This window comes from Pezoporus flaviventris, unplaced genomic scaffold, assembly GCF_033815535.1.
Source record: "Pezoporus flaviventris isolate CSIRO_AGI_PZ_B2104156 unplaced genomic scaffold, CSIRO_AGI_Pfla_v1 ptg000006l, whole genome shotgun sequence".
In the NCBI taxonomy this organism is placed as follows: Eukaryota; Metazoa; Chordata; class Aves; order Psittaciformes; family Psittacidae; genus Pezoporus; species Pezoporus flaviventris.
This window is the reverse complement of record NW_026892554.1, coordinates 6,469,199-6,603,138: the sequence shown is the minus strand read 5'-3', so window position 1 is coordinate 6,603,138 and position 133,940 is coordinate 6,469,199. Positions and strand designations below refer to the sequence as shown.

At 47.1% G+C, this 133,940-nt stretch overlaps 3 protein-coding genes across 17 annotated transcripts; 2 read left to right on the top strand and 1 right to left on the bottom strand.

Moving 5' to 3' along the window:
- The first annotated feature begins 29,885 nt into the window (after positions 1-29,885).
- CHD2 (chromodomain helicase DNA binding protein 2) lies at positions 29,886-95,052 on the top strand. 12 transcript variants are annotated; one of them, XM_061446722.1, is made up of 42 exons: positions 29,886-30,101; positions 31,720-31,788; positions 32,477-32,563; positions 36,765-36,821; positions 42,227-45,870; positions 58,180-58,387; positions 60,904-60,990; positions 67,529-67,590; positions 68,938-69,060; positions 69,391-69,540; positions 70,432-70,565; positions 71,200-71,425; positions 72,141-72,241; positions 72,868-72,912; positions 73,069-73,244; positions 73,906-74,030; positions 74,644-74,860; positions 74,994-75,083; positions 75,600-75,790; positions 76,634-76,822; positions 77,336-77,498; positions 77,862-78,014; positions 78,467-78,538; positions 79,641-79,790; positions 80,378-80,526; positions 81,040-81,139; positions 82,475-82,567; positions 82,813-82,986; positions 83,869-84,044; positions 85,410-85,451; positions 86,485-86,624; positions 87,351-87,489; positions 87,629-87,779; positions 88,597-88,719; positions 89,025-89,153; positions 89,802-89,942; positions 91,076-91,210; positions 91,609-91,787; positions 92,175-92,274; positions 92,793-93,009; positions 93,171-93,420; positions 93,534-95,052. In XM_061446722.1, the coding sequence occupies exons 5-42, from the start codon at positions 45,809-45,811 to the stop codon at positions 93,847-93,849; spliced, it is 5,478 nt and encodes a 1,825-aa protein (XP_061302706.1). In that variant the 5' UTR covers positions 29,886-30,101; positions 31,720-31,788; positions 32,477-32,563; positions 36,765-36,821; positions 42,227-45,808; the 3' UTR covers positions 93,850-95,052. The 12 variants fall into 12 exon arrangements, with proteins under 12 accessions (XP_061302706.1, XP_061302705.1, XP_061302707.1 ...); XM_061446721.1 differs by lacking the exons at positions 29,886-30,101; positions 31,720-31,788 and having other exon boundaries at positions 31,813-32,563; positions 42,227-45,402; positions 45,737-45,870; XM_061446723.1 differs by lacking the exons at positions 29,886-30,101; positions 31,720-31,788 and having other exon boundaries at positions 31,813-32,563; positions 42,227-45,406; positions 45,737-45,870.
- A 2,507-nt stretch (positions 95,053-97,559) lies between these two features.
- Positions 97,560-102,053, top strand: LOC133265673 (repulsive guidance molecule A-like). Of its 3 annotated transcripts, none has more exons than XM_061446396.1 (3): positions 97,560-97,840; positions 99,555-99,670; positions 101,807-102,053. In XM_061446396.1, exons 1-3 carry the CDS (start codon positions 97,650-97,652, stop codon positions 102,046-102,048), a joined length of 549 nt encoding a protein of 182 aa, XP_061302380.1. In that variant the 5' UTR covers positions 97,560-97,649; the 3' UTR covers positions 102,049-102,053. The 3 variants fall into 3 exon arrangements, with proteins under 3 accessions (XP_061302380.1, XP_061302381.1, XP_061302383.1); XM_061446397.1 differs by lacking the exon at positions 97,560-97,840 and adding an exon at positions 99,340-99,438; XM_061446399.1 differs by lacking the exon at positions 97,560-97,840 and adding an exon at positions 99,351-99,442.
- A 2,880-nt stretch (positions 102,054-104,933) lies between these two features.
- Positions 104,934-130,561, bottom strand: RGMA (repulsive guidance molecule BMP co-receptor a). Of its 2 annotated transcripts, none has more exons than XM_061446718.1 (4): positions 130,357-130,561; positions 123,124-123,239; positions 110,261-110,772; positions 104,934-108,100 (listed from the first exon to the last, which is right to left on the bottom strand). In XM_061446718.1, exons 1-4 carry the CDS (start codon positions 130,368-130,370, stop codon positions 107,399-107,401), a joined length of 1,344 nt encoding a protein of 447 aa, XP_061302702.1. In that variant the 5' UTR covers positions 130,371-130,561; the 3' UTR covers positions 104,934-107,398. The 2 variants fall into 2 exon arrangements, with proteins under 2 accessions (XP_061302702.1, XP_061302703.1); XM_061446719.1 differs by lacking the exon at positions 130,357-130,561 and adding an exon at positions 123,504-123,591.
- Between the last annotated feature and the right edge of the window lie 3,379 nt (positions 130,562-133,940).

Here is a 133,940-nt window from a genome sequence, read left to right as displayed (position 1 = left end):
AAGGGAACTGTGTGAAAGACTGAGTTGATGTTTTCCAGGCTGGGAATCGAAGCCATAAACCAGATACATCCCAACAGGTTGGGAGTGTGAACAGCAGTGCAGACGAGGGTGAGGTAAACCCTCGCAACCAGGGGCAAATTGTTCCAGGTCAAGCAGTTTCCCAGGTGAGGAGCCTTCCCTTCGATGGTTGTACTCCTGCTTGTAGGATTTTCACTGGGATGGCTTTAAGGGACCAGGAACTCAGTGCCTGCTCTGCACAGTCCATCTCCTGCGCTCACTGAGCTCTGCTTCCCTGGGGCTTTGTTGTTGGCTTTGCAGAGCTTTGAGGTGAAGACTTTCCTCCTTCCATAGAAGTTGCTCAATGGTTGTGTTTTGGTGGTGCTGCGTACATGCTAGGTCCCACTCAGCAAAGCCCAGGGAGATCCCAGGGCAGGGAGAGGGCAGAGGGAGGAAGGACTCGAAGGAGGCAAGGTGAAAAATAAGGAATTACAGGAGGATCTGCTCCTTGTCCCACTTCTCCACAGCACACTGGGATTCAGGCAGAGATCGGTGGCAGCAAGGTTAAATTAGGAGGGCAGCCACAGTCATTTCTCATATCTTCTGGCTGGCTGCCGTCTCCTCTCAACGTCCTGCATCCATCCTTTGAGCTGGCAGCTCACCCCCTTTTACCTCCAAATACAGCTCAGCTTCTTCAGCGTACCATAGAGGCAACTGCCTGCATGTATCACTGTAGTGTATGCATGAGAGAGAATATTCCTATTTACTTTTTACTTCAGAGCATTGTTGCAGGCCCTAAGTAATTAATACCTGAGCTCAGCTCCTCGTGTGGCAATCACCACACAAGAGAAAAGTGTTCTTATGAAAAATACAACAAAGCCCTCAAACCTAAAACACAGCCGCTTGCTTGTAAGAGACACTCTGTGGCAGGATTCTGCAACACAGCGATCAGTCTCGCTTTAATATACAGGCCGGGGTAATGTAAGAAATACTTGGAGAGCAGCCACAGCCTTCACAGCAGCTGCTGCTACAGTTTTTTGTCAGGATTAAGTTCATTTCAATTATAGAAAGGCTTGTGATCACCTGCTAGGAGCCTTTCAGCAGTTCAGGAGGCTGAGGATGTGTATACAGCTATATTTAAATACCAAATGCATCGCATACTCCACCACCATCCCGTTTGCACAGCGCTCTGCAGACATCCCCTAATTAAGTGCTTAAGTATAGATTTCTTCTTCCTTTATGGCGTGATATCAGCGGATTTTCTTAAGGAGATAATTTAAAGAAAGTGTGGAGGCTGAGTACAACGGGCATCGTGCCTTGCGAGCCTTTGTTACCGCTTGCATTGCTCAGGCAATGCCAGAAGAGGGCCGAGCACCGTACCTATATTGGTGCTGCTCCAACCCTGCAATTCATGCAATGGAGCCATGAAATGTTCTGTCCCAGTGTTAAGTGCTCAGAGAAAAAGGAGACTTTCATTTTGCACAGGGGGTAATGGTTGCATTTGATGATCTTAAAGGTCTTTTCCAACCTCGTTGATTCTATGACTCTGTGTTTCTATGACAATGCAGGGAGCAAAAAGCCTGAGAAACCTGTGAGAAAGCCTGGAGTGAGAGTAAAAGCACAGGGAGCTGGGAAACATGGAAGCACTGGTCTATGGTAGGAGGATGCACAGCTCCACATCGCCCTTCTGCCAACCACTGACCCCAAAGGTCTTCTCCATGATGCAACTGGACCTGAGCAGGCAGAGCCTTCAGTGTGAAAGGGAAGAAGCTGACAGGGATTGTTCAGGGGTTTAAGTGTCGCAGCCTGTGCCATTTCCCACCCTGCTCCAACCCAGGTACAACTGCAAACTCAGACCTCTGGGGCTCCTGAATTTAATCATATTAAGACTTTGCTCTTCTCTGCCCATATCTGTAGGAGGTTTGCAGAATTAGCAGCAGATGGTCCCTCAAGAAATAGCAGTATCCCTGTCTGACTGCAGGAGGAGGAAGACATGAAAAGGAGCAGCGATTCAACCCCTGCTTCGCCTCCCCATGATGTGGCTGTAAGGGATGTCACCTTGCAAGGCTGGCCAGCAAGGTCACTACTGATGCTCCTCCTTCCTACCATGCCTGTCACAATCACTGTGAAGGTGGCAAAAAAGGGACAGAAAACAAAGAGGCCAGAGGCAGCTCAGGCAGAAGGGAAACCTTTCGGGGTGACAACAGCAAGGAAGTGACTTCTGGTGGAAGATCTGGCACCTCCTCATCTTATAGTGATGCTGGCAGGCAAGTCACAGATACCTGGGGAATGCTGTGATTGGATTGTCCTTTTCAATATAAATTAGGAAATGGCTAATGCCAATTCTTAAGACATGTTGAAACAACAGAAGCACTTTCCAAAGGTTGTTCTCAAAGGAATTAATTTTGCCTAATTAAATATCTCCATGGATCTCTCCAAAACATCAACATGCAGCACTCCACAGACTAATGGGAATCACACTGGAGCTTGGCATCATGTGCTGAAGTGTTAACAGATGGAGGGGATGGTCACGATGGAGGAGTAGGAAGACAAACCTCCCTTTCTACCTCTGCCCCAAACGATGCCTCATCGCCCATCTCAGCTTACCCATCTGTTAAATGCATGGAAAATACTTACTATAGATATAGATTCACCCAGAAGGCAACTAGCTGTGGTCACGGAATGGTGCAGCAGAGATTTTGAGGGATCTGAGAGCTTTGGGGGTTTTGCACTAGGTTCAGATGAGCGGGGGTAGAAGCCCTGCTGGATTACATCTCACTCTCAAGTCTCCCTGTTTCGTTGTAGGCTGAGCTGCATCCTGGAGGCAGAGGACTGCTGCCACAACCTGCCCTGATCATCCTCATCTTGCTTGCTAATTTACACAAAAAAAATCAAGCATTTCTGCTTTCAGCCTTATTCAATTACTGTCACTGGCTCCTTCTGGAAGGGGAAAGCTTGTGTTTCAGCCAGCTCTGCTGCTGCCCCCAAGTTGTTGTTCTCAACTCCTCCTTTTTATTGAAGAACAGTACATTTACATCCATGGCCATGTTCTGGCAAGCTGGAGAGATTGTAGGCACTTGGAAAACAGAGCTTTTTAAAATGTTCCTTACCTCAATACCTTTCATTTTATAAATCTGGGACTATTCATTCCAAATTAGGTTAAATGCACAAAAAAAAACCAACCCCGTAAGTGGGAAATAGCAATGTCCTCATAGAAGTATAAATAGCCAGTTAAAACTGCTGATGCAGACTGGTACATGGTATAATGCAGCCATTCAGGGCAGGCTCAATTATTTCTCAGACTGGTGTGAAAAGCTCACTGGCTTCGGTACCTCCTGTGAGCATTTACTCTATTTACAGGAGACATTTCCACACAGAGCAAACTTGGGATGAGGTTCCACGGGGTGGCCTCCTTATGCTCCTGGGATGTCCTCCCTGAGCCAGCTGCTCACAGTGCCAACGTGGTGCCTTGGCACAGCATGGGATCATCTGCTGCCAGCCAGGAGCATCTTGGCTCTTAAAACTGTCAGATTACCCATCCCTTGCAGCAAACAGTAACATTATGCCAGGGTAGAGGGATTTTGGCTTTTTTAGTGAAGAGACAGACACTCATGAATCATTTGCGTCATTCTGTGATTTGCATGACTCTTGAGTTCCATTGACAAGGACAAGCACAGAATCCTAGAATCAACCAGGTTGGAAAAGACCTTTAAGATCACCAAGTCCAACTGCCACTCCAGTACTGCCAAGGCCACCACTAAACCATGTCACTAAGGGCCCCATCTACACAGTTTCTGAATGCTGCCAGGGACAGTGACTCCACCACTGCCCTAGGCAGCCTGTTCTAATACCTGACCCCCCTCTCTGTTTTCCTAATATCTGCTCTAAACCTCCTCTGGCACAGTCTGAGGACATTTCCTCTTGTCCTATCACTTGTTAGGACAATCTTGCTGCAGGGGGGGAAGTTTAAAATGACCTTTTGCTTTGTAAAGCCACAGCAAATAATAGAGATTAACGCAAATTATCAGTGCTGTGTATCTAAATACACTGAAAGCTTCCTATTTCTAGCATCTCACATTTCCTGATCCCCATAAATCTGGGTAATAGCAACAGGTCTCCCGAGGGTGGGTAGGGTCTAAAGATGGTTTTTGACAGGAGAGGGAGCTCTGTCTGCAGCCATTACCTGCTGGGCAGCCACTGCTTGTTTCAGGCAGAAGGAATGTCAGGGGAAAAGCTGTGCTCCCCATTGTGTTCCTTATGTGCATTCTCACCTGTCTGCAGGAATTTCACAGGTATTTAATTGCAGTGATTTGGGTTTACAGATCTATAGTAACGCTCTATAAATCTAACAGTAAAACAAGCTTCCATGCAAAGGGTGCTTTTATTTGGTTCAAGAAGAGATGACATACCCTCTTCAACGCAAGGGTTTAGGCTTTTGGAGAAGCTGGGCACAGGAAAGGCAGAACACGTTTGTCACAGTCCTCCGAGGTCTGCAGGTGGGAACATTTCCCTTATCATCTCAGCAGGTTTACAGAACGCTGAAAGCTGTGCAAGGCAGGGCCATGCTTGTATCTGGATTTCCTACTTAAAAATGAGAAAGGTCAGATCAGATCAAAGGATTGTTGCCCTTTTGACCTAAATAAGTTAAAACAAAACAAGGACTTAGAATGTATTTGGAGAGAACAGGAGAGAGAAAGAGGGAACATGAGGATTCAAGGGACTGGGGGCAGTTCCATTGTTCAGAACTGCTGGCTCGGGTTTTTCAGCACTTGTTCAAACTGTTCAGGAACCCCCTTATTTCTCACTTTCAGGGATATTGCTGCTTCTCAGTGTGTTTCACTTTCCTGTAAGCCTGAGGCAAAATGCCCACCATCCCCACATCCAAGAGCCTAGTATCATGGAAACCGAACTCCAGAGCTGTAGCTGCCCCATCCCTGTCAGTGCTCAAGGTCAGGTCGGATGGGGCTTGGAGCACCCTGCTCTAGTTGACGATGATTGAACAGGGCCCCCGGGGTGCCTCACCCGGCTCAGCCCCTCCTGCTCCCGGGAGCCCAAGCGCTGGATGTTTCCCTGCGGGGTCCTTCAGCCCCGCTCCCGCCCGACACCAGGTGGCAGCAGAGGCGGCTTCATCCCCCGGGATGAGCCGGAGGAACGCGCGGTGCGGGCTGGAACGGGGCTCTGCGCGGGGCAGCCCCTTTGTCCGACACGGGCTGCGCGGGGTGGTGGAGGGTGGTTGCGGGGCGGGAGGCGGCTCGCGGTTGGGTCCGGGGGCTCCCCTGCTGCCGCCGGGCGGCACAATGGGCCCCGGTGCCGCAGTCCGTCGGGACCCGGAACGGATCGCTTGGGAGCTCGGTTGTGTTTTCTGTCGTGTTTCGTGCTTCGTTCCATCGCGCACGTCTGACTATCAGATGTAATACGATGTACAGTTTCATCCTCCTGGCTTGTCAACACGCTGAGCAAGCAGGGCAGACCAGCAGCCCTTTCAGTTCACCCCCTATAACCTTTTATTTTTCCTTTTGTTTTACTTTTCATTTTCCTTTTTATTCTTACGTTTATTTTTTTCCATTTCCTCTTTCTTTCTCCTTATTATCCTTCTCCTCTTTCTTCTCCTTTTGCCTTTTTCTTTCTTAATTTTCATTCTTTTCTTTGCAATAGGAATGTCTTCACTCATAAGTGAGCTTTAGTTTCCAATTTACTGCTATAGACAAAGCAGTACCGGGCACAGATGTGTTCCCTTTCTGCACAGTATGTTGGTTCTGGCTGGATTTCAGGTCTGAACTCTCCATATATATATCCATCTAATGCGTACATACATACATACACATACTAGATGTTCTTCACCGTTGTGGTTGCTGTGAGACAGAAAGCTTCAGCTTCACCGGACATTCTTTCTTGTGTTTTGCAAGGGCTTTACCTTCAGCTCAGAACATGGGGGTTTCATGCCTGCTGGTATCAATTTAATCAAGAACGCAGAACATTTTCCATTATTCCTTTCTGTGTTTCTTCTCTGTCGGGATAGTCTTAAGCTCCAGGAAATTGTGCAATCAGAATGACTGCTTAACTCAGAATTGCAACAGCCTTTGGAGTCAGCTTATGCCTGACTGCTGAAATAGTTTGATTCGCGGATAGAGTATTTCTGTGTTTAAAGAAGAAAGCCTGTGATGCACACCCTTAAAGCTGTGACTTACGCTTCAATCTTATATGCAGATGTGGAAAACAATAGGGTTTGCTTTGTTTCTCAGCCTAGGAGAGCCATATCCACCTCTCAGCTTTGGTCACAAAATTCCTGGCAGAGTAACAACTCGTTCAGGACTGATTTAGTCTCTCTGTATTTCATAGTTATTCCCATGAGGCACTCAAGGGACCTCAGCATTTCACAGTGACAACAGGACTGAGATATGGACCTGCCAGTGCAAATCTCCCTTAGCCAGCAGCAGATAAAGGTCTTGGGGCTAGAGCAGTCACAGACCCACCTAGAAGGAGATGGGGCCAGTGTACCACATATTAACCATTTCCTGGCAAACCCCTCTCAAGAAAGGTCAGTAGAACCCCTTCAGTCCCAGTTTCCGAAGATGCATGTGCATTTACACGCCTAGATGAGATGGTCAGGAGACACCACACGTCTCATCATAGGCCAGCACTGTTGGAGTGACTGCCTTTCTCTTTAATGGTAGCTTAACAGAAGCTGGAACAGCAGGGATGAAAACTGACGCAACTCTCCCAGCAGGTCAATGGTCTCATTAGGTACATATTTAATAGGGAGAAATTCCAGCCCTGAGCCAAACCACAGCATTAGAGGTGAAGTCAGAGTCCCTGCAACACCCAGTGTCCTCTGAGCACTGCTTTAATCTCTTGCCTACCTTTGGTATTTACATTCATCTCTCCATTAAAGGTTTTCTGTTTACCCAGGGCAATGTGTCATTCTTCCCGCTGCACCTCAAATTTTAGTCACATGCAAGCCATGGCAAAGCTTTGCCAAGTGACCCGCTGCACTGTGCTTGATGGCACAGTTCCTGTGTGGGAGAGGAGATGCCCTAGTGTTGGTATTCACCAATAGCAGGATGCAGGGATAAGGCTGGAATGCTGATGTTTGACCCAGCCTGCTGAGGGACCTCCCCATCTTCTAATGCCTTTGTGATGGAGGGCATCAGCCCAAATACCAGGTTTTGGGAGTGCTAGACAGGCATTATGTGTGTCCTGCAAAGGAATACACATCCTCTAGCATATTCCTCCAGCTTTATGCCTTAAAACAGACAACCGGAAGGTGAATCTCCACGAGCAGGAAGTAAAGCCTCCTGCAAATCTGTGTCCTGTCTTACTAGGCTCTACTTCAAAAAAAAGTCCCCTTCCATGTGTCCCATCACACCCACAGCAAGCAGAGAGTGTGAGGTGATGAGATGCACACTAATTAGCAGCCTAATGGCCAGGCAGCTGCCACTGAACAGGATGGCAGATGGCCATGCTCACAGCATCCCTACCCCGAGCCACAGTATTCAGAGGGTTGAGTGGGGGAAGTTTCTCTCTAGTTCTTCTCCCTGTCTTTCAAGTGTGGTTGGATTCAGTAAGTGGTGTAGGAGGCACTGACAGATTATGCAGCACAGTGTTCCCATAGGAGAGCAGGACTGGGCTGGGCTCAGTGAGCTGCTGTCTTGCCTGATGCCACAAAATCTCTGCCTTCTGCATCTTCTGAGCATCCTCAGCAAGTCTGGAGTTGCAGATGTTGTCACACCAGAACAAGCTCCTGTTGGCTGTGGCCTTCCAGACTCTGCCTTTTCTGGGTTAACACAGAAATTCATGCTGGAGTTAGAAAATGTATAAATATTGAAACCAGAAGTGGGTAAGTTCAGTGTAAGAGTGAAAGAGTTGGGTAGGCTCCCTCCTACAGTTCCTCTTCCTATAGTTCCTCTGCACCTACCTGCCCCTTCGATGGCCATTTACTCCAGCATTAAGGCAGTGCAGAGTAAGGTACAGGCTCTTTCTCTTCCACTGCAGATTTCTCAGTTCACTCTCTGTGTGCTAGCTTAGGAGAGAGGAACTGGCCAAGCTGAGAACTGTAGCACTACAGGGCTGTTTTGGGGTCAGTGTGCACCAACCCAGGTCCTTGGTGTTGCTGGCAGGAGGCATCTTACACTCCTCTGTCCCAGTCCCTTATTCCCACTCTCTGTCTGCTCTTGTGCTTAGGAAACTGATCCAGCTGAAAAGCAGAGGAAAAAGGAAAATGATGGAGCTTGAATCTGCAATAACTCATCAGTCTGGCTGATGGCATGATCACTCAATAGCAAGCACCAGGGAAGGGGCCACTTTCTCTTTGAGCAGCAGCTGATACAGAAGCCAGTCATTACAAGCCATCTCCCATAGGCACAGCCACTGGTGCTAAGAGCAGCCCTGCTTTTCCTCAACCCCAGGAATCACCATTGCCCAACACCACAGTGCCTCTGCCTTGTGCTGACGGGTGGTTTCAGCCAGGCTGGAAGCTCTTTGCTAGCTGTCAGCTAAATGAGTTCCCTGGCCCAGCACCATGGGTGGCTGTGTGTGGCCGAGGGTGGTGAGAAGGACATCCATCTCCCATTCAACACAAGCATGGATGTGTGCCCGATTAAAATGACTATTAACTGTGTCCTTCCTTAGCAGGATTGACAATGGCAACTTTCAATGAAGCATTTGGCTTGTTCAAGAGGCGGAGGAGGGGAAGGATCACTTCTCCATTTACCATGGATATGTTAAAAAAATAACCCCAAACAAAGTGAAAAGAATTTCCCACAAGTAACTTGAGTGGAATACAGCTGGATTTTGAAACTCAGGGTGTAGGCGTGGGAGGGATAAAGTGTATTTTAAATCCCCACTTTCTCTCCCCAGCCAGATGAATGTTAGTGGATTAAGGTGGTGACTGTTTTCCATGTTGGTTCTTGAATGTTTCTGCCAGAACTAGATTTTTATGTCCCATTTATAATGGCGTTGGAGCAAGGGAAAGGTGCTGTAATGGAAGTGCTGACGCCACTTCATCACACATATTCCTGCAAACGATGCCGATGCCTACGCAGCTGGAGGAGCCGACTTGGCAGCTTATAGTGGGCCAGGTCTGAGAGAAAGGCTCTTTGAAAGTAACTTACTGCTCCAAAAATAACCCCCCCCCCAACCTTCCTTGCACTGAATGGATGATAAGATTGCTGTTGGCTGTATTGGAGACCCAGGACATTGTCCAGGGCTTTCCCAGCCAGCACTGCCACAAGATGGGGTTAATTGCTTGAGGTGTGGTGGGAATTGCTGGGTGTGATTTATTAAGGCTCTTTATCTGATATAGGAGATACCAGAAGGAAAGAGGAAAAACTAGTTAAACCAGAATAACCCTAGTCTTGCCGAGGGTGAAGTAGGGTGTAAGGCTAAAGGTGTTATCTGTGTCACATCCTTCTGCCTCTGTGAGCCACCAAGTATCCTCTCAGCCCTCCAGGACTGTGCCAAGCTGTTGCGGTCCTGCTCTGGGCCTCCTCACACGTTTTTCATGACTGTGATGCCTTTTGCTTGCTCCCTCCTTGCTCCCTCTGTTCTCAGGGAGGAGGAACAAAGGCTGGGTGTCTTAAGTCACCACGCTGTGGTCTTCAGGGAGTTTCTGGCTATGTTCTCGGAGGAGCTGCCTTTCTCTTTAATCCCATTGAAATGCACGTTGTGCCACAAACCACAGGGCAAACAGTCGGCACAGCAAGCAGACTGCAGGTGTAGGCAGCAACTGCTCTGCTCAGCACAGGGCACAAGCCCAGGAGAGGTGGTTACTGCAGAAAAGGAGTTGCTGTTTAACACCATGTGTACAGAATTTATCTTGATTTTAACAGAATTTATCTTGATTTTTCAAGACACCAGGTCCAAAAGTGAGTTCTGAGCAAAGCTGAACTTGGTTGCGGTGGGGCGAACTGCAAAACTCAGGAAGTTCTGAGGCTTGCTGAAGCAGAAATGCTTGTTCAAACCACAACATCTAAAGGGAAATCTAAGGTGGCCTGGGGCTTTTAACAAGAAATTGTTCTTTTTACATAATGAAAGTTTCTCACAGCAATACACTGGTTTTCCAGTATGGAGGTGTCACCTCCCCAGCAGAGCCCAGAGCACTGGAAATGCAAGGGATGCTCAGGAGGTGGGACAGCAGTGGGGACATCACAAAAGCTGGGAAAATGAATTCAAAATGCGTATTTCAAGTGGACTTCTATAAGCGGGACAGGTGTAGGGGGTCACTTAAGAAGCAGGCTATGCACAGAGGTTCTAAACTCGAAACATCTTAAGGTGAATGCAGCCATTGCTCAGTGAGGCCCCTGGCACAGTGCAGTGTATCCCTTACTGCAGTGCTCTGCCTTGCACTGGAAAATGTATTTATTTAGTGGCTGCCAGTGGTTGCGTTCAGCCATTCCCTTGTGACAGTGGCATCCGCTGTGTGGAAACCCAGCTTGTATTGCTAAAGCTGGGGCACCTTTGGATTGACTGCCTTGCGTGTGTTTACTGAGCTCAAACCTTCTTGGTTTCTTTGTCTCAGACTGCAGCCTTGGAAATGCAGTATAAAATTCCAGCAATTCCCTCCAGTGGAGCAGAGGCGGCCATGTGGGCAGGTCCATGCATGACCAGCAGTGCTCTCCACCATCAGATGTCTTCATGTAACTCCAGACTCAGACCGAGATTAGCTTTCACCTGGAATGCATGCTTGCGGCTTTTCCAGGGAGTCTCTGTAGGAAGCCTTGTGTGCTGTTGAAGGGTTTCATTTCATTTCCCTGTACAGCTTGTAAAAGGCTTCTTGGAAACCAGATCTTTGCATTTGACTTGAGTTCACTTATCTGCCAAAAGCTGTTTCAAGTTACTCTTTCCAAGCCATATTAAATGAATCCGTAGGTAAGGAGGCAGTAACAACAAGAACTGTGTATCTTTGTTGAGAAGTCACTGCTTCTAATTACGTTCTCTCCTTATAAGCTTTAATATTTGAGGACTGCAAAATGAGGTCAACCTCTATTAAATGCAGTGCCTCTCCCTGTGGAGCTGGCAATGAAAGCAGCTTCACAACAAAGGTTTCTATTTAAGGGGAGGGGGGGAGTTTCTATTACAAAAGAAGCCCCCTGACTCAGGGTAGGAGCTTCATTTTCATTTGCTGGCTACAACAAAATAAAAAGATTTAGGCTGAGACTTTAACCAGTGCTTATCTGAGAAAAACAGATAGGAGAGGAACTAAAATATGACGATGGGGAAGAGCAAAAGCTATGTTGCTGCAAGAGCTGACCTAGAACCAGTCTGACATGCAACACCTTAAACTGCAAGCAGCTCCAGAGAAGGTAGAAAGCAGAGCTGCACCCGTGAACCAAATCAGGCCCATCATGAGCCACAGCTGCATGCAGTTAGCAAGAGGGTTATAGCAGCAGGAGTAGGTTTGCCTTTCTCCTTTTGCTGGAGGGTATATACAGTTGGCTCCCCATAGCTGCCCCAGGGAGTAGGCAGAATGTTCTGCTTCTTAAGGAAGTGAAATTAAATCTGTAATGGATACAGCAGCTAATTCTGAACCATGCAAAGAGTGCTGTTTGTGCTGGGACCTTCTTGCTGGGCAGCTCTTGTGACCATCTGCCTGTCAGGCAATGTCCTGTCTGGCTGGTAAGTGCAAACCTGATTTTCACGTGGCAGTAGGTTGAATGGGCTGATTGGTGCTACTGTAGCTGTTTGTGTAGCTCTTTAGCTTGCTGTTTTAAGCTAGGTAGGCATGATGCTGCATTAAAAACATATGTTCTTTTACACTAGAAACTGGAGGTAAACATGGCTGTAACTTTTAAAAACTGCTCTTGCTGTGATAATAGCCTAGCAACTGGCAGAGAAAGTTTGCCCTTTCTTTGAAGGCATTTTTTCTCCCTGCAGCCTTGCAGGCAGATATTTGCCAGGCAGTTGCTAAAGCACTGTGCCTGCCAGACGCAAGGGGATTATTTTGGCACCAGCTCTTGCCTAATATTACTGTGCTGTGTTAAGGTCGCCATGCTTGAGGCTGTGTCGAAAGCAGCTTTAAAAAGGCAGCTTGCTACCTCCTCTTCCATCTCCTGCCTCTGCCTGCAGCCCCGTGTCGTGTCGTCCCCCGCCGCAGCTGAGCTCTCTGCTTTACACTTTTAATCACTGGCAATATCATGCAAATGATATCTGCCTTTATTAACGCCCCGGCATGCCAGTGACGCACTGCAGCCTTTCTCGCAGGGAACAAAACTCTACCCTGGGGTGTGCTGGGAAGCGGGCTTCGGATCAACCTTCCCTGCCGACGGAGATTCTCGCCCTTTAAGAGAAAGCCTGCAGTAATTTTCCATTAGCCTGCACGGTCTTGTCTACGTGGCAGGAATTGTTTGTGGAGGCTGGAGCATCACGGGTGAGGCGCAAGCCCCAATCCGGCTGCCGTTGCTTGGCTACGCGCTCGGCATGCCGGCAGCACGCCAGGCTCCTGGGAAGCACCTTTGTTCCCAAGGAGGGATTTGAGTCGTGTTTTCATGCCGAAGGCAAGGGACAAATGCTGCCGTTCTCCAGCAGCTCGGTAGAGCTGGGCTTTCCAAATAGCATGAGCCAGCCAAATACAAAGTAGTAATAATATGCTCGGCGTTCATCTCCTGTGACGGTTTCTGTGCCTTTGCACAAGGAAATGCCTTTCAAGCAGCACGTGTTGTTTGTCTGCTTGTAGCACTGATCATGATAATCGCTTACTCAAGGCAGCCTATTGAATCAGGGGGAAGTAATGTCAGCAAATCCTCCCCCTGCTTTTGTCGTTCTAGCCAGTAAACTGGATGGCTTGTTGTTCTGCAGCTTGATAAACAGATCTGTGTTTTTAAATAAGCCTTTATATAAGTCTTTACGGTGTATAGAAGTCCTGATGGGTGAGTCTCTGCTCTAGTCTGCTGAGGTTTGTCTGAAATGCCTGAAATACTTCAAATGCCACCAGTAAAATCTGCAGGACCATTGAGGATCGGTTTTTGTGTGCTGTCCGAGCTCACTGCGGTTGGGCTGCAAGTACGGCAACAGCGCTACTACAACAGTCATTTTCATGATGTCTTGACACAGCTTCAGCTCCAGGATAGCTTATTTTAGTTGTGTGAGGCTTGATGCTTCCGTTAATAACACAGCTTTGTGTTCCTCTGCTAACAGCCTGTGTTTTCAAGGACTTTTCATTACACCAGCGGCCAAAGCTATGCTGTTAAACAAATCTTCCCTGTTTGGGGAGGTAATGCTTTTTTAAAATGATCTTTGCTTCCTGCAGCACCTCCAGGCACCCTCAGGAGCTGGCCCCCAGGAGGAGTGAAGGAATGAATGAACATGTTTTGGGGTGTTTGGCTACCACTGGAAACCCGAGAATTAACTTGGTATAGGGAGGAACACATTGAGCTCAGCTTTAATTTTGCTTCACGGAGTATGAAGCCAGAGGGGAATTTTTATGCTCATAATCTGGCATCCTTCATCAGATGAATGAGCCTCACCCACCAGAGCCTTGGCGCAGCTACAGAGGGACCACCTACTCAGCCCTGATCCTTGGAGGGGGTTCCAGATGAAGTGGCTTTTAGGTGCTGCCGTAGCTGTCCCTGGCACCCCAAAATGCTTGTCTCCTAACTACAACCCCTCTGAGGTTTATAGTTGAAAGATCTTGGCTTCCTGGAACCTCTCAAAAATTAGCCATGGTCTCTGCTTTCTGTGTTCCTTTTTGGTCCCATTTCCTTACTCCAGCCTTTCTACCACCTGTTCTTTGCCATCGATGGCTCTGTTGCTGCCACCAGGCAGTTCAGCTGATGCCCCTGCCACTGGGGGGCCTGCACAGCGCTCCCCAGGTCCCAAAGAGTCATGCACAAAGGGCATGCTTAGCAGCTTGGCTGCAGGCTGTCTGGCACCTGGAAGATGCTTGTCCTTCATCCATGAATTCTGCCTTGTATGTTGAGAAGGACTGAGCAGGTGTTTAGGATGGTGGGTTTCCATATCCCTTGGTCAGATTTTCCCACATGGATACCTTCATTAGAAGCAGCACTTACATTGCTCTGTTCAGTTAATTTTTTGACTCGTGTGTCCTTGGATTTTCATTGTTTTAAAGAAGTAAACTCCTGCAATTTAGCAATTTTAGAAAATCTTGGTATCTGAGTTTGGCTCCTGAAAAGCCATTGTGAGTAGCAGCCCTTTTCTTAGTGTTTTCAGATGTGAAAAGCAGATCTTTTGAACTCTTGATCTTTTCAAGAAGGCAAATTGATAGAGAGGATGCAAAGGAAGGTACCTTTCCGATATACATTTGTCCCTGTGTCTGCTGCAGTGTGCCACCACCACAGCTTGCCTTTGGTTGGGATTTGCTTTGCCAGTAAAATGTGGAGGATCCAGTCTGCCAGGAGAAGGGTTTGCCTGCCTTGTTTGAGCAGTTAGGAATGTGGGTGAGTCACTGCCTTGTTTGAGGAATGAAATCTTCCATCCCAGTTTCTTATGCCTTTGTTTGCTTTTAGAACTGCGGTGGTGTTGAAGGTAACTCGCACTCCAGTGTATTCTCTGTGGCTCGGTCTTAGCGTCTGGCTTCACGTTTTATATTTCCTTCTTAAAAGCACATAGAGGTGACTACATCCTTCTGCGTGTGCTCAGAAAGCCATAGGATCCAACAGACCTTATGAGATCAGAGCAAAAGCACTCCTGTCCCCGGCAAGCAAGGCTCATTTTCAGCACAACCGGTGCAGCGGGGTGTAGTTCTTCTACAGCAATGTCACTAACTAAAACAGTGGCAACTTCCAAGTGCAAAATTAGAACAGTCTTTGAGGACAGTTTGTTTCAGGAAGGCGAGAAAAGCAGAGAAGGAAAGAATGTGTAGGAAAGACACAAAGCACAGCACGATTTTCTAACTTCTCTAGCTTTCAGCTATTTGATGAAGCTTAGGGACCGGTGGCCATTTTGTGACTGAATTAACTGATTTCAGAGGTTGCAAACACCTCAGATGGTATCACTACCTTTGAAAATAGGGTCCTTAATTTACATGGATGCTTAAGTGTAAGTTCATGTTTCACAGATTGAGAAAAAGTGATACTTAAAATAGTCCTTATATATATATATATATTGTGCCATTTTCCTTTACTGCAATTTGACATTGAAACCTGATTTATTTCCTTTATATAATAGATAGCTTTCATTCTTGTGAGGTTTTTTTACACTTCAGTTCCGCCAGTTATTCCCAAAAGCTCAGTATTTATATTTATTCCACAGCAAGCATGTGACTCGTGTGACTGCATAATTATATCAAAATGAATTTGGTTCCTTTTGTGGCAAAATGTCCTAAGTCTATGGATAGATCTGAATGCATAATAAACTCTGAGTATTGAGATTACAAGAAAAACTATCGACACAATCCTACAGATTAAAGTCATTCATGAGATATTTCAGTCTCCCTCCTGCGAGGTTCGATTGCAAGATGTAGTCTGCTCCCCCTGACTTCTTAAAATGAGAAAGGTTGAAAAATTGACCAGATTCTGTCAAACTTGCTGGCAGAGGAGCTGGAGGTGTTGAAAAAATAGGGAACTGTGAGGAAAGGAAGAAGCAGGGACCAGGAGGGTCAGAATCCCTGCTGGCTCACAGCTTGTAAGCGAGGAAAGACACCAGAACTTGATTCACTACAGAATTAACTATGTAAGAAGGGGCAGCTGTCCTTCCTCTTTGTTTCTGTGATTGCAGCAGTGTTGCAAGGCTGCAGTTAAGACCAAGACTCCATTGTACCAGGTCAGAGAATGTGTCCTTGCAAATAAAAGATGCAAGGTGAGGATAGGAGAAATATGCAGAGTGGAATGCAGGTCATGGGGAAGCATGTTGGCCCCATGGAAGTTCAGTTATAGGAGGGGTTTTCCCTCCCTGGAGGCAGATACATGATCAGACAACATGACACACTGATGGAAGGTAGAATTGCAATTGCTTTCTGTGGGCCAGCCTTTCACTGAAGACCACTGCTCTAAATCTGCCAGGAGCTGAATGTTTTTTTTTGTAGGGGTGGCCATTCTTCTGCTTTAATTTGCTCTGAAATCTCCAGTTCTTTTTTCCACAAGCTATTGAAAACCATCTGATGGGAATACTTCCAGTGACTGGTTCTGGCATACAAATGGGGTGTATCCTGATGGAGAACAAACTATCCTGTTTTTAGTAGTTAACTATTGATCAGCTTCATGCACTCCCTCTCAAAATAACCTGCCGATGGAACAATTTCACCCTGTTGCAGACATGACTAGTCACTCCTGTCCTTCATGATCCTGTAACTAGGGCATTGCTGCTGCTTGACTGCATGTCCCAGGGGAGCCTGGTGGTGGTTGTGCAAACCTGATTGGGCTGAGAAAGGGGTGGAGAAATTCAGTTCTCTGCCCAGGATATATTTAGTGAATGCAGCTGTGGGAGGCAACAGGAACAAGAGAGCTCTTGTGTTGCCAGAGCTCTGACAGCTCACATGCCTCAATAATCTGCTAGTTTCTGAGCAGTACATTTTCCCACCCCTCTACAGCATTTTTAATTTGAATGTAAAGTTATACTTTAATGTAGTCAGGATTCTTCCTGGAGCTTAAAAATGAGATGTGTTAATGGTGGCAGCCTTGCTATAGCTTTTCAAGGGGAACAGCATGCTCATGTTCACCTGCATTGGACCTTCTCCATGGCGAGCAGGGATATTTGACTTCATTTTTGTTCATTAGGGAGGACAGTGGTGTAGGAATATGCCTTCCATGTACGCTGTAGTTCTTGCTTGGACTGGAAGCAGCACTAGTATGGCCACTTCCAAGCAAATAAAATCTGCTTCTTGCTAGGGCTGATGAGCTGGGGTGGAGAGCATGCCTTTGGTATGCTGGGCACTTCATTGTTCTCTCATCCCTGGGCATCCTCTACTGGCATCCCTGGGAGTCTGATCCAATATCTGCTGGTATGTCATGGAATAAAAGAAGAGCACAAAAACAGCTTTACCAACCAGCTGGGTCAAGTGGGAGCATGTTACTGTTGTTCTGCATTAGGACTCAGTCGTCTGTGCTCTCTGACTGTGTTCAGACTTGCGCCTGGAGAAAAAGATCGAGGCTGGGAATTCCCTGTGCATCTTCTTCCCTGGCTTGTTCAAGCAGCACACAAGCCACAAGTTAGTCTGCTGCAGGCATTAAAAGTTTATGACAAACTAAAGGGCAAGAATATAAAAAGAACATTTTATATTTTTTTTTGTCTTGCTCTAATGCAGTTAAGTAGTTAGAAAAAAAAGTCTGGTGCAGGGAGGTCCAAAGCATATCTCTGTGCCTGGGCACAGCCCAGGGATGATAGAGGCATAGACTTAAAGGGAGGCAGACTATGCCATCACTTGCTTAGAGCTTGCCTCACTTTATGGTGTTTTTCCATCCTCAGCAGCATTCCTGGGAGATGCTGGAGTGACACAGATAGTTTTCCTCTGCCAGGGCAGCCCCTGACCTTTCCCACCCCATGGCAGGCAGCCTGGGGTTGCTGGTCCTGTAGCAGTGACTTGTAACTGACTGAGATCCATATTGGAAATGCAGTGCCTGTGGGTGGCTTTTGTGGATCCACCACAGGCTGGCACAGCTCCTGGAACACCATCCAGGTTTTACTGAGGTCTGGATAGAGCTGTTGCACCTTTGCATGCTGTGACCTGAGGGAGTTTCAGTGGTCAGCTTGTGTATCAAAAGCATTTAGTAATGAACATACCTGCACTGAGTCTGATGCCCTGAGTACCCATGCAGTCCTTTCTGTCCCTAATCTTGCGGAGTCTGTGCCTGAGACTGGGTTTGTTTTCAGCAGTTAAATGGTTAACTTCAGGACTAATTGGCTCTGAGAGCTCCAGTCCTTTGCAACAGATTATTGGCATGCTGGTAACTGCAGCTCCCTTCCTTCCCTTCCCCCATCATTATAAAAACATGTACTGTAGCGAGAAACCAAATACCACATGGCGCCCTACACGGAGCCCATCAGTGCTCCAGCTCGGTGTTTAGCACAATAAGTCCCTTTATATTTGGGAAGCGGAGGGAGAAAATTCTGGAAACACAAGATCGTGGTGATACTGGCTGAATCAGCACATTTATTTGCACTGGTTAGGAGTCCAGAGCCCACCCTGCACAAACCCACTCGGTGTGGGGAAGAGTCCCGGGTGCTTTCCAAAAGCAGAAGGCAGATGGAAAAGGCTGGTCTGTGCACAAGGAGGGCTCTACGCTCCCCATTGCTTCTCTGCCCTCTTCTATGGAGGGCTCTTGTAAGTCCCCAAGGGGCTGAATGTAAAGAGAAAAATGAAAGCTTAAAAAAAAAGAGGAGAAAAAGTTGCAGTTCTGATTCCCTGCGGGGATGCGTGTGTTTTTAGGCAGCTGTCTGCAGGGGCAGTCGCCATTTCGTGAAGCAGCATTAATGCAGCAGGAGGAGACATGTTGTGTTGACAGGAGTTTGTATTGTAAGGTTTTTCTCCATGGCTTTTAATCAAGAGGGTTATTCATTCCACCTTCACCCTCTTCCAGTCCAAAAGCTTTCATTTTTTAAACTTAAGGTGCAAAGGTAGTAACAAGAAGTAAGAAAAACAAGGGAAAAGGGAGAAGTTTCCCTGAGGAGATCACAGCGTGCAAGCAAAATCAGGGCTCTCTCCAGGAGACTTAACAAATTTCAGAGGTGCAGTGTGGTTCCAAAAATGCCCCCAAGCCTCTAGCAAGGATAACCAGGATGATGGCACAGCTGCACACCCAGCATCACAGGGGCAGAGCTGTGAGGGAAAACGTAGTACATCAGGTATCTTTTAAATACAGGATTTGTTTCTGGCATGGGAAGATGTCCGACTGCTCTATGCACACATGATACTGGCCTTTTTTAACTTGCACAGGCTGACTTGACTTCTAGGTATCGAGATACTAATTTTGATCTAAAATCTCAGACTGTCACTAGTGCTGCAGAACTGCCTATTTGATCAAAAGAGAGGAGACTGGTGATGGCAGGAGAGAAGTCGGACCGAATCCCCTTCAGCGCCACATTTAGGGCGAGCAACAGCATTTTTGTTAAGGGTCTCTGATGTTGGAATTTACTTTTTCCACTCCAGGACCTTTCCCTTCAAAATCCATTATAAGGCTCATTTATTTAATAAGTCTCTGGGAGCTGGGAGAGGGAGCGTTAATGCTGGTTTCGGGAATACAGGTGATATTGTTGCATTTGATTTCGGTTTCATGTCATTATTTTCTGGTTTCAGAGTCAGGAAAAGCTGCTCATTTATTTTTCATGTAGCTGTATTTTTATCCTGGCTTCTTAAGGAGGCAGGGCTTACAAAGTCATGCTGTTAGAGGCCTTGAGCTTTTGATCTGATGTTCAGTTTCAGCGAATTTGAGTTCTAGAGTTTCTGCACTTTGGGGGAGGCTGCAGGTTGTGAAGACAAATAGTGCTTCCACTAAACAAAGAACTCCAAAATGAGTACAGTGGCTCTCTTTTTGCTTTCCTTGCTGATGAAGCCATCAGCATCTACCTGGCAGTTGATGGGTCAGTAATGCATAGCTCAGAAATAATGCAGCCTCTGCTTGAATAGGGTGTGGGAACAGGGATGCTGCAGCAATGCAGTGCTAGTTGGGTACGTGACTGCTGAGTATCAGCAAAGTTATTTCAGCTGACTTGATGACTTCTAACCATGACATTAAAATCCAAACTAGGACTGCAAGGAGTATTAGTCATGTTTAAAGCCAAGAGTAAGTCACATTCCTCCGTGTTGGCTGCATTTGAATGTTGCAAGGCCTTCGATTTCCTCGCTCTGGGTGTCTCCTTTTCAAGCCTGTTGCCTGCAAAGATTTCTCTGAGGCAGTGATTCCTTTCTTACAGACAATGTAAAGAAACATTTTTTGCTACCTCAAGTTCCTTATTTTCTTGACTGCATTAAATCTACAGGTCAAATGTAACCCGATGGCAGTGTGCACTCATGACCAGCAAGACATATAGTACAGAGCTCTCATATGGAGTGCATGTACATCTTTGATTAGATCATGTAAGACTGTACATTATAATAATATAAACCATAAAGTAGCTTTCATATATAAAAATTACTTTTCCATCATATACTAATGTGCCTTTCTGAACCTCTTAATTAGGTTATATTTTCTCTTTAATTCAATTTTATTAACATCACTTGAATAGACTTCAGCTTTGGTTCCAGTTTTCATTATCTTTAGAGAGTGTGTGTATATGTATAGATAGAAAGATAATCCTTTATTAATCTTTTGACTAGAACAGGTTTCATTCATACAGCAAAAGCAGCGTCCCTGACTTCATTATCTGCACCTCATATGCCAGCCAGGAGCACAATATCTTAATAATTGGAGTTTAAGTGAAAAAAAGAGGCCAGTTATTAAAGCCCTAGTTTTTCATTTTTGTTCATGGTGGAATTCTAAATTATTCAAGCATTTGACTTTATATGCTACCCTTACAAACCTGTGTTCCCCATAGCTTTTCACCAAATGTTGTATGGTCTCCTTTACCTTACACACTACTGCAGAGTGTTCGGTTGTAGTGTTTAATACCACTAATGTGTGTGGCTTGTTACAAGAAAATTTTAGATAGTTTCCCAATTAAATGTATTTTATTTTGGCCTATTTTCTTCTACTCAATCTAACATTTGGTCTCTTGAGAGTCAATATTCTGTTTTATTGAAACGTTTTAAACGTACGCTGAAGGAGATGAGTAAGAGGTGAAGTACCTAGCACTGTTTGATTTACATTATTCCTTTTGCAATTACACCTTCATGTGCAAAACTACATGCTTGCTCTTCCTCTTGAAATTGAGACCTCTGTTTTATGTCCTCCTTCCCTTCTATGGACTGGGTTAGTTCATTTCAGTTGCGTTTTCCAAGTACTGACATACACGTGAATTCCTAAATTCACTTCATATGCTTCCAGATCCTTAGGATAACATGCAGTTTAGACACACCAAGAAAAACCTGGAGTGATTCCACTGACCTGAATGTAATTACTCAGCGCTGAATTAAAGGCACAGGCACGTAATTTAAGACCATGTGCTTGGAGTAATACGAAGAGATCAAGCTTTTGCCATTAAATGTTTCTAGACCTCAAAACAATTTGTAGAGAGAGGTAGCAGCTTCTTGTTAAATCCACTATTAAATCTTGAAGACTCTAAGTCACATTTTGGGCATGCAGAACCTTGTTTGGATCTTCCACTGGGTGAAACTGCAGTAAAGTTTTAGTGTGATGTTTTTCAGACAGTGATCAAGTGCTGTGGATGCCTTGCCCAAGATGTCCTGCTGCTTTAATTGTGCCATTGACCTCATTTTGTGACAGGACTATACCAACAGTGTTTTTCCTTGGGCTGCTGCTGTTTTCTCACCAGCTCACCTTCTAATACTAATCTTTGACTACTAGAAAAACAAACAAACCCCAAACACTGTGAATGATTTCAAGCTGAGACAAGATTATCACCTTTAATGGCTTGGTCAGGGAGAAACAGTAATGGTTTCAACATGCAGATCAGTTGCCTGCAATAGTTAAAGCTGCCAATTCTAGAGTTTAGACGGATGACATGCCTGACATGCACAAAACTGCTCTATTCCCTGGGCTGATGAGCTCTCCTAGCTGGGTAAAGCTCTGGCAGGAGCCAGTTTATAGTGAATTGACTCTAGGAAGAAAATATAAAAGCTCATGGGAAACATCAGTCTGACACAAGCTATTTCTGTTCGGGTGACATTCTAATCCAAGTGTGTCCCTGATACAGTATCACTACATCACACTGATTGGATCTCACATCTAACAAGTATTGACAAATATGAAGAAGTTTGTTTCTAGCTACAAACAGAAGGGGTCTTCTCTTTTTTTATATAGAGAACTTTACAACAGGGTGGTTCAGTGCTTTGTCAGGTTGTCTATAAAATAAAATATATACTTGTAAGGTTTCAGAAAAAAAAAATCACATTTTCTTTTCACTGCATGGGGCAATTTGCTGAATAATGCATCATTTTGTCAACTATTATATAGCAATCAATAAAATGCCCTACGGTGCTACCTGCACACAAGAGACAAGAATGAAAATCGTTATGGAAACAGGCTTGAAACTTGCTTGAAATTAAAATCCCCATTCCATACTTGCGGCTTTGGAGGCCCGGGTTGTTTTTCTTTTCGTTCTAGAGTAGCTGTAATTTATCTTGTTCAATTTGAGCAAAATTCATCATGTTTGCAAGGCTTGTATGAAGCTCTTTGCCTCCAAACCTCTGAGGGGATTTACTGAGGTGTACTACTTGTTATGCTCCTCATCTAAACTTTCCAAAGTCTTCACCAGAACTAAAATGGAGAGTTAGTAGAAAATGAAAACTCGGAGCTTATAGTGTTTTGGGGGTGTTTTGGGTTTTGTTTGTCCTTGATTTTGGCCTTGGGTGATATGATTTAGCATAAGGTGTCCCTGCTCACGGCAGGGGTTTGTAACTAGATGATCTTAAGGTCCTTTCCAACCCTAACTATTCTATGATTCTATGATTTTGAGGTGTAAACACATTTGTGCTAAATCTTTTTCCCTTTTTCTGACTGTATTAATTGAGCAATCAAGCTTTACTGGCTCATGTCTGTAGTGAATAAATTTCAAGGATGGACAGAGGAATGCCTTTGGAAAGTGAACTTTGAATCTGCACAAGGAAATAATCATGCCAGAATTCCAAAATATCCATGTTAATACAAAAACCCACAATGAAATTGTTATGAATTTTGTAGTCTAAAATGTAGTGTGGGTTTTAGTTGTTTTTTTCCACAGCTCTAAAATCCAGATATTCTGAAGATTTTGCTTAAAAGTTATAATGTTTACTTCTGACTCTTTACGTGATAATTCTGTGATATATTAGGGAACGGGAGAACAGTATCTTTGTTTTGAAATATAAAATTGGGTATGGCTCTTTATCTTGCCAATGCTTTTTCTTTTACAGACTCTTTATAGAACTACAACCATCTCCCAGCTCAGCAGGACACTGCCATGACCGTATTTACAGACAGAATGGTAAGATAAAGCGCATTGTTTGCAGCTTCTACCTTTTAAATATATTTAAACCCCAGCCCATATGTCTAATCCTTTATGTTTCCAGTCCTGCAAGTTTCCAAGCAACAAACTTCATCAGTACAGAGAAGTTAAAGCATGTAAGTCAGGTCACAGAACCTGCTTTTGCATGCTGTGGCTGCAAGTATTAAAAGTTCCGGGGAAGGTGCACATTAGTTTCTTAGTTGCTTTCAAAGGTGATTTCAGTAATAAGTGAAGTTGCATCATTCTTTTCCATGTGAGGAGATGTGTGATACCTTGTGAGCACTTGTATAAATCCCAGTGTCTAAGCAGGTACAGGCAAAATGGTCAAGTTGGTTTTGGTTTTGTTTTTTTTTTTTTTTTACAATGTCCCAGTTTTCTGATAAAAGTTTACCAAGCCTTGCCATTCTCTAAGTTTGAAGCAGTCTAGAGGTTTTATTTAAGTGTATAAATTTACTTAAATTTATTTAAGTATATAAATAAGGGCTACTGTATCTTTCCCACTTTTCCTGTACTTCCAAGACTGCCATTTAAGGCAATCACTGTATGTTAGATATTGACCAAATACAGTGTGACTGAGATGGTTACTATTTCTTACGTTTAAGATGGCAGCAAGGAATCATTTGAAGATGTTCTGTAATAATAACAAAGAATGTCAAGTTTTAAACCTCTCTAAGAAAAGTGGACTTGATTTCTCAGGAAAAATATATGTCTATAGTCAAGTTAATAAGAACAATAATCCTCTCACTAGTCTATCTCAATAGTTAGTCGTCTTTTATTTCCCCTTTATAAACAGGAACTCATGCAAAACTGAAGTAGCGAGATGGGTAAGTTGTTCAGGAGATCTAAAATGTGAGATCAGGCCACAAGATCATGTGTACAGAAACAGAACTGATTCTTTGATGCGTTGTGGCCAGCAGGTTAAAAATTCGTTGAGGAAAGACTGTTACACCCCACAAGAGACAGTGGTTCCATTTCTCACTTCCATTACATCTCTCTACTGTTTTATTATAACTTATTTTTCTTTGAGAACAGAAATAAAAAGAGCTGAATCTTGGTTAAAGTTGCTTCATTTTGAATAAGTCAGAAAAGCACTGGAGTTTGGCTTAGCAGACTGAAAGATGTTTTTTCCTTACCATATGCTTATGACACTGATAAAAATTTGTTTCTAATTATTTTGGTCATAAATAATTAGGTCTTGCTGCTCACAAGGCTCATCACTCTAAACATGAGCACCATATTAGTGCTAGCAAAACCACCATATTAACATCATCTTAGTTTTCGGTGTTAAATCCCAGCAATAAAAAAGGGCATATGTAGAAGTTCTGTCTCTGTGTGTAGATAGATGTATTTGCAGTTATTCAGCACAGGCTGGAACAAAAGTCTGGATTTGAATTCCAGTTCCAGACCCAGAGGAGAATGAATAGCACGAGCTGACTCCTAGAATACTGCCCCAAAATCCCAGGTTTTCAGAAGTGTGATAGAAGGTAATTTGAATCTGACTGTACAATTACTGTGATTTAAATAGGGAGTTACAGAGGAAGGAAACAGAAGGGGGGGTTGGAAAGCAGATTGTTTGGTTTAGCAACATATTACAGGTTACATATAAAGTTAGAAAACAGAGCTCTATTTCATTTGGGACAAAGTGACAAATTCTGTGAACACCCAGTCTGCAGGAAGTTAAATGCCTACCACAAACCAGCTTGCTGCGTTCAAAGGGCATTTGATATCCTGTTTGCATATTCTCTATCGAAATAATCCAAACTATTATGTTTGGCTGGGGGCCTAGAAAATTGTTGCTGATTTCTCCTTCAAAGTGATAGAGTTTTGGTTGAACAAAACTTTGGTGACATCGCGCACATCTCTTAATCTTGTTTAGATTCCCGTTTTCCACTTCAAAAGGCAATATTTAACCATTATGTCAAATATTGGTGTCAGATCTCTGGCCTTTCTGTTTTATTTGTGTCTCCAAACCACTGTATGCTACATTTGCACCTCATGTATTGAAAAGAAGATTCTTCACTAATCTTTTGGTATCCTCTTGGTACAAAGGGCATGTTGGGGCAGGCAGGGAAAGGCCACTGACCTGTGATATTACCATTTGCTTTTGCATGTTGTCCTAAGGGGTGATAACAATCTTCATGGGAGCTGAGGGAAAGGAAAAAAGGTTATATAAGAAAATAGTTAGAGTGAGTACCAGAAGGCGAGGTTGTGTGGAATTCTAGCCACAGATGCAGTCTCGGAAAATAGTTCCCAAATTAGTAATGGAAACATTAAGTTGTCTTATTATTATCAGACACGTGGATCATAAAATATGGTTGAAGTATTTGGTGTAATGATACACAGAGCAAGAAAGCATGTCTTCTAAAGCAGAAGAAATAAACTGAGTGGAGGAATTTGCAGTTGGGTAGAAATGCTGAATTTAGAAGGGGAAAAATATGGGGTAACCACAGAGGCAGTAAGAATGAGAATGTTGTGTTTATACAGAGCTGACCACGGCAGATAAAAATGTGAAAAAGGAGGCTAGCACTGTTCGTTAGGAGACAAGAGTGCAAACTGACTGTTACTGGTACATGAACAGCAGAGCTATCTGAGTGCCATGGCTCTGAGAGAGTGACCGTACGTGTGTATGTTCACACACATACAACTCGCATGAGGCCAAGAAACAGAAGAGGTACTGGGTACTTGTGTAAGGTTTTCTGTAGCTGCTGTAGGCCTTGGTGGCCAGGAAGCAAAAGAGCAGCAGTGAATATATTTAATCTGGATATTAAACTTCCAGGAGGTTTTTTTTACATGTAGCACCAGTACAGCAAGTGACTTTCAGAAGCATTTCTGTAAATGTACCTGAATATTTTTTTAAGAGGAATAGTCTATTGTACTAGTCAGGCAGGCTAGTATAGTTAGAGAAAATCGGATAGTAGTTTGAGCATAGAAGTTATGTCTTGTTCAGTTACAATCTTGGAATCATAGAATCATAGGATAGATAGGGTTGGAAGGGACCTTAAGATCACCCAGTTCCAGTCCCCCTGCCATGGGCAGGGACACCTCCCACTAAACCATGTCACCCAAGGCTCTGTCCAACCTGGCCTTGAACACCGCCAGAGATGGAGCATTCACAGCTTCCTTGGGCAACCCATTCCAGTGCCTCACCACCCTAACAGGAAAGAATTTCCTTCTTATATTCAATCTAAACTTCCCCTGTTTAAGTTTGAACCCGTTACCCCTTGTCCTATCACTACAGTCCCTAATGAAGAGTCCATCCCCAGCATCCCTACAGGCCCCCTTCAGATACTGGAAGGCTGCTATGAGGTCTCCACGCAGCCTTCTCTTCTCCAGGCTGAACAGCCCCAACTTTCTCAGCCCGTCTTCATACAGGAGGTGCTCCAGTCCCCTGATCATCCTCGTGGCCCTTCTCTGGACTCGTTCCAACAGTTCCATGCCCTTTTTATGTTGAGGACACCAGAACTGCACACAATACTCCAGGTGAGGTCTCACAAGAGCAGAGTAGAGGGGCAGGATCACCTCCTTCGACCTGCTGGTCACGTTCCTTTTGATGCAGCCCAGGATACGGTTGCTTTCTGGGCTGCAAGCGCACACTGCCGGCTCATGTTCATTTTCTCATCGACCAGCACCCCCAAGCCCTTCTCCACAGTGCTGCTCTGAATCTCTTGTTAAACTCTTCTGGCTGGAATCACAGTACTCTGTAAGAGTGCAACAATGCCTTGAATGCCTGGTCTCTTTTCTGCCCTTCAAGTAGCTATTACAACTGATGACACTTTATGTATTTATTTTTTCTGTTCTAGAAAGGTATTTGTATTCTGGGAAGAAACGATGGAAAGGCTGGCAATTGTACACTGACCCTCTAATCTTCGTCCTTGCTGTGAAGTCATCCCTTGCAGTGTTGGCTGAAAATGCCAACGTAAGTAGAAGTGCTTTTGCTGTGCCCTACTTTTATCTAGTTCCATATCCTTGGTTGCCTTTCCCCTTTCCTCACTGTTGGTGGTTTTCCAAGGGGGATAGCATCTCAGTTCTGTCCATGCAAACACCTTTACATAGAGTTATATGTGAGTAGTTACACTGACAGCAGAGTAATTCTGAATGGGAATCAAGTTGCCAAACAGGCTTCATGCTATCCATGATCTCCATAGACCACAACTTCAATAATTCTTCTTGTGTGTGTGTGTGTGTCGGGGGGGGGGGGGGAATTGCCTTTAGCCCTTTTCCAGTGAGAAGCTGTATCTGCTGTTGATTCTTTGGCTGGGGGCTCTAGTGCTGGGGTACCCTTATGCAGACCACCACCATCCCTACAGAGAAAAGCTTTGCTCTTCTATGTGTTTTGAAAGGAAATACATAGCTCTTCTCAGGGATATCAATGATCAGTTCTTTTCAGATGACCATCTGCTGCTGGGTTTTGCAGCACCCATCTCAGGAGATTGTTGCTGAAGTCCAACTGCATGATTTCAAGTGACAGGGTAGCTCCTGAGACCTTCCATATAATTTTAAGCATTTTTGGTTTAAGTACCGTCATAACTACCTACATTATTAGTATAAAAAAGGAAGAACAGGCCACCTTTCTCTCAGCTTTTAATGGCAGAAGCTGTGCAAATAAAAGGAGAAAGGCATGCATATCATTCAAAGTGACTGAAGTATGTTAAATATTAATTATGCTCTTCTGTCATGCTCGCTGGGTGTACTTCTTGCAGAGGAACATCGTAACTGGCTGTCTGGGGACACGTTTATGACAGTGACCAAGATTGTGGGGGATGCCCCTCTGCGGTGTCGCTATCTAAAGTGGTTTCCATGGCAGTAGTCAAAATAGGAAGCAGTGTCCTGGTGAGGTTGGCACACCAGGCAGTTTCTAAGAGTTGGTTTTAAAAAAAGGCGTTATGCCTAGTTTTATTTAGGTGCCTGTGGTGTTTTTCAGAGGTGCTAATGAGGACTGGGATTGATGCTGCAGGCAGGAGGGTGCTTAATTACTGCTGCCGCTTTGCTCCGGAGGGGCTTCGGGGGATAACGCAGAGGGAGCCCAGGTCAGTTTGTGCTGGGCTTTTGCGGCACTTGTGTGGTGAGGTGGACTGCAAACCGTGCCGTTAAGTGAGGGGTTCTTAACCCAACGTAAGGGGCCCTATATCGGTGCAGGCTGGCGAGGGTTGCCCCGGCAGTCCGAGGGCTGAAGTATGAGGAGATCTCTGAAGCGTGGGGTACGCGAGCAGGCGCTGCTCAGCCCGCGCGGGTCACGGCTGAGCTGAGGCGGGGTGGAGCCAGGGCCGGCCCGGCCAGGTGGGGCTGGGGACGGAGGTGTCCCCTCAGCGACCCGCCCGCTCCCTCCTTCCCCTCAGGGGAGGTTTGTGCGGCCGGGGCGCGGGTCCGCGGCGGGCGGGCAGGAGCCAATGGGGAACGGCCGGCGCCGCTCGGCAGCACTCGGCGGCGGGCGCTGAGGCGGGGAGCTCAGCCAATGGGAGGCCGGGGCCGCGGTGCGCGCAGGGGGAAGGGAGGGGGGGGAAGGTGGAAGGAGGGCGCGGCTCGGCCAATGGGAGCGGTGCGCGCGCTCGGGCCTGGCGGGGAAGGCGCGGCGCTGCCAATGGAGAGAGAGAGGCGCGCGGCTCGCGCGCAGCTGGGGGCGGGGCTGTGCGGTGCGGGAGGAGGAGAAGCAGAAGGGGGGGGGGGCGCCATGGGTAGGGGGCAGGGGCGCGCGGGCCCGCCCCTTCCTCGCCGCAGTGAGTAGTGAGCGGGCGGCCATGTTGTGCTGGGGGGAGGGGAGGAAGGAGTTGAGAGGAGACGGGAGAGACTCGCTCACACACACGGCACAAGATGGCCGGGGAAGCAGCCGCAGCTGCAGCCGCGCTCCCCGGTGCCTTCCCCGCCGCTCGGAGCGGGGAGACCCGCCGAGCGTCCCAGGTGCCGGTCTTGGGGTCTAAGTCCGGCCCGGCACTTTGGGGGCTCTGGGGTGAAGGAGGGCGGCGAGCAGGGCTGCCTTGTGAGCCTGCCGACGGGCGGAGGGCAATGGCGCCGGGCTCCGGAGCTCTGCCCGCGCCTCTCCCTCGCCGCGCGGGCGCGGGGCCGTCCTTCGCCGCTGGCCGGGCGAGGAGGGGAGCAGCGCCCCGTTCTCCGGGCCCGCGTTGCCTGCCGACGGGCTGCTCTTTGCCGGTAAGTGCCGGAGTCTTCTCGCTTCTCATTGTCCTTTGTCCTTGGGAGGAAAAACAAAATGTCCTTGGAGCTGGGAGGGGGAGGGGGCGCGTGCCTCTCCCTGCCCCCCCCCCCCCCCCCGTTGCTCATGAGGGGAACCTTGGGGACCCCTCTTGGTCTCCGTGACCCTTTTCGGGTGCGGGGGGAGCCGTGCAGTTTATGGAGGGAGCGGCGGGAGAAAAGGGGTGCCGCAGAGGGAGCCCGGCTCGGCGGCCGCCCCGCTGACACTCGGCTCCCGAGCTGCAGAGTGCTCCCCCTCCCCCTTGTTCATGCAGCACCGAGGGGGCTCCGCACTCCCTGTCCCCCCCCCCATTGCAGCACGGAGACGGGGGCAGCTACAGGCGGGCTCCCCAGTGCAGTAGTGGGGAATGGGGGGGCTGCAGACCTGTTCCTCTCCAGTGCAGCGTGGAAGGGGGGCATCTGCAAACCAGCTTGTAACTCCATTGCAGCAGTAAAGGGGGGGGGAGAGGTGAAGACTGTACTACATCATCAGTTAAATGTTTAGCCCCAAGCCTGTTTAAAGAGCATTTGTTGCCCATTGCTGCTCAGATGGGAATATGTTTTCGTAGTTTGTGAGAACAAAGACGCCATGTCCTTTTTTTCTTAAAAATAAAACTTGGTGTTTTTCTGTGGGGTGTTGGCTTTTAACTCTTTGTAAACCAGTAAGAAGAAAAAAAAGCAGGCTGCGGATTGAGACAGCTTAATACTTCACTTGAAACAACAGATAGAAATTTACTTCGCTTGAAAAACAGTAGCTTAGGTGCCGAACTTTAAAGAAAACTCTGAAGAATTACGTGCAGGATGATTTTGCAAATGAGACGGCGATGCAAAAACTTAAAAGCTTTTAAAAAACAAAGCTCGGTGATGCCGAGTCTGCAGTTTAAAGTTGGCAAAATACTACAGTTGTGATTTAGACAACGCTACGAGAAGAAAAGGTAGTTTTTTAAATACGAATTACGTGAGAAGCGAAAGGGTTTGTGTGTGACATTAAAAGCTTTTAAAAGGCGTTTATTTGGTGTCAGTTTTTAGTGTTCAGTTTAGGTATTTTTGAGGGGTCTTGCGGTGTTTTCCGTTTCTGTAGCATTTTTATCGTCGTTTCGATGTTTAATAATTTAGAAGTTGTACAACACCTATCGCAAGACTTCGTAAAAACGCAAGTTTAAATGGAATGCCCGGTGTTCGTTTTGCGTTGGCTCGCATTCGGCAGTTGCCGATTTAAGGGTAAAATTCTAATTCTGAATGTTCAGAAAGTGGCCCTAGTTAGAGTAAGAGGTAAATAAGAACTTTAGTTTGAATTGGAGGTTGTGTATAGACGTATTTGTTGGATTTATCTGGTGTGTGCGTTCGTGCGGGAGTATAAAACTCCGTGCAGGTTTTAAATGCTTCAGTTGGAGGTAAATCTACATTTTTCAGGACTTGCTCTGCAAATACGAATCCGTCATTGCAGCTATGAAAGTTGTCTTTTTTTTGGTTGGTTTGGAAATACAAAGGCAAGTTGCAGCAGTAGTTGGACTTCTATCACCTTTATGCACAGTGTTCGCTATCTTTATTTTGGATTTGGATTATGGTGGTTTTATAATCCCAGCAACAGTTCTGCAGTGTAGAACAGGTTCTGACATGCACACTTTGCTGAAAAGAAAGTTCTAGCTTTAGGTGGGTGTCTGCTGTATTTAAGAAAACATACATATATCAGGGGTAATGTTTTAAACAGCTTTGACTTACTTCAGCCAGTGAAAATGAAATTACAGCTAAGTGTCTCTGAAAATGAAGTGCTTTTCTTACTGTATTTTTTAATGGTTCTGCTTTTTTAAAGGTGTAGGAATTTAAATGAGGCTAAAATGTTTTTTAAATTACCCACTTATTAACAGAATGATTCAGACCTCTAGAGTATGAAATAGTGCTGCAAAATAAAACGTTAAGCCTTTTCACAAAAGGCAAAAAAAGTTGGCTAGAGGTAGTGCAAAGCTGGTGTTCCCTCTTTTAAAGAGTATAGTTTGGGATTTGATGAAAGGTGAAAGCAGCTGAAGGCTTCAGAATTGGATTCTGAAGGACAAAAGAGAGATGTCTTTTTTGAGGGGGAGATCAAGTAACTTCTGTCTTAAAATTCACAGAAGCTGATGACAGAAGCCATTTTAAAATTAGTTTGCTATCACTATAGGTTTTATTTAATTTTGCATAGCCTACTTCTAAAGACTTGAATATTAATAAAAGGTACAAGGAGTGAGAGATATTGTGTGGTAAATTGTTCTTAAAAAAAGCTCAAATTGTCCAGACATTTGCTCTTAAGTCCTTCAAAATCAATGGGAGACAGAAGAGCAGATTGCAAAAACACAGATCATGGATGTTGTATGTTAGCCACTCTTCAGTGTTTCTCTACAGCCAAGTATGACAGGCGCCCGTACTTTTATTTTTAGAGTTCTAAAGATACAGTTACTGTTATCATAAGTTTTTCCTAACTTAATAATTACGTAAAGATCCGTAAATTTTTAGCATCTGACTTGTTCTGCTTTTTAAAGCAAAATGCTGACTATTTCCATACTTTCTTTTTTTTAGGTAGAATTCCATGAATTCCTTATTTCCTGACTGGCTTCCAGAAGAATCGTTTGTACCTTCTTTTCTTAGGTAAGAGTGATTATAACTTGTGGCAGTACCTTAATTTCCTTGTTATTTTTTTAATCTTGGGATTTGCCTTTTTGCTTCTGTGGAGACAGGAAGAAAAAATCTTATTTTTAAATTGTTAGGAACACATTTTATAAATTATCTGGACTTTTTAAAAGGCTGTTTTTTTTTCCACCAGACTGTCCTAAAAAATGTGGTGGGTTTGTTGCTACTTAAGTTTATATTTTAGTTTAAGGCTGTTTTTTTGATATACATACAGAATCATAGAATAGTTAGGGTTGGAAAGGAATATACACAGATATGCACTGAATTTGGTGTGAAGTGGCAGTATTTTCATATAAACCCAGAAGTGCCATGTGTCCCGTTGCCCCAGTGAAAACCTGCATTGAACTTTAACAGTTGTTTGGGTTTTGTACTTAATGATTTTGTAGCATTAACACTTAGGGATATTCTAGGATATGTATCTGACAGTAATAACCCCAAACTTCAGGTATTTGTGTAGAAGGATGTTTAGGGAGCTTGTTACTTGTTTTTGCTAATGCTTAGCAAGGGTAGGTTATTAGGTTTTTGTAACGTAGGTAAAATTCTTATTAAACTTATGATTGGAAAATGTTGAGAACTTTAGAATGGTAGGTAAAATCTGTACTTACCTTTGTTTTCAGACAAACCTGGTTTTGTTTTCTCTTTAAAGGCTATTGGCTGGATATTGTTCTTGCTTCCAAAGATTCAGATGGCTGGGTAAAAGTCCTTGAGCAAAATTCTGTACTGTGCTTACCAGGTATGTTACACTGTGTTGTATTGGTTTGTTTTCCAGTGTGTGATTTTTGGTTTGTTTTCTCTTTTTTAGTCCTCTTCTTCTTCTTTTTTTTTTTTTTTTAAATAATTATCCTGGAAATAATGTTTTTACCAAAATAAACATTGAACATTGAAGCTACAGTGTTTTACCGTGTTGAATTTTCTTTCAAGTTTTAATGCATTTGAAAAATGTTTGTATGTACTAAATACAGTAATGGTAATGTCTCCTTACACATCATCTAAGATTTTTATGGTCAGTCATAAGTAAGACTTATTTTTACGAATCTGAAATGACCATGTCAACATGTAAAATAGAGCTCTGCTTATGAGGATTGCCATCTCCACTAAGGACATTGAGTCCAGTCAGGCTTCAGAAGTGCTTTTCCTTCAGTTCAAAGTACTGGTTCGTTAGCAAATGACACTCTGAAGCTTTTCTTTTCCAATAAAATATTTTTATGCAGTAAACTCAGAAATTCTCTGTTCAGGGTAAATTTTAACTCTAAAAGCCTAAACCTGCACCCAGTCGTTACGAAGTACCTGCTCTCCCTCTTGCAGGATAAACAAATCTGCTTTCTAAGGTTTGATTTGTATTTTTTTTTGGTACACTTTAAGGTTCTACATTTAGAGACAGAGCAACATGTTACTTTTGAGTCAGGCTTACATTACTGTAATTAAAAGTAGGGCATCTTGTTTGCCTGTCTTAACTGGTTCCTTTTCACAGTTTGCCATGCTAATATCCTTCAGTACGTATGCAGGACCTCAAAGCATAAGGCATCTTCATGAAGACGTGTACCGGGATTCTCAGAAATACTCTTGATAATTTGCTTTAAAAAAATACATAATTTATCATAATAACTTAATACACATCTTGTGAAGCCCTGCTTGAGTGCAGCTGTTCTTTTTGGCTTGGATGAAGGCTTCAGCCTGGTCATATAAAAGGAGTCGTATACCAATATTGCATAAGCTTCTTAAACATGTCTCTAGGTTGTAATAAACCTTCATCAGCAGTAAGTCACTGCTGATATGCAAGGCAAAATTCAGGTATCATTTCTAGGTAATAGACATGTATCATACATCACGGATGTCCTGCAGCAAGCCACAGCTATCAAACAAGGCTGTTACGTATGTTCGAGAACTTCATTGTATAGTTGTATGATGGGAAGTTTTGAGAATTAGACGTTTGTGTTAGAAATTGTTTGGTACCTTGAGAAGAACAGCAGAATGTACTTGAAATCCCAAGTGAATTTTCAATTTAGAGGGTCAAAATCACCAGGTATTGCACAATCTTGTTACGATAAAGGCAAGACCAGCCTGATTCACGTAAAAGTCTGGTAGTAATAATGGGATTGAATTTGTCAAACTTAAGACTTATATTCCTAATGTTAACTCTTCAAATGTTTAAAGCTGTAACTTCTAGTTGACCTGCTCTTAAAGAAATAATGATAAGAAAATACAGTGCTTAAGAGCAGAGTCATCTTGACTGACCTGAGTGACATTGAGCACTTTGATCTTAATGGTCTGACATATTTCCTATATCATCATGATGATGTTGGGCTAAATAGATACAATAAAAACAGTTTTAAATGTCCCTTGTTACTTTTGTGAGCTCTTTGGAGCTGCCTTTTCTTGTAAAAACAGTGTCTTTTCGTCTAGTAAATGGCAGCTTGATTTTTAGCTTAGACCGCAGCAGCCAGATGCACGCTACTGGGAGTTTGGGGGAAGTTTTAAGTTCATGACCACCCTACCCCATACTGAAGAGGATTGAAAAGGCAGAAGAATGTGCTCTGGTAGAAGAATGTGCTGCTTCTGATAGGGGAAGCTGTTTCTCTGTGGTGATACAAACCATATTAAATAGTCTCATAGAACTAATTTGTAGCACTTGATGGCTTATCTGGAAAAATATCGGTGTAGTGATATGTCATCTTTGCCAAAATACTTTATTAACTTACTCCCAAGAAGGAATCTGATGTCAGGTACATGGCTTTAGAGCTGACCTCACCTTATGCTGTAAAAGGAGGTATGCGTTCCTGGTACTTGAAATGAGAAGTTGCCAATCTTTTGGTGAAGGAGTCATGGACCTATGATGCAAGGCTTGTGTTACGTGACATAGGCTGTACTGGACTTAACACATCTCATTCTGTAAAATAAAGATAAGCCACAACTACAAAGCTACTGGGGAAAAAAGCAAATCTGTTTAAATAGGGGATAGATTTATTTTTTAATCGTGTGGGATATAACAATTACTGTGAGTAGTCTGATGAAAAGATTTTGTGTGACATTCATTAAATAAATTGAATGTTGAATAGGAAATACAAGTGTTAATCTGACAGGCTAATTTTATTCAGCTGAAACTTGTATTTACTAGCTCTAGCTCATGGCTCTTGGCACAGATCTTTAGCTTTTGCAATGTATTCTGTAGTTTGGGAGTGAGTATGTTTTGGATATTAAAATTCAAAACCTCGAAATACAGTGATAAACTTCACAGTGGTGCAAAAACGATCACTCGTGATCATATAAATGTAATATTTCAGTAACATCTTGGTGCTTTCTACAAAGCTCTACTGAGTGATACATACCAGCCTGACAAATACTAGATCCCTTCTTCAGAATTTTGCTGAGGTCAGAAGAATTGGCTCTGGTTGAGTCTTGGTAACTTTTTCAGTAAAAGAAGCTGTTTCTCTGTGGTGATATAAAGCCATATTAGAGATCTTCATTAAAGACTTCATGAAATTACCGTAACTGGATGCAAACTCTAGAATTAAAGAGAACAGAAAGGAACTTGAATGCAGATGATGTATGTTTAGCTATGCTGTAAATAATTAAAAGCTGAGAGCTGTAAGTTGAAAATCTTTCTATCATTACCTAGTCTTCAAATTGTAGTTTTTGAAGTGGCTGCTAGGAGAGAAATGGTATGTATGGGACAGAAGGAGACTTACAGGGCATAAGTAAATCTCATCTAGTTCATTTCTTAGGCTTTGCATGACTGATAAATGCCTCTTGGATGATGAAAGTCCAGCAGCCATGTTCTGCTGCTTCTACAAAGTGCCTGTCCACCATTTTAGAAGTACTCCAGTTTTGTGCTTCCATTTAATAGCAGCTGTTTGGTCACATGGAAGTGCATGGTTTAAACCTCAAAATTTCATGTTGGTTTGGATACTCTACACATTTGTGCCAGTTCACTGCTACAATTTTCTGTAATTTCCCCTTTCTAAAGGGATTTTTTCCATATTAATAATTTCAAGTAGATTACATTAACAAAGACATTACAGTTCTGTCATCACAGCTTTCTTTCCACCCATCTGAGTAGCTACCAATTTGAAGAGGAGAACTCGGAATACTGTAGAAAATTAATGCAGAGAATGCTATCACTTGAACAGGTTCATTAATTTTTACAAATCTGAGGGTATTCCCATATAAATAAATTCTGGGAGATCGCAAGGGAAGCTGTTTGCTTGTGAATAACTTGCGTAGCTCATGATTGCACATGGCTTCTTGAGTTGAAGTTCAAAGTAAAAAGAGCGTGTTCATGAGTTTATTTAGAGTTTTAGGTCTTACTTTAATCTTACTATCTCTTCTAAACATGATTTTGATTAAATGCTTATTGATGTGGATTGCCAATAAGCATTTTCAAAGTTGAGTTTTCAGATTTGAGCCTTGCCCGTAGGCAATTTTGAGATAAGAGTAGATGACTCGTTCCATATTAGTGCCTTAAAACGATTCCACTGCGTCCGGCTGGTACCACCTCTCAGTTCAATGAGTATTTTAATTCTTGTCATGTGAAGGGCAGATCACTTGGTTTAGGAATACCTCACTTGAAGTCTCATTGACCATTTTCAAAAAAATCAAGCAATTTTGTTGTTGTTGTTTTGTTTCTCAAGGGTCTAGGTATCCTGTATCCAGGACTGGGTCTGAATTGCTTGGGTCTTTTGCATAAGTTCTTTAATAACAGGTTGCTAGTGAGATTTCATTTTTTAAATAAAAGTGTCTCTTGTACTGTATGCTGGGAATGTTTTGGTGTTTTGTTTTTTGTTTAGTTTTTCTTTTTGAGGATAGGACTTCTGTGATGCTGCTAGTGCTCAGTCTGCTAGACTCTTAAGGTGTGGGGTTTTTTCTTTTAATTATTATTATTTTTTATTTTTAATTTTCTTTTAATTCTAGTGTTTAACATACCATTTTCCCTACAGATGCGTTGAGGAATTGATTTACTCTAAGCAAAATAACTCCTCTTGGTTGAAGCACTGGTAAGTTGTTACTCCTAATAACATTTACTTTTTAGCTTTAAAAAGACCCCAACAAACACACATGGTTATTATGTTTAACTTGCTGAAGGTTTTGGCTGAATACATCCTGAAGTTCCTTAAAGTGCGTGTGTGTGTGCATGTGTGTTTCTAGAAGGCTCAGTTAGAAGGACCCTAGGATGGTTCTTATTAGGCTCCTAGGAAATGAAGCTATACTTGGAATAGTACTCAGCCTGTCTCGCTGGAGAACATCTTTCATATGCAGTTGTAGTTCCTTGGTCTTCTGTGATTTGACTCCATATTTTGTTTAGAACTATTAAATCACAGATTTGCTTGTTCAGAAGGGTTTGGTTACACAAGCATCTGTCTCTACAGAGCAGTACTGCACACAATTTGGATAACAAATGATGTGGAAGGTACAATAGCAGAAAGAACTTGGCTTACAAGCTTCTTGTATTGTCCTTTTATGCTTCTGTCAGGATCAGTGAGTCTTTGAGCAGATAGTAACTGTCTTCTGTGATTGTTCTGTTTCTGTTCTTCGTTCATAAAGCTTCAGCTTTGCAGAAAATCATATGTAATGCTGCTGCAGTTTCCTGGATTAAGATGCTAGCTGATACACTTCATTTAGAAATCATTCCTCATAATCAAAATGGAAAATTGGCAGGCTTGAGTAGAAAAATATCATTCAGATCTATATTGGCTGAATATGGGGAAAGGATTTTCTCCAGTTTCCGTAACTAAAGGGAGTTTGGTCTTGACCTTTTGCTGTCTCTGGCACGTTCTCTGACACTGTTGGGAGTTGTCTGTGAAAAGACCCAAGTTCCTTTGTCTTCCTGTCTGCTTAAAATTCAGACTCATTGAGTCTACATTTTTAATTAGGGCATTCATTGCATTTTGTGTACATGAATTAACTTTCCTAGTGGGAAACTCTATTCCTCTAGAACTACGCTTCAGAATATATGCTTTTCTTTAAGAAAGATGGTTTCTTGGAGACAGTTCTTTCAGTTTGACATGCTACCTGATTGAGTAATGCCTGCCTGAGACTGCAGACGGCTTGAGAAAATGTCGTTCCAAGATGTAAATACCATTTCAATGGATAGATGACAGTGATTTAACTGTGCAGTGGCTGTGTATGTTAGCAGAGACCTCCAGCAGCCATGCTTGCCTTGTACAAACTGTGATCTGTGCTGCCTGCGCGCAAGAAACGCAGCTCCTCTCTGGTTGTACTCCAAAGTCCTGTGCTTCCGATTGCTCACGTGATGTGCAGGCTAATGGAGAGTTCTTTGAAAGGAGAAGGAGTATGTGGGGATAAGGTGCAAACTTTGATAGGCTGTGTTATTGTGGCCTTATGCTGCTTTTAGGTACACTTCATTCTGAAGCAGTTTTATCACTCAGTTTTCAGTCCTGAGGTAGGTTTTATGAACTTTGAGGAATTCAGTTCTTATTATGTGTACCTCTGCTCAGTTTTCATGCTCTTTGATTAGTGTTTCATCTCTTCTACTGCTGTGTGAGTTTTTTTGCTTGGTTCTTTAGAAGTATTAAGCTGTTTTTCACACTGCAGGTATGTGTAGAACAGCACATTTATTGCTGTGTTAGAAGTGTTACTCCTTCAACTGTTCCGCGGAAGTCTTCATGTGCTGTCCACTGATGCCTTTTTCCCCCAGTCACCTGCTGTAATCTCTAAACATGTGACTCGTGTTCCATTTTTGCGTTAATTTTCCTCTGTTTCCTACATCTTTCTTCTTTATGCATTTTTTCTGTTTCCTTGGATTGTTAATTAGCTATTGTCAGATCTGGTTTCTTGTGCAGGAATTTGGCTTTTTAGTTGTACACTGAGTAATTGTTCCATGCTTTTCTGTTTATAATCCCTACCTGAAGGAGGGTGTGGAACTTTTAACTGACTTAAACAGTTGTGGTCAAAAGCAGTTGTTTCAAGATGCATTTGTAAAAACATGTAAATATGTGGATCTGGAAAGACCCAGTATTCCACTCCCTGCTTAACACAGGTAATATTTAGTTGAAGCACCCAATAAATGGGCTTTTACCTTTATTCTTTTAACTAGAAGGGGGGAAACACTTGACACTACCAGGAGCTTTATTGAAGTTGGCATACTTTGTTTCATGCATTAAAATCTAGTATTTAAAAATAATACCCACAAAAGCATGCATCTGTGAATCAAGTCCCATCTTACCTGAAATGAATCTCTAAATCTGAGAAACCTGGCAAAGAGCCTTTCTTAGCTAAAAATATGTGATCCTGCATGAGTTGTGCTTTGACTGCTGTGTTGACTGATGATCTGTTAGTGGTAAAAGCAGACTCATAACTGTACAGAGTCCTACTTGGATTTAAAGATTAGACAGAACACCATTATGGACTTTAGATGTCAATAAAAGGCACGCCTGCTTTTTCCTCTAGTGTAAAAGTTACCAGAGGGTGTGTCTTTGACAGTCTTGCTTTGATGAACTTTGAAGTGTAGAACTTCAGGTTTGGTTTGCTCAGAACCTCATTCTATCCATTCAGCTCCCTCTGTTGGAGTGAGGTGAATTCCCTTTACTAGCGGTATGTCACCTCAGTTTTGAACTTGAAGCCTTGGTGTGAGACACTTCACTTTGTAAATGTGTTATTGGTGTCTTATGCACTTGTGCTTTTGTTGCACGTAGTCATTGGCCTTCAGTCTCACTCTTAAGATGTGCAAGGTTTTAATAGATACGAAATTGCTGAAGCCATATTTTCAGTGATGTCATGTACTGCTGTGGTCTGTTAGTAGGTAGAGTAAGAATTAATTGCCAAAAACTGAAGAAACAGACTTTGGAAACTCAGGTGCTTTAACTGTTGCCTTAAACCTTTAGTCATGGCTGTGAATGGTTTCTGCCTGTTGAACCATACTACCAGTGATTTGAAGGAAACGTTGAAAGTATTACATGACTGCTCAGGTCTCTTATTTATCACCACCAAAATACTGTGTTTGGAAACAAATACTGTAAATAGTAAATAATAGAAACTTGAAAAATGGGATGATGATGATGAATTGATGCTATGGTAGTAATGAAATAACTCATCTAGGAAAAGACTGGGTTCTTCAGTGGCTACTTTAAGTATAGGATCATTACCTGTCTTAGTGGAGGAGAGTATTTTTGCAACATTATTGAAACTTCTTAGTAAAATGTGCTTTAATTCATGAACAGATAAGTGCTGTGACATATTTTGAAGTAAATGTAGATTCCACATGCAAAAGCGTACAGATTGCTATTAATACTTCGGCCATTATGATGGCATCTTCTTGATGTATAAATAATTTTCAGAACAAGGACTGTTGTAACATCTTCCTAATTAGCAGCAAACAGAACTGATGATATATTTTAATTATTCTGTAAGGTCAATAGAAGAGTTTAAACTGAATGTGGTGGGGTTATTTGCAGGGGTTTTGCTACAACCAGATGTAGGTGAACCTAGTAGGGAAACTTGCCCTTAAATTGCTTTTGGCAGATCTCATTAGTGTTTAAGGCAGAAGGTTAACCCAACAGAAAAAGACCTTTCCCGGTGACTAGCATGTAACTAAATGACATTTTTGAGAGGTGGGAAAGCTGATGCCAGTAATTAAATTTCCTCATGTTAAGCTACCTAGAATAACTATAAAAATAATTTTGACTGACTTATTTATGGAGTTTCCACCACACTTGTGTTAGTACTTCTGAATGTTTCTGACAATAGTGGATGACTTTGTGGTGGTTTATTGTACATGTTTTGGTACCTCGGTCAAGGCATTAGCATTAAAAACTATTCAAAGATACTAATTTATCTTCAGATGCCTAAATGGATTTGAACTAAACCCACCAATCAGAACAGTCCCAAGACCTGTTCATTCAGTTTAGTGTGGGGAAAAAATCATGTTTCAACATTTTTAATTGCTGCTGTAACTGAGGATGAGTGCAATGCTCAAAACAAAGGATTTCTGCAAACTTGAATGCTCAATTTCTGTTTCTGAAAATGTGAAGATCCTGTGGTTGAATACTGTTACAACTACGCACATTGCACAATGCCGAGTGAATTACCAGATCTTGTACTCCACTTCTCTGTGCTGTACTTCTTTTCCATTATATTTAAAACAAGGAAGTCTGTAGAGGAGTATAAAACAGGACATAGGCACAGTTGTGAAAGTCAGCTTGAGGCTTTTCCCTGGTTCCATTGCTCTTTGCTTTGCTGTAACTGGTTATTTCGAAATGAGAATGGGGAAACTGGAATGAGGAGGCAAAGCCCACTAGATGGCTCCACAGATTTTTGTTGTGCTGTGGGTAATTTCTGCATCACTTGTAAGAAGCTGCTCAGGGTCATCAGGGGAAGGACATAGTGGTGCAGTTGGCTTTTAAACTAAAATGAGGTTACACATTCCAAAGAATAAATTGACATTTAAGTGTAGTCATGAAGACATTTTAAAACCTTTTTTGTTTGTCAGTCTTTTCTACATTTAGCATTGGTTTGAAGATGATCTTAACACTTAACAAGTTCCTGTACTTGATTTTTGCATGTTAGGAGGACTAGTAATTGTTGAGTTTTTTTTTATACATGAGCTTACTTTTCTTGGAAGAAAGTTTAAAGATGCTGACATGGAGTTCTTACTTATCCATGTGGAAGTCATTTGATTGGTTTGCTTTGTCACTCAACCTGTGGGCTTGGCTGCTCTTCTGTAAAGAGTAAACTTGGAATGTGGATCAGGAGTAGCATGGTGGCCTTGCTAAAGGCAACTAGCATAACTTGTAACCATTTTCATCTGACTTCTCACATGTCTTTTCCCACCAGTAACTAAATCAGTCATTCTGGTTTTTGTGTGTGTTTGCTGTTTCACTGTCTTTTATGAACTGGAAAGTTGGGTTAAGATGGTGCCATGTCTTGTCTCCAGTCAGCATCTGTATATGGGAAAACAGTTTTCACGCCTGTTACATTGGTTCTGATGGATGTATGTCTTTGAAGAAAGGAGCATGTACAGCAGTTAAAAAATTTGGCTTATTGTAATAAACTTGGTTTTCCACTAAGCAGTGTCAGCTTCAGCAGCTGGGTCGGTCCAATAAAGATGGTTGCCAGAGCAAGCATGTCAGATTTCCCACTATTGAATTACTCTAGTGTTAAAACACTATGGAAAAATTCCAAATGGAATTTATGGAGCCTGAAAGGGTTCTTGAACTTCTACTCATTCCTCCCCTACTTCTTTATATTTTTGCTTACAGTTTATATTTTTACTCTTGAACCTATGGTTTGACATTGTTCATGATAAAACTAGATGTTCTGGAATGTGTAGTATGGAATGAAGCATCAGTTACATGTTTAAACTACAGGGTACAGTAGTTGAATGTCTTAGTTTAAAGATATGATCTGTATTCCAACAGCATCTTTCTTTTAATTTTCCATAAAGAATCCAATCAGATGAAGAGTGTCAAAAGGAGTCTACGAATGAGACACCAAGATGGCAGTTCCACTGTTGATTGAGAGGTTGAGAAAATGGACTAATGCATGAGTGCTGTGATGTGTCTGTCCAAGAAAAGGATGTTAAATCGTGGACTCTCGTGGTATTAAACCAGTGAAGATCTGGGTTGTGATCATCCTGGCAAATGGACTTTGCACTTGAATTAATAAGGGGACTCTCTCAGTGCCTGTCCAATGATGGATCTCTTTGAGGACTGGGTGGCAAAATGTTGCTCTCTGGTTGTGTATGCATTACAGGCAAATCCATTGGGTAAGAGATCTGGTGCTACCCCTTTGGGGAAAATGTAATATATATATATTTTCAGTGATTTAATAAAAGGTTTTGATTTCTTGTATGCTTTGTGTTTGTTCTTTCCGGCTAAATATTTTTTTTCTTACTGTGTTGGTATTGAAGTGGGTGATGGTTTTGGTTGCTATTAAAGTGTGGAATATTTTAGCTGCTAAGCACTAAAGGCAAGGTAAAATTTTGTGTTATATTTGCTTTATAATGTGGTTTTCATTTGCAAATTCTGTTCACTTTACCATGACTTTCAATGAATTTTTATTCGCTGGTTTGCTCATTCAGGTGCTTGATGTTAGGGGGATTTTCAGCACTTGGCCTGTTGTCAAGATACTTCTGCTGAACTTTCTGAAGCTATTTTAAGATGGAATTGATGGCAATTGAAGGCGGGGCAAATATGACAATAAAGGAGTACCTGAATGTTTTGTGTAACTTTTTCAGGTGTGCTGCTCAGGTTGTGTATGGGTATGGAAACATTTCAACAGATTTTCTGGACAATATTGTTCCTAAGCAGCCTGTTTGGTCTTAAAATTGTTCTGTGAGAATGTCCCATCTGCCTCACTGCTATTGGACGTTGACTTGGCTGTGTGATACTGCACCATGTATTTGATGAGAAAAAATTGAGTTATTTTTTGATACTGTTACAGATGACATGTCAACCTTTACAAATGAGTTTGAAATGTTTCTAATGTTCACAAACCTATTTCCTTTCCAGTTTTTTTGTGGGTCAGATAGTTAAACTGTAGCAACCTTCCTGTCTGTTTCACCTGAAGTTCATGGTTATCTTTGTTTTCTGCTGGAGGGTGAACATGGCAGACCTGGTGCTGAGATCCCCTGGGTGTTTGCTTTTAAAAACAAACAGAACCCCATTGTGTGTTTTGTAACCATTTGTCTTGCTCAGGCTTCTTTGTAGATACCCATTTTTGCCATGATGAATTGATCATACGTGTTTAATCCAACCATTTTGATGATGCACGCTTGCTCAGGTTTGGTTTTGCCATGTGTTATATGGTGGCGATGGATACTGGGACAAGCCTAAAGGGATCCCCATTCAGATGAGTGGATTTCTTTAGTGTTACCCTGAATTGCTTGGAATGGTCTTGGATTGTGGTTTATAGTTCTTGTCATTTAGGTGCAAGGGATCTTCTGTGAATCATCAGTAGAGTGAAATTCTTTGAAATGGACTGTGGCAATGGAATGTTGCTACTCAAACCCCTTGATGTAGGAAGATGGTAGGCTGTTGGAGGATGTGAGGGGCAGATGTGTGGAGGAGTTGGAGGGGACTCTTTGTTCTGGTGGTAGAAGCCAATGTTATTAGGGTGTTGTGCCATGGATGTCCCCATAGAAGCCCAGACTGGCCCTTCTCCCCCAGCGGTCTCCCATTGCCTCATTTCACTGTCCTGTTGTGATGCTTCCACGTATGCAAGTTGTCCATGTGCTTTTAGGGGTCTGTTGCTTGTGGGAAGACAACTGGTAGTCAGAATACAGGAGGTTGGGGGATGCTTGGATCTCCCCCACTTCCTCTGGAATGCATCCTCTCAATACTAGGATGTTGTATTTGAGGTGGCACTTGGTGTCCAGTTAATGCAGCTTGGCTATTACATGGTTTTTTAATTAATCTGTTGTGTTAAAATCTGTGGATGAACATGAATGGGTTAAGCAAGTGAGTTGGAAATGCTGCTTTTAGTGGTGTTAGACTTGCTTTACAGTTCTGCCCTCCCCTAGCTGATGAAAAATGTGGAGCTTTTGGATTTTTGTTGCTGGGGGAAACCACTAGGGAGGCGCTGTTGAGCTGGAGGGCTTGATGAGCTATGTGGGGCTTTCTTGGGAGTGGATGCTGCTCTTGCCCCAAGCTTGAAGTGCAGTTGTTGGGTGGTGAAGGGAAGAGCTATTGTCTAGGGATATTGCCACTGAATTGAATAAAAGCTACCCCTTGGGTGGGGTGACCCCCAAGGTGGGTTGGTGCTGGCTGCATGGCTGTTAGCTCCACTTCCATTCTTTCAAAATGGCTTGTAACAGCACCACTTCCTGTCCAGGGAGGAAGTAATTTTAGCCCAGGCGCTGAAATATTTAGCAAATCTTTAAAACAAAAGGCACAAATTCCATTTCTTTCTGGTTTCAAAAGGGTGCCTGAGCCATATGGGGTTAAGGTGCCCCTTCAGCTGGGGTAGTTGGAAGAAGCTAGGGCTGTGGGGGGTAGCAGGCACCCTTTAGGTGGAGGCTATCTCTTTTTTTGGTAGAAATGAAGGGGTGGGTCTATGGTACATCACCTGAGTTGTGGGGTAAATGTAGAGAGTGTCAATCAAAGGCAGAGCTCAGAGCTGGGAAGGAGCTCTAGATGGCGGCTGTGCCTTAGAGAGAGCGCGCTCAGCTCCGTGCCTTCCCCAACACTTTACGCAACTTTCCCTAACTTTCGGGCAGCCTCAGGGGGCCCCCACAGCCCCTCGCCTCTCCTAGGCACTAATCGGGGGCCGAGTGGACCTTTTTCGGGCAGAAAAGCAGCTTTTGAGGGCTCCCTTTTCGTGCCTTGCTGGAAAGAAGAAGCCGTGGAGAGAGCCCAGGTCGTTGTTTTTCCAGCTTAGAAGCCATGGCGTACCTCCATTTTTGTGCGCTCTCCTAATGAGCTTTTTGCCCCGGACATTTTTGTACTAATTATTGCTTCTTTTGCTTTATCTGCAGCATATTTTTGAGGATTAGAATATATATTTTTTTCCATTCTTTGAAATTTGTATTTTCTCATTATAACTCTAAATATTTTGGATCTAATGTTTTTCCACTACCCGAAACTAATAGCGACTTGGTCCTGGCGGTGGTGCATGGATCAGGTAGGTGAGCAATTAATAATCATAATTTGTACATTTCTGCCGTTTTGAATACTTTGATTTTTGACCGATTTGAGCTGTATTGGGATGACGCAATAAGATACAGAGATTATTTGCATCCAGTGTTACTTTGGGAAAGTTTGCAGGATGCTCCTCTGCTGTGTTTATTCTCGGATTTTCCTTGGAAAACCGATGATTTGTTTGAAATCTCCGTTTTGCCGTGTTGCTCAGTGTTGTGTATTGTTACAACAATATCGTTGCAGCGTCAGGACTTGTTCCTGCTAATGAAAGCCAGTGAAACGAACTGGGACCTTACCTTTCTTTCAACTTTTGACAGTAAATACCTGGGCACAGGACTTCAAAGCAGACAGACACCCCTGATCCCCTCTTAATATTAAAGAATAAAAAGATGATGAGAAATAAGGACAAAAGCCAAGGAGAGGAGGGATCAGTCCACAGCAATGCATCGAGGTATGATCTATCAACTTTCTTTTTTTTTTCTTTTTTTTTTTTTTTGGTAAAACCTGTGAATCCCCTGCTCCCTGTGACAGCCTCGGGTTACTGTCACTGCTTCAATCCCTACATTTTCCTCGTTTTCCTTCCTTTTTAAGGAATGACCTTGAGATTGTTAGCATGCCACACCCTAATTTTTTTTGGTAGCGATTTCTGAAAGTTGTGTTGTGACTTAAGGGCCCATGTCATAGGCAAAAGGTACCATACCTTCATTCAGGGCAGCCCTTTCCTCGGGATTATGTTTTTCCAGCTTTGGAATTTCAGTTTTTAGGTTTTTTGTGCTGTGAAAAATGACCTTGTCGGTTTAGCCATTGCTGCATTGCACCATTTTACATACAAGGCAAATTTTTCTTTGAAGAATCTCAGAAGTCTAAACTTTAACTGAGGGCCATACAGAAGCTTGGTGGAGTAGTAAATTATAGTAAATAGACCCAAGAAAAAGTTACATGAATGAAAAAAAGCTCATTTTAAAATATAAACTGGAAAGTGCCTGTTTGTCTGATACCCCTTACTTCAGATTTTTATTTGAGCTTGTGGAACTTTGATTCTCTTTAGGTATTTTAGAGTATTTTTATACAATTTACCCAGACTTTTTCCTGCTGATGGTAGCATTTTATATCATAAAATACACACTGGCACTGTTCACCAGAGGCTCCAAATGCTTTTGCTTGTTTGTTTCATGTATTTTTTCCTCGGAGTGTTTTTATTTACTTTTGTTGAGGACTGAGATTCTTTACGGATTTTTCTAAACTTAACCTTGATGTGGGGAAACTCTGAAATGCTGGAGCTGTTTGTTTGCTGGGAATGCAGAAGGATAATTACTGAATTGCTCATTTTGTATTTAAAGGGTTGGCATTTTTTTGAGAATTGGAAATTAAAACTCTATGCATTTATTTTTCTAGTTTGTAAAATACACTGGAGCTTTGCATTTTGTTAATTTGAATGGAATCGTGGCCTGTTTATTTTTCTCTGGTGTTGTCTTCGGTCATTTTTAACCAACATCAATAAAAAAGAATTCTGAACTGTCTGTTGTATCACATGTGCTCTATGTGATGTTTGCAGGTGTTTGAGTAGTATTCTTCATGTCCAGTATTTAACCTTCCTTAAACACACAAACTTGAAATGCTGTGGGAATATATGTATTATCAAATTACTGTAGCCTTCCAGCATAAACTCAGCTGCTGCTCTGGATGCATTCAAAGCGCAGTCACATTTTAGATTCTAAAATGGATATGGGTAAGTTTGTTTCATTTGAAATTACTAACTACTAAATTAGCCCCAGGACTGTTGGAGCTTTACATACAGCACCTATACACAGCTTTTATAATCATGCAGTTTACAAATACATCAGACTTCCCAACCAGGCTGTCTTGGTAATACTGTGAATACTGCGCACAGAATATTGCTTTAAAAAGTCAGTTTTCAAAAATGATGACTTAGGATTGAGTTTACTTAAATCTTTATGCCTTTTTTTAAGCGAAGATTATCTGCAAGAGCAGTAATAGGTATAATTTGTCCAGGAAATCTAAATTAAGGTATTTTCATGGTGTTAGAAATATTATGCTAAATAGGAGATGAAATTGGAGGCATCTAGCAGTGTGTGCACAGACAGAAGACTTTTGGGGTTTTTGTCCTTAGGGGTTTTATATTTGCATAGTGTCTTGTGTGCTTTTGGTGTGTTCATTGAAAGGTTATTTATTGTAACCGATGGATTTACATGCAACCCCTGTTAGGTGAGGTTGCCCTTCTCCCCCTTCAGAGTTTTTTATCTGAAAAGAAAGTTGCTGTGGGTAACATCCATGCACCTGAAGTGTGGGAACAGTGGAGCACAGGATATTTGTAAGCCAGCCCTGTTGAGCTTATTTCTGAGCTGTGAGTCAGCTGAATATCATAAAATGGGCTTTACTTCCTGAGGTTGACTTTAAGTTGTAGGGGAAATGATTTCTAGGAAGTCAAGCCACCTCTTTGCTTTACTGTAGCCCAGAAACATGCTCATGTCTGCACTTCACGTGCTGCTGCTGGCCAGCTTTTTCCCCAGTTGTGAGACCATCTCAGCATCCATGGGAATGTGTGAAGTCCTGTTACCTGCTCCCTGGTGGGAGGCCTGTGGTAGAGAATGCAGATGTGTCTGATGCCATTCACCTGGGCTGGAGAAGCAGAAATGCAGGACCTGAGAAAGGTGTTAGAGGTGAAGAAAATACAATTCCTGTACACCACTTCAGTGTCCTGATTGGGGAATATGTTTGGAATTGATCTTACCTTTCCAGGCCCATGGAAATGCACAAAGGCATATACTGAATAAACCAAAATACCTGAGAATTGCCCCAGACCAGATGATTATTCTTGGAGAGGGAATGGTGTTAACTCCACAGTTTGCAGGCTGTTTGCTAGCAATGCCTGTGCGTTGTGTTTTGACAGTAAATCTTCCCAAACTTGAAACTGATTCCATGCAACTCTTTCCACCTAGGATAGAAGTTGGTGTGCTGCAGTTACTGACTGGTAACCACGACCTGTGTATCTGGGACTCGCATTAAATAATTGAACCAAATCCTAGTGCATTTTCTAGCATCTTCTGTGCTGCATTTCTGAAAGGCAGGTGGTGTGAGAGGGTACATCCATGGTGCAACCCTCATGTGAACTGCAGGGGTGAGAGGCAGGCTGGGGTACCCCTCAAGTCCAGGGTGAATGTTGTAGGGGACAGCAGGTAACAACGTGGTGGATGCATTGTTCTTCTAGTCTCCCCTGGCCTGCATCTGTGGCAGTTGCTCCTAAATACTCTGTTGTGTGAACAGTTTATGCCACAGGAGCCGCAGGGCTGAACAAACCCTTTGCATCTGTATCCAGCTCTTGGCTTCACTAGTACTAAAATACCATTTTTTGGGGGGGGAAAAAAGGCTGTGTTGGGTTAGATCCCAGCCTGTTTTGTGTTGAGAGAGCTGGCTTGAAATGGCGTTTCTTTGCTGGGTGGCCACCTCACAGAGGCAGAGCGCTCTGCAGCGTGTGCTGCAGCCTTTGCAGAGCACAACAGGCTCCTTTTACGTGGCAGCCATTTTATGAAGATGTAGTTACATACGAAAGAGGATTGTGGTGGGGGGGAAGGGAGAAATGGAGATGTTAAACATAAATTGCCTTCCCTGTGTGCAGAAGAGAGCAGAGGGCATCCTTCCCTTGATTTGGTAGCGCTCGGGAAGCCCCGATTCCCTGTGTAAAGAGAGGGGAGAGTTGCACTGGCTGGCATTTTGGTGCGGGTCCAGTTCAGTCACAAAATGGCTGTTCCTTTGTGCCGCATAGCTGACAGACATACTGCATTGCACTGTGTGTACTCTAAAAACAGCAGGAAGTTGCTGGTGGGGAGTTCAAAGGCCATCTTGTGCTGGCTGGGGACGGCGATTGGCTGCTCTCACTTGGTAACAGGCAGCGGCTGGCGTGGAGGCAGAGCCATGCCTGCGCGTGATGGCTGCGCGCGCCGCACGGCCGCTCCCACGCCTGCCCCGGCTCTGCTGGGCTGGACTTGGGCACGTAGCCACGGAGCGTGGTGCCGCTGCCTTTGCTTCCTCTTTCAGCTTTTATTCCATTTCGTTTTATTCTGAATAGTGCCGGCTGTTTTGAGACACGAGTGACTTGAAAAGGAGCAGGGTTTATTTTTGGTGTGGTTTGTTTTTTTTTTTTTCCCTTTTGTTTTCAAACTTCAAAAGGAATTGGAGAATTATCGTAGTATTCCTGGAACATCTGGGGCTTTTTTTATAGCGTTACAGCTTTCAGCATCCTTAAATCACTACAACTCACTCTTGATTTCAGTGTGTGTTTTGCAACTGGTTTTCTTTGAGCTGAGTGGAAATGTTAAACGCATTAAAATGCCTCTTCATTATGGTTTCAACTTTTCATCCAGATTCATGGGTTATTTTATAGCTGTTGGGTTATTTTTTAGCTGTGTTATTTTTTAGCTCTTTGATGGGTTATTTTTTAGCTGTTCTGGCCATCGCATATGTACAGCCTCTTTCAGTTTCATTTGCACTGCCGGATTCTTTCACAAGGGTTTTTTCCTCTCCTTTTGAAGCTTTAACCCTTTACGAAACTGTCCAGAGGCTTTTTTGAAAAGGGAAAATGCTTGAGCAGTGCAGGGCACAAAAGGAATAATGTGCAAGGAATTTGTATGAATAATGATGTAATCCGCATGCAGCACAAAGGAGATTGTTCATGGTTTGCTTTGTTACTTCTGTTTCACATTCCCCTCTCGAAGGAAATGTCTCATCTAATTACGAATGCACCATTCTGAGACTTTCGAGTTCTCTTGTTTCCTGTTCTGTGATTGCTGCCAGGAATGGATACCATATATACACTACTATAAAAAAAGAGCTCACCAACTGCAAGAAGCTACATTTAGCTGAAATGTAATCTCTTCTGGATTGTTCATTTTAGTTTAACATCTTGAGTGAATGAGTGAAGTTTTGTATGTTCTTTGAATGCATGACCGAATAAAAATGGATAAAAGGAATAAAGTTGCTCTTAATAGAAATGGAAAAACAGGAATAAAGGGCTCACCTGGGTAATTCTGTAACCCTGCAAAAATGTTGCTGTGGCGCCCAACGTGTGCTGCTGCCGGGGCCTTGCTGTAGTGGGTGCACGTGGCTGCACGCATGCTCCCACATCACTCCTGCCTAAACTTACTGGTGCCTTCAGCCAAGAGAAGCTGACGTGGCTGAGATTGTAGATTAGAGCCTGTTCCGCTTTCTGTTGGGTTGATGTTTCACCTGCTGTACTTTGAGGGCAACAGTTGCCCTTATCTGTACTTTCCATGCTTCCTGTGAGCTGAAGCTGAATTCTCCCATGAATCAGGGAGCAGTCATGTCATGTTTCAGTGCCACTGTGTGGTACCCTGACCTCTCTAGGGGATGGCACTTCTGAGAACACACACGTTTGTCTTGAGCACTGTGGCTGGCTGTATTTGGGCTACAAAACCACACTTGCATCTGCTTCAAAACAAACGTTTCCACTGGGAACTTTGTGTTAGAGCTTTGAGAGGGAGGGCCAGGAAGTCGGTGGTCGTTAATTTTTATCTCTTCAGTTTGATATAAGGAGAAACCAGTTCCCATCTTGGTCTTCACGTTTCACTCCTTGATTCAGCTATTCATATGATTAGCAGGTTTCTGTGTTGCTAAGCCTGTCTCTGAGAAGCTGTTATACTGGCATATCTCTTTATTCAGGCTTTCACCTCTAGTTTCAAGGAGGAGATGAGGGTGCCAGTTGCAGTGAGACTAGCCTGTGGTAAAGTATCTGGGACTGTGAGCAGGAATGCAGGGACTGAACTGAAGCTTCTGATGCTATGCCTTTGCTTCTTTTAGCTAAAGTAAACCTACTGTGGGTGTGTTTGGTAGCTTATGCTGAAATTGCATCCCCTGACACGTAACCTGGAGATGCGTATATCCAGAGTTTCTTATTTCAGACAACAGTTTACCAGGAGTGGCAGCATTAAATTAGGCTGTTAAATTCTGAAGATAGAGAAGCTTCTAAATCTCACATTACCCCTAATAGCAACCCAGCTCAGGAAGGTGGTGATAACGGATGCAGACAGGTTCTGTTCTGCATTTTCTCTCTACTCCTTTAAGGGAAATAAATAAAAACAGAATGGCACTGGGGGAGGTCCAGGAATACCATAATTGGATGGAAGCAGCCTTCTAGCAGAGGATGTACTGTTTACTGAAATGGTCTTACATAGATATGTTTTGGTGTGTTTTTGTTTAAAAAAGGGTGCTGAAATGCCTTTTGAAGTTGGTGGTGTGCTTGTCAAGTCTGCCTTTATGTCCTTAAAGGATTCTTGAAACTAAAGCAAGAAAGACTAGATGAAGAAGTCATACATGGTGACTTGCAATGAAGCATTTGTGAAGTCTGTCACACTGTAATGCCTCCTTGTCTGGGAGCAGGGAGTCTTGGATATAATAAGCAAAGTGTTGATAGCTGAGATAATCTGCACTGTAGTGTATGTGTTTTTCTGGCCTTGACTTCTAAGGTTAAAAAAGAATTAGAAGCCTGAAACAGTGCTCTCAGATTCCCTTCTGGTATTGTGATGGTACCGCTCGCGTGGGGTTTCATCTTGTCAGGCTTCTTTGGAGTGTGTTTGCCAAGCACCAGGATGCTGAATGCTTCTCACCCTGGCTATGAACACATGTGTTGCAATGACAAGAATCCACTGACTCCAGAACACCTGACTCCTTAGGGAAAAGTTGTGTTGAAACTATTCATGATTCTTGCAAGTTTTATTGTTAGGTATAGATGGCTTAATAGAACTGCTAATATATTAATTATAGGAGTAAGTTTCATCTCTTTTATGGGGAGGAACCTCTGCTCTTAACTACAGAGTTGTCACCAGTTGAGAGCTTTGAATGCCATGTGCTGTCTGTAAAACAGGAGGCTTAATGATGAGCCTTAAATCTCTTGGTTAAAACCAGCTTTTAACAGTCACTTGGCATAAAACCCTCAGGCCAGATCAGGCTCTCCCCTCTCCTGAACCAGAAAGGGATTTGTGCACCTTCCCATTTTTGTTAATGGTTTTGCTTCCTAAATTTCCTTATTACTGCTTTTCTTTCATCTGTTAGCTCTGAAAGGAAGTTTGTAAATGTCAAGGGAGAAACAACAGTTGCCCTTTCTGTGCTAATTTAAACCCAAATTGTGTGCTGGTGCTCCATTTCCCCCTCCTCCTCATGCATACACATGTCCTTTACAAAGAGTAAGAGCAGAAGTGACTGGGGCATGGCAGGTTAACCCTGTGTCAGCCCTGGGGAAGGTGTGAGGAGGTTCTTGGTAGTGGGTGCTCCTGTGGATAGTGAATGTGGGCTGCTGAAACACTGCTGCCTTCCTGGGGAGGGAGGCCCTTTTCAAAACCCTGAGAACTGCTATTGTCCTTCCCTTTCTGTGCAGGGAAGGGGAAGGATGCTGCCTTTGGAGATTCTCAATGGCTCTCCTTAATCAGGCAGGCAGGTCTTGACTCCTTTTGTCTCTCTGCTGTTTTATGATGGAGGTTTTTCTCTGACTAAACATCCTAAGCATTTTCAGCCTCTGGCTCAAAGATCAGAAAGCAGAGAGCTAGCTTTCCCAATCATGAATGAACTGCTTGTTTTGCTTGCTGGTGCAAGCATAATGTGATGTCTTTGTAGTGGAGGAAAAAAACAAAGCCACTTCTGGAAAATACTTGTCATTCAAGATAGCCCCAATGTGCTTTATAGGGAGCTGCAGTAGAGCAGCAAGGGATATATTTAGCTCACTGTGTGCTCAGGATTGCTTTGGCATTTGCGAGTCCTGCACTGGGATAAGCAGGGGAGGCTGGAATAGGCTGGAAACCCCCAATTCAGATGGTTATTTAGATAGAATACCTGCTGAGTGCATAATCCCTCAGTTGTTCCAGTTACTCCAGGGCCCTGTTGTCCTTAGTGCTGTGTAAATGCAATTAACACCCAACCTCTGCAAGCAAGGTTTGCAGTCACATGGGGAAGAAGTGTGTATTCCCCATGGTAGCTCTTCTCACTTGCCTATTGAAGAACGTTGCAGGTCACAAAATGAGGTTGGAGAAATACTTTTCTGTGTTTTTTGAAGGGCAGGTTGGTATCTGGAAGCCTTGCGGGTGGGGTGGTGTTTGTGCCCCTTGAAAGCCTGCCCAGGGTTTGCCAAATTCAGAGTATTCAGAATTGAGAATTGTTTCTGAACAGTCTAAAGAGCTTGGCTGTGTTTGTATCTTAGTTGAAGTTCCTGCTTTGAGACACAGCATTGTTAGATATATGTAGTATCCCATGGGTATGGATGCTAGGATTAGTATCCTTCCCTCCCTTCCCCCGTTTCCACTTTCTCCTGCAGGAAGTAAGTTGGGGAAAGCTCATTCACCAACTGAGCCTTCTCGACACTTATCAGTCAGAAGATCCGTCTTGGGAGAAAGGCAAGCACCAATCCCCTTCTTAACAGACTTTCAGAATAAAAGGAACTAAAAAACTACCAAACAAACAGGAAAAAAAAAAAACACAAACCACAACAACAACAACAGAAAATCAAAAAAACAAATAATCAAAAAAGTCTCCCAAACCCCAGGTAGGAATGTGTTTATCTACAGTATCTCAGTCAGAGTGCTGTTCACTCGGCTCTCCTGCAAATTCCTCTGTACTGTCTGTATGGTTTTATCTGTGCTTTCTATAGCATTTGCCCAAGTTTATTTCCCAAGGCAGGAGACGGATCCATGGGGAAGTTCTTGGTCCTCTGTGGTCCATGTATTATCCCCTTTTTATCAAATCTTAACCCTTATTCATTCAACGATCTCTAGCCAGATTTGATGTTGTGTTTCTCTCCCTGGCTTGTTTAGCCTTGAGGTTGAATTTAATGTGGTTTGGTGCTTTTTTTTACAGCTACTATTTGACTTGGGTGCCTGCATCAATGTTAATGGACAGTGCTATTTTTATTTGCAATATATGTAGGCATTTCATATATGTTTACATATCATCATAGGGAATGTCACGTTTATGGATCAGATACTTAAAGGAAATGTTTAGCAGCAACCTGGGATCCATCCAAGTTGCTGTGTGAGCATCTTCTACGTCGCTAGCAGCCCTTGCTGAATAGCTGCAAGGGCTGAGGAGTCCCTTTTTGCTGGCAGAGCTGGACCTGATGGATACCATTGGGCTGGAGAAGGCATCCTGCTCACTCCAGCCAATTGCTGCTGTGCCCTGGGTTGGTAGTGCCATGTAGCAGGAGTTCTGTTGGAGCCTTGGAGCTGCTCACTGACTTCTGGCCTGGCTCTTCCAGAGAGGAGCGTTGAGAACCCTAGGGGTGGCTAAACTGAGCAGCTGGCTTGCTGCTGCCCCTAAATTGGGATTTTGCTTGCCCCTTTTCTCCTCTGCAACTCGTCTGTGCTGACAAATGTAACACCTCACTGTTCCTGTGGCAGTTCGGTCCTGATTTTCCTTGGTGAGCTAGCAAGGACCTGTTTTGCTGTTTCTCTGGCCCAGTCTTCTGATGTGTTACCAAGTTTGCGTGGCTTATAGAGGGGTTTAGCCCCCAGGTTGGTGCTGGCACAAGTGAAGGTGAGAAGGGACAGCGTGCCCCCCAGCTCCCTTTTGCTGGTGTGAATCCTGCTGAGCTTGTGAAACCAGCTGTTGGGATTCAAACTTGTTTAGATTCAAAACGTTCAGAAGGATTCTTACAGCTAGGAGGAGCTTGGTTTGTGTCATTAACCCTTCTTTATTCCTCTGGCTGAATGAAAGTTCTGTCCATCAAAAGCTGGATATTAAACTCTGGGGCAGACTGGTCGCAGCCAGAGCCATTCCCTTGTCAGCACTCAGTTGCAGAGATGTGTATTGGGTCATTTGTTCAGCTTGTCTTGCACCTCTCGCAAACATACCTACTGTTTGTACTTGTGGAGAGCTTAGAATATGTTTTGTTGCTGTTAGCAAAGATGATTCCCCTATTAAATGAAATCATATGTGCAGAATTAAACACTAAGGCTGGAGGCTTCGGGCGCTCTGTAACTGCCGTGTAAGCTTAGATGCCTGATTGTAAAAGGCCTTATCGCTGCCGCTCAGCTAGTTATTTCTTGGAAGGAACGTGTCCTTGGTAAGGGATGATTTAGTTTTCTTCCCTCCCAATTCAGGAGCAGGCTCTTAATTAAGACAGAATTACAGCCTGAAGGATTTCTTGGAAACCAGGGGAATGTACTTGGCTGAGTCTTAAAGATCTCGATTTTTATAGGAGTTTCTCACTTCAAGGGAGTTAGCAATGGCCCAGCTGTAGCTTCCTTGATGTTCAGGGGTGTTTTTCTGCTGATTTTGGAGAGGGTGGACTGGTTGAATCATGATTTTTGTGACACTTAATAGCTTATCTACTACCTATGGTTAACTGAAAGTAGGTCTTGTTTGGATGTTAACTTAGGGGCATTAAGCAGGCCATGCTCCAAGAATAGCTTCTGAAAAGAGGACTTAGATGTACAGCATCAGGCCTGACTTGCCATACAGTGTTCTAATCCTTTGTACTCTGTTGGCAGGTAGAAATGCTTCCTGCTTGTCTCAGTGACAGAAGATTATTTTATGGAACTGGGCTTTTCGCTTCTCTTTTGACACTGATAGAATAAAAAAAGAGACAAGGACCTCCCCTTTTGCTTTGATAACAGGTTGTTTATTAAGAAAGGATTATTTGCAACAGGCTTTGAACGAACATGCCATTTCTTACCTACGTTTCTTTCCCTTATGTAGATGTGTATGCCATATGTGTCTGCTGCTAGAGAAGTCGACCTCTTTTAGGATGACACAGTTCATATCTAGAAGAAAAAGAATTAGTGTTCAGACAATGTTGTGGATAAAGCATGTGAACTGTGCCTGTTTCTGTTCAGAAAGGCTGTGTCTTGGCCTTGAAATCAAGCTCAGGGCCTTGAGAAACAGAGCTCCTGGGTGGGAGGAGGCCAGTAATGACTGTTCTGCTTTTAATACTGCAGAAGTTGTCTGCCTGCAGTAAAGCCTGGGTTATTAACAGTTGATTCCAGCTATTCCTAATAAATCTGAAGTGTCTTCCTCTTCGTGCACCCCCATGGGACACCAACATGACCAGAGGCTGATGTTGCCGCTTCGTGTCGTGACAGGATTGGTTCAGATGCCTCCAGTTCCCAGTCTCCCACAGAGGCTGAGCCTCCGCCCGTGTAAACCGCCTGCCCCCAGAGCTGCTGGAGCATCGATTCCTCGAGTGCTGTGGCAGCGCTCCCTAACAGAATGCCCCTCGCAAGATGGTGGGAGAGGGGTGGCTGTAAAATGGCGGCTGGGAGCTTGGAACGGACTCCCGCGGCGCTCGGCTGCTGCCCTCTGCCCGCTCCATGAGGGACCGCAGCCGGGAGCGGCTGGTGCTGCCGGAGCTCCTGGGGCCCACAGAGCGCACATCGATTCTAACAATTCCTTATCCGAGAGCGGAAGGGTTATTCCCATGGTGTGGATTCGCCCTACCTGCATATAGTAGCTGAGTTTAGTGATGCCATCGCTACAGATTTGGTGGAATTGCGTGGAATTACACATGTGCTTTTGCGTTTCTGTCTTTACGTTCTTTATTGAATTGTGAAATGGGAGCAGGTTCGTGTATCCTCCTGCTGTAGTTTTGTATAAAAGAGAGAAAAAGAGAAAACCGTGTTTTCCCTCTGCAAAGCTCTCCCGGTGCTTCATTCACGATGATGTATCTGCAGTACACCCTGACGTACTACAGAAGCACCTGGCTGCAGATCAAGAGCTGCCTTGGAAAGGGATGCTCCTCACTCAAGAAGTTTGTAGTACTGTTATCGCCGCACTGCATTTTGTTTGTGACAGTGTGGTTTGTAATGCTGTCTTACTAGCATGTCTATGTTATAGTGAGTTTTCATTTCTCATTAATTGGGGTGTCAGTGACAAAACAGATGTGGGAGTGAGAGGGCAAAGGGTATTTTGACCACCTGAAATGCTTTTTATGGACACCTGATGTACTTTAGCCTCTTACTGTTCAGTTGAGTAGCCTGCAATAAAGTGACTGTTCTGTATATGAATGTAAATTTTAATTAATGTAAATGTTAATTTTAAATAAATACATGTACTTGATGTTCTGCGCTCCTGTTATTGGCTACTCGAGAAATGCAGTCTGCACTGGTGTAATCCTTGAAACAGGAACTGCCCCAGCCACATGCCTTGATAAGGTCCTTGCTGCTTCTCTGTTGCTGAATGTATTCTTTTTGCAAGAAATGTGTTTTTCACTATAATGTCTATAGTATTATGCATAAAGGTTTTGATGCTGGAGTCTTTCAGAAGTTGGATGGCTGAGTTTTGAACTACTGGCCATACTGGGATATAGGGAAGAGCCATGCTGGAGCAACCGCTCATCTTTAATAGAGCAGGATAGTCTCTGGATTCTCCATTTCCCACCATACCTTATTCTTGCTCACTCTGAGCGAGCCAGATCCTCCCGTAGGACCCATGCTGCTGTATTGTGAATGCTTCTCTTTATGGTGCTGCTACTCAAGTTCTTTTTTTTCTGTTGTTGAAGAGCAGGAGATACACTGGGCAGTGATATCTGAGGCTGCACTCTTACCATGTGTTCAGTGGCTGTCCTGGGAAGGAATTGTTTCTGCTTCAAAATGCCAGTGCAGGGTATCTGCTTGGGACCTCACAGTTCACATTTAGGCTATTGCAAGCCTGGTGTAGCTTGGACATGGCTCATGGGTTGCTCACTGCACGTTTTAAAGCTGTGACAGTACAGTTTAAATGTAATCTCTCCTTTCTCTGCCATCAGCCACTCGGCATCTGAAGAAGCCTCTGGCTCTGAGTCTGCAAGCCAGTCTGAAAGCGAGCAGGGCAGCGAGTCAAACAGCAGCTCGGAGTCCTCTGAAAGTCAGTCTGAATCTGAAAGTGAATCAATGGATTCGAAATCCCAGCAGACCCCTCCTGAAACCAAAGAAAAACCGGCCTCTAAGAAGGAAAGGATAGCAGATGTTAAGAAGGTATTGCCCCCACTGCATAGCCGTATTAACCCTGTACCAGCCACAAAAGGGCAGACAGCAGAGCCTTAACGAAGCTGCCTTCAACTTCCCTGCCACTTTGCATGTTGACCAAACAGTTTCCAACCTCTGATGTCTCCAAGTCACTCACTGGCTGTTTGGTCTGTGTGGTTATGTCCTGCTGATGTCATCTTTGAGAGCAGGAATTCATGTGTTTGATGGGACAGTCCTCTGGGCACCAGATAGACAGTGATGGGGCTGAATGAGGTGCAAATTGAGGGGTAGGTGCCTGCCCTTAATACATGACCATTTCATTCTCTCCCTCTGTCTTTACATTCCTCTCCTCTGCCTCTTCTCTCCCTGAGAATTAGTAAAGCTTCCCTATGTGGTACATAATCAGGAGGATTCTTGTCTAGGATTTGTGCCACTTTGGTTTTTCTCATCACTGTCTTCCTCTTTGAAAAAAAGTACAGAAAAAAAGGAGGAAAAAGCTCCTCAGTGCAGGAGCTGTGCCTTGGATACCTGCTTTACCAAGGGATGGAGGCACCTGAGTAACCTGGTGTAGTGTGAGGTGAGAAAAAGGAGCACAAATTCCCATTTGGAGACATGAATTCAGTGAACTGAGTTTACTTGGAGGGCGGAAAATCAGGTTAGGTCAGTTATTTTTTTGTTTGTGGTGTGTAAGTGTCCTGTTGTTCTTAGCTGTGGTTTGCATTATGCACAGCTGGCTTGTAAGAGTGAGTTTCATGGAGAAAGTTGCTATGTACATAAAGACAGAGAATGAAGGTCAGTGCTTTTGGCCTGCTCTCCCCACGTACCTGATAGGGAGAAGTGAAGGGTTTTATTACCAGCTTCTCTCAAATCTTCAGGCTGCTGACTCAGGTTATGGCTGAATCTCCTGTGTTCAGACTGGCAAGGAGCAATGCATTTATAAGGCAGTTAATGGTAACACAATACTCACAGGCCTGTTTTACTGTTGGTAAGTGGGGACAGAAGGAAGTTTTATCTTCCTCTGTGGGCTCCTAAGAGCATGTCCCTAACAATAAACATTAAAGTCACTTTATAAGGAAGCACATCCAGATCCAGGGTGATAATTAGCATGATGAAACCTGAAAAGGTCAGGGCGCCCTCTAATAACAAAGCCTCTCCCTTCCTTAATTTCTCTGTTAATGGGTGTTTTCCTTAGCTAGGTCTAACCTGGGCGTGTTGATACCTGTTGCCCTTGAATAACCAATGCAATTAATCATTATATTGTTTATTTTGTATTTCTGTCTAGATACACCCATGAAGGTGAGGTTAATTTGCGTTAGGTGCTGTTCAGATTTGTCACAGGAGCTGATCCCTCATCTAAAACCTGTGCCATTTAAAAGATGAAAAGACAAGGTCCTCACTTACTTCGGGGAGTATTTTGAGTTCTTCCATATGAATTTCTGTCTGTATTCACATGCCCAGCAGATACACACCTTCACAATCTGTCTATTGCAGTGTTACTTTAACACTCCTTTAACAGCAGCAGAGAAGTTGCTGTGTTGCAGCCTTGTGTTGATTGCGCTTGCAGTCCTGAGTTGCTGCTGCATCTTGTGGTGTATTTTGATTTCCTTTTTCTGCCAGTGGCTTGCAGAGGTTTTTGAGGACTAAGAAGCAGAAGGAGAATGAGCAGGTTTAGGAAACTTTTAAGAGGGTAAGCTGTGCTGAGGGAGAGAGGAATTGGTGGTGTAGGTTGTTCGAGAGGCACATTGGTGGTTTGTATCTGCCCTGTAAATCTGGTGTCCTGTGTCACCAACACAGCTCTGCTTTCACATCCCTCAGAGCATCAGTTCTTGTCTCTCTCTTCTCATCCTGTCCATCCAGCAAGAGCAAATGCATGCTGTTACACACAGTGTATTAAATTATTTAGGGCCTTGTTACAGCAATTAGAGCACAACCATTCCCAGTATTCACCTCTGCACATCCACACATCAGTGCATCCAGGAGAAGAACTGGCAGCACCACCCATTGCCTTACCAAAGGACAGGGTGCTCTGGTCCATTTCCCATCCAGCTGGGCCACAGAATTCACTTCTGAAGTTGCTGGTGGGGAGCTGGTGGGGCTTTCCCTGTGGAAAGGAATCGTGGTGGAGGCTATTAGCAACAGCGGATTGTCGTTTTGAGTTGGTAGGTCCATTCATTCCACATGCAAGGTGCTGCCTCTGTACCTTCAGCACCATTGCTGGCAGGGGGCTGGCTATCTCAATTCTCTGTCCTTCAGGCTGAGTGAGCTGGGAGAGTAATTTGAACCCTGGTGGAAAGATGGACCACTGTAAAGATAATGCTGAGATAAAAGATGCTGCTTTAGAGTGTTGCCAAATACCCCAAAATAATCATAATTCTTTTCAGCCAGTTTTTTAAAGCGTTCATCTGCTGGTTGCTCATCAGTGGTTTTACGTTGATTTCTAAGAAAACAGTGACCATCAAGCTTCTCTGAAGTGTCAGAAACAACTGGGGTGAAGCAGGCCTTCTGATGGTCTGTTTATTTTGCAGATGTGGGAAGAATATCCTGATGTTTATGGGGTTAGGAGGTCAAACCGAAGCAGACAAGAACCATCACGATTTAATATTAAAGATGAGGTAAGGAAACAAAAAAAAGGGATGAGGGATCACTGAACATATAAAACCAAGCACACCCAAAGAGCAAAGGGAGGTCTCATCTGCATTGCTTTGTAAACACTGAGTCCTGGCTTGGTACTTGGATGTTGGAGCACGCAGTTAAGGTCCCAGTCCTGCAGTCGGACCTGCTTGTCCTGAGACCTCTGGAGTCAGTGGGACACACACAGTGGGCTGAGATCTGCATGCACCTATCTGGGTGCTGGAATGGGGTGTAATGCAAGTCATGTTCTGCTGTAGGAATGTCCTGGAGAGAATCAGTACCCAAACCAAGACAAACCACAATACAGATACAACTGGGAATAAAGGAAAGTTCCCAGAAACACTTCAGAACAACAAAACGGTCGTTGTTGCCTATCATGGAATGGGTCACACTGATAAATGCATTTGTGTGTGTGTGTGTGTTCGGCTTTGTGAACCATCACTATGGTTGAATATTGGGCAGTCTTTCCTGCTTCAGTTGGAGGTGACAGCAGTCAGAGCCTGGCAGACAAACCTGATTGTTCCTTGTGCTTTTTGTGAAGCTGTAGGAGTTAGCTACTGCCTTCATTTGCATCTAAGAGGCTTTCTGCATAGATCTTTCCATCTGCAAGGTCTTCAGGAAGGTTGTGTAGCTATAGCAGAGGAGAAAGAAAACCAGAGGGAGGCTTAGACTGGAAGTAGATCTTGGGGCACAGAGCTAGGTACAAACCATATGGCTGGAAATGTGAAGATGAACCAGGTTTTCAGCAGAGCAGGAACCCAGTGATGCTCTCTGGTAGCTAACTCAGGGTTTTGGGCTTCGCCACCAAAATGCCCATTTGGATGCTCAAGGGGTCCCAAGTCGCATGGCAGACGCAGGTCTCCAGCTTCTTGCTCTGGTGTGTTACTGTTGAGCCTTCTGGCACCCCCAGACTCCTGTGCTGGATGTCCCGCAGAGCAGCAGGTTAGGAGCAGGCTTTGGGCACATCATTGACTTAGCTTTTGTTTTCCTTTTCAAGTTCGGCAAAGCCCAGGCTCGCCGGCCACCTCTCTGTGCGATGCCGCGGCATGCACTGTGCTGGCGATGTCACACCCACCACAGACCTCCGCTGCAGACCCCAGTGCCCTCTTAGGGGCTCAGGTAAGTCCCATCTTTTTTTGTTTTACAATATTACGTGGTTTTGCAAATGTTGTTTTCTTTTTCAATATCTTTATTTCCTACTATTTAAGGCACGATAAAAGTTCTTCAAAATCTGAGATGTGAAAACTTTGCTATACCACAGAATATTGTAAAAAACAAAAAAAAACAACCCATCCTCCAAATGATCCCCTTGCCACCTTTGTGAAACAAAGCCAAAATTAACAAAATTGGACCGTCCTCTTCCCTTCTCTCCCCAAAGCAACACTGACTGGTCCTCACAGGGCAACTCCCAATCTGCAGCAGAGTCTGGTGAAGGGTGTGACGAGTCAGGAGCACAGTGCTAAGGCCTCGCAAAGAGCAGGAGGAGGTGGAAAGTCTTGCTTTTGGAAGACCTAAATGGCAAGAGGGAGGAAATAGGCTAGCTCTAGCCTGCATGGTGCTGAGCACTCCCGGCTGCTGCTGGAGCTGTCAAGGCACTTGACAGCTCTTAAGATTGCTTTTTACCTTTACAGGGTTAATCCTGTCTCCAGTGACCTGCTCTTGTCGCTTGCTGCTTGGGACTTCCAGCACAGTGTCTAGGAGCTTGTAATTGCATTCTTCCTTAACGCTTCTCTGCAGTATTAGCCAGCAGCATCGCCCAGGCAGCGTGGCAGGCTCAGAGCACAGAACAAGAATCAGCATCACACCTCCCTATGGGCCACCCAATGACTCACTCTGGTCAGGGGACATGGTGTGGAGGTGGTTCGAGTTTTGGGGCACTGTTCCATCACTAACGTGTCCTCTGAGACCAGCAGTTTGGGCAGGGTATTTCTGTGATAGAAATGATTGAGAATGGCTGAAAGCTTTTAACAGTTGGAGGGGATTTTCTCTGGCAGGAGATTTTAAGATTGTAAGTTTTCAGATGAGATAGGATCTTTTAACTCCTGATTACTGCATCTGTAGCATCTGAGCACAGACCATTGTGTGTTAGAGAGGTGATGGTGCTTGGACAGCTGTAAAGGAGAAGATAAATTCTGAGAGACCCAGGAGAGAGAAACTAGGATGAAGGTTGAGAATAAGAAAGAAGAATTGGAAAGGGACATCTGTATGTAGTAATAAAAGGAAAGGGAAGTATGAACATGGAAGACAGAACAAAAACCAGCACAGAAATGAGCAAGTGAGAGTAAATGTCACTGTCTATTAATGAGGTGGAGCATAAGGGGCTTTCCTGTTTGGTTTGGTTTTTGGCTGTACGACTCAATTCCTGCAGTGGGAGGACAGCAGCCCCCATGCCCTAAGAAGGGCTTTTTCGTTCAAAGTTTCTGTGCTGTGCCCATCCCATTTACTGTGAGGGGGTGAGGCAGTGGGACAGAGTAGTTGCGGCTGCCCCATCCCTGGCAGTGTTCAAGGCCAGGCTGGACATGGAGCAATGGGGTCTAGCAGAAGGTGTCCCTGCCTGTGGCAGGGGGTTGGAACCAGATGAGCTGTAAGGGCCCTTCCAACCCATTCTATGAATCTATGATTGCCTTTTGGGAACTGTTTGTAGGCCTTCAGGCACTGTCTAGGTCTCTGAGCTGCAACCAGAGAGGGTGATAACTTGTAATTGATACAGAGATGTGGGCTGGAAGATCAGGAAGCAAAAGCAGAGTTTTGCATAGGGGTACAGAGGTACTCTGGGGACTAGAGCTGTCTCCAGGAATAAGAGCACATAGGAGGTTTTTAGTAAAAATAGTACTTGCTCATGCATTTTCTTTGCAGTTAATAAACCAGCTTCAGGTTTCAGCTGGGGGATGACAGATGTGCAGAGCCAGGTGCCTTTCTGAGTGTTCTGGGGCAGCTGAGAAATAAATGTGGCCAAAACAGGCATAGTTGACTATGAAAAGGACAGTTTCAGGTTGGAATTAGTAATAAATGGCGCAGTGTATCTTTTCTGTGAAGCCACATGTCATACACCAGAGTGTTCCCAAAATACAGCTGGTTTCATTATTGAATAAAAATGGTGCTCATTGGCATTTTGATCAGTGTTTTGCCCCATATTTGCTGAAGGTTCCAAGAGCACCAGTGCCACTGGGAAAGAGTTTCAGCAGAGGTAAGAAAACTAACCTGGTGAGCTGAGGTCCTCCAGCTTATCTGGAGCCTCTGATAAGCCTGCAATGAGCAAAACCTCACTTGGGCTTTAGTCTGAAACATTTCTTGCCGCTGTTTAAGCAAGTCTTCACCTCTCTTAGCAGGCAACATGAGCTCAAGATGCTCACCTGGACCATGCCAATGGCCTTGAGTCTCCATTTCTCCTGCCCTGGTGATGAGGATGCTTGTGGACAGCCTGTAGGAACAGAACTTTAAAGCTGCTGCTGCATTGCTCTGCTTGGTGCTGTGTATGAAGCATCATTATGTTTTGTGTAGTGTGGCTCCACAGCAGAATGCAGCAGCATTAATCAGTAGAAGTGTGTGCACTTTATGTGCTGGGAGAGAAAAACAATGAATGAGATGGGAGGAGTAAGTGAGAGGGAAGGCTGATCCCTTCAGCTGGAAAGCAAATTGGAGGAGGGCAGTGCCTGGTCCAGATGGAAGTAATGGTGCAGGAATAAGTTGGGTAGTGTTTGGTGGGAAAGGGGGAACTAGGGAAAGCCAGTCATCATTTGTCTTGCCCCCCCCAGAGGGGCAGCCTGTGCCCAGCAGTGTTCTGCAGCCCTGGTTCTGGAGCTCTGAGAGGCAGCCATGTAGCCTCAGCACCTCTTGCTGAGCTGACAAAAGCCTTGGTGGGGACTGGAGATGGATTTTGTCATCAGCATGTGTCATTCAAGGAGGTGATGTTACCGAAATTGAAGTTGCATGTGATTTCCCAACTGGTCTGCTTCCTGATGATGATGAGTGGCAGGCTGGAGAGCAGGCAGCACCTCGGGTGCATGGTGTGGAGCTGGTATGCTCCCAGCTTGCTGGTTATCATCTGCACTTCCTAAACTGAGGAATTTATCACCAGTCAGAGCCTGTAGGTTGATGCTGATAATGGGGTGTTACAAGCACAAGCTCTGAGCTGTGTAATCTAGGGCAGAGGTGTAAATCTCACCCTTGGGATGATTTGATCAAATTAGCACAGTGTTTCCTGGCTGAGTCCTGAAATGTGGATTTATGCAGAATTACGAGATTGCTAAAATGTGCTTCTGCTTCTTTAAAATAAATAACTTGTTATTTTTGCATAAGATGGTAGAAAGCAGCTATCAGGCAGGGGCACCCCAGGGTCAGGATGCAGGGAGGAGTGAGGTAGGTTGGTGGTAGGCGAGGCTGAGTCACTGCCATGGGGCTGCAGGCACTCGGACCGGGAGGATGTGGGTGCACAAGGCAGGCACATGACTCAGGCTGGGGACTGGCTGTGTCAGAGGAGATAGAGCTGGGCTTGACATGCATCCAAAAAAGACAGTGGTGTCTTTGAAAGATGTAACTGAAGGCGGCTGAATTGCAGTCACAAGTTAGGAGTTTTTCAAGGCAGGAGGAGGTGAGGAAAAGACAAGTCATTAAGAGATTAGCAAGAGCTTTGGAGAGACAGCCACAGAGCAGGGGCAGAGAGGTATTAGGAAGATGGACACTAGAAACTAGGCCAAAAAGTGGAGTTAGTTTCTAAGAGCCAAAGGTTGTTTTCTCCAAATCTGGTCTTCTCTGACACACAGGAGGAAGAAGATCCATCTCTCGTGTGGTTTGCCAAAGACAGAAAAGAGTAAACATGCATGGAAGGGCAGCTGTCAAACCCATGCCAGCATTGGAATGGCAAAATAGCATGCTTCAGAAAGGGGATAGGAGATTAACAGAGAAACAGAAGATTGAAGGCTTTTGAAGTTTGCATGTTGAAACTGAAATCTGGAATGCGTAGCTTATGTTGCAAGGGTAGGTAGGGCTGTCCTTGGGGTTTGCAAGTCATTTGCTTCCTGGATGCTTTGTCAGTGATACAGGGGTTTCATCCTGGGAATGGGTGGATGAACATATGTTCATAGTTAGATATGGTGCAAAAGGTGGTGCTGTGTCACATGTAAATCTGACACCAACACAGTGGAATTCAGCAAAGCTCTTGGTCTAACGCAGCATCCAGTATTCAGTGTATTTTAATGGAAACACTGACACAATTTCTGTTGGTGGAAGGGAAGCTGGAAAATGAAACACAGGATGCAGAAAGCAGAGGGGTGGCCATGGCCCTCCAGAGCCTCGACTTTCCATGTTGTAGCTCTCTAAATCCTTGTGTGAACAGCTCTTGGCTGTAAGCTTTGCCAGCTGTTCTAGGGGGTGGGTGCAGCAGGAGATGCCTGTGGAGATGGACGGGCATTTCCTACAGCTAAAGCTGAATGCTGTGGCAAAAAGTAGTTTGAAGCAGAAGATTTCCAGTAAGTGTGTAGAGTAAGCGGTCTTGGGGGTTATTTTGATCATTTTAATACTCCTTTAGAAATCTCACGTTGGTTTCTTCAGTTTCCTCCCTGCCAATTTCTGTTTTCTGGGGCAAGTGTATGCAAAGTCATGTGTTGGTTGAGGGTGTTACTTATGTGATAATCTGCTTTTATGGTTGAGTAGTTTTTGATGAAAATGGGGTCGTGCACAACCAGCCTAAAGATGTTTTTTTTTAGCTCTTCTGGTCTGTAGGAGTTAATGATGCCTGCATTTAAAATAGTACAGCAAGCAGTGAGAATATCTCTAGATACATTCAGCCAGAGAGACTTCACTGCTGGAGAGTGGAGTATTAGGAGGAAGGAAAGCAGCAGGACATGGCTGTGACCCAGCCAGGTCCTCAGCAAGTTTTGTTGGGGGAGAAAACAGGAAAGCAAGGACACTCTCATGATGAGAATATTGTCTTCATAAGAGACTTTCCTTCTCTATAAGAAGCTTCTCCAATGAGGGCAGTGATCATAATACATTTGTAGCTGTGACAGCCTCTGCAGCCACAGAAACACCCTCAAAATTGCAGGATCCCTGCTGAAATGGCAAGTATGGACACTTAGGAAAGTACATTCAGTTAAAGACTATGTAAATCTAAGCCTTAGCACTGTGGCAGACCCTTAAAATGCTGCCCGGAAAGCACAAAGTCATGCTGCTGCCTGAATCCTGAGCACCAGGCAGGAGCGATGCTCACTGCAACACAGGCAAAGGTGGCAGCAGCTGAGCTCTCCCTTGGGCATGTTTTGCCTCCAACACCAGGGCAGTGCAAGGTTTGGTGGGTTGAATTCACCCTGTGGTATTCCATGGGGTCTCACACACAGTACAGGTTTGCTGGGATGGCAGATGGAGGTTGCGCAGGGGTTGGTGGGTCGCAGCCTCGCACATCCTGAGCTCAGGGACTCCAGGACAGATGCTATAGAGCTCTCCAGCCTTTCTGCAGAGCATCCTTGGGGAGATAGTGCAGAGTGAAGCCTACAACCTGATTTTCTCTCTTTTCAATTAAAGGCAAGTAGTGAATCTGAAAATGAGAGCCCAAAAAGAAGAGGCCAGAAGCAGATGAAAAGAACGTAAGTTTCTAGGGAAAGGGTTTTAAATGGTGGGTACTTTGGCTTTATTTTCCAGAATGGTCCTATTGGATTGGTAGGTGGTGTCAACATGGAGAGCTTGCAAAATAAACTATGTAATATTTGCAGTGATGCTGCTTTGGATGACTGAAATTGAAGCATGAATATGGAGCTACAGATGGGTGTAATGTCCCAGCTTCTCTTTGGTTTATATTTTCCCACTTTGCCTGTGACGAAATCTGAACAAGTCAGGTTCGCTCTGTTGTCAGTCTGTCCCTTCTCCGTCAGGTTACTTATTCTCCTGCAGAGAGAATAAGTACTTAAAATATAGTTAATAATAAAATAACATACTCTAAATAGGTTAATCCATTCTGCCCCAACCTTCTTGATTAACAGAGAATAAAATAACAAATTCTGTTTCTCTTACAACCTTTTGCTAAAACAAAAGAACTTCCATAAAGGGTATTTTGGATGCCTGATTACTGTAACTGAGTTCCCTTACAGTTATATTTCAGTATCTTTTTCCATCCAATAACTACTTTTTAGTTTTTCCAGCCCCATGATCCTGCTCCCTTTCTCCTGTTTGTTGTCTTTTAAGTTTTCATTTAGTTCATAGGAACACATTCATTCCTGCATTCATCAACACAGGAGGGAAGGTAACAAAGGGCAGGAAGGGCTGTGGTAGTATGGACCTCTCCTGAGCAGGGAGAATAATCCCTGTGGCCTCTCCTTGTCTCCTTGGAGAGAAGAGGGGCTTTTTCAAAGAGCATTTTGGAGCTGCTCTGAATTGCCCACAGATTACGGGGCTTTCTTTTACTAATGGTATGGTGTGATTTGCCTTCTCACTTGGAAACTTGAATTGCCTGAATTTAGATGGCAGGAGAATTCTTGCTCCATTTCCCAGGCTACGAGGAGATCATGTAACTCTGCGTGCTGTGGCTTGTACTCTGTAAGTGAAGGAAAAGCGCTCATCTCTTAAGACTTTTCCAGCTCATTTCAGGAATGCAGAAATGGAAGAGAAAACCAAATGAACTGAAGCACTTGCCCACCCAAGTGTAAGAAGTACAGCTCTGCCACAAGCACTGTTGTAGGATGTGTTAAGAGCCACCCTTACTCAAGATACACTGCCACTATGTGAACCAAAACCTCAGTGACTGAGGTCTCTTCCTAATATCACAGAACTACACCATAAAATCCCCCCTGCATTGCACTGAGCATTCAAGAGTGCAGCTTGAACTTTTACTCGTAACTATGACCTGCTGGTATTGACCTAGATGGCTTGGACGTCTGCTTAGCCAATATTTGTGTTGAAACATGACTGCCCTTCATGACCTGCATTTCTGACCATAGAAACAAATGGAAAAGAGTCATCTCTGGGGAAGAAGAAGATGAAGATGGAGGGGAGCAAGGCAGCAGTGGAGAGAGTGAGCCTGAACAGAAGAAAGTTAAAGCAAGAAGACCTGCCCAAAGGAGGTAAGAAGTGGTTGGTTCAGTCTGTCTCTTTCTGCATAAGTCTTGTCTGCCTCTGCTAGGTGGAAGTAATCTCTTTGTTGCTAAGCAATGTTTATCTGGGGGCTCTTTTTGCAGTATTACATTTGTTTACCACCTAGTAAACCTGGGACTTAGTTACTCTCTTGTCTACCCATCTCATGCTCCAGTAGTAATGCAGCGTGTTCCATGGTAGTTAGAGCAGACTAAATCCCTAGTCTGTTTGTATTTGAGATTTGAGTATTTGATGCTTTCTAAAGACTTGCCAAAATGGATATTTCATAAACCATTATGGCTTTTTAATTCTTTTTATAGAACAGTGACCAAAACCAGTGTTAAAAAGACTTATAAACCCCAGCGTGGGAAGAAGAGGAAGAAACCAGACTCTTCTGAAGATGACGATGATGATGAAGATGATGAGACCCCCAAGAGACAAACTCGACGAAGAGCAGCCAAAAATGTCAGGTATCAAGAAGTGTGGGGTTGCTTGATGATGAGAGGTGGCTGCCTGGGGATAAGGGGCCCCAGAGGGCCCTGACTCCCTGTGTGATCCTGCAGGGACCCTGCTCTGTCATGCAGATATGTGTTGGCTGAAATGGGATTCTTTTGACAGGTTGATGCTGGGAACATCTGACTTCTCTTTACTGTGTTCTGCTGTCTGTAAAGAGGGGATATTTATCAGTCCCTCTCAGAAATGTGAGGTTTGCATAATGTTTCTAAAGCACTCTCAGGTGAGATTAAGAATTGCAAATAATAGATTAAAATGAGTAAAAGGGAGTAGCTGTGGTAGATTGGACTAGTTGTCTGAGTGAGGCTGATAGGTAATGCCCTGGGACAGAGTATTGAGACTTGGTGGAGGTAAAGCATTATCCATTCCCCAATGTACCTGCTCACCTTTTGGCAGTCCTAATAAGAGACCTGCAGAGAGCCACCTAAAGAATACTTTCTGGTAGTTAAATGTTCATCAGAGATGACAAGCGTAGTCCCTAGGGCAGGGTAGGCACCCAGGCAGCCTTTTGATGCTCTGCAGCCTCCAATATTAAACAGAAAATAATCTTTCACTGAATAGAGGAGACTTCCTTTGGTGATGGCCTTGCTTCTGCTGCAGGGATTGTCCCACCTCCATATGAAGCATCCGGTATGAACCATGGTCAGAAAAACTATATGGACAAGAGAATTAGTCTGATAAAGTCTTGGGGGAAAACACTGAATATCTAACTTAAGAAATGCATGTGGTGGACATGTACTGAACTGCAGGATAAATGATGGAGAAGCTTGCTCCAGTCTCTGCCATTCTGTATGTTTCTGGAATGGGAAGAGTCAGGTTTTTAATCAGTTTGGTTTTGTCTCATTCAGTTATAAAGAAGATGATGATTTTGAGACGGATTCTGATGACTTGATAGAGATGACTGTGGAAGGAACTGACGAGCAACAAGACAACTGTGAAACTATAGAGAAAGTCTTGGACATCAGGCTTGGAAAGAAAGGAGGTGTGTTATTTCTGATGTCCATCATGTGCACTCCCAGCTTGTGCAGTGCTTTGGCAACTTCAGAGTGTGGGGTCAAGCATTGTTTCAGTGCTCCTCACTCTTTCCTCTATGCCATTTATTTATGTCTTCTAGCAGCTTTTGTAAAATCTAGTATCAAAAACCCTAAAGTGTCAAGTTTAGGTGTTTTATGTGCTTGGCAACTTTCATTTAGTGTGCACACATTTTAAGACTCAGTTACTGTTCTACAAGTCTTGCTTTTCTCTTCTTTGAAGTATAAAATACATCTTCCAGTAGAGGCATTTTTCACAGCTCCACTGACAAAGCAATAATGAAAATAAAGCCCATGTTTTGTTCTCATAGCCTTGCAAGAGTGGTTTTGTAAAGCTGAATGGTTGTGGTTTTTTCTTTGTAAGAGACCTTTGAATTATACTTAAAGAAAAGGCATTTATGACAGATTTATAAAGGTTCTCTATGGAAAACTTTTGTGTGCCTGTCTCACTGGGCTGCAGAATGTGCAGGATATTCTTTGTGCTGTCACAAAAGATGTATTGGAAAAATAAGTTTCTGCCCTAATTCAGTTCATGTCCAGTGCTTGATAACAAAGGTGCCGACTGCAGCCTGATTTCTTTTGCAGCCGTTGGTGCTTCCACCACAGTGTATGCAACTGAAGCTAATGGTAACCCAAGCGCTGACTTTGATCCTGAAAAAGATGAGGGAGAAGTTCAGTACCTGATCAAATGGAAAGGCTGGTCATACATCCATAGCACGTGGGAGAGTGATGAGTCCCTGCAACAGCAGAAAGTGAAGGGCCTGAAAAAGCTAGAGAACTTCAAGAAGAAAGAGGAGGAGATCAAGCAATGGTATGCTCTACTTCAACAGTGGCCTTGGGCCTATCTTTTTTTAGCCAGAGGTTTGCAGAGTTGTGCCTGAAAACATTTGATTTCTTCTTGCAAAGTGTGTTTCATCCACAGCAGCTGTTTTGAGTGCACAGCACTCATTGCTCTCTTTGAACATCCTCCCTCCCTCACAAAGGTGATGTGGTGTTGAAAGATAGAGGAAAAGGCATGAAAAGCACAATACTACTGTTTCCCAGGCTTAAGAATTGGGGTAGTTGGCAACAAATAAATGGTGCACAGATTCCCTTGGCCCAAGAGGCGACATGAAGGTTTGCAGCCTGAGTAACCCTTGTTTATTGGTGGGCTTGTCTGTGTGCAAGTGTTTGCATCGGTTCATGTCTGACCTCCCCAGGAACTTTAAGGAGAGCTGTGGTGTATTTCCAAAGTGATAAAACTGGAGCAGCAGCTCCCATCTCGATTTGATTCTGGTTTTGCGATTGATTCTTGCAGCAGAAAAAGGCATCATTTAACAGGGAGACAGTATGAATGTCTGTGACGTTTGCTTCTCGGTAGTGGTCTATAATTATAGGAAGCTTTAAAAAACACATGATATAAGCAGTAGTCTGCTTCAGTGACTGACAGAACCATATAGCAAAGTAGAATATCTCTGTGAGGCATTTATGAGCATTATGACAGAAGCATTACAGTGGCTTTTTATGTTGGATCTTTTTGCATGTAGGCTGGGCAAGGTATCACCCGAAGATGTAGAATACTTCAACTGCCAACAGGAGCTTGCTTCCGAGCTGAACAAACAGTATCAGATAGTGGAGAGAGTGATAGGTAAGTGAACCCAACACTTCTGTAAAGGGGTGAAGTAAGAGTGGAGCATTAATCTCTAGTGACAGCAGAATGTGTGTATGGCTTTCTTTTCAGTATAGCTGGAGAAAAAAATAGGTGTTAAGTGTATTTCAGTGTGAATGGAGGGATTTGAACAGCAGAAACTCCAGGTTTACAGATTTGTATTTACAAGCAATACAGATAAATCACTCTCCTTGCCTGAAGTATGGGATGATACACTAATTTCCAAGGGGTTGTTCTGGTTGCAGCTGCTCAAGCTCTTTGATTTCAGCCCTTTGGATGCAAGGTGTTTGCATCCACAGCAGCAGTAGAGGCCTGGATGTGAGCACCACTTCCTGTGATGCGGTTGAGGATGTGGTCAGGCTGCAAGGCAGCTCAGGGGTTAGATTTTCATGATTACTCGCTGGAAATGGTAACAGGGCTTACTGAGCACTTCAGTAATATCACAGTTGGTCGGACATGCAGTTGCTTTGGGAATTGTCTTGGAGAGCTGTTTAACCTGTTTCCAGTGCAATTCCAAACAACCCGTGGGGTGTGTGGCAGTGACAGCCCTGCTCCCTCTGCTGGCTGCCAGCACTCCAAACCATTCCTTCCCTTTTCAACCACAGCTGTGAAGACCAGCAAGACCACAACGGGACATTCAGAACTGCCAGGTAAAAGAGCATGTTTTCGTCCCTCTAAACTTCTCCTTCTAACCAAGACCTGTGTTGTGGTTGTCTGGGTGGTTCAGACTGCCCCTGGGAACACCACTTGTGTTTCAGCCACACAACCACAGTGATGAGGTTTGGGTTTTTATGCATCTGTTGCAGCAAGCAGTCGTAAAACATCCTCGAATGACCCCGAGTACCTGTGTAAATGGATGGGGCTGCCCTATGCTGAGTGCAGCTGGGAGGATGAGGCACTGATAAGCAAGAAATTCCAGCACTGCATCGACAGCTTCAACAACCGTAACAACTCCAAAACCATTCCCACCCGGGACTGCAAGGTTTGCTCCCATCTCTTCTCTCCTCCTGCTGGCTTTCTTCAGGCTGGGTGATGACACAACCAGTAGGAATGTGAAGTTTTTGTCAGGATAAATGTCAGAGAACATTTTCCCATCCTCCCACCGGTGTTTGGATGGTTGGTTGCTGTTCTTGTATTGTACTTTAAGGCAGAGATGTGAACTCCTTTTAGTTTCCTTTACTCTGTGTACAGTGAGAACATTATGCCCCCCTGGGGAGTGGGAGGCTTAATGAATCCTTGCAAAGTGCTTCCTCCTCAGAAGGAGCTGCAGGAGAAATGCAAGGGTTTAATATCAGTTGGATTAGAAAACAGCATAGCTGGGAGAAAAGGAAACCTGGAAGATGCTGTTACTGTGAAGAGATTGGAATAATGGGAGAAAAACTGAAAGAGGACAAAAGAAGTGGTGCTTGTTCCATCTCCTGTGCATTATGACAGCTTACTGCACTTGGAGGGACTCAGTGCTGGTCATCAGAACCAGAGGGCAGCAGGGAAAACAACACTGTGGGGTGGTTATCTGAATTGCAGACATAAGCACTGGCTAGGAAAATGTGGACAGACTTTCACTAATGAAGAGAGAGACATTCTTCGCTGAGTTCATAGGTTTCATTGCTGAATGTTGAGCCTTACTTGAGCATCTTTCTCAGGTATTGAAGCAGAGACCGAGGTTTGTTGCCTTGAAGAAACAGCCTTCCTACACTGGTGGTGAGAACCTGGAGCTGCGGGATTACCAGCTGGAGGGCCTCAACTGGCTCGCTCACTCCTGGTGCAAGTACGTATGGATGCTGCGTGATGTTGGGTTCCTGGCTCCTGATTTGTCTCTCTGTGGGCTCTGACCCTGTTGTCTTCAAGTGAGGTCTTCACCCAGCCTCCTTCTGCAGTGTGAAGGATTTCAAATGTTATCATTGCAGACATCGCAAGCAGGAATTATCTAAAGCAGGAACTATCTAAAGCATGAACTTCAGAAACCTTATGTGAAAACAAAACCCATTTTCCCTGTCTGGGCCTGTTTGCAGGCTGGACTTGGCTGTTGTGTGAGCCTGCTCCATCTGAGCCCTCATTTTCCATTGCCTTAACTGAAGAAAAGGTGTGTGGCTCAGCATGCTTACATACTGCTTGAAGTCTTTGAGAAATAGCCTTCTAAAATTAGGCTACTGACTACTCTTCCTTTGCCTCTGTCCTTGCTTGCCAGTATGTTCATTTTGCAAGTTTATTGCCATGTACAGTCTGGATGTCCCTGGGATCCACTTGGAAGTGTTCAGATAAATGTTTTTGCATTGCCCCCTTTCTGTCTTTGACAGTGATTGCTATTCAAGCTGCTGCGCAGTAAACTGGTAGTGGTGGAAACAGGCCCTCAGAAGGCATTTATGTTTATTCTCTCTCAGGAACAACAGCGTGATCCTGGCTGATGAAATGGGCCTGGGCAAGACGATTCAGACAATATCATTCCTGTCATACCTCTTCCATCAGCACCAGCTCTATGGCCCTTTCCTGCTGGTGGTGCCCTTGTCCACTCTCACCTCATGGCAGAGAGAGTTTGAAGTGTGGGCACCCGAGATAAATGTGGTGGTTTACATCGGAGACCTCATGAGCAGGAACATGGTATGCAATCAGGAGTGTAAGGCTGGGGTTTGGACTTGATTGAAATCTCTGCCTATAGCTACACTGAATAATGATTGTTAACCCTTTCCTTTCTACAACAACGGTGAAAGTTAACATTTGTCTCCTCTCACAGATACGTGAATATGAGTGGATCCACTCTCAGTCTAAAAGGTTGAAATTCAATGCACTTATCACAACATATGAGATCCTCCTCAAGGATAAGGTGAGTAACGGTCCAAGAATGGTTTTACTTAGGCTTTCCCACACTTGCAAAGGGGGAAGCAGCCCCAGACTAATGGGTTTCCTCTCCCACCATCCTCTATGGTGATAGAGAACATACAGCTACTATTTGCTTTGGCATGGAGAGAGGAAGGAGTAGGGGCTTAGGGGAGGAACTGTGCTTTCTGGGTAAAGCAGAGGTGGATGAAAATAGGTGTGCCTGCTGAAAGAGTATTCAGATGTGGCAGGAGTGCTGTAAAGCATGGATAATTTTCACCTTTCCTTCCTGGGGAGGACAAACTAGAGTATGCATCTTGGTCCCTATATTTTTTTAACAAGAAGCTCTTGTGAGCCCCAGTCCTTTGATGGTGGCTTCAGCACGAGTGCTGGAGTAGGACACCCTGCAAAGCACACACTGCAGTGTTTTCTGGCCATGGAGAGAGAGGCGTGTGCAAGGTGGTGACACTTGTCTGATCCCCCATCTCTTTGGGGCCTTTTTCTTTTGCTTCTTTTCTTCCAGGCTGTTCTGGGAAGTATTAACTGGGCCTTTCTAGGTGTGGATGAAGCCCATCGGTTAAAAAATGATGACTCTCTGTTATACAAAACACTGATTGATTTCAAGTCCAACCACAGGCTGCTGATCACAGGCACCCCGCTGCAAAATTCCCTCAAAGAACTCTGGTCCCTGCTGCATTTCATCATGCCAGAGAAGTAAGTCTCCTTTTGGTCCTTCACAAATACCTTTGTGTGTGCTCCTGTCTGTTAAACAGACTCAAGGGAGTGCAGAGTGGCAGAAATCCCTGTATTAAACTCAGTGGAGTTAGTGCAATGAAAGGGGAACAAATATTGGTGGTGAAAATCAGAGGTTGAATGACTAACACAAGGAGTATTTCTGGCAGCAAAGTGAGTAAGGTAACCTAATCCATGCCTTTCAAATCTGTCTGCTGTCTTAGAGCCACCTCTAAAAAGCTGAACTCATTTTAAGCAATCATCTCAACCATTTCTGAGGTTTCCAGTAGATTAGAGCTCAGTCACCCTCTCCAACCAAATGTTTGCCTGAAAAAAGAGCTGGCCCACAAGTTCTTTTTGCTGGATCACAGGAGTGAAGGAAAGCTTTGAGATCTCCCAAATGGAGGAAAACAGATTTCAAAGGAGCTGTTAAGAGGAAGCAGCAATCTGATAGAGCATTCAGAGCAGTGTAAAACAGTGTAGTGCAGTTGTCGAAGCCCTGCCTAGGGGAGGGCAGTGTTGAAAGCTCAGAAACTGCTGCCAGGTAAATGCCAGCAGGAGACAGTGGAGCAGAATACTGAAAAACTTGGGCTTCTGGATTGTGGAAGTCAGCGTGGAGCTCCAAGATAAGATGTTAGGAAGGCACCTAAGAGCAGAGAGCTGTTTAGTTAGCCAGAGCAGAGTAAACCTTTCATCCTCCACTGTAGCTCCATTAAATTGACGCTCTCCTGTCTTGTGCAGCAGGAGCATATTCAGTAGATGCTGTTAGGTGCAATAAGACAAGAGGTATTCTGACTCCTCTCTTCTCCTTGTTTCTGTTGGTAGGTTTGAATTCTGGGAGGACTTTGAAGAGGATCATGGGAAGGGTAGAGAGAATGGCTACCAGAGCCTCCACAAGGTCCTGGAGCCATTTCTGCTACGCAGAGTGAAGAAGGATGTGGAGAAATCTCTGCCAGCCAAAGTGGAGCAGATCCTCCGGGTGGAAATGTCTGCTTTGCAGAAACAGTATTACAAGTGAGTTGTTGCTTAAATTACTGGGAGTGCCAACAGAAATGGGCACATAGTCCTTGGGAATGTGTTTCAGTATCCTGTGTCCTTCAGCATGCAATGTGACAGACATCACGTGTAGTACCAGGAGCTTCTTAGTAGGAAGCTGAAGCAGGATAGATGGTATCTTTCCTTCAAAAGTACCACTTCCATGCTTTTGGAAGATGCTTCTGCAGCGTGATCCAGTTTAGCTGGCCAGCTCTGGAGGACAGGGGCTCTGTCCTTCCTGGTGGGGGTAAAGCACCCCACACAGTTGTGGTGGTGTTTAATATTAAACTGTAATAATATCAGTTGGAAAGTAAGATCAGGGTTTCTGGTGAGGAAACAGGGGTATCCTGTAGAAGAAGTGAAGCGAGATGGAAGGAGGGAGGTAGACTGATGCCTGAACAAGATGTCCCTGAAGGTTTTGTTCCTCCAAGACTCCAGCATACCCACTCTGCACTGAGCAATTATCTGGACTTCTCACTTCCCTGCCTGCAGGTGGATCTTGACAAGAAACTACAAAGCTCTTTCAAAGGGAACAAGGGGGAGCACCTCTGGTTTCCTGAACATTGTGATGGAGTTGAAAAAGTGCTGCAACCATTGCTACCTTATCAAACCTCCTGAGGAAAATGAGAGAGAGAATGGCCTTGAGACCCTGCAGGTGGGCAGTGTCTTTCGTTAACACCTTTTTGCCTTAACTCTGTCTTCCCACCAGGATAAGATCTGGTGAAGCTTTAGCTTCTTGCTTCTCCAGTAGCAATACTCACCATCTAAGTCTCCAGCCCTCTGCTTCCACTGTAGGCAGTGTTCTGTGTCCAGCTAGACTGAGAGCTGCATGTAATGTAGGATCTATCTTGGATAATAGATTTTGTGTGTGGCTTCTGCTGTGTAAATCCAAATGATTTGGTTAGAGATGTATGGGAGAAGCATGACCCCAAAAGAACCAGATCTCTGCATGTCTCTGTGTAATGTCCATAAGGGTAAGGTTGGAAAGCATCAGCTGGATTGACGTTCACTTTTTCAGTCTCTGATCAGGAGCAGTGGAAAGTTAATTCTCTTGGACAAGCTGCTGACCAGGCTGCGAGAGAGAGGCAACAGAGTGCTGATCTTCTCCCAGATGGTGAGGATGCTGGACATCTTGGCAGAGTACCTGACTATCAAACACTACCCTTTCCAGGTGAGAAACAGCACCGTGGAATAGTGGGGTTCACTTGAAAATGTGAGAACACGCAGAGGGAGCCTGGCCAATGGGAGTCACCAAGTTTCCCAGAGATTGGTTGCTAAAATACACTGGAGGTAAATGGGAGGTCACTTCTGTGTGGACCCATCTCTGCAAAACACCTCCGCTGACAGGCCAATGCTTTGGGCTGTGTCCTGAGATAAACCCCAATGAGAAGACATCAGGCACAGAGGGACCCTGGCTGGGAGCCTGTAACGGGAGCTGCAGTGTCACCCCGCTCCTGCCCTGGTGATACAGAGGGCTCAGGCAGTGCAGTTTTAATTGGAGGTTATTTTTAATGGTTTAATGCTGCAGGCAGGAAGGGGCTGAGGGCTCCCAGAAGCTGGGTGCAGCAGGTCCTCAGGGCTCCTTTACCTTCTTCCTTACATCATTGTTGTTGCCTTTTCCAGCGCTTGGACGGCTCGATCAAAGGGGAGATCCGAAAGCAGGCGCTGGACCACTTCAATGCGGACGGCTCTGAGGTACTGCAGTGGGGCTGTCCTGCCTCAGCGGGGTCCGGGTGGGCTGAGCGATGGCTGTGACTGCCAAGAGGGGCTTGGTTCATTTCATAGCTTTTCACCAGGACCCCAGATACTCTTAAAGACACACATACAGCCATACTGCTTATTTAAAATCCCCCACGCCCACAGAACAAGGCTATAGCTCACATCTCCAGAGAGTCCTGTATAGGCTGGGAAGAGCCAGGCTTTAGAAATTCCCTTCCAATGGTCTGGAGAATGAGATGGTTGCTAAATGATTCGTTCCTCCAGTGGAAAGCTGTTTTTTGATATGAAATGGGCAGAGGAAAAAGGGGGATTTTAAGTGTTGGCAGGCAGCATAGTCCCGTTTTGGATGTGAAAGTCTCCACTGTTCTAGGAGAGGGCATCTCAAACCTCCCATTTGGGCTTGCTGACTCACAGTGACTGGTGCAAGGAACTTGTGCCACAGTCAGCCCAGCCATGAGATATGCCTCTCCTCACTCCAGAGCAGTGGAGCATTCTTGTCTGACACAGGAGATAGAGTTGGGTGCTTCATGATTTTGGGAAGGTGAGAAGGAGGCAGCAGTGTGGATGGGAAAGGAGCAAGAATGCCCATAGAAGCTGCCCTTTGCCCTCTCCTGGGGGCATCCAAGGGGTTCAGGCATCTTGGCTTTAATCTGGCACCTCGTGCCCTCAGGCAATGACTCAACCAATCTATTAGTCACTGATCTCACCCCGGCAGCTAACAAAAAGCACGTGTTTGCTCCTGCCTTTGTAGGAGTCTGGTGGGCAGCATGGTCTGACCTTCAGAAGGAACTCCAAGGTGTCCTTGCCCTGAGCTGTTTGCATTGCTTTCCCACAGTGGTGCTTGCCAGGCTCTTCCTGGAATAGCACGCCTTTCACCCTGCCAGCATCACCTCATTTTGTGCCCTGGCTTAAAGACCAGTGGTACTTGGTGTATGTGGGAAGGAAATCCTTGTAAGGAGCATGAATGCAGCAGTCCTCCCTCTGTTTCTTTGCATAGCTTTGGAGTCATCATTGCTGTTTTATGAACACAAGTTACAAGTTGGTTAACTCATGGATGCCTTTCTTTTGTTCCTCCCAGGACTTCTGTTTCTTGCTGTCAACACGAGCTGGAGGGCTGGGAATTAACTTGGCCTCTGCTGATACTGTTGTTATCTTTGATTCGGACTGGAACCCCCAGAATGATCTCCAGGCTCAGGCTCGGGCTCACCGCATTGGACAGAAGAAGCAGGTCAGAAGAGTTACCTGGGCTGTTTTCTGTGGAGCTTCAGTGTGTGCATCTAAACTGGCTCCCACCTCACCAGAGCCTCTGAAAACATTCTTTTTGCCCCCAGTCCTGACTCCACAGTGTGCTGCCAACATGAGGGAAGCTCATTTAAAAGCCAGGAGACAAAAAATCAGCCCAGATTTGCCAGGTCCTTCTGTTGGCTTTGGGTTCTGGGATGGTTCCAAACCAAGCCCAACCTGTGGCATCACATTTCTCAGCCTCATGGACTTGTCCCTTACCCTTAGGAAGTAGAACATCCACCTTTACTAGGGTTTTATTAGATATATGAAAAGTTTGATGCTAGTTTGGATTTAGAGTCATTGTTTCAGAAGACTGTTACTCTGTGCTCAGGCATGCTACAAGATTTGTATTAACCAGCCTGTTTTATGCTGTTTCCTCTAAGAATGGTTTTCTTCTAAAAAGACGTATCTGTACACGAAGAGACAATGTCTGCAGACCAGTCTCCTGGGAAACAACTGAGGGATGCGTTGCTGTGTCAGCAGAGCTTGTTTCGGTGCAGGAAATAGCTCTTCTCTTCTTTTGCCCTTCAGGTGAATATTTACCGCCTGGTCACAAAGGGAACTGTAGAGGAGGAGATCATTGAGAGGGCCAAGAAGAAGATGGTGCTGGATCATTTGGTGATCCAGCGTATGGACACCACTGGCCGGACTGTTCTGGACAACACCTCTGGGCAATCCAAGTAAGTGGTTGTGTCAGGAGGCAGAGATGGCTGGTACAGCATGTGGTGTAAACAGCTTCCCCTGCTGGTGTCTCCCAGGGTTTATTTGATAGGGTACAGGGCAGGAGACTAATGCATAATGGCACCTTCCACTGATTTGGATTATGCAATCATTAATTTGGACATACAGGATAAAGATAATCTAAAGATAACCTTTTTTTAATGCATCACTTGTTTTTACCTTCTCTTTTCTTCCTGGAGATCATCCTGATTTGAGGGAGCCTTGTGGTGCAATAGCTGAAGTTTGGCATTGACCTCAGACTCTCCCCATTTCCCCCCCAAGTAGATGGAGGCTGTTCCCTTTACAGTAGTTAACTGTGCTAGAGCAGGGAAGAGATCAATAAAAAAGCTTTTTACAGTGCTGGGTAGAAAACTTACTCCTTCCTTTAATTAGGAAAACCTTTGGTATGATTTTGCGTTGTAGAGGCGCTGACTTAACAGCTCAAAACAAATTCTCCTTCTTGTTTGTTCTAGCAGCTCAAACCCTTTCAACAAAGAGGAGCTGACAGCTATTCTGAAATTTGGAGCTGAAGATCTCTTCAAGGAGCTTGAAGGGGAAGAATCAGAGCCTCAGGTAGTTTGCAGTTGAAATCACATAGCTGTTGGGAGTCCTCTGCAGGTCTGTGTGGGAGGGGTGGTGTGTGTTTGCTTACTCTTTCTATTTGCCCTGTGCATGAGTGTGGGTTGTTGAACAGGGCAGGTCTGGAGAAGGTGAAGAAAGAGAGCCCTGGGGATGGGGGACCAGGAGGTTGAGGAGAGCCTGTTGTTGAGGGTTAATGATCACCATTAGATCCCAAGAGAGTCCCTTGACTCCTGAGTATTCAGTAGCTAGTTACAGCAGAGCCTGCTGAGAGCTCTGCTCCCTGCCTCTTCCGAGCATTCCTTCAGCATCCTTCTTTGGGTGCTCTCATAGGCAGGAGCCAGCACAGTGAAGTTGACTCGGTCGCTCTCTCCTGCCTCAGTGCATCGCTTTGACAGTTCAGTATTGAGTGCTTTGACCAGTTCTCTTGATCACCTGAGAACGTCTGAGGTGCAGGACTTCCCCTGAGGGAAATGGTCCACAGTTACTGTGTCTCACTGTCTGGACATTTTCCCTGCTGCTCAGCTTTGCTGTTCCTTTTCTTCCATCCTATTACTCATACTCTTTTGCACCACTTGAGATAGTTCATCCTTGCCCTCGGTGATGATGACCTGCAGGTATCTGCCCTTCATTTAGCTTGGGAACGTGTTTCTGTTCTCCAAAGCTCTGTCATAGTTTAAGCCCAGCCGGCAACACAGAACCATGCAGCCTCTCACTCCCTCCCTCCTTTCCCTCCTCCTCTGGGCAGGACAGGGAGGAGAATGGAAAAAATGTAAACCCACAGGTTGAGGTAAGAAGAGTCCAGTAACTAAAGTATAATACAAAACTACTCTTACTGCTAATGATAAGGGAATATAGCAAGGGGAGAGAATATAAAACCAAAAGGGCAAAAGGAAAAGAAAACCATAAACACAAGTGACACACAATACAATTGCTCATCACCCACCAACCAATACCCAGCCTGACCTGAGCAGCAGTCTGGGCCTTCTGGGTAACTCCTCCCAGTTTATATACTGGGCATGACATGCTTTGGTATGGAATACCCCCTTGGCTAGTTTGGGTCAGATGGTCCTGTCCCTGCCTTCTTGTGCCCCTCCTCACTGGCAGAGGATGAGACTGAGAAGTCCTTCATCAGGGTAAGCACTACTGAATAACAACTAAAACATCAGTGTGTTATCAGCACTGTTCCCAGACCAAAGCCAAGACGCAGCGCTGCACCAGCTGCTGGGAAGGAGAAAAATAACTGTTACAGCTGAACCCAGGACAAGCTCTCATTTCCTGCTGTGCTCGGCACCCTCGGTTTCATCTCTCTTTCTTTCTGACTGGTAGGAGATGGACATTGATGAGATTCTGCGTCTGGCTGAAACACGAGAGAACGAAGTGTCCACCAGTGCTACCGATGAGCTCCTCTCCCAGTTCAAGGTATGGGCTCCCAGGCTTTGTATTGGGGTGCGGGGCTGTGGCTTCCCACATCTTGCTGTGGTGGTAAGGTCAGTGACAGATAGGACAAATTAGGCCTGGTGAGAGGTGACCTGTACAAAGCACTTTGAAGGATTGGAGGGTTTGGCAGCTGGGGACATAGAGAAGGAGTTGAAGCTTAGCAGACAGCTCTGGGATATTCCTTCCAGGGGAGGGAATTTCTAAACTTGTTCCTTTGCTTCTAAAAGGTGGCCAACTTTGCAACCATGGAGGAGGAAGAGACAGAGCTGGAGGAGCGGTCCCAGAAGGACTGGGATGATATCATTCCAGAGGAGCAGAGGAAAAAGGTGGAGGAGGAAGAAAGGCAGAAAGAACTGGAGGAAATCTATATGCTGCCTCGAATCCGGAGCTCGACTAAAAAGGTACAGCCTCAACAGTGTCGAGGAGCTGAGGGGCAGGAGGCAAGAGCTGGCAAAGATAGTGGTCAGGGGAACCTGTCTTGAGTGCTTCTTTCCCTCCTCCGAAGTTGGTTGGGAGTAAAGCACACAGGTAGCACGTTGACCTCTTGATGGCATTGTGCATTGCGCCCATGGTTTGTAATGCAGTGTGAGAGCCTGTATTGGAATGACTTGTCTTAGCAGACAAAGTAGACTCATGTACAGGGCAAAATATCAAACTGTGGAATGCAGATTTTACTGCAGTTGATGCCATTTTCCTTGGGTGCTCCCTGGCTTTTCTTTCCTAAATTTGGCTCTTGCAGGCAAAAGTGGTGCCTTCCCAAGTTTTTTTTTTAGGTGATGGGATCTACCTCAGTGGCACAGAAAGCAGACTGTGCAAGGAAACTCTTCTGGGACAGGGGGCTTTAAGTGCTTCTGATCTGTTCTCTGGGAAGAGCTGGGGAAAAACACTGAGGTGAAAACTTGGGAGAAGAATAATTCATATTGGATTATTCCAGATTCATTTCTGAGGTATCCTGGTTGTCAAAACAGCCTAAGGGACTGTGGCAGAAACCCATGGTAATCAGTGTGTTTTATTACATCTTATACCTTAGTAAATCAAAATGCAACTCTGAAACTCCTGTCGAGAAGGCTGTTAATGGAGGATAACCACCAGGGCTGTAGCTAGCTGGAAGTGGCAAGGGCGTGCAGCCTCACTGGGTTGATTACATGGGCTCCTGCATCTTCAGGAAGAGATGCTGAGGTGTTTTGCAACTGAACATGCAAAAGTGCCAGTGCATGAGAGGGACAGAAAAGGTTAGCAGATTACAGTTGTTAACTGTAGTGCTGTTGTCCTGGCACATACAGGCTCAGACAAATGACAGTGAATCAGATGCAGAAACGAAGAGAAGGCTTCAGAGATCATCTGGATCAGAAAGCGAGACTGACGATACTGATGATGAGAAGAGACCAAAGCGCAGGGGACGTCCTCGGAGTGTTAGAAAAGACACTGTGGAAGGATTTACTGATGCTGAAATCAGGAGGTCAGTGCTGGGCACAACAGACAGTTCAGGAAATAAATACAGAAATCCCATGCAGGTGGATGGGATTCCCAGATTAATCCAGGAATGGTTCACCTCTAAGCGTGTCAGTGGTTTAGGAGGGGCTGGTACACTGGGCCAGCTTCTGCACCTTTGTATAGTTCAGTTTGCTCCAGCTGATGACCTTAACATTCAGGTCTGTGCAAAATGGACTGGGCTGTCCTTAGGCTACAGTGGAGCTGGTACCTTGCTAAATTAATCCTTGTTGTAACTGCCATTCTTGGGCCAAGTGGATTGAGCTAATTCCGTACTGCACGTGAGGTGCCATGAGATACAGAGCTGGAGAATCCAAGGACTCTGGCACTCCTGATGTTTTTCTGGCAGTAGTCCTGCTGATTTAAGCTTTAAGTGAAAGTGCCCCTGTGAGAAGCACTGGTCCTGCTGATCCCAGTGGTTGTATGTCCTCTTCTGCACCATCAGTCCCTGAGTCAGCTGATGGCTAAATTATTTTCTTCTCATATTTTTTAATACCCAAGCCTTTCCCAAAGATCTTTGAGTCTTCCATAACTCTCCATCTCTGAGCTGATGTATTTTTAAGCGGGAGATGATCAGACTTCCTGGATTGTGGTAGCTGCTCCATACCCAGCCTGAAAACATAGAACAGGAAGGAGGTGTTGTGGTGTCAAAGCTAACAGCCATGTAGGTTACTGTGGTGCAGCAGAAAGAGGCTGAAAGAGCGCAAGATGGAAAAAAGGGAAAAAAAAACCTCATTTGAAAAATAATCTGTAGTTGAAGCCTTTGGGTCTAATCCCAGCACAAGGCACTTGTTCAGTTGTATCAGTGGTATCTGACTTTTGCCCTAAAGTTGTTAGCCATGGCAGTGATTTTCACCATAAAAATAAGACCTAAAACTAAATAGCAATCATTGTCTGTAAACCTCTGTGATGGATTGCACCACATCTGGCTCTTGTGTGATGGGTAGAGCATTACAATTGCTAATGACATTGATTTAATGGCTCTTTTTTCTCCTTGGAAAAGTGAAGTTAATAATTACCATCCTGGTGTGAGCCAGTGCTTTCCTTGAGTTGTTTTTACACTGTGGTTATGCCTCTCCTCTTTTTTCTTCCGCTCATCTGTCAAACATTCAACATTCACAATAATGTTGTGTTCTTCTGCAGCTGAGGTCATATAACTCTTTGTGGGGACTAATGAATTAGGCTTCCTGGTGCTGAAAGGTGCTTAGCTGATCAGTGTGGAATGCAAGGTTGATTATGTGGCAGGCTGTAATTAATATATTCAAGTGTTTGATATTGGACCCGCTTTTTATGGCAGCTGGTTTAGTTCCTGTTTGTTTTGGTTTTTGCCTAGGTTTATCAAGGCTTACAAGAAGTTTGGATTGCCTCTTGAACGGTGAGTCCCAGCCTAGCCCAGCTCTAGAGGGGTAATGGTGCGGGGATGTTGGATTTCAAAGCACAGCCATAAACACATTGTTACGAGTGTTAGATACAACCTCCATGGGCAGCACAAAGCCTTGCTGTCATATGTCAGTAACCCCATCCCTGCCATACAGTCCCTCATGTCTTAGTTGATGAGCACTGATGAATGCTGGCCAAAACCCAGCCAGAACAGTAGTGGCGCCAGGCTGTACACAGCATCATCCTGCTGGCAGAGCCTGGGCCTTTGGGCATTTCCACTCTGCCTAGAAAGGAGAGGGAGCAGCTATCTGAACAGCAAATGCTGCCCAAAATGCTTGGCAAGCTTTTGCCATGCATGTTAGCTTCAAGACTGAATTTGGAGCATCTTTTTTTGGCTGCTGTATCCCTCTTGAAGGGAAGCAAGGAGAGGCACACACTGTCCTTGAGCAAGGGTCTGCATAGATTGGGTGATATGATGCAGTGTGAGGAAGAAAGGGAGATGGGTATGTGTGCTGGCTCTGGAAAGCTGTAGCCCTTGCTGAGGTCTCAGACCTGAGGCAGGGATCTCTGCATGTGTTGTATGAGAAATGACTGGGTTTTCAGCTGGTTGTACTTTTCTGTTGTGAAACACAAGGCTGGCAAATGGGCTGTTGCTTGCTGTGACTAACTTCAGCCAGGCAAACAGCAGATGGCAGCTTTTGACCATCAAATGGAGTTAATATGGAAATGAGAAAGCTAAAGGAACACTATACAGTCACAGAAGGTGCCTATTGTGCCCAAGATAGACAGTTCTCACCTTTGCCTGAATACTAGAAAATCCAAAGGGTTGGATCAGCTGTACTACATCTGCTCTGTACTGCAGCTGAGAGACCTGAAAAATAGACTAAAACTGTGTCGTTTCCTGCACAACCTTGACTTGTGCAGGTTTCACAGCACTGACTGCTAAAAGCTATGAAACACTTGCTCAGGAAGTGGCAGGGAGGAGGTATGCTTTATCACATACAAACCTTTTTTTTCCCCTTTTCCAGGCTGGAGTGTATTGCCCGGGATGCTGAGCTGGTGGATAAGTCTGTGGCTGATCTAAAAAGGTTAGGGGAACTCATCCACAATAGCTGTGTGTCAGCAATGCAAGAATATGAGGAGCAACTGAAAGAAAATCCAGGTGAAGGTAAGCAAGAGGGTTGTGTGCTGCTGTTGGGATGGTTTTGGGGGAGTTGCATGGAGCTGGGGAGAAAACTATGCCCTTGCTGGGCAGGGAAGCATGCCACAGTGCAATTTAAAAGGAAAGAACAAGCGCACATCTCCATCTCAGCAGTGGAGAGAAGCCCCTGAGTCTTCTGCTCAGCCTGGGACGTTGCATTTGGGTCTGTTGGCTTCTGCTAAATACGAGGTTTTCTGGGAGAGGCTGAAGTAATCAGTTTAATGCTGGCCCACAAGGCATATTTTAACTGCCCCTGGACTGGGAGACAAACATGCTGTGTGCTCCACGGTAAAGCAGGATCCACAATTAGCACTTCCCAGAGTGCTAATCATCAACTGATGATGATGATGATGAACATGAGTTCATCATTAACTGCTCTGTGTATGCCTGTTCTGTGCTGTTGATTTGGAGATAGAGGGGTCTGGGCTGGATTTCCTGCTGGGGGTCTGCCTGCTGCAGCTGAGCAAAACTACTGAAGCAACAGCTCCAGTGTCCTTAGATGTGTTTTTAAGATGACCATGGAGGTGTCTGGATTGTAGATCTAAGGGAGTTAGTGACAGAAAACTTACCTTGGGCCTGCTGTTTAAAGAAGAGGTTGAGGGCAAGGTCTTGGTCTCTGTGTGCTTAGACATTTTTACAGAAGCACCTCTTCCTACAAGAGTTCCTTAGTTGCTGTGTTCTGTTGTTGAACAGGGAAAGGGCCTGGGAAAAGAAGAGGTCCTACTATGAAGATTTCCGGTGTCCAAGTCAATGTGAAATCCATCATCCAGCATGAAGAGGAGTTTGAAATGCTGCATAAATCCATTCCTGCGGACCCAGAGGAAAGGAAGAAGTGAGTTTGGCTAAGCAGGCAATGCAGAAAGAGGCTCAGGAATCTGGACTTTGTAGTGGGAAGAGGGAGTAACCAAGCTCTGTGGATTTGCTTTATCTCCCAGAGCATTAGAATCAGCTCATGTCTGAAATGCTTTCAGGTACCGTCTGACATGTCGGGTCAAAGCAGCCCATTTTGATGTCGACTGGGGAGTGGAAGAGGATTCTCGGTTGTTAGTGGGAATTTATGAGCATGGCTATGGAAACTGGGAACTAATTAAAACAGATCCGGAATTGAAGCTGTCTGATAAGGTAGGTGGTTTTGCTTGGTGCTTGCATTGGGTCCGTTGTTCATAGAGAACATGTCTGATTTACTCCAGAAACAGATTTTTCTGTTTGTAACCCTTCAAAAAATAACAATTAATAATAATGAGGAAAGCAGTGACCTCCATGGAATGTTGCTTGATGGAAAGCAGAGTTGTGTTATTTGATGGGCTGTAAAATAGCATAGATCAACCTGTGGCTGGGAGCCTTTCTACATCAAGTTCAGAAAGGCATTTTGCAATGGAAACAGTTGTCTGAGCCGTGCCACCCAAATTCCAATGAAGCATGAGGGTAACCTGGCTGGCAGCCTGAGACAGTTCATCCACAGAGTGGCACCTTGCAGCTTTGTTTGCTGCATCTCTGTCATTGCTGTAGCAATGTCTCTGGTTACCAGAGGGGACCAGCCCGCTGTGACAAGGCTGCCACAGACAAATCTGATGTGTCAAGGGGAGCGGACTCAGTTTTGCAAACTAAATACACTTTGCAAACATGTTGTGTTTTTTTTTTCTTCCTTTGAATACTTACAAGAAAGATCATAGAGAATCTAGAGAGATGCCTTGGGCTCCTTTCACTTCTGCAAAAGGCCAAGGGAGGGATGCTGGCTTGCTCACTAGGAGCTTTGGTTTTGGCTAGACAGGGAGAGTCTGTGTGAGAGGTGTGAGAAATGCTTGAACCTTCTTGTTCTCTCAGAAGATGCAGCATCTCTGACCCTTTGCTGGGCCTGGAAGGACTGTTGCTAATGTGTATCTCTTGTTAAGGTTTTCTAGGTGTGTTTGGCTATATATTTTTCTGTTTTCTATCAAAGATCCTACCTGTTGAGACAGATAAGAAACCTCAGGGAAAACAGCTCCAGACCCGAGTTGATTATCTACTGAAACTGCTGAAGAAAGATCTGGACAAGAAGGAAAACATGAAAGATGGGGAAGAGGTGAAATGCAGCTGCTTGGTTCTGGGGATTTCGGGATGACTGGGTGGCTGGTGGTGGGAGACAGAGTGTGTCTTCAGGTCACTGAACATCACTTACGTGCAAGAATACGGGCTTGTCTGTTATCTGGTTGCACTGCAATACTGAAATGAGAACTGTTACATTTAACTGAATGACATGGGCTCACGAAGCTTCCTGCTGCCCTGCAGGTCCTGCAGCTGTCTGTAAGATGTTCAGGAGATGGGGTATGTCCCCAGGAAGTAGCTGTGGCTATTCGCCTGCCCTGACTTGTTCTGTGTTTTCCCCAGGGTAAGCTAAAGAAGAGGAAACCACGAGTAAAGAAAGAGAACAAGGCTCCCAAAGTCAAAGATGAGCATGGGAATGAACTCCTCTCTCCTCGGCACTCAGACAACCAGTCAGAAGAAGGTGAAGTCAAGGTGAGTCAACTTGGTGGGTAGTGGTTTTTCCAGGTTTCCTTAAGGTGTGTTGTTATTGCAGGAGACTGGCAAACACAAAAACATATTTACAGCTGTGGGGGTGAAAGAAGGACCTTTCCCACCCACTCTTTTAGTGCTTTGTTTTGTGGGATCCTAGAGTGGATCCACGTCTTGACTAGGAGGAAAGGTTGTCTCAGGACAAAGTCTGTTGCCCTTATAAAGGAGAGAAAGAAGAATTCTTTTCCTCTCCTTTTCAGTACATCAGTCAGTGGTGAAGCTGGAGTTTACCAAGGTCGTGCTGTTGCTTAGAAAACCTTCTGTCTTTGAGTGGTTTGGCTTGTAGTCTGTGACTTTTTGTTCATGTGCTGATCAGTATCTACCTTAGGGCCTGAGTGTTCTTGAGCAGAGCTGGCAGAGGGAAGCAGTGCTTATCTACAGTGTGCCAGCTAGTTACAGATTCGGGCTCATCTATTTTGTATATCCTTTAGTCAAGGGTTGCAGCTGGTTCAGCAGGGCTTGCTGTCTTGGCTAAAGAGGTGTGAGGGCAAATTTGGATGGACCTCAAAAATTGCCTGTTTCAAGGATGGAAGCTTTACGGAAGAAAGCGTATGTGAGGTGAGGGCCTCCAACTTTGTCCTGATTTTCTAGGAGGATGGCTTGGAAAATTGCCCAGTGAAAAAGAAACAGAAGAAGAAAGAGAACAAAGAGAACAAGGAAAAACAGACAACCACTAAGAAGGAAAAGGAAAGCGATAAAGAGAAAAAGAAGACAAAAGACAAGAAAGAGAAGGTATGTGGTGCTCTGGGGAGCAGTTTAAGAGCTAGGAAGATTTCTGAGCAGAAGGGCAAGCTATGAAGCTTATGATTCATTAAAAGCTTGTGTGAAGAGACATCAATGAAGCACTGAGGGGTGAGGCATTATCCCTTTTTCAGCCCTCCTGAATTCTTATTGTGAAGAATTGCAATAAAAAGTAGAAAAGGGGAATATATCCCAAAGCTTGATGCATTGTGAGCAAAAAGGAAGAGATTTTGTCAGACTGCCTTTCATGTACAGCTGGGCCTATGAGAGCAATATGGCCAAACAGATGATGTTAAGGAAGAAAGGAGGAAGAGCCAGGAGCACTCAGATCAAAGTTCTGCTCAGCTGTGATTTATCACAGGGTTGGCAGCTCCTTGCCTGTATTCCCCTTTAATCTAAGCTCACCCCAAATATCCCAAATGCCCACACCATCAAGACTAAGTTGGCCTTGTCACTGTTCAGGACTCACCAGAATGAGTGTTTCAACATCAGTGGGATGTTGTGGACTAAAATGTCCCTTGAATTTTGGATACAAGTGCCCTGAGGCTGGGTTCAAACTGGAAGGGCTTTTGTAATAATGACCTGAAGTACCTGTCCAAGGAACAGGTATGTACACCCTGCCCACTATGTTTTGACACTGAGGTCATAAGAGCAAAGCAAGAAGTTTGGTTACTTATACAGGGGAAAGTTTGCTTTCCAGAGATTCTTGTTATGATCAAAGTTTACTCTTAACAGCCCATGATTTGAGGTTGCTTTCCAGAGGGTGTGAGGGCTAGTAACATCACATGAAGCTTAAGACCCTCATAGACATGAGACTACTCTGAGCTCTGTCCTTTGCAAGGGATATATATTCTTTAGCTTAAGCTCTCTTCCAGGTCTTCAATGTTGGTTTTCTCTTCATGAGTATGAATATCTTATTCATGTCCAAAATGTTGTCTTTGACTTGTCTCTACTCCCACAAGGATTATAAATTAGAAGCACTGCAGCTAAACAGTTGGGGATCTTGGGAGAAAAGTTGTAGGAGCAGTGCCTGGGCTTTAACCACTGCCAGTAACAGTGCAGAGGTTCTTAGTTGGATCACTTGGGATCTGGCTCCTCATGTGATGTAATTTGTCCTTGTAAAGCCTAAAGGTGGTGAAGCCAAATCAGGAAATAAAGGGAAGAGATCACAAGGTCCTGTCCACATTACTGCAGGGAGTGAACCGATTCCCATCGGGGAAGAGGAAGATGATGATCTGGACCAAGAAACATTCAGTATAGTGAGTATTTTCCTTGGGAGATGGGAGGGCAGTGGCAGAGCCCAGCCAGGCAGCCAGGGTTTGCTTCCATGTTATCCAAGGGTGCGTTTTAGGTGTCAGGGTGTGAGGCCTGTCCTAGTGTCCCACAGTGATGTCCTCTGGCTGATGTGAGAGCATGGTGGAACTTTGTGCATGTGTTATCCACCAGCCTCCTCTGTGCCTACTAGCAGCTGCTGTAAATGGCACTTCCTTTCCAACCCAAACTATTCAGTGATTCTGATTGCTCCTTGCCTAATGGTCAGATAAAGCTTGTATCTCATGCTCATGAGAGCACTTCTTCCTGCTCTGTCTGATGAACAAGGGAGCAGTGTAGAGCCCTGTGCCAAAGGAGTCACCTTCTGCTCTCTCACTTTTTGAAGTGCAAGGAAAGGATGAGACCAGTCAAAAAAGCACTGAAGCAACTTGATAAGCCTGATAAGGGACTGACGGTTCAAGAGCAGCTGGAGCACACACGCAGCTGCCTCCTAAAAATTGGGGACCGCATCTCTGAGTGCCTTAAAGCCTACACTGACCAGGACCATATCAAGTTATGGAGAAGGTGAGGGGTCGTTTTGTTTTCTTGCTTGGCTGGTCTGTGATATTTAAGAAGGGTCCTCAAAGGCTGCTAGGTTTTATGTGGATGAGTTCGCCATTTGCCTCTTATTGAACAAGTGGAATCTTGTGTCCTCTGGCCCACTCAGTCCATGGCTGTTCTCTCTGTGCTGGTTTCAGCTAAACTTGACTTCAGAGCTACTTTAAATAAACCAATGCATGCCTCTTTATTTTGCTCTGAAGAACGTGGTTTCAACTCTCCTGCTCATCCTGTCCTGAGCTGGGTTGAGATTGTTTTCCAGGGAGGGTAGAACCGATTTGATGTTGGCTTGAAAGCAATTGGCACTTAAACTGCTGATGTAGCATCTAACAGAAAACGTTCATGTCCTTCTAGGAACCTGTGGATATTTGTGTCAAAATTCACAGAATTTGATGCCAGAAAACTGCACAAACTCTACAAGATGGCTCATAAGAAAAGATCACAGGAAGAAGAGGTGAGACCTGAAGTGCCTTCCCTTTGGTTGCTTCCCTTAAGAGTTGTCACACTTGGAGTGTCGCTTCTTTCATGGGTTTGCTTTGTTGTTATTGACAGTCTGTGATTTTCTTAACATCTCATCAGTCTGGCTGCATTTGCCACCTGTTGCGTGGCATTTCTCCCGTCACCTGACAGCACTGGTCACTTTGTTCTGGCTTTCTGACCAAGAGAAATCATTACTTGGTGTGGCACGTTGTGTTGGGTTGACCTTGAGAGTGAACAGCCCTTTAGAGACAGGATGTAGAAGGGGGGCCGTGTGGGGCTACATTGTCCCTGTCCTCCATTACATTTGTGCCATTGCCATTTATACCATGCTTGGGCACAGCTGGTTCTCCAAATGCTCAAAGAGGTGGGTGGCCCACAGCATGGGGACTCTGAAGAACATTCCAGAGCCTGACAGGCAAGGCCATTGCTCACATAGTCCGAATCCTTTGGTGAAGGAGCAGTGGAGCTGTAACATTCTCTTCCACCCTGCAGGAGCAGAAGAAGAAGGAGGACATGTCCAGCATGAAGAAGCCGTTCCGCCCAGAGCCTTCAGGCTCCAGCCGCGACTCTGTGATGTCCCAGTCTCACGTGCCTCACAACCCTCATTCCCAGAAGATCCACTTGCCCCCTTCCCACGCCCAGCAGCAGATGCACGGGCACCCGCGGGACAACTATGGCCATCCAAACAAGAGACATTTCAGCAACACGGGTGAGTGCTGCAAGCCAGGAGAAATCATGCCTTGTAACCTAATGGCTCTTTGCTCTCGGACACAAAGTCTTCTGGGACCTGGTCAGGTTACCATTTCTTTGAGAATTCAGCACATTAAACTAGAGCATGGAAGACACTTAGTGGTGCTTTCCTCATTGCAGACCGAGGGGAATGGCAGAGGGATCGGAAGTTCAACTACGGTGGCAACAGCAACCAGATGTGGGGCGGGGAGCGGCATCACCAGTACGAGCAGCACTGGTACAAGGATCACCACTACGGGGATCGGCGGTCTCGTGGAGAGCCCCACCGGAGCTCTGGGAGCTACAGACCCAATAACCTGTCCCGCAAGAGGCCATACGAACAGTACAACAGTGACAGAGACCACCGAGGCCATCGAGATTATTACGACAGGTAATTATTCCCTTTCCTCTTGGAAAGGCTGGGAGGAACGTGCAGGGAAGCACTGCGATGGCCAGGCTTTCCTTAGGGAACCGCTCTCCATTCATCTCGTTCTCTTTCTGCAGGCACCACCACGATTCCAAGCGTCGACGATCTGATGAGTTCAGGCCTCAGAACTACCACCAGCAGGATTTCAGGCGGATGTCTGACCACAGGCCACCCATGGGATACCATGGCCAAGGACCTTCGGACCACTACCGGTCCTTCCACACAGACAAATCGGGAGATTACAAACAGCCTCTCCCTCCACCTCATGCTGGAGTGTCGGACCCTCGCTCACCCCCCTCTCAGAAATCCCCCCTCGATCCCAAGTCACCTCTGGATAGGTCATTAGAACAGAAGACCAATCCAGATTATAACTGGAACATTCGGAAAACATAAAGTGACTGAGAGGGAGAAGGCAGACATCTGAAATACTTGGTTTGATGCAACAACTACTGCTTTCTCCAAGACAACAACCAGAAACTTTGAACATGCTGCTATCATCTTCCTGGTCAGGGAGGAAATTTGGGGGATTAGGTAGAGGAAGATTTTTTTTCCCCTCATTTTTTCCCTCATTTTTCCCCTCATTTTCCCCTTCATTCTTTGTTCCAGTTTAAATTCCCATTTCCTTTCTTCTCTTTTGTTATTGGACGTTGAAACCAGCCTTGCTGCCTCATTCCTTGTTTTGGTTTTGTTCTCCCCAGTCCAATGGATCCAAGGGAATTGTCCCGTCAGTGTTTAACTCTCAATTTCCTTTCCCCTCTTCCACTGTTGAACGTTGGAACCAGCCTTTGCTGCCTCATTCAGTTTGGTTTTGTTTTCCCCAGTCTGATGGACCCAAGGGATTTTTCCCCAGCCAGTGTTTTCCCAAACCAAGAAGGCAGATCGATGCTGCTTAAGGACTGTGCTTGTGTTACCTGACAGATGCTGCTTTGGGACTGGGGATAAACTGGCTGGGATGGGCTCTGTGTGAAACCAGCATAGGGCAGTGGGGAGGGTATATTCAAAGAGGGGCAGAAGAGTCCCTCAGCAGCCAAGCTTGGTTGAAAGAGGGACATGCTGTCCCTGCAGAGTGACTCCAAAGGAGTTGGAGCCATGCTGGTGACAATCCGTAGCTTTCCTGGCCGTATTACCATTTCCATGTCCCTATCCATTTCAAGGAACTGGCTCTGCTTTGACTGCTGTTGTGTCTCCTGCAACTAAAGAGGTGGGGCTGACCTGCCATCTCTAGGGCTACAACTGGCAAATCTTGACTCCAGAGGCTTTGGGCTATGTGGGAAAAAAAACAGACTTTCTTAGCAAAAGCTTATTAACTTGTAACTGGTAGGAAGTAAATCAGGTGAGAACAGTATTTCCCACTGGGCAGAGCTCAGGAATTCATAACAAAACTCCTCTTCTGACATGGGCAACTGGGATGGTCCAGGTGCTGCAAGGTCAAAAGACGGCTCTGGGCATCTTGAGGCTCCTCATCTCCCTGCCACTGAAGTGTTCTAGGCTTTGGGCAAGTCATTTCTCGGTACTTCACCAAACAGTGATCAGAAACCTCTGCTGCAACTGAAGGAAGAGGGATGGTGGAGTAGAGTTTAGTAGAAGTGCAGTGGGCTGCTGTCAGCAGTAACTGCTGCACTGAAAGACAGCACCTAACTGAGCAGGGAGAGAATGAGGAATTCAGGACTGGGGTCCTTAAAATACCCTTGGAGCAAATGTCTTAAGAGCCCAGCATGGCAGAGGGAAGAGAGGAGTCTGCAGCCCAGCTCAGTGCACTTAGAGCAAACACCCCTCCAAGTATTGGAGCCTCAGTGTCTGGTGCAGAACCCTGTTCAGCCTGGAGACGGGTGTGATGACGGGAGCTGTGCACAGGCTGCTGGCCAGAAGTAGCTGTGGTGGTGGTGATTTTTCAGGTCCTAGGCCTTTTTCCATAGAGTCACATCCTGGAGACCAGTCACAAAGCTCCCCAGCAGCCGGGCTGCCCAGAGCGTGGTGCATCATCTCCTGGAGCTCAGTGTTAAAGACCAGGCTGTTCCAGACTCTTTTTGCTGGGGGACAGAAGCTTGACCTCCTATTGAGGTGCCAGTATCTGACCCTAATAAGCTGTGATGTCCTTTCCCCCAGACAGTGAGGGGAGATGGTGTTCAGGGCTGGCTTCCTGACTCCAGGCAGTGCCTTGGCAGGCACACACAAACCAACACTAACACCCCCGTGTCCCATTCCATGCCATGCATCCCTCGAAACCTGCTGCTGTCGCTCCTTCCCGAGCCCGCTGGTTTAACGGGACACACGGGAAGTGTTTTGCTCCCCTTTTTGATGTTTTTATTTTGCAAGATTTCCACCAACTGCAGGGCAGCTTTGCTTGCTTAGCGAGCGCCCTGCCCTGCGATAGTAGTGTTACACTAGTGTTGAGCTGTGCAGAAGCTGAAGCCTTCCACAGTCCCCCTTTGGAGCTGTGGGGCGAGGGGAGGTGTGAGATAGTGGCGTTCCTCACGAAGCTGTGATTGCAGGCACTTGCTGTGGTATTCAACGAAGAGGTCCGTCCTTTTCAGAGGTATTACCTTTTCATGTGAAAATGGAGGAAGCCTCAGAGGAGCAAAGAGAGTTGCTCTTTTTGGTCACCTAGCGGTGCTATTGTGATGGAAAGCTCGTGCCATACACTTGTAGCAGAAGGCAGTGCTGGCCAGACCAGTGTTCCAGTTGGTGGAGGAAAACTTTGAACCCCAGCAAGAGGCATTTTCTGTGTGCGGATGTGGGGGTTTTCTTGCTCAGCCCGGGTTCAGGGTATGAGGTTGGCTGGGGTTTTCTTCTTGTGCAACAGCAAAAGCTTTTCCCATATCCGCCAAAGAGCTGTCCCTGCTGTCACCTTAGCCTGATACTGCAGTCTCACAGTCTGGGGCAGCCACAGCTTCTTTGGGCAACCTGTTCCAGTGAAGATGGAGAACTAGATTTGGGAGAAAGTCCTCTCTGAGCACGCACATGCATTTTATGTCCTCTCAGCACAGGGACCATAACCAGGCGCAGTCACTTGGATGTGAGTGGGATTGGAGGGGACAGGTCCACAGCCATAAACTTCACTGCGGTTTGTAGCAACATCTGGTACAGCTTTTCCTTGGGAACCAGCTGCGAGATTCCCTCTTGGCAGGAAAAAGTAGCAATTTGCTGGGGTTTTATTTTATAAACCAAGAGTTTTTCAGCCTGACTCCTTTGGAAATGGTGTAAAGTTTGTGTCATTCACACCATGGAAGTCCTGCAGACTGAAACCTGCTGCAGGTGCAGGCGATGCGGTGCCTGACAGGACGGATACTGCAGTGTTCTGACAGTCCTTCTGTGAACGGTTCAAATGACCCCCACAAAAATACTGTTGTGCTTTCACCCATTTCCTCCAAACCTCTGCCTCCCCTCCTGGGAGAGAAAGGACTCTTACTGTAAAAAAACACGGACTTTGAAACTTGTTGACTAAAAACAGTAATTAATATTAATTTATATTTGTGGGAAAGAAGAAAAAAAACCCCATGCCCACTGTCCTAGTGATTTCTGATGTAAATATGTTGTTTATATAGTATGTATGAAATTTTCCTACATTGTAAAACTGCTGTACTTTTGATTCTTGTATATTAAAAAGTGTTACGGAGATTTTCAGAACAGTGCCAGTGTGGTGAGTCTGGGGGGGTCCATGGTGTTCCTGGTGCATCCCTGGTGAGTCTGGGGGGGTCCGTGGTGTTCCTGGTGCATCCCTGGTGAGTCTGGGGGGGTCCGTGGTGTTCCTGGTGCATCCCTGGTGAGTCTGGGGGGGTCTGTGGTGTTCCTGGTGCATCCCTGGTGAGTCTGGGGGGTCCGTGGTGTTCTTTGTGTGTCCCTGGTGAGTCTGGGGGGGGGGTCTGTGGTGTTCCTGGTGAGTCTGGGGGGGTCCGTGGTGTTCCTGGTGTGTCCCTGGTGAGTCTGAGGGGGTCTGTGGTGTTCCTGGTGTGTCCCTGGTGAGTCTGAGGGGGTCTGTGGTGTTCCTGGTGTGTCCCTGGTGAGTCTGAGGGGGTCTGTGGTGTTCCTGGTGTGTCCCTGGTGAGTCTGAGGGGGTCTGTGGTGTTCATCATGTGTCCCTGGTGAGTCTGGGGGGTGTCCATAGTGTATTTAGGCCGGTTTTGGGATCCCAGGACCCTTCCCTACAGCCCCGGGCATGCTGTGATGGGTGCTTTCACAGTGCAGGAATAAGCATGTTGTTCTTGGCTGTTCTAAATAGCTTCCCAGTCTGCGGTGACAGAGATTTGGAAACCCCTTTGGATGGGAATTTCCACATGATCAGGAGAAGCCATGCGTTTCCTCGCCCATTTCCACAAGCATTTCGCTGGGATGGCACCAATGTTTATGTATTTAACCAACGTCTGTCTTTTCTGGATCTCTGCAGGTACGTAAAGATCTTTTTGACCCTGTCCAGGGAGAATTCCCCATCCTCCAGAAGAAGTGCTGCTCCTGCTGCAGCCATGGAGCTCTCTGCTCTGTCCCCAGCCCCGGGAGGATGTGCCTCTCTCCAGGCGGGATGCACTGGCATCCTGTGCGCTGCTTTGGTTCAGTCTTTCCACCCATCCCTGGTGATGCCCCCATGGCAAGACATGGTGCAAAGCTTGAAGCCATTTCCCCCCTGTTACAAGAGCTCATTCTAAAAAGCACTTTTCACACCTGTAGCCACTGCGTCCAGCCCTTCCCAGCCTCTGCAGCTGAGCCAAGCTGCAGCCAACAGTGAAATGTCACTGAGTTCTATGGCCCTGAAAAACTGGTTTCCTAATGGAAAGAGGTCCTGGCTGTTGCTGTGGGGCTGCAGCAGGGAGAGGGGCTCGGCTGGATGGAGGCACAGGGACGACAGGAGCTGGTCCGGGTGTCCCTGCCCACAGCACTGCAGGTGAATACCTGAGAAGGCAGGTGCCGTGTTTCATTCAGAGCTGGCTCCTTTCATCCCCACGGTACCCTCAGGAAAGCTGGAGGAGCAGGAGCCGAGGAGCAGGGGCAGGTGAGGGTATGGGCTGTGTCCCACAGAGCTTAGCCCAGCACCACGCTGCAAACAGCTGAACCCGAGGCCTGGCCACGGCCGGTGAGGAAATGAGCCCTTGGCACGGTGCAACTTCCCCTTCTCTGGGCCAGGCAGGTCCGGTCGGTGCCACAGCAGCGTCTCCTCCACAGGCACGTGGTGCAGCAGCGCTGCGGCCATCCCTGGTGCTGGGTAGGGCCGGGCTCTGTCCCTGTTGCGCAGGTTGAAACCACTGCCCACCAGTTCTAGGGCGCAGGGAGTAGGACCCAGCCCTGCTGCACACTCCTGTGATGGGACGGGGCTGTCGAGGAGCCCCGACCCTCGTTTTAGGCCGCGCCAGAGGGCGCCGGTCCTGGGCCGAGCGCCATTTTGTGTGCCCGCGGCTCGGCAGCTGGGGCTGTTCCCAGGCACCCCCCGTGAGGAGCAGCCGGTGGCCGCCGTGTCCCTGCTCAGCCCGAGCGCTCCCATGGGGAGCCCAGAGCAGCAGCAAAGCTCCTTGTGCCGGGGGTCAGTGTCCCACGGGCTGCGGCATCGCTCCGGCAACCCCGCTGCCTGCCGTCTCCATGCCTCAGTTTCCCCCTCACTCTAAGAGTGACTTTTTGCCCCAAGTTCCTTCATTCAGGGGGCACCCAAAGCGCTCCGGTCAGCCCGAGGGCACAGAGGCGCTGAGAACCCCGTTGGGTGGATGAAGCCCCCCCCCGAGCTGCGGTACAAGCGGCAGCACCAACAGAGCCCTTCCCGCATCCTCCGTGAACGGTGACACCCGCACACGACGGGGCACGGCACGGCCGGGATCAACCCTTCTCGCTCCCGCCCAGAGCACCGCGTTCCTCCGCCCCTTCCCGGGAGGCTCCGGCGGGAGGAGGACACACAGCGGGAGGATGGATGGTGTGGGCTGGTTTGCGATGGGAGGGGAAAGAGAGGAGGAGGAGTAAAAGTCTGCTGGGGCCGCCGGTTCCTGCATCTCCCCCCGATGCCCTGTGAGTCTTTGATTATTTTACCCATTTTTTAAAATTGATTTATTTTACTTATTTATTTATTTATTTTATTTTTCTCATTTCTCTTCTTTTTGTTTGTTTTCCAGCTCTTCTTCCAGGGAGAGGATAGTGGTTAAAGCTCGAGCTGGATGGATGGGTATGGGGAGAGGGGCAGGATCCACAGCCCTGGGACTTTTCCAAATCCTCCTTGTCTTTCTCTGCATCTTCCCTTCAGGTAAGCAACAGCCTCTTTATTTCGCAGCGTTTCCCCCGTGTTTCTCCAGCCCTTGGACAGCCGCCTCCGGCCCCTGTCTCGGGGCCTCTTTCTCTTCCCTCTCTGCAGCGCTTTGCCACATGTTTCAAACGAGCGAGCGGGGCTCAGGTTCGGTGTGTGCCTCCCCCCTCGCCAATCCCCGTTTTTCCCAAGCAGTCGCGGTGCGGGTTCTTCCTTGACCTCATCTTCTTTGTCTCATCGCGCAAGGAAGGAGATGGTGGGAATGAAAGCAGCCCCCGGCGGAGGGTTGTTGTGACAGCGGCGGGCAGGTTCCCTTGTGCTCCCCTTCCCGGGTGTGCCTGCTGCTTTGGAAAACGGGAGGGACCCCCCCGACCCCCCCCCCCCCCAGTAAAACTTTCCCTTTTAAAATGTAATGTATTCTCAAGTCACTCCTGCCTTTCTTTTGCATAACCATAGGTGCAGCATCTTAAGCAGAACCTTTCCAGCTCTGCCCTTAGCAGTGGGGTGTCCCTCCGCACCCCGCTTCTCCCAGGGGACTTCCCAGCAGCTGGAAGATGAACTCCCTGTGTGTGTGTGTGTGTTTTCTAGAAGCTCTGGAGCTGCTCCCCTCTGTGTTGCTTAACGCCCTTTTCGGAACGGTTGAGTTGCAAAGCGTTAGGGCTGTGAGATTTACGGTGCAAGAAAGAACTTGATAGGAGATGTGGCTGCTGCTTTGTTTGATTCTCCCGTCAGCAGTCAAATAAGGTGCAAAGAACTGGCAGAACGAGGTGATCCAGAGCCCGCGGGAGCGGGGCGCAGGCGGAGACGGTGCTCCCCATGCGCAGGGCTGGGAGCGTGTTGGGGGCTGCTGTTGAGGGCGTTTTGGGGTGGGGAGATAGGAAAAAGGGGGATTTTTTTTCCCCTGGCAAATCCTTTGTCCTTTTTCCCCTGTGCTTTTGGGGAAATTGGGGGTTCCCAATCCCGAGGAAGCTTCAACCCCTCCTGAGAACCCCACGTGAACGGGGTCGCTGGAGGCTGCCCAAGCAGCATTGTCCATATGAGTGATGAAATACTTTCCACCTGTTAGTAACCAAGAGGATATTAAACAACATCTCTTAGCAGTGAATGCTTTCAAGTTAACAGGTCTGGGTGACATGCGCCCAAGAGTCTCAGGACAATTGGCTTTTGCTTATGAAATGAATTCCCAGTAATTATCTTTGCTGGAGAATTTGCAGGAGATCAGAGGAATTGTTGATTTTGTGCTGTTTTTTTGAAAGAGCATGATTTGGGTAAATGAAATCCAAGTGACACATCGAGAAGGGAAATAACGGGCACCCAAAAGGCTGAGCATGTCAGATCTGTGCATATGGTTGAACACTTACTTCAACAATGTGTAATATAATGTCCCAACGAAGGCTGAGCACTGGGATGCAGGTTGTGTGATCTGCAAGGCCCCTGGTGTGCGTTTGGTGGCCACAGGATGCTCACTAGGAAATGTCCCAGGCCAACAGCACATCCTGGTACCCACTCCGGTGCAGTGCCTCAGTGACAGGGGTGACCTCGGGAGAGCGGGAGCATGTGTCCTGCATTGGCATTGCCTGTTCCATTGGGTGGTGGGTTCTGTAGGATACCAGCTTCCTGGAAGGAGGCCTGGTACAGGGCTGGGCAAATACCTTCCAGTGGGAGCTTGAAAGTGCAACCTGTTTAGCTTATCTAGATTTTTGTTTTGGTAGAGCTCTGTCTACTCGCAGCTCACAGTGATTCATGCAGCACAGAGCTTTGAATGTCAAACCCTAAAAAGGCATTAAAACCCCACTGCATCTCTCCCCACATTAACGATCATCCTTATCACTGCTGATGAATATGTTCCATTCTTCCACACTCTGGTTTTCCCCCGGGAGCGTTAATCCAATGGCTGGATGCTCTTTCCCTTCTTGGCTTAAACTGGGGCAGATCCTGTTGGTTTCTTTGGTTTTGATGCATGAGACTTGGGTCATGTGAGAGGGTCACATCTGGTGAGCGAGGCCCCATCGCGCGGTAGAGCCGATGTCATGAGTTTGGGCTGTGGGAGGGGGACACCCGTGTGTTGCCGGGGGTAGAGCGGGATGTCCCACATGAGGCGTGCAAAGCATTGACCTCCTTGTGTTGTCCTTCCAGTGACATCCCCATGCAAGATCCTCAAGTGCAACTCTGAGTTCTGGGCGGCCACGTCAGGCTCCCACCACGTGGGCACAGAGGAGGCACCGGAGTTCTGCACGGCGCTGCGAGCCTACGCGCACTGCACCCGCCGCACCGCCCGCACCTGCAGGGGGGACCTGGCCTACCACTCTGCCATGCATGGCATAGAGGATCTCATGGTGCAGTCCAAGGATGGACCCACCTCACAGCCCCCCCTCTGAGTGTCAGGAACCCCTCTGAGTGTCCGGAAGTTGAGCTTGTCTCAGTCAGTGCTTATATTCCATAATGTGAGAGCCAGGAAACTGAGTGTGTCTGGAACACCACTTACAGTCTGTAGAAAGCAGTGTGAAAGTCAGAACAGGAAACTGAGCTTATCTCAGACACTACTTGCATTCTATGATGGAAAACGGTGTAAGAATAGCCACAAACAAAGCAAAGAAAGTCTGTTCACTTTAGATATTGTGTAGACAAGTTCGCTATGGCCCCCTTGTTCAAGGCTCATAAGCTTCCACAGGACTGTGAAGGATATGTAATGGATTTTTATTGGGTAACTCAAGCTGACTGAGTATGCATGAAAGATGGGGTCAGATAGCAGACACCATGGTATGAGGACAACAACCACCCAGAGGACGCTTGCAGAACCCAACTGTGGAACTGGGCACGTGTTCACCAAAACACATGCATCATTATCAGAGTAAAGCAGGTTTCAAATGCGAGTTATCAGTAATGCCCCAAAGAATGTGAATGCTAAAAGACAGGGGAGCCAGGTCAGAGGGTGAGCTCCCACCACCGGCAATACTCTGGGTGAAGAGGACCAGCAAGATGTTGCTACATCCATGAGTGGTGTTATCTCTTAACTTCCCTTTCTCTGTCTCTCTTCTCCTCTCTTTTTATTGAATATTGATCAGATCTAAGTAAAAACATGTGGCAAAGGACTTCCTAATCTGGTTAAATAATCACTGTTGAGCCTACCATGTCTGACATGCCTTGTGAACACCAACCTACACCTGGGAGGTTGGTGTTCACCCTAATTCAGTCCAAGGGTATCACGAACTTGGTGGTTGGTCTCAAGGTGAGGAAGGTTGTTCTAAATGACTCCTTTTGAGTTGCAGCACACCTGGGGGCCATACAGGAGCCTCCGGTAGCCCCAGAGTACATCCTCTTGCTTTTGGCAGATGTCCTGTCCCACCATGACTGGGAGCCAGAGGAGAAGCTCCATCACCTCTAAGAGAGTCAGGGCTCATCCCCTCTGCCATCTGCCAGGCCCTGGAGGCAAGACAGTGCTGCATGTGTGGGCATGTCACCACAGGCTGTGAGTAGTGATACCGCACCCAGCGCCAGCTAGAGCAGTGCTCCTGCACTGGGGCTGGAGGTAACAGCACAGGTAAGTTCAGTCCAGCTTCTGGCTCTTGACACTCCATACACAGTGTCCTTATCCCAGTGCTGATGCAGAATGGCCATGTCTGGGTGGCTAAAGCTGGGGATTTCCTAATGGAAAGAGTACCTGGTTCCTGCTGTGGGGCTGCAGCAGGGAGAGGGGCTCGGCTGGATGGAGGCACAGGGACGACAGGAGCTGGTCCGGGTGTCCCTGCCCACAGCACTGCAGGTGAATACCTGAGGAGGCAGGTGCCGTGTTTCATTCAGAGCTGGCTTCTTTCATCCCCACGGTACCCTCAGGAAAGCTGGAGGAGCAGGAGCCGAGGAGCAGGGGCAGGTGAGGGTATGGGCTGTGTCCCTCAGAGCTTAGCCCAGCACCACGCTGCAAACAGCTGAACCCGAGGCCTGGCCACGGCCGGTGAGGAAATGAGCCCTTGGCACGGTGCAACTTCCCCTTCTCTGGGCCAGGCAGGTCCGGTCGGTGCCACAGCAGCGTCTCCTTCACAGGCACGTGGTGCAGCAGCGCTGCGGCCATCCCTGGTGCTGGGTAGGGCCGGGCTCTGTCCCTATTGCGCAGGTTGGAGCCGTGGTTCCCGCCGTGGGCACCTCCCGTGAGGGGCTCCATTGCCCATTGTTTGCAGGGCGCAGGACCCAGCCCTGTCACATACCCACCGTGAGGGGACGGGGCGGCTGAGGAGCCCCGACCCGCGCTTTGGGGCGTGCCAGGGGGCGCTGGTGCCGGGCTGGGCGCCATTTTGTGTGCCCGCGGCTCAGCAGCTGCGGCTGTTCCCAGACGTCCCCCACAACACACTGAGCCTCACACAGAGGAGCAGGGTGCTGAGACCTCGGGCCCCCCATGGGCTTGCTCACCCAGGCCTCACTATACCCTTTCCTCAGCACTTTGTGTGCACAGGAGATACGTGTTCTTGCAGAGGTGGATGAGCAGGGTCCATTGGTGACCTCCTGTCACCAGCAAGCAGGGGAAACCCCTCGGTCCCTGTACTCCGGGCAGCTTTTATATGACTTTTTATATGGCTGACTTCTTAGGGTCTGTTAAAGCTCTTGTGAGCTGGTGCAAGTGTTGGCAGAGGGAGTGGGTTTGGCTCTAGAACCTCCCAGTTCTTCAGGGCTCTGAAGGACGGGGATGCTCGGGTCTTAAATTCCTGGTGCTGGGTGTCCTTTCATGCATTTACCCAATAATGTGTGTTTTGGTGGCGGTCTCCCCCATGGCCTCAGCATCTCTGTGGCGCCAGCTCCGGGGCAAGGAGGCCTTCAGCTTTGCAAACGAGGAACAGTAACTAAAAAGAAGTGCAGTTCTGGTTCTCGCTCATTAGAGGGCAGTAACAGACCCAGCTGGGGCTAAAGCCGGGCCCGAGGAAAGGCAGAGATCCCAGCAAAGGGAAATCACAGTAGTGCACATCGCTGCTGCTGGGGTGTGCAGCGGACGGAAGGGTGACAGAGCCCACTTGGTACCGTCGCTGCACATCGTCCTCCCCAGCGACGCTCCAATAGTTTAACACCTGCATTTTCTTCCCCCAAGCCCTTTTTATTTTTCTCGTTTGGCTGCAGGTAAATAAAGTGCAACTCTCCGAGAATTCAGGACAGAAATGAGCCCTCTCCTGGGTTGCAGATGGAAGCAAGCTGCTTTAGAGTGAATGCAGGAACGGGCCAGCAGCTGCATCCTGCGTGGTGAACAGCACCATCCAACGCACCAAACAAAAGCAAAAGGTAACAAACCAAGACCCACTCGTTTATTGTCAAAAAACCTCAAACTTTACTTGTGTTTCTCTCAATAAATAATTTACAGTATATACACGCGGTGACACTCCCGTGGGTCTCAGCTCAGGGAGGAGGTGAGGGGGCTTCTCCTAACACACACACCCCCTCCCCCTCCCCCCCCTTTTCCTATATCTGTTTTGTTTCCAAGTATTGGGTCTTTCTTGGCCACACTTCACCTTTAATCAGAATTGGGTCAAACACAACCAAAATAAAGTGCTTCACTGTTTGCTTCTAAAATAGGGATACCCCATGCACTGTATGACAGCTGGCCACCACTGGAGCGCTCACCTGGACAGTGGGACTGAGCCATCCCATCATCAAATAGACTGGAATTGGCTGGAAATTAGCCCAGAGCCACAGTGCATCATAATTGCAGCGAAGGGTGATTGCATTATAGGAAAGGGAGGTTTGCAGGGAAGTACTGACTTGTTGGCATGCTGTGGCTTGGGCAGCTAAGACTGCTTTCAGGAGGCATTTGTACATCTGCTGTTATCTATGGGGTAACACAGCAAGAAACCAATGTTTCCTCTTACCCAATGACAAATCTTGCATTTTAAATCTCTAGGGAAGGCAAAAACTTGGTTCTTTCTTGAACAAAAGAAACAAAAAGTCCAAATGAGCCTGGTTGAGCAGTTAGTGCATTGGGAAACTAAACTGTCCTGTGCCACGGTCCAGTGGTTGCTGCTCTCAGCGCCTCCAAACTGTGATATCCTTATTTCAAAGTCTCCCTAAACAGAACACCTGGGGCACCAGCAAACAAAGCAAGGAGCAAAGTAGTAAACACATCTTTTTTGTTTCTTTCCTTAAACACTTAAAAACCAATTACATCTCTTCATCTGTACAGTCACACGAGATCAATGCCAGGGCTCTATATATTAAAGAGACAATATAAATTACATCCATTGACACAATTTTGCATTTCTCTGCTGCTTTACAAATGGAGCTCTAGAGCTGTTAGGACACAATGAATAGTCACGTTGAGTATTTACACCAGGCTGCCTCTTGGCAGGAGTTCAGACTGCCAAACATAGCCTGTTCCCACCTCTTTTGGTGCTAGCTTGTCTCATCATGCCTAGAGACCTCCCTTGAGAGCAGGAGGTGCCCCCAAGAGTGTTCTGGGGCTTGTTTCTGTGAGCTTCCCCCCTGAGGAAAGGAAGGGAAACCCATCAGGAGGTCTCCAAGGCACAGACCAAAGGTGGTCTCGCTGTTTGTTCAGTGAGCGACAGGTGAACCACAGAGGAACATGAAGAGGAAATGGGCAGCACTATGTGGTAAGAGAAGGGGATTATCAATGGTTTCAAGGCAGGGAACAGACATTTGGAGGCAGTTTGGGGGGGGGGGGGGTGGGGGTCCTCTGCTGCATCCCATCTGCTGGCTGGATTTCTAAGATTGCCCCATTTCCAATTCAAGCCCTGAAGGGCTTAAGGTGCAACTGGTCTGCAATGGGGTTGCAAGTCATGGCCCCAGGATGAGAAGCGGAGCAGAGACCTAGCAGCAAACAAACAGAGCGTGATGCTCCTGCTCCATCCCAGGGCCTGGCCAAGCTACAGGCAGGAGAATGGGTCCCCCACTGAGCAGCCAAGCTTTAGGGGAGCAAACGGTGCGAGGAACTTATCCAATGCTGGGCAGAAGTTGCAGAAACCACTTGAATACTGGCCAGGTTTCTCCCATTGCCATCAAGAGTCCTCGGTGGATCCGGGCAGAGACAAGGGAGCCAGGAGTAAAACTACTGAGTGAATCAGCCAAGTGAACTGGCTAAAATGGGAGATGCCCTTTTAACCACAGCAAACGCAAGCCAAGGCTTGAGGAACATGTCCTTCTTCCACCCAGAAGATGCCTGGCACTGGTGGCCAGGCAAGTGTGGGACCACCATTCACCACTATTTCAGCCCCATGCACCACTGTCTGCAGCAACGGGGCTACAGGCAGAGATTGACATGCCTGAAAAGGAGAGCATGGCCCCAACAAACAGAAACACCAGCCCTGTTGTGACAGCCAGGCTTGGCCCCATCTGGCTCCTCTGCACCCTCCTTGCAGGCTCTGCTCTTTGAAGAGAAAGCCATGCTCATGCACACCAATGTCAGAGTCACCATGTGCATTTTTGGGACCTGGGGAAGTGCTACAAGGAGGTGGGGGCTCCTTGGAACCCACACTACTGGGAGGAAGACAAGAGGAGGTGCACATGAGGAACATCCAGACATGGCAGAGTCCAGCAAAAGCTCCTGACTGTTCCCACTGGCAGCACATTCCTCCCAGGCAAGAGCTGGGAAGGTGGAAGACCTGGTACCAGAGAGAGGTTTGAGAGCAACCCACTCAGGTCTGACATCCAACCTCCTATTGTCCAGCACTGCCATCTCATCCCAGCTTCCCTCCTGCTACCCCTTCCCCACTCTCCATGGTGAGAAGGAGCAAACCTCTATAACAAGCACAACCAGCACTGACACAAACACAGCAGTGCTACCCAGAGGGCAGAGGACATCCCCGAGGGAGCCATGTTGCCGGGGGCCAAGTCCCGTGTCCTTTCGTAGAGGTGCAGCTTGTCTTTGTTGGAGTGAAGCATCTTCACATCCTCAAAGGCATAGTAAGCAGCCAGCATGAAGTTGACGTCCCCTGTGGTGAGGAGGTCAAAGACGCAAGACTGGAAGTAGAGGTCCTCCACGGGCAGCTTTTCCCTGCACTTGGCTGTGGCTGTTTCATATGTGAAGGCCTCAGGGGGGGCCTGCAGGCTGGGCCCCTTCCTGCGAGCACGGCCCTCTGTGGCCTGAGCTGAGCGGATGGTCTGGAAGTCAATCTGTTGGTTGAGCGGACACCCGCGGAGGCACAGGTAGAGGCCCTGACTGTCCCGGTCCTCCACAGCATTGACCACCTCCTCTGGCATGCGCACAGCGAAGGTGAGGTACCGGCCCACCTGCCTCACCACAATGGTGGTGCCAATGTACTTTGCCTGGATCTCTATGTGTTGGCCTGACACCTTCTCGGTGATCTTCAGGCTGTTGGCTCCGTGCTTATCTCCACCGTTCTTGGAGCCATCGGCAAAGGCAGCGGGCAGCTCGTCCATCTCTGCCTGGTACACTTTCTGGTCCACACACTCCTGGAAGCTCTTGAAGATGATGGTGAGCTGTGAGGGGGGGAAAGAAAGGAACAGGGTTACAACCAGCGATGACCTCCTGAGAGCATACAGCCACCACCAGAAGCAGCAGCAGCATGGGAGGTGGAGAAGCTGTCTGCTCAGCCCAGCCAGGAGCATGGCCTTCAGCTCATGGGTAGGTACTTCATCCTAAGTTGTCCCAACTTTCAGGTACCCAGACGTGGTCATCCTGCTTCAGCACAGGCATGAGGTCACCATGTATGGAATCAGGAGCCAGAGGCTGGACTGAATGTACCACCTGGATCTGCGCTGTTATCTCCAGCCCCAACCCAGGAGCTCTCATGTGCAGTATCACTACTCACAGCCTGTGGCGACATGCCCCTGCATGCAGTGCTGCCTTGCCTCTAGGCCTCACAGATGGTAGAGGGGATGAGCCCTGACTCTTTTAGAGGTAGGTGGTGGAGCTTCTCCTCTGACTACCATGGCATTTACATCCCAAGGGCTGGACCCCTTCCTTTCCCTGGCCACCTGCAAAACAATGGTGTTGTCCTCTGGGCCCCAGAACACACTGTGATACACCTCAGCCACGCAAACACACACGTGTTCAGTGTGTTGGAATGGGCAGATCCTTCTGGGGGTGATATGGACACAGACTGAGCCCAATGGGCCTCCCCACCCTGGCTGGGCTCAAAACCAGGTCCCTTGCTGGAGGAAGGACTACCCAGCTCTTGTTCCTCCTTTGCTGACCCTGCTTTGGGGGGAAGGCTTTATGAGGAGAAAGAAGAGTAGAGCTTGCTTGGGAGGAAAAGCAACTCACTCTTCTTCCCAGGCAAACCATGCTTCCTCTTTTACCTCTTGCAGACTTTCTCTTCCTCTTTCACCTCTCTCCATGAGGGAAGCAATAGGGGGCTCTCCTTTCATGTGCCCCATGAAGGGGCAGACTGAGGCCTGTGCAGAGCAGGTCAGGGCTGGAGGAGAGACAGCTCCCGCAGTAACCTCCTCAGGTTTCAGCCCTGCCTCTGGCAGCAGGAAGAAAGGTAGACCAGAGAACATCATGTAACAACATAGAAAGTCCTATGGACCGAGAAGCTTCCATCCTTTCCAACAACACATGTTCCTCTAGCAGTGACCCAGCAACGCTTTCACAGCTCATGCTGCAGATCTCATGACTAATCCCTCCTCACCACAAGCCCGTGAGGCAGATAACGGGTGAAAAGGCTCAATTAAGATGGTGATCCTGGGATCCAGCCTAGGAATTGCACATTCCTCGGCTGAAGGGCCATTTTCCTCAAGCCAAACTTCCTTGCAAGCTTCAATAGGTTTTGATGTCTTTTGGTAGGTAAGGAGTTTTGAGAGCATCATTAAGTATCTTTAAGGAGGTTTGTAAGGGACAACTCAAAACCAGCTTAGGCTAAAAAGGTAACATCCAAAGCTGAGAAGCAGCCCCTGTCCTTCATGTACTCTTTGTACATGCAGGGAGAAACAGAACTCCCAGACATGGTGGGACAGGACATCTTCCAAAAGCAAGAGGATGCCTCCTGCTGAGACTCATTTTTTGGCACAAAAAGTGGTCTTTTAGCTTTAGAGCTTGTGCACCATGGAGCAATGTGACAGTTCATCAGCTCCAGGCCTCTCCTGAAGCTGAGGCTGTGCCACACACCTTCTGCTGTATCACAGCAGCACGTTTTCACCTGTGCTTTCTCACTGTTTGCCTTGTAACTTCAGGATGTTTATTTAGGCTGTCAAAGCACCTCCAGAACAGACTGTGCCCCACAAAATACCTGGACTTGGCTGCACACCACAGAGACAATTAACGAGCCTGGGCAGAGGGAAGGCTGTGTGAGGAACTTGGCTCCCTCCAGGCTTCTCCCTGCAAGCTGACATCTCCATGGAGGATAGTCATAGGTTTGCTTGGACATTAGGTGGCCACGACAGCCCTTCGAGCTGCAGTATCTCAGCCTGCTAACCATGATGGGGTTGGATGTGCTCAGAAGAAACCAGAGGCCATTAAAAGCAGGATGGGCACCTGATATTTAGGGCCAAATGCTCAAATTCAGAGGAAATCCCACCAGGTCTCACCCTTCCCAAGAAGAAGTGCAAATGGTGGAGAAAAGAGATGGTGGCAAGAAAAGCTGTTGAGAAGCACAGCCCATGCCCATCTCTGCTCATGGGGACATGCCCGAGGCTCACCTTGCTGGTGGCGGTGGCCGCAGAGCCAGGCAGCACCGGCGTGTTGGTGACCTGGACATTCAGGTAGTTATTGTCTATGAGCGGCCAAGCCCCTTGCACCTTGCAGGTTTGGAAAGTGTCTGTGAAAGTCCTAAGGTGGGGGTCCCCAAAGAGCCCACAGTGGGTATAGTTGGGGGCAGCCGAGTGTCTGTGAAAGCTCTTCTCATAGTGGCAGATCTCAGGGCTGTCGGAGCGCTCCTGGCTATCCCCAGGGGGCAATGTTCGGAGCCGGGGCTGTGAGGTGGGTCCATCCTTGGAGCAGTTGTGCTGCACCATGAGATCCTCTATGCCATGCACGGCAGAGTGGTAGGCCAGGTCCCCCCTGCAGGTGCGGGCGGTGCGGCGGGTGCAGTGCGCGTAGGCTCGCAGCGCCGTGCAGAACTCCGGTGCCTCCTCCGTGCCCACGTGGTGGGAGCCTGACGTGGCTGCCCAGAACTCAGAGTTGCACTTGAGGATCTTGCATGGGGATGTCACTGGAAGGACAACACAAGGAGGTCAATGCTTTGCACGCCTCATGTGGGACATCCCGCTCTACCCCCGGCAACACACGGGTGTCCCCCTCCCACAGCCCAAACTCATGACATCGGCTCTACCGCGTGATGGGGCCTCACTCACCAGATGTGACCCTCTCACATGACCCAAGTCTCATGCATCAAAACCAAAGAAACCAACAGGATCTGCCCCAGTTTAAGCCAAGAAGGGAAAGAGCATCCAGCCATTGGATTAACGCTCCTGGGGGAAAACCAGAGTGTGGAAGAATGGAACATATTCATCAGCAGTGATAAGGATGATCGTTAATGTGGGGAGAGATGCAGTGGGGTTTTAATGCCTTTTTAGGGTTTGACATTCAAAGCTCTGTGCTGCATGAATCACTGTGAGCTGTGTCTGGACTGAACAATACCAATACAAAAATCTGGCTGCCTTCCTTTTCCTCTTTGAAAGGTAGGACCAGATGATCCTTGAGCTCCCTTCTAACCTGGGATCCTATGATTCATGGGCACGATGAAAGGCAGCCCCACCATGACCGCTTTGCCCCAGCCACATGTCAACATGGAGAGGTCAGAGCAGGATTTATGCTGTGACCAGCCCTGCAGCAGAGCCAGCAGCCACTCCTCATGGCTGCAGCAGTGCTGGGAGCAGCGCTTGCAAGAGTCCCTCTGCCCCTGGAAAGAAGCAGGAGCCAAAACAACCTCTTTCATGATTGCTGTGTGGCTCTGCCCAGCCCTGGAAGCCTGTTCCCCACCACGGCCCGCTGAGAGAGAACAAGAGGTGGAGGAGAAAAACCGGCACGGCAGGGTGCGGGGCTGCCAGCCGAGCCCCAGCCTTGTGTTGCCCACACGGAGGGAAAGGAGATTCAGATCCTGTTTTTTCCCCCTCCATGTCTGCTCCCTGGGGCAGTGTGGCTTCCCTGGAGCAGACTGGAAAGCAGCTGTGCGCAAAGCACATGGTCATCGCTGAAGGCCGCATAGTGCCAATTCGTAGTCTTGCTGGGTGAAGCCAGGCTCACACCATTTAAAATCCACAGTGTATTCCTTCCTCTTCCACTCCCTTGGAGGGCTTGGAGATGGGATGGGCTCAGGCACAAAAGGCGGCAGGAGCAGAAGAAAAGCCCCACCATTTCCAGATGCTTTCGTGTTGCCTCTCACAGGCGTACCCTTATGCTCCCGTCTCGGGGTTAGTTTAGAAGGAGGCTGGCAAGGCATCTGTGCCAAATCCATTTCAGATTTGTTTAAAAAGAAAGTTACAAAACCCAGTATTGTTTCAGGGAAAACAGTGTGGTTTAGTTTTAAACATCACAGTGCTGGAAACCTAAACATAGTCGGTGCTGGAAAATCAGAAAGGGAGACCAACGCTATAAAACACTAAGCAGTCAGGCTGTAAGAAACAAGCCTGTCTCCTCTCTCTTTCCAAGAAGAGTGAAGTGCAAATAGGAAATGGTGACAGGTTCCTCAGTTTTAAAACTCATGTTTAATAAACTCAGATGCTAGCAACAGCACTGAGAACCCAGGAGCTGTTTTGTCTTGGCAGCATCCCATTTAAACCTGCAAGAAGCACTGCAGAAAGCTTTTAACTCCTCATTGACCGGAGATAACTTGGTAACAAGCTTTTGACCTGGAACATGGGCTTGCCTTTCTGCTAAGCCTTCTGCATGTATGGCTCCAATGTAAAAATAACAAGTATTTCATATTCCTTTCTTTTCCACTCCAAGAGTGTGTTTTTCAATCAAAATCATTTGGCTTACCATCGTAGCCAGCCAGCTTGCAATGGAGTGTATTGCTTGGTGTTCTACATGACCCAGGACCCTCCCGGTGGAAGGCGGGCATTAAAAAAGCATGCAGGAGTGTGACCAGCGACACCACTGTCGGTTATCCCAAACAGTTGTGGCATCAGGCAATTAAAATCACTGCTCTCCTAGTAGTTATGCTAATGTGCAGCTTGAGGATGCCTTGAGGTTGCATGTGGCCGAACAACGCTCTGTCACTGCAGATAGACTTGCCAGCACAGCCTGGGGAGGAGCTGGAGGACACATCCCTGGACATGCAGGACCCACTTGCCCCATTCACCTGATAGTTCAATCAGGCACCGGGATGTGCTGTGCAAAGCATCACCTCCAGCAAGCAGAGCTCGGGCTGCAGCTCCCTCCGGCTGCTACAGCCCATCAGCTGCTGCAGAGGGGATTTGTTTCAGTAGGAATTAAGCCAAATTACTCTTTAAAGACATGCTCCATTCGCTTGGATCAGGACCATGAGCTGCAGCAGCCTATGGACACAACAGGATGCTGCAAATCAGCCCCCCAGGCTGTTAGTCACATCCCCGTGCTGAGCATCCCTTGCTGCTGTGCTGCTCCATGGTGACAGTGACTTTGGAGTTAAAAACACCCCAACAAAAGCAAGGGCAAGGAAGCCCATCTCCTTCCTCCCTGGGCCTGAAGGGGGAGCGTTCTTCTCTCAGATGTTATCGCTCCAGTTTTGGCACCCGTCCCCTTCTCGCTGTTTCACTCAGGGCCCCATATAAGGCTAGATCTCCATAGCCAGGTGCCGCAGCACAGAGGCATGTGCGAGAGGGGCAGCGCCTGGCCTCCCCCATGGACATCTTTCCAACCACACCGGTGGTCACCCTTGGCAAACCCGTGGCACTGCTGGGGAGGGACCACTGCCTGCACAGACTACAGAGGACAGCAAACACGACCCTCTCCCCCTGCCACCAAGCATGCCTTGTCTTGTCCCCTCTGGCAGCAGCGCTGGCAGAGTGGTGCAGTCTCATCTGTACCCACGCCAAGAAACGATGTTTATTCAATTCCACATAATCTATTTTCCATCGACTCACAATGGATCTGTTTTTCAGCCACAGATGACTTAGCACGGAAACAAATCCCTCTCAAGCAGGAACCCAGCAAGACTCGCCTGGGATGTGTGAGACACCCCTGGGTCCATGTGATGTTCACTGTTGCTCATCCTAATGGGGCCTTCATCCTGGGGATGGGTGATTTCAACCATCCCAGTCACCTCCCGAACTCTACATCATCTTCTCCTTGAGGACCTGTCACCACTCAAACCAAGGACAAAATTTCCTTTGCTATCTTGAAACCAACAGTTTCAGACAGTTTAAAGCCAAAAGAAATTGCTGAATCACCTGGACTAAGACAGCCCCCACTGTTCGAGGCCCGGTGCCCTGTGTTTGTTCACGTATGCTTCCCATGAGGGCTCCTGCGGTTTGAAAAGCCACCCCTTTCCTTGGTCGGTTGTTTCAGAAGTTTATCACCTTTACAAAACAAGAATCTTGGTTCTAAGTGGATTTTATCTGACTTCATTGTAAGGACATAAAAAGAAGCAGTGATTTTCTCCTAAGCAGTAAAAGGTCCGTTAGTAACCAGCATGTTTCCCACAAAGATATTTACACGCTGCAATCAAGTCACTTGTCAATCCTCTAGATAAGCTAAATGGTTTGCACTTTTAAGTTCCCACTGGGAGGTGTTTGCCCAGCCCCACATCAGGCCTCCCTCCAGCAGGCTGGCATCCTGCAGAACCCACCACCCAATGGAACAGGCAATGCCAGTGCAGGACTCCCGCTCTCCTGAGGTCACCCCTGTCACTGGGGCATTGCACTGCAGCGGGCACTGGGATGTGCTGTTGGCCTGGGACCTTCTCCAGAGCTCCTGGTTTGCAAAGCACTGATCCTGCATCCAGCGAGCATTCCGTGGTCACCAAACACACACCAGGGGCCTGGAGGATCGCACAACCCACGTCCCTCTGCTCTGTAAGTAAGTGTTCAGCCATATGCAAGCATCTGACTTGATCAGCTTTTTAGTGACGAGTGCTGCTATTTCCCTTCAGCACGTGTCAGTTTACCTGGATCTCATTTACCCAAATCAAGCTCTTTCAGAAAACCAGCACAAAATTGGCAATTCCTCCATTCTCCTGCAAATTCTCCAGCATTACTGGGAATTCATTTCATAAGCAAAGCCAATTGTTCTGAGACTCTTGGGCACGTGTTACCCAGACCTGTTAATATGCAAGTGTGCACTGCTAAGAGATGTTGTTTAATATCCTTTTGGTTACTAACGGGTGGAAAGTAATTTCATCACTCACATATGATGCAAATACATCATCTTGCCTCTTTCCAAATGTATGGACTGAAGTGTGGATGTGCAAGCCTCACACATGCAGTAAAAGGCTTTTTCGAAGAATGCAGTTAAATGTAATTACCTTTGGCCTCGGATCTGAGCACCTAGACTCAGGCTCCTAAACACATATTTATTTAAGTAATCTAAATAAACCTATTTATGCTGACACCTCCATAGGAAAGGCACAATTCTCAGATGTCCTAAATACCTGCCATATCTACCAGCTTCAAGGAGATGCAGGCTGCTCAGCCCCCAGGCAGACAGCACCAAAATGATCCTGAAGTTAAAAGAATTGCACTGCTCCTCAAAAACCTGGCTAACAGGATCCCTTCCAGCAAGGTCTCTCCAGCCTAAAGCAAAACCAGAGCAGATGAAGGACATCAGGCCTTTGCAGTCCAGCCCCTCACGCTGTCCCTGACCCAGCAGGGAAGTCCACAAAAGCCACCCCACGTGTGGCCATGCTGGACCCGTATTTTGATGCCTGCATGGGCTTTGAGACCAGATATAGAGAAGAAGCAGGGTGGTGAGACACTGGCAGAGGTTGCTCAGAGAGGTGGAAGATGCCACATCCCTGGAAATATTCAAGCTCAGGCTGGATGGGGCTTTGAGCAGCCTGGTCTATTTGAAGACATCCCTGCAGGGGGGGTTGGACAGATGACCTTTAAATGTCCCTCCCAACTGCAACTATTCTGTGATTCTATTTTATGACATGCATCAACCGGTGCCTCATCACATCAGGGAGAGAAATGAGTCCCTTGGTGCCATCCACAGCACTGATGGATGGGGTATCATGGGCAGGGGCACCTCTCCTGCAGCCCCACTGCACACCGTGGGGTGAGGAAGTCCCAAGGGCCACCTGACCCAAGCCTGGTGAAAGAGTTTGTGCTTGATGGCAGCGACCTCCTTTGAACTGTTAATCAAGCACAATCTTGCAGAATAATAGCCTGGTTATTATTGCCTTGTTTGCATAACAAAGAGGTCCAATAAAACTGATTTGACTGTGCTCAGAGGGGGTGTGAAAGATCAGCCCTGAGAAAAGAGCTGCAGGAATGCAGCAAACTGCTCCAAAGCCTCAACCCAGGAAGAAAGACAATGCAATTTGCCATCAAGAAAAGCCCAACAGACCAATAAATTACCCATGTGCAAAGGGATTAGATCAGGTTTCAGTTGCACTGAAGTGGGGGGAGGACCAGGAGGAGGGAACTGAAAGAGAAAAATAAACCTGCCTCTCTTAAAGAGCTGGAGCTCATATTTTGCAAGGGCGTGCACAGGGAGGTTGGCTGGAGGGGCCACCTTCCACGCTGGGGTCTGGGGTTTGTGCTCTCTTCCACTAGCAAAAGCAGCAGATGCATTAAATCCAGGCAAAGGATGCACTGATAAAGTCACTCTGGATGGATCTGATGGATCTCAATCCATGCAGCTTCTTTTAACCCAGTCCCTGTCTTGCTCAAGAATATGCTTTCTCCAGTTCCTTTAAGTCAGAAGAAGGACACAGAAGGAGATTTCTTATTTCAACCTATGTCAATCACTAAAGCATATGGAGAACCTGCCACAACCAACTCCTTTTTGTCCTTAGCGCAGAGTTCATGGCCCCCCATCTCTCCTCTCCAGGCGTCGTGGAGACACGGGGCAAGCACAGACAAGAAAACAGTGGAGTCAGTGTCTTCATCGGCTACGGCAGGAACAGTTGGATGCTGCCGAAGGAGCCCTTGATCATTCCTGTCACTTAGTCAGCTCTTTCAGCTCAGCGTCAGCTTACTGCTGCCCCGGCATGCTTAACAGGGGCAAATGCATCTTCCCCCAGTGTCCCCGGCTCCTCCAGGCTCACCTCAACGTCCACATACAGGGAGAAGAGTGAACAGACACTACTGGAGAGGGCATCAATCATGGAGCTTGTAGCTGGCACAATGAGTGGCAGGCGAAGCTGCTCTAAGAATTACCAAGTCCAGGATGGGCTGAAAGGAGGAACCAGTGCTGACAGCCAAATATGCAGCGAAGTTGATGACTGCTCTAAAACTTCATCCTGGGATCCAGGCTTCAACACTGCCTTTGCTACAACCGTTGAGCTTTCATTTGCTCAGAGGAAGCAGTGCTGGTGGATGGTTCAGAGGATGCAGGTTTTGCTCCAGCCCAAAGTGTTGAATGGAGGATAAGGTGGAAAGCGATCTCCTCTATTCTCTATCTGCAGAAGGGCACTAACAAAGCTGGTTCCCCATTGTGGAGGGAAGCAGTGCCAGAGCTGCACATCCGACTACCCCAATCAGGGAGCTTTCGCCAACAGTTCTCAAGAGCTTGTAGATCTTGAGGAGAGTGTTCCGTATCACATAGGAGAATGGGAAGGGTTTCACCCAAGATAAGCCCAGTGGGAAGAGAGGTGGATTCACTCTCCCACCCCCTCCACAAAGCATCACCCTCAGCTTCCTCTCTCAGCCAACACCACCCGTGTCCCCATCCCTCTGAAGCAGCAGTACCTGGACAAGGCTGCCTCAACCAGCCACCGCCATGGCCAAGTGTTCCTGGTTTCCAGCACTCATCACCCTCCCCACGCTGGAGCTGTTTTTCCCAGGGTGCCTTTGAAGGCTCCGCTGCCACCCACCAGCGCCTGGGGCCCCCCAGGCGCAGCAGCGGGTCCCTCACCCTCCTCCCCCCTCGCCCGGCTGGCAGGGAAACTCTTTCTGCTCACAGGTGTGGATTCCCTCTAGGAATAATCATCCCCGCCGTGCTCTTGTGAAATTCCAACCCTTCAAACACAGAGGTAAATGAGACACGGAACGAGGAGATGGAGAAAAGCCCGGAGCACATAAATCTGGATGAGGCAAATTTATACAATTAAAATGCCTGCCAAAAAATTGCGGCATCTCCATCAGAGGCGTTGGCTTGGGCGCAGGGTGTGGGGTGGCAGCTGCCCGGCCGGCAGGCAGAGCTCCACCAGCCCACCAAAAACCCACACAGGCACTCGACCGCAGCTGGAGCCGCACTCAGGGGTGCAGGGGATCTGGTGGATCCTCTCCTTCACGCTGGGCCCCCAGCTGGCACCAGGCTTGCTCCCCCATCACTCGTGCCCCATGGAATCAAGTAGGTTAGAAGAGACCTTTAATATCGCCAAGTCCAACCGTTACCCCAGGGCTGCCAAGGCCACCACTAAACCATGTCACTGAGGGTCTTGTCTACACGGTTTGTGAACACTTCCAGGGATGATGACTCCACTACTGCCCTGGCCAGCCTGTTCCAATGCCTGACCACCCTTTCTTGACCTATCACTTCCTACCTGAGAGAAGAGACCAGCCACCTCCTGGCTCCATCCTCCTTTCAAGTAGTGGCAGAGAGTGATAAGGTCCCCCTAAGCCTTCTCTTCTCTACACTGAACACTCCCAGGTCCCTCAGCTGCTTCTCATCACACTTGTGCTACAGACCCTTCACCAGTTTCTCTGGACCCACTCCAGCAATACAATCTCTCCCTTGTAGTGAGGGACCCAGAACTGAACACCGGATTCAAGATGCAGCCTCACTAGTGCCGAGTACAGGGGGATGATCACTGACCTGGCCCTACTAGCCACACTATGTCTGATACAGACCAAGATGCCATTGGCCTTCTTGGCTGCCTGGGCACAAGCTGGCTTATATTCAGCAGCCATCTTTCCATCGGGCAGCTTTCCAGGAAGCCACAATATTTAAAATGTATCCGATTATTGCCTCCACCATGGACTCAGGTTTTAAGAGAAAAAGTAACTTTCTTACTGGAACCCACTGCCTAGTCCTGCTGCTCCCCACCTTCCCATCCCCAGCACAGTCATGATCTCACATTACTGATGCTCTCCACATCGCTGTCAGCTGGCAAAACCCGAAGCCAGGAACCATCCCTAAGACGTCCTGCCACATGTCCTTGTCATCTCAGAAAAGGATGGCTGGAGTGTGTCACACAGCAAGAGAAGAAGTAGCTTATCCAAAAACCTGAATGCCACAGAGCGTTACTAGGGCTTTGGGGACCAAAGTCTACAGCTGTACAGGAAGGAGAGGAAACTGAGGGAGGAGAGAACACTTTGAGCTGAAGCTAAGCTTGCTCTCTGCCTGGCCCATAAAAACCCTGTATATGCAGGGATAGCTCTGCTTGCTGGGAATTAAATGGCCAGATTCTCCTGGATAGCTCATGCAACAGAAATCTCCTGGTGCTCCCCACTGAAGACCTGCTGCTCTCCCATCTGCAAGAACACCAGCCTCCGGCTGCCCCACACACCATGATCGGGCTGTTAGACAGAGCAGCTCAGTCTGTGCCTACGAGGGCTGCGTGTGTGTAGGAGCCAGCTTGTTCTCCGCAGTAAGAGCCCAATGACTTCATCAAGGGGATGGCATCTGGTTTTGCAGTTGGCCATAATTCAATTCTCCCCCTTGCTGCAGGAATTTCAGCTGGTGAAGCAGTGATTTACTCAGCCAGGCTGCACTTGAGTGCAAAGCAATCTTGAGGCTACAATCGGACACCCTGTTATTTTGAGAGCTTGCAGGCAAGGGAATAAATATCCTCTTCTTTTCATCCCAGTGGTTGCCAAGTGCAACGTACAAAGCTTTTTAAAGGCATTTAGGGGCTCTCCTCTTACAAGCATGCTCCTCGTGCCATGTACAGCCAGGCAGGGCCCTGCCTGTACAGCTCGCTTCTGATCTGCAGCATCAAGACAGGATTTACCAGGACAGCGAGAAAAGGCCAGGACACCCCCCATCTGCCCCACTACAGCTGCATCTCTGAGCATCCCTCATCCTCCCCAAAACCCTTCCCTGTCACCCCGGCACACTGTCTCGCAGCAGCCCCGAGTTCATCCTGGCCCACTTCAAACCACCCAGGATGCTGATTCTCTTTCAGTTCTGGGTTCCCACATTTGCTATTCCAAGCTGGTGTCTGCTCCAATGGGAAAAGCAAATCAAACCAAATCAAACCAATCCAGATGGACCAACCGCCCTCATCTTTGACCTTCTTTGCTGTCCCACTAATGCTCATCCTTTGGGAGCAATAAGTATCAGCTGTGGGGTTCCCTGAAGGACTGATGGGCTGAGGAGGGCCTCACCTGGGTCATGCATTGCCCTGCCAGAGCCTTATGGGATGTGCCCATCAGGGAGCTGGAAGAAAGACTGGAAAACTCCTTGTTACTGGTGCCTGATCCAGTGGCACATCCCAGCTGGATCATGCCCTGGCTGGATGTGCTGGATCCGGGCTCTCTGGGGACAGCAGGTTGGTGCAGAGGCCGAGTAGAGCCCCAGGTTAGGAAGTTTTTATGGCTGCCCAGCCCTGTGAGCACTTTCATGTGCACATCCGACTCAGTACAGCTGGCTGGGCCACAAAGAAGGAAACCTCAACTACTGCTATGATAAACTTAAAGCCCTCATCATATCCCCCCATTCCCAATAACCAAGAGCTGGGAATTTCAGGATTTTCTGTTTAAAGAAAAGCAACATATCCACCCCATCTGCATTAAAAACAAGGCGCCTCCTTCCAGCCCCACAACGAGTCTGGCTGGCAATCGCAGAGAACTCCCTGTTCCAAGTACGAGACCGGCTCCGAGCGAGCAACAAAACAGGGAAGCCAAAATATTTCCAGGTTTACGTTTGAATCCCTCCCTTCTCCTCTGCCCTGACAACATCCCGCACAGGCGTGTTCCTCCCCTGCCGCCACCTTCCCGTTCACAGCGGTGGGGAGCTGTTTGAACAGCCCCTCAGCCCCCTGCTCAGTTTTGGCTTAAGGCTGCCATCACATCCCTCCCCACCAAGAAAAGCCGCTTATCAACTGATCCCATGCACCTTAAGTAGGGATGGATCCTTCTCTAGAATCAACCTGGATGGACCTAGGGCACAAAATCCCCATTGGGGAGGGGAAGGAGTGTACTGCAGCTGAAAGTTGAAGACAAACGGGGAAAGCCAAAGCAAACTGGAGCTGGCAGAGCAAAGCCTGACATCTGGGGCAAAACTAGGCCAGATTTTGAAAGTACAAAAGGACTTGCAAGAAAACTCATCCCAGCCTGTACTGTGACACAGAGGTGGGGGTCATCCAAGCACCCTGGGATATCAGGGTCCCAGATGGGAGGGCAGAGTGCCCATGAGCATCCCACAATGGGACCTGGCACAAGGAACAAGCAGGAACTGTCAGCAGTGGCCTGCTCTGCCCAAGCCTCCTTCCCCAGCAGCTCCATGCTCAGTGCTCACATGGGAAGGACCCATATGGGGGGACCCACAGCAGCGACCCCAGCCCAAGGGAGCTCGATAGCAGGGGCCACCCAGAGGCAGCAAGGTGAAGCCATGAGTGTGAGAGCAGCATGAGCGGGAAACCAGCCCGAGGGGAGAGTGCAGGGGGACTTAAGCAAATAAATAAATGGGCAGAGCTCGGTGAGGCACGGATGTGACACTGAGTGCCCAACCGGGAGCCTCCAGCTACCCCGTTCACACGGGACCCTCAGGAGGAGGGCAAAGCTTCCTCCGGGTTGGGAACCCCCAAATTCCCCAAAAGCACAGGGGAAAAAGGACAAAGGATTTGCCAGGGGGGAAAAAATCCCCCTTTTTCCTATCTCCCCACCCCAAAACGCCCTCAACAGCAGCCCCCAACACGCTCCCAGCCCTGCGCATGGGGAGCACCGTCTCCGCCTGCGCCCCGCTCCCGCGGGCTCTGGATCACCTCGTTCTGCCAGTTCTTTGCACCTTATTTGACTGCTGACGGGAGAATCAAACAAAGCAGCAGCCACATCTCCTATCAAGTTCTTTCTTGCACCGTAAATCTCACAGCCCTAACGCTTTGCAACTCAACCGTTCCGAAAAGGGCGTTAAGCAACACAGAGGGGAGCAGCTCCAGAGCTTCTAGAAAACACACACACACACACGGGGTTCATCTTCCAGCTTCTGGGAAGTCCCCTGGGAGAAGCGGGGTGCGGAGGGACACCCCACTGCTAAGTGCAACGCTAGAAAGGTTCCGCTTCCCTGCGCCAGGGCGAAGGAGGGAGGAAGGGCACAGAGCAGTTCTTTATTTATTTCCTACATGTGTGTGCAAGACGCTGCACCTACGGTTATGCAAAAGAAAGGCAGGGGCGACTTCGGGATTAATACACTTAAAAAGGGGAAGATTTACTAATGCAAAAAGAGAAACACGGCGATTTCAGCTTTGGGGCTTCTCTTTTCCCCTCCTGCTTTTCTCTCCTTTTTTACCCCCCTCCTTGCAAATGAAGGGGAAAAAAAAAAAAAAAAAAAGAGGTAAAGAAACTGGAGAGTTTTGGAAGGAACAAATCCGCCTCTGTGGACTTGGCTTCCCCTCCCCCAACAAAAACAAGCACTCGGGGCTTGAAGGAATTTGCAGGCAGAGATCTGCCAAAAACATTGTGAAAAACTGTGGGGGATTCATTGGAAACAGATGGCGTTTTCAGCTGTAATTCTGACATTCTCTCCTTTTCTGACACCACACAAACACACCGGGCGGGGGGAGCGGGCACCCGCACTAGGTGCGGCAGGGACTGCGCGGGCTGGGGGGGGCCGATGTGCGGGACCATTCGGTTGCCATCCCGCCTTCGGCCAGCATAACAGCTCTCCAGTGGCATAATGGTGCTGAGCCACTGAACACTTCCATCCCGCGGCTGGGAGCGCCCAGAACGGGGAGCCCGATACAAGTTCCCCCCGTTCGCAGCCGCGCTGCCGGCCCAGGTAAGCCCTGGGGCCGAACCCCCCATTCGTGCCCCCCCCCCCAAGCATCCCAAAGAACCCCCTTTATCCCTTCCGCAACCTCCAGCTCTGCCCTTTCCAGGGGGGGATCGGAGCGGGGACCCCCCACTGCACTCAACGGCAGAAATGAGGCATCTGGGGGACTCACTTGGGGGTCCCCCCCCTTTGCAAAGCGGCAGGCACACCCGAGAAGGGGAGCACAAGGGAACCTGCCCGCCGCTGTCACAACAACCCTCCGCCGGGGGCTGCTTTCATTCCCACCATCTCCTTCCTTGCGCGATGAGACAAAGAAGATGAGGTCAAGGAAGAACCCGCACCGCGACTGCTTGGGAAAAACGGGGATTGGCGAGGGGGGAGGCACACACCGAACCTGAGCCCCGCTCGCTCGTTTGAAACATGTGGCAAAGCGCTGCAGAGAGGGAAGAGAAAGAGGCCCCGAGACAGGGGCCGGAGGCGGCTGTCCAAGGGCTGGAGAAACACGGGGGAAACGCTGCGAAATAAAGAGGCTGTTGCTTACCTGAAGGGAAGATGCAGAGAAAGACAAGGAGGATTTGGAAAAGTCCCAGGGCTGTGGATCCTGCCCCTCTCCCCATACCCATCCATCCAGCTCGAGCTTTAACCACTATCCTCTCCCTGGAAGAAGAGTTGGAAAACAAAAAAAGAAAAAAGAAGAGAGGAAGGAAAAAAAAAAAAAAGGAGAAAAAAAAAAGGAAAGAAATCAATCGAAAGAAAGAACTGGGGGAAAAAAAAATCAAATCAAAAGCCCCACATGGCTCCGCGGAGCGATGCAGGGACGGGCGGCCCCAGCTCCGGTGGCCTCCGCACTGAAGGATTACACAGACGTTTTCTCCTTCTCCTCCTCCTCTCTTTCCCCTCCCATCGCAAACCAGCCCACACCATCCATCATCCCGCTGCCTTCCAATGTCCGCATCCTCTCGCTGTGCCTCCTCCTCCCGCCGGAGCCTCCCGGGAAGGGGCGGAGGAACGCGGTGCTCTGGGCGGGAGCGGGGCGGGACGGGACGGGGACACGCGGGAGGGGAGTCTGTGCTGCGGGCCGGGCCCAAACGCCCCGTGCCCCGTGTAGGGAGGGTTCGAGTGCGGTTGGCCCCGCGCGGGGAGGGCTTTTGGTGCTGCTCCGCGTCCCGTGTGCCGCAGCTCGAGGGGGATTTGAGAGAGGGGCTTCATCCACCGCACCACGGTGTCAGCGCCCAGCGCGCCCTCCCCGCCTCTGTGCCCTGGGGCTGACCGGAGCGTTTTGATGCCCCCAAAATGGAGAAATCTGGGGCAAAGGGGGCCACGTAGAGTGAGGGGGAAACTGAGGCAGGGAGACGGCAGGCAGCGGGATTGCAGGAGCGATGCTGCAACCAGCGGGACACTGACCCCCGGCACAGGGAGCTCCTCCACGCCACCCCAGCCCTGGGTGCGTGGTAGGTGTGAGCATTTCACAACCTTTCCAGGTCATTCACCCTCACTGGCACTGCCAACGCTGAAGTAAGCCTGGATGACTCAGAAACAGCAAGTCTCCTTATCGTTATCGTTAGATGACATTCCTCAGAGAGGGGACAACTCTTAGGGGTCCTGAACCCAGCTGCCAGCCCACTGAAGACTGATGGAAAGGACCAACATGTACCTATGCTCTCTTAGGACATCTACCGCAGCCTGCTCTGAACCACCAGCCTGTGGATAGATGTGGATGTTCACCTTTTGCTGCAGGAAGGTCTCACCAGTTGCACTGATTGTTATCCTGGAGGTCTCACTTTGTGAGCATCCCCTCAGAGACCCTTTGGGCAGCCCTCAGGCAGATGGCAGAACTGGGAGTGCCCTTCCTGCTTATGGACCACGTGAATGGAACAGCAGCTTGAAGAACACAGGGATTTGACTGCTGGGCTTCAAAATCCTGCTTGATGCCTCAGCATGAGGAGGTGAGCAGTTCAGATCACCACCCCAGGGGTCTGCTCCACCCGGAAAGGGCCAGGCTCAGAGGGAGGCACCCTCTTAACAGCCCACTTGGAACTCTTGAATATCTCCCTTGAAGGATGTTATAGCCACAGTGAACTAAGACAACTTCACTTGTGAATGCGAATGCCCACGAGAGTAATATGCTTTAACTCCCCTGGTTTAGATCATTGGCCTTCCTGTGATGGAGTTCCCCCTCTCCATCCTAACGTTTCATCTCCTTTCTCATCTTATACAAAGAATAAAAGGTTGTTTCACACAACCCTTCTCCCAGCTCTGCAAATGCTCTTTCACAGCGGGTCTTTTCTCCTGCAGCTTGGTACAGGCCTGGGATGCTCCTTGACTTTGCTTCTCATTGTCCTTGGAACCTCCCTTCTCTTCCACCTCACAAGGATGTTTTTTAAAGAGATGGTAGCTTAAAGTCTCCATTAAGAGTTTGTGATCTCCCTGCCGTGGATTGAATCTGTGATTCAGCTACAACAAATTTCCTATGGAAGGTAAGGTGAGGAAGAGGATATGGGAGAAAGTATCCAAGAAGCAGAGGTATCTGTTAATACCTATCTAGTTTTCCTTGTGGTGTTTGAGCCCCCTTGCCTCCAAATGAAGGAGGAGCCTTACTGAGCCTTTATCCAGGCTGCAACAGGAATTAAAATTCTGGAGCTTTTCCCATCTGGGACCCAGATGGGATCCAAAAAGCCTGAAGCCTTGCCTGCTTGACTGGAGATCTGTCTTGGTCCCTATCCTCCTGCAGCTGCGCTCAGATGATGTCCACTAAAATATGAAGGAGCTCTGTGTGCACAAGAGCTGCCAGAGCAGGCTGAGCTGGGCAGGAGATGAAAGCTGGCAGGCCGGATCCAGACCTGTAGCACAGGCAGTGTGGGAGGAACGCCTCCACGAAGCACCTCTTTGTGGGGGATGTCAAACAGGGGCAAATATGTCCAAACCCTGCCAGCTGCTGCTACCACCCAAGAAGAAATGCCTGCTGATGGGATGTGTAGGCAGCTGGAGCTGGAAGAGGCCTGGAGGAAGGAGGGAGAGGGTCCAGGAGCTGGGGGGAGCCCAAGCATGAGGGGGACATTTCAGACCCCAAATCCCTTATTCTTGCTTTCACCCTGTTCTCTTGCAATGCAGCTTTTGCTCTTATTTCAGTGTGAAAACCCCCTTCTCCTGTTATCCCAGCTGATGACACATAACCTGATCTATGTATTTTTAACTCAAAAAACCCGCCATCTGAATTATGAACTTCTAAACCCAAGCTGCTAACGTGCTGCTGTGAGGCTGGTTTGTTTGACCTGAAGCACCACTTTGGTATTGCCGCTTTGTGGCAAGCTGACACTTTGCTGTGATAGACTGGAATCCAGTTTGAAGCGTTATGAGACCCTTGTTGGAGCTTCTGCCTTTGGTGGAGGGAAAACTGTGCTCTATAAAGCCGTGCTTTGATGCCCCTGGCTCCAGTTTGTAAGAATTTCTCCTTGATTTTGCTCAGTTGCATCATGCATTGCAAAGGGGATCGCTGTTCTTGGCACTGATCAAAGCAGCGGATTTCGCTGGAGAAAACAACAGATGTGTCCAAACCATAACTGCCGAGCAGGAAAAGGCCCCAAATAAGGTGTGTTTCTGAAATCCTGCTCCCCCTTCCATGTTTTTCACATAACTTTCATCTTTCTGGTGAGCTGAATCAAAGACCTGCTGCTGAACCACGGGCTGTGTGAAATTCGGATCTCTGCCGTGCTGAGTGGGGATATCTAGGCTTGGAAATGTGGAATGCCTGTGTTTTCCCTAGCTTCTTTCATTCTTGAAGCCCAGCCTGATGCTCTTTGCAACCAGCATGTGGGAAACCACCCACCGCTGAATGCAAACACCTCTGAGGCATGGCACAGTTACACTGTGTAGTGGCTCAGCTCTGTGGGCAAAGGCACCTCCGTGGTCATCTACACACTGAGCTGCTCGTGTTTGGTGGTGTTGTGGAGGGGTGATGCACAAATCACAGCCAGGGGCAGCCGGGAGCATTTTCCAAGGTGTTTTCAGGATGGGTGGGAAGATTCTCAATTCCCAGGGGAAACTCAGCCAGGATCACTCATCTGTACTTTATTTCTCTCTGCCCTGCATCACACCGTGCATGGCTGTCGGCTGCAGTGGGGCTGAATGAATGTGCCTAATCCAAACCCTAAGGTTTACAGATGATACCTCCCCTTACAGCATTCCTAATGGAATTATTCCCTACCTGTAATTATATGGCTAAAATAGTAAACATGGGTATTTTTGAGGATGGTAACTGGTAGTTAGAGGAATGGATGTCAGGGCTCCTGGTCTGCTCCTGACTCTCCCATGAACTTCCTGCGTGGCCACTCTTCACACAGCTATCTCCACACAGCTTCAGCCCTGCCTTTGCCTTCTCTGCCTCAGGACAAGGTGTTCAACAAACGCTGCTTGTGGCCCGGTTTGGATAAGCCCGGATCACCCGTGCAGGAAGCTAATCCCAAAACCTTCAGCGATGTGTTTGGGGTGAGCACCAAAAAGCAAATTGCTCCCTAAAGGAGAAAGAAAGGAAGTTTGGAGCGGAAAACCCCAAATTGTTGTCTCGGGAGGTTTGACAACTGATCCCAAAATGTTTGTGGAAGTAAAACCAAACATCTGTGCTCTGAACAGCGCCCTTACTAAAGGAAAAAACCTCTGAACAAGAAGAAGCACAAAAAGAACCCATTCGTCTTTCTGCAGTAACAGCCACACCTCCGATGTTTGCAGTACTGGAAAACACTGCAGTGCCTTTTGAAGATCTCCAAAATCATTTTACAGCCATAGAATCACAGCATGGTTTGGGTAGGAAAGGACCTTAAGATATCCAGTTCCAACCCCCTGCCATGAGCACGGACACCTTCCACTAGACCGGGTTGCTCAAGACCCTGTCCAACCTGGCCTTGAGGTCTTTTGTCTGACAGCACAAGCAGATGCTGTCCTTGAGCTGGGTACCTCAAGGTACTTAACAAACATCTAAACCACCACCCCCCCCCCCCCCCCCCCCTTCCCGGCTAACCTGTTGCCTTGCAGCACAATGCCTGACAGGGAAAGTGAACCCCAAGGTCTCACCAGGGCCCTGCGTAGAGCTGAATAGGGCAGGTGGAGATGACACGTGGAGCTGGGCTTTGAGGACCAACCTACTCCTGCCTCAGAAAGCGCAGAGCAGAGTGTTCTGGTTTGGCAAATCCGCCTCCCCACATCTCTAAATGTGAGACTTGCCAGTCTGCCTGTGTGAAGAGGCCACTGGGTTGAAGGTGGAGTGAAATACAGCTTTGTAACACCAATAAATAAACCAGTGAGAATGCTCTGCATCTTTGCATCTGCAGCCCCAGCTGAAGCTGCTGCGGATAACCCTGCTGTGGGCTCTCTTGTTGAATATCAGTTCCAAGCTCACAGCCATAAAAATCACCTCTAAATGCTCACAGCCAGCCAAGCTGGACAAGGGGAAGGGATGATGGGCTGGTGGAAGACTTCCAGTCTCACCCACAACAGAAAGCAAACCAAGCAGGGATGTTTCCAGGAGTTCATCACAACAGCTTTGTGACTGGTGGCATTCATTTGTGTCTCTCCCTTTCCCTTGCTCACAAAGCCCTGTGGGGTGAGGCCTGACTTCTCCACATGGGAGCATGGAACCATCCCTTGTTCGGCACTGTTTGGAGGGCTGGCTGGAATTCACCATCTGGATATTTAGCTCTCTGCAGGGAGCTGGTCTTCCTGGCCCGGTCTCCTCTTTAGGGTAAGTATCAAGCAGTATTGTTTTAGTGTATCTTCTGCACATCTGGGTTCCCCTTTAAAAGACAACCTTGGGAGGTTCCCAAGAACAAGTTCAAATGGCCAAATGTCAGCTCAGCAGAAAAGATGGATATATCTGAACTGCCAAAAAACGAACAGCACAGAGAGTTTCATAGAACTGGGTGCTTAGCAGAGGCAGAAACTGCCTGTGTAATGGGACAGCTTTTCTCTGCTGCTTTTAAAGACACTGGTATCTTAGTAAAGTGGAGGTCCCTAATTGTCTGCCCCTCCCCCCCCCCCCAACTGACAGGTCAGCTAAGGACATCTCCTGGATCTCATTTGAAGATGGAAGATGGCGTGGCATGTTTGGAAGTCCAAGTCTTCAGCCCTTTGAGAAAGGGGTGTTTGAAGGATCCTATGGAAGAAGCTCTGTGAAACCCAACCACCTTTGCCAGCTCTCTTTCTGTCAGTTCCTGACAGCAGTGGCCAGAAATACAGCCCAGTGCGGGATGTCTTGGTCATGGAACACTGAACGACAGTGTCACCAGCTGGTTTAAAACTCTTCCCTGATACCTGAGAAAGAGACATTCCTTCCTAAGGGTGGGAGGGACACACACGCCAGAAAATCCCAACAAAATAACTTTAATCCAGCACCTCTACAGGTATTTTGGCAAACAAAACTGGGAGCTTTTGTGGAGCAGCATAGAAGCAGCACCAGCAGTGCTCCTGGGTGTGCCCAGTTCAGGACTGAGACTGGGGCTGGGCTGGGACTGGGATTGGGATGGGTCCAGGACTGGGATTGGGACTGGCACTGGGCTGGGACTGGCACTGGGGCTGGGTTGAGATTGTGGCTGGGATTGGGACTGGAACTGGGGCTAAACTGGACTTGGACTGGACTGGGGCTGGGCTGAGTTGTACTGGGCTGGACTGGCACTGGCACTCGGAGTAGGACTGGGACAGGGGCTGGACTGGCGCTGGAATTGATACCAGGATTAGGACTGGCGCTGGAATTGAGGCTGGTACCGGGGCTGGGGCTGGGATTGGGTCTGGGCTGGCCTGGGCTGGCCTGGGCGGGCTGCGGCCCCGCTGGGTGGTGCTGTTTGTTATCCCTGCGCCGCCTGCACAAGTATCCCGTTTATAAAATAAATGCAACCCAACGCCGCCTTAAACCACATGACACAGCAGCAGCCTGCGAGCGCCCATTAAAATCTCAATTTGGGGAAATTGATTCTACCTCTGAGCAATTGCCGTGCAATTACTCCAACAGGCAGCAATCAAGAATCACATCAAAACAACACCAAACTTTCATCTCCTGCCTTGCAACCACCACCACAACAAAAAGCACCTGTCTTGCAAACACAGCCCGGTTTCCTCACACGTATGTGATATTTAGGAAGGGCACCGTGCAGGTCCCGACAGTGGAAGTAAACCTGGACAGGGGTTCCTCTGCTTGGTGCCTCTGAGTTGTCCTGACCGGGGGCTGTCTCCTGTCCTCCTTGCCTGGGGTTAAGGGCTATTGACAGACTCGGTTCATCCGACCTGCTCCAGATGTGGCCGTCCCTGCCCATGTCCCACATCTGTCCAGTTGCTCTCCCCACCTCAGTGCTTGCAAACAGCCCAGCGCTTTGCAACCACGGGACTTAAGGGAGGTAAATCTTTGTTGTCTCTGCTAACGAAGCGCTCCGCTGTCGATAATCGCGATCAGCCCCGTGATGAGCTATTTAACGGGAAGGGCAGAATACCGGGAAGATATTTTCAGGTCTCGCCAGTGGTCTGCAAGGAATTACTCGACTGACTTAGCCCAGCAGGGTGCATTTTCAGTGGCAAGCATCAGAAGGGAGGATAAATGAATAACCGCATGGTTACTATCAAGCCGGACAGAGGGAGCGCGCTGGGCAGGGAAAATGGGAAAGAATCGAGGTTTCCTTATAAAAGCGGCTCGGGAGGAGAAGGAGGAGGCAGCCGGCGAGCGGACCGACGGCGGAAGGGCCATGCAGGGGCCGGGGCAACGGCAACATGCGGGTGTCCCGGCTTCCCCCCTTACCTTGGCGGCCGCATCAGCCTCTCCAGCCCGCCGCGGGGGTCGGTGCGGGGAGCGGCGGCTTGGTTGGGTTTCTGTTCCGGGAGAGGTAAAGCAACCACAGATGAGCCCCAATAAAACAGTGCAGGACAGCACCGCGGAGCCCGAGGGCTGGCGTGGCGGTGGCCGGGTACGGCCGGCGGGCAGCACCCCCCCACCCCGGCCCGGCGGGGTGCAGCGCGGCCTCGCTCAGCGGGACGCGGGGAGCCGCATCGCCCTCCCGGAGCATGTGAGAGGAGCCGAGGAGATAGAGCCAGATAGGGAGGTCCCCTCCTTCATTCCCTCCCTCCTTCCTTCCCCCCCCTCCTTCCCTCCCTCCTCACAAGCTGAGCAGCGTAGTTAGCATACGCGGAGGGAGGGCGGGCACAGCCCCGGGCAGGGAGGGAGCAGTGGGGGTCCCCAGTGAACCCCCCCCTGTACCCCCTCTCTCTGTGCAGGGACACAGGGATGGGAGGAGTGGAGGGGGGTTTGCAGGGTACCCGGAGGGATGGGGATGCTCCACCTGCAGCAGGGGGTATGGAGGGGAAGGTGGGTTTGGGGGGCACTTCCTCTCCAGTGGATGGGGTGTGTATAGGAGCTGAGAGCATCTTCGTGTTGTCAGGGATTGTGGCAAGGATGGGCGTCGGGAGTAGGAAGAGGACCCTCTGCAGGGCTGTGTGCGTGCAATGGGGAAGGGATAAGACCCCAGGCTCTAGCAGCACCTTGGTGTAGCCCCCCCACCCCAACACCCAGCACTGCCTGGAGCTGGGCAGTGTAGCAGCCTCCCCCTCCAGCCTCCTCCACCGTTGGGGTGAGCCCCCGTCTCCCACCGAGGCCTGGGGGGACCGATTTTGGCATGCATGGGTACCAGGATGCTTGCTTTTCTGCTGCTGTGATGGGAAAGCTCTGGGTGCAAGGCTGTGCCAGCCAGAGTGTCAGACACACAATTAATTACTGCAGCCCGAGAGCCTCAAGCACGCTAAATGTGCTGTCACCGTAGTGCGTGGATAATAGCAGCCCTTTGCAAAGTGTTTCTTTCTCTCCTTTTTTTTTTTCCCGGTGCAAGAGACAATCGCAGCCAGCACACAGCAGCTCTCCTCTGCTTGATTAAGTCAGCAGCGAAGAAAAAAATGTGCCCATACAGCTCAGGCCTAAGGAGGTATTTAAGTGTGTGTTAGATACAAATTAGAAAATGGATGTGATTTAATCACAACAAATCTAAACAGCCCTGCTACAGAAACCCGGCCATCAAAGAGGTTTCTTAAAGGGGGGTGCTATAAGTGTATAGTCCTGACAAAGGAACAGCGTGTTTGGGGTTTGAATTGTTAAAGCAAGAGCAGAGAAAAGGCTGGGAGAGCTTGATGTATACCAGATAAGTTATCAGCTATAGAAGGAACAGCTTCCTTCCGTAATAATTATTTGCAAATCAGTTCACAGTTCTGGATACTGCTGTGTCTGGACAGTATAGCACAGACAGAGACACTTCTGTCAGGCCTGGGATGCAGCACAGACAGGAAACCAGACACAAACCCTGCCTGAGAGAAGGTAAACTGCTTGTTCAGAGGAGCCCAAGTGAATGCAGCAGACAAAGGAGGTGGGGGGGGGGGGAGAAGTGATGGCAAGCCCAGGCCTTCTTCCTGCAGGTGTGCACAGTGGGTCGGGCTCCAGTCCCAGGCTGTAAAATACCATACACTGGAGCGTTACTAATCCGAGCACTTGGGGACAGTGCCACCGCTGCTCAAGGGGGACATCACCACCACGAACACACCAGCTGTGGTTGTGCTGTGGAAGCGCTTCCCTGAGAAGGCAAAGCACAAGGAATGCTAATGCACAGGGTGCTGGAAATGCCTGGTAACAGTGGCACAACATCGCCGTGACAGCAGCAAATTGGTGCTTAGCCTGGTTCCTGTTGGGAACAGGGAGCCCTGGAGCAGGGAGGCTCCAGCAAAGCACAGCTGCGCTTGTGGGAACACTCAGAAGTCTCCGCTGGCCACTTCCCACAGCTCTTATCAGCGCGCTGTTAATCTTTGGTAATCTTTGGCATCGCAACAGGAGTTGGCACCTTCAGTTCCAGGTGCAAGGTGCATGGTTTTGACCTTGCCATTTCCTCCATAAACACCCGGCAAGGTGTAGAGCGTACGTGTAGGTGTAACGGCACCCTCCATGGGCACCCTCCTGCCTGAGCTTCACCCCTGGGGTGAGAGCAACACCCAGCTAACAGGCACTGGTGTAGATGCAGCAGATAAACTGTGGGCTGTGGGAGAAGAGGACTTGATGGAGAGTGGACTTTTGGCCTTTTAGATAGGCTCCAAGTGAAGCAGTGTAAATTTGCTCCGGGGTGTAAAGTACATCCAGGTAAAAATGAAATCCAGAATATTCAGATTTCCCTGTTCTTTGCTTGTCCTATGAATCCCCAGTTTAGTGCCTGTGACCGGTTTCACCCACTTGTACTGAAGATGAATTTTTCCCTCTCCCTGCACAGGGACCTCCTTGGCCACAAACCAACCAGAGCAATAGTGCCAGTACACGTTGTCCTTCCAGAAATGATAAAGACAACATGACCGAGTAGGCAGTTAGAGGAGGAGCTTGGCTGTGGGAGAAGGATGGTAATGCAAGATCCATCCTCAGCAGGCAGGTGGCTGTCCCGAGCAGGAAGGTTCAGGTGACCTGGGGAACATGGATGGGTTGTGGCACGTGGCAGAGATCGCTCCAAAGCTCACTGTAGCCAATGGAAGTCATCTTCAAGGGGTTGTGGGCATCACCAAGTTGAGATGTAGGGGCAATGGAGAGTATGAGATGCACAAGCTTTCCATTTGCCATTTTTATCCATACACAAGAGTCACGTAAACCTATTATTTTGAAGCCATTTTTCATGATGCAGCTATCTTCCTTGACCTCTAAAAGATCTGGCTGATCCTGATCTCGAGATGAAAGATTGCCACCTCACAGGCCGTGAACACCCATCCGTGAGATTAGGCTCTGAATTATTAATACAATCAATGACTACCTCTTTTCATCCTAGAAGAGGCACAAAGGAAAGCTACAGGGGCCCTGAAAGGGAGGGAAGGAGGATTCTCAAGCAAGGGGGGAGAAGTCACCAGTGGGAACTGGTTTTCTTTGGGTGGAAACGCCTCCTGTGTCTGTTTGATTTTGGAGCAGTAACAATGGCACTATTCAGGAGGTGATGACCCAGCTGCAATGGTAGGGCTGAGGGTGGCACTGAGAAACCCCCTGTGAAGACTCTGTGCCTAAGGAGGTACATCCTTCCTTCCATCCCCTTTCCTGTACTCAGTGCATCATGGGCTAAACGAAAACAGGGTCCCCAGGAGCCTAGACTGCAGAGCTAAAGGATGGAGAACCATTGAGGAGAGGAAGGGCTGGAGAACAAAGAGGTGGGTTTATCCTTCCAGTGCTACAAAGCTACTGACATTTACACTGTGTCACCCACCACTGTGACCCTCAGGCAGCTGACAGAGCCTGTGTTTTGTGGGGTGTGTTTAAGCTCTGTATGGGGTTTCTTTGCTATGGGGAGGACATGGATGTCTCCAGATGGGAGCCTGGCAGTGAAT

Bases quoted from the DNA above. Each gene is read 5' to 3' on its own strand.
- CHD2 (XM_061446722.1), top strand. From the start codon at position 45,809: ATGATGAGAAATAAGGACAAAAGCCAAGGAGAGGAGGGATCAGTCCAC. The intron at 70,566-71,199 runs GTGTGTTATTTC...TTTCTTTTGCAG, and splicing joins CAGGCTTGGAAAGAAAGGAG to CCGTTGGTGCTTCCACCACA. The intron at 80,527-81,039 runs GTAAGTGGTTGT...TGTTTGTTCTAG, and splicing joins AACACCTCTGGGCAATCCAA to CAGCTCAAACCCTTTCAACA.
- LOC133265673 (XM_061446396.1), top strand. From the start codon at position 97,650: ATGTTGTTCTTGGCTGTTCTAAATAGCTTCCCAGTCTGCGGTGACAGA. The intron at 97,841-99,554 runs GTACGTAAAGAT...CTCTTCTTCCAG, and splicing joins TCTTTTCTGGATCTCTGCAG to GGAGAGGATAGTGGTTAAAG. The intron at 99,671-101,806 runs GTAAGCAACAGC...TTGTCCTTCCAG, and splicing joins TCTCTGCATCTTCCCTTCAG to TGACATCCCCATGCAAGATC.
- RGMA (XM_061446718.1), bottom strand. The intron at 110,773-123,123 runs GTAAGCAACAGC...TTGTCCTTCCAG, and splicing joins TCTCTGCATCTTCCCTTCAG to TGACATCCCCATGCAAGATC. The intron at 108,101-110,260 runs GTGAGCCTCGGG...CCCCCCTCACAG, and splicing joins CGGCCACCGCCACCAGCAAG to CTCACCATCATCTTCAAGAG.